The sequence below is a fragment of the Dermacentor andersoni genome, chromosome 1 (genome assembly GCF_023375885.2).
Source record: "Dermacentor andersoni chromosome 1, qqDerAnde1_hic_scaffold, whole genome shotgun sequence".
Lineage (NCBI taxonomy): Eukaryota > Metazoa > Arthropoda > Arachnida > Ixodida > Ixodidae > Dermacentor > Dermacentor andersoni.
In genome coordinates, this window is record NC_092814.1 from 107,240,752 (window position 1) to 107,384,930 (window position 144,179).

Below are 144,179 nucleotides of genomic sequence, written 5' to 3' on the forward strand. Positions count from 1 at the left end.
CAATGCACGTGAATGTTGTGTGTCTAAGTGTTCCTTTTTTACAGTCAATGTGACTCATGAAAAAAAAACATTTCTAATAATTTACAACATTTATTAGGGATGGAAACATCGTCAGTACCATGCAAAGGTCAAATATATACAGGGTGTTCCAGTTAACTATCATGCACCAAGATTTAAAAAAATGCAATGCGTTACTCGAAGAAAACCTAGTGCATATTGTTTACAGTACAGTGGAGTAGCTGCCAGTAATTTTTCGTTACTAAGATTTAATTAGGTAATTGTACTTATCTGACTCAATATGTACTATCCTAATTATCAAAGTGTCCATGAGGCATTTGAAGGCATAGCCAAGGGACATCTAACTGCGGTATTTTCAGCGACGTACTGATTGCGAACTAATTTTTTTCCGACTGGCAAAGAAACCTCACGAAGTATGAAAAATACCACGCGAGTGCGCTCCCTCTCGTATGATAAAACAGCGCCCTCAAATTAGCTGATTGAAAGCAATTGTATTGCCTGTCGCAAACCCGAAGAGACAGCGCATCACCTTGATGTTGGTACGGAACGAGCACCATCAGCAGGCTTCGCAGCTATTCCTTCTCTCATTTCTACGTCACACTTATAATCCGTCTTCGGACTTATTATCCGTGCGTCGGACCAAAGCCAAATTAATGTGAACGTTTTATTTTTCATGAAAGTGTACACGTGCTGCAGGCGGCAATTTCTGTTGTTCTTTTTTATCCAGCGGCCGTGCATTAACATACATTTTAGACAAATTAGAAAATAATACGTTCTTGTTTCTGGCTAAAATATTTTGTCATTGGCCGAGTAGTGAAATTACGATCTCCCGTACAACTTGCCAAGATCTTCTAACTTTATCATAAAACCAGAAACACAGGCAGACACGTTGAGAAGCATCTGTACGCAAAATTGGCCGTGTGAACGCTTTCAGAAGTAACAAAACGCTTCCCGCTGTTCTCCGCCACATGCTAACGGTAATCGATTCCCCTAGTAAGATGGCGGCGGCCGGCTTCACTTTTAGGACATCATCTCCACTCCTGAATACTTTTTTTTATAAAACCTCCTTGGACCCGGGATCGCGTTGATTGCGCGTTTCACCTGAATAGCATCTCCACATGTGCGCCTGCACAAAGTAGCAACATGGCGGCGCCCTTGCGGTTGCGGATTTCAATGATCGACTATATGGTGGGTAAACACCATACATGAGCGCTATGGGGACAGTTCCCTCTAGAGTTGTTTGTACCAACCCTATGCCAAAAGGTATAGATTCGTATTTAATAGCGTCATCTATAGACAAGTAAACGAACTAATAATGCATCCACAGACTCAGTAGGCGTTTGTTTGTAGGTTTGTAGCTGTGGCAATCAGTGATTAGTCACAACCAAATCTATGGAGATAAACAGCTGCAAATCTTCGATTCCTGCGCAACCACTCTCAATGCACAATATTTTTTTGAAATCTTTCAGCTTTGCGCGACACCCGCGAGCAAGTAATTCTTTTTTGGTAATCAAAGTTTTATTTGAAAATATTTTTTTTTTCTGCCGCAAGCGGCGCCACAACTCGTCGACATTCAACTTCGCGCTAACTAACTTGCCCGGGTCTAAAACGTGAGGGCCGCAGGGGCCACCGGGGTACGTAAAGGTTTTAGTGTTCTGCCAGGCTTAGGAAATGGTCAGATTTTGAAGCAGTATTGGCCGTATTGGCAGTGTTCCACGGCTATGATCAAAGGACATATTTCGGCGGTCGGCGGCTCGGCCGCCTAGTGTCTCTACATTTGGCTACGGTGACGGCTTCTCACGCGCTGTGACATCAACAGCCGCTGTTCGTCGAATGTTTTTAGAGGGCCAGCTCGCTAGGTTGCTTTGTGAACTGCGCTAGTGATTTATTTTCGTTATTGTAAAGACGTGCAGTGCGAAGAATGGCGAAGTCTTGCGTTCAGAGCACCGTCCTCAGCCTGGATACAACACAAGACGTGAAAAACGGCGATTTTAGGTAAGTGCACAGCGACGCCTCGTCGACGAGGTCGCGGCCTAAGCGCATAGCTTCGTAACGATGTTCTTTGAATAATTCCTGTAGTGATATACGAAATTAAACATTGTTTTTCGCCTTCCCAGAAAGCATGAATGGGTGATAGAAGCTGTATAAGAAAAGCGAACGCACATCTAAAAAAAGTTGTACGATCGTGAGCAGCGTTGTTCAGTGGTGCATTACGCCACCGCTGAACGCTTGGAAGGTTTTGCACGCACGTTCGCAACGTGCGCTATGTCGTGAACTTCTAGCTTTTAATATGTTGAAGTATAAAAAAGGTCGTGAGCATGATATTCATCCTGTGTTTGACTGATTGCTCCTGCTAATAATTCGGGGCATCCTAGCAACATTGCGTGGAACAGCCCTCTTGGTGTTTTGCTGTTACGGTAGCCGTGCTGTAAGCCGTGCGGAGGCCACGGTACACTGCGATAGAGTGCCGGGGGGGTCCTTAGCTATTTAGCTACGGAGGCAAATTTTCACGCTGTAAACTGTCGTGACCATTTCATTAGTAGTGATTAGTAGCACGGCGTTAGTTGCAGCTTGGCGCAATGTTGTTGCTGAAGAACCAGTTGGAAAGGTAAACAAGCTCGCTGATATGTTTTTTTCGTGCCACCCCCCCCCCCCCTTCCTCCCCGCTGGCAGAAGCAACGAGTGTAGGGCATAACACGGCACGTTCTACTAAGTTTACATATAATTTTTCCTGCGCGCGAGAAATTATTGATCATGTCTTTGCATGGAACACCATTCGATCTTGCGTCACGGTCGCACACGCATATTATATGGCATTTTTTGTTGCTTGAAGGTAGCGCGGTTAGTGTTGTTAAATTACGCACATTATTATTATTTTTTAATCTGTGCATATACTGTATTCATTCAGGCTCAGGTACACTGCCGTATTCCGCAAATAGTTCAGGTCGTCCATTACAAAGGTTAATCGTAACGGTGTGTTCCGTACAATCTCGCGGTCGAATGTGCATAGTCGGTTGAAAATGTAGTGTCCGATTATCATTCTATCTGTATAGTGACTCCCCTCGTTTCATTTAATTTTTCTTGGCTTGCATATTCGCCTAAAATGCGTTTATGTATTATGGGTTGTACATAATTATGTTTTAAAACTTGAATGTAAACTACTACCCCCTATGCAGCAGATTTGATGGTAAATTGTGTTGGAACATCATTTCAGATAAATATTTTGGTATATAATCTTTTCTTTTAAAGTGCTGAGGTATTTAGGAAAATGCCCTCCAAGCAAAATTTGTAAACCGAAATTGCTACGTAGGGACCCTTTAACAAATTTGTTGGGTCCAAAAAGTGTGTACTTTGCAATTGTATACGTTCATTATGTTAAATAAACTTTCAAGCTGGGACCTGACTACGCTAAATCTGAATGGTTTATGAAGCATGCCTCCAGTTGTTGCTTGGAATAGTTGGGACAGTCTGGGGATTTCATTTGAGTCTTGTCTGCGGGTTGCAGCTGCAGACTGTAACGAGTTTTTGCATTTGGCTTGGGTGGCAAGCTGGCAGACAGTGTGTTTAGAAGTTAAAATGCTTAAGTGCATATCGGAAGCCCTTGAACACCACACAAGGGTCAGTGAGACCTGCACACCACCAGTACCACAAAGGAAGGCTGTCGGTTGACAGCACCAAGCTGCTCTAATTTTTCTGTGCAATGCATAGTGAAGCCAGCACAATGTACAGTCGGTGTCACCCTTGTGTAGAGCGTGGGAATGGCTGCCTCCGGGGGCGCTCAAGAGCGAGCCAGTAACGTCTAACGGTAGTTGCTGGGCCCAAACGTGCCTAGCAGCTACCGTTAAATGTCCCTGGCTGCCTCTGGAGTGCCCCAGTGGCCGCCGTTCCCGCACATTACACAAGGGTGATGCTGACTGTACAGTGCTCACGGAATGAAACGCGTCAATTTAGGGCTAAGTAGTGCGCATACTTTCGTTTCAACCGGCTGCAGTTCGTGTCACATCGACGTAATTTTGGCGCGAACGCTTACACCGGAGTCCTCGTCACGTTTGGTGACCAAATTCCTAGCGACATGACATGGTGCTCTCGCGTACTTTGCACATATGTAGGGTTCTACTAAATGCTCCGTGTCCTATTTCATTCCGTGAGCACTGTACATTGATACAAACTATGTTGAGAAGACTTGTCTTTGCATGTTGCCACACAAGTGTGCAAAACGGAGCTTGTTTTGTAATGTAGCCTAGTGAGAGTTCAAGTGTAATTAAGACTTTTTGGCAAACTACCTTTTTTGCACATTGAAGCTGTGGTTGCACTTTGTGCAGCAGAAAAATATGGCAACAAAGCTTTGCTGGCTTATGAACGATGAGACATCTGCAGTCTCATTGTGGACCACATTAGGATGTCAATCCTAAGTTTGCTTCTGTCTACAGAAACCAACTTGGGATTATATGTTGATTATGTGTTGTATATGTTATATGTTGTATGTTGACAAGAAAGGATTATGCTCGGCTAGCAACTAGGGGATAGTGGGTCGCACTCAGATATTAACTTTGTTAATCTTGTACCCTGTCAAGCTAGCAGGCCTTGGCTAGAAGTCAACTGGTGCCAGTGACGATCCTAACTGGATCCAGTTGGCTCCCAGCTTTATGTACGTATTTGTTGATGCCCTTTTTGTAGTGCAAGGGGCCTAGCAATCTGGGTCTTGTTGGCTTTCTATGATGTTGCTGCTCTTCCTGAATAAAAGGAATTCCTACTCTTACCAAAAGCTGGCCTTGAACTGGCCCAGCTAACACAGTTTTATTTGCAGCTAGTCTTGGTAAAAAATTGCCCATTTGGCAGGGTGTCGAACCAAAAAAAAAAAAATTGTGCATTAGTTCAGGTCCAAGCTGCTTCAATTTTATGCTTGTTCAGTTCTCATTTGGAAAATAAATTAAAAGTTGGCTAGCTAGTTCACAGCATCGAATCGGTTCAGAACAATTCTTTTGATCCTTGACCTCTCGTGGTAATGTCACACGACATGGTGCATGCAGGCTATGAACTAACGTGTGTGTACAAGCTTTTATCCCAAATAATTACAAGATGACTTTACTGACACATGGGAAACAGGACTTGGCATTTTACTTGGTTTCAAGGAAGGAAATTTAATATTGGGAGAGCTACATCAAACAGGTATTTTTAGTGATAACTTCAGTTGCCCAGCTGGCTTTATGTATTTTAATTGAACAAATATACATATGAACGAGAGAAAGAGATATCAAATGTGTTTCATGCACACAGTATGAAAACATCCTGTGTAGAGGTGTGCCTCTTGTAATGGTTTGTATTGCACTTAACATAGCTTATTAATGTGTTTGTCGTAATTTAAGTATGTGCAATAACTGTGTGACATTGGGTATCTTGTAAACATGAAAAAGAGAAGCTGTAGGGATGATTAAATTGTGCAATTTTGTTTCTCAGTAAATTGAGAATTACAGTTTTTAGTGACAATTTTAGCAATTTTTAGTGCCTAAGCACTGCAGGCAATAATCAAGCATCTTCATGGTAACTACATCAACAAATTAAACGAAGAAATATAGAATGCCAGACATTATACTTGCAGTGAAATGACAAGCAGCTTTATAGTTAAGAAAAAAAATTTTTTAGACACCTCGTTTCATGCGTACATTGCTTCAATTCTACATCACATAACAGCCTCACCAAACAGTCTCGCTTTCTACAAATGTCTGATAGCTCGCACTGGCCACCATCAATTTCAACTCAGTTGAATTCACATCACTTCAGCTACTGCAGTATCATATTTCTGGAAGGGCTGTAAGTGAGCAATAATGTGTGGACCACACAGCATCTTACTTTATGTTCAAAATTATTTTTACTGCTCAACCCTGTAATGCCCAATGTATCATATATGCTACCTCTCCTCTGTGAAAGTGAAGGTTATTACAAGCAGTACCTGTAGTGGTCTGTCCCACAATGCTGTTGAAAACATGCGAAGCTTTTGGAGACAGCAACATTCACTCACGCCAGCAGTGTGCTGGTTACTGCACCTCTTTTTGGCTTGCCTCATTGCACCCATGACTTCGTCTCCTGCTCTTCATATCTGCTGGTGTGCATCCTTTAAGGTTTTAAACCAGAATTGCCCCAGTCGTGCTGCTTCCCTTCTTACAGCTGGTGTTTGAGTCACCTGTGTTAATGGCCCGTGTTAAGGTGCAGCACAACTGGCAGTCCTTCAGAGACCCCCCAGAAACGTTTGTCTTGGAGCCTATAAGCATGGGATGAGTTCAAAACTGCAAGGGTCTCAGCTTAGTCCCTGCGGCTTTTGGCATATGTGCAGCATCTGTCCCGACTGATACATACAAACCAACTTGCAAGTAATAACAGGCTGCAAGTAGAGCGAGCCGACTGAAAGCGAAGCTGTTTTGTTTAGCCTAATGAATTTCTTACTGTGCACACTCTCAAAAATGGTTATATCGGAGGTGCACTTAGAAAACATTTTCCGAACTGGTAACCATTGTTGTTTTTTGGGGGGGAGTTCATGTTTACTCAGGGTCCAGTTCGCAAGCAGTTTTCAATTGGGTTAGTCTGACACCCTGCATTTTAGTAGCATCAGTAAAAATGTGACACTGCTGCTAAGCCTGAGGGTGCGGGATCAAATTCCGGCTACGGTGGCCGCATTTTGATGTGGTATTGGGTGCACATGAAAGAACCCCAGGTGGTCAAAATTAATCCAGAGTCCCCCACTACGGTGTGCTTCATAATCTTATTGTTGTTTTGGCACGTAAAACTCCAGAAAAAAAGTGACACTTATGCAAAAACTCAATATGGCTAAGCCGATTTTTTAGACTTCTTAAGTGGTAGCAAAGAGGAGGGGCATAATTTGTCTTGTGGACTACAGATTAAAATGTCACTGCACACTGTTGAATGTGTATCACTGCTGTTAGTGTGTATGAGAAGCTGGTGCTGGCTGAGCATGCAGAAGCAGACAGTTTCATTATTTACAAGCTTGTTGAATTTTGTGAAATTTTAATGTTTTTTTATCATGTTCTAGGCGAATTGTTCTTGCAATGATTAACATTTGTTTTGGGTGATGCTCATTTTTTGCTTCAATTCCATATGTCTGGGATACTTTCTTTGCTACGAAGTCATGGAGTCACATTCTGGAACTTAATGCTTTCAAGAGTATTTTCATAGTGTAACATCTGCTGCCCTTACATCATGATGTTGTTTATGTCCAGGCTATGAGTGTTGTTAACTATGATGCATTGTGAAAGCAAATAATTGCAGAATGTGGCCTCTATGTGCTGTTTCTTCTGTTCACATCCATGCATGCTTAAAGAAATCAGTCAGCCGAGGTATACATATTTCAATAGATTAAAATGCATGCTAAAGTATTTCCTTAGTAAAAAGAAAGAACATTCAAGTTAGTTCTTTTGTTACTATGAAGCTGAGTTATTGTAGGCAATATGTGTAATTACTACGTAATTGGGAGCTCAGTTGCATTCGCTGCACAGACTTTTGTAATAGCCACAGTGCCAACTTGAAAGGAAATTTTTCTTGTTACATAAATATAAGCAACATTGTTAGTTTCCACAAAAAATGCCGCCTTGCTGTGGAGGAAGCAACAAAGTGAGCTTAGCTGTAGCAAGTCATGGTGGTAGTAGATGTATGCTGGTGTATCATCTCAGTGTTTTCTATGCATACATAAAATTAAAGCTTATCCCTTGCTGCCTGCAGTACTGGAAGGTGTCATTTCATAAATGGTTTGCTGAGAAGAAAAAACAAACTTTGCATATTTATCTGTGTATTAACTGCACATAGACATTTTTTCCAAAATAGAATCGAGAAAAAGAAAGTGTGTGTGTGTCCTGTCTGCGTTTGTAGTACAGTGTGTTGCCAAGTCATGGTGGGGCTTCAGATTTCTACAGTACCCACAGGAAATAAAATAAGGTGGTGAGATTACACTGCATGAAAGAGCATTTCAAAGTTTGGATGCCTGGAAGAGGCATGAGCAGTGTGTGCAGCTATTCACGTGTCTGTGATAGGAAAGTGAACAATCACTGCATTCAGTCAGTCAAGGTATATGAAACCACAGAAGTTAACTTTTTTTTTTTTAAACTGTAGAATTGCTTGAGTCTCCTGCTCAGTCAAGGTGTGGCTCAGTGCATTCCATGGCTTGAAATCTTTCATCAAAATCATGGCTTGAAAATCGTGAATCTTAGAGTGTTATTAAATGTTTGCTGAAAAGCCTCAGCATTAAAGATCTGTTTTGTGTAGAATGTGTTGTGTAAAGCAGAGCTGTGAAAAACTACAGTAGTTTTTTCTTTTTTTGTGCACATTTCTCTGATTACAAAAATGCCACTTGCAGAACTCATGTTACCAGGCATGGCTCAATTGTTTTTGGTTCTGAAGGAATATGCTGTTATATCTAAGTCATTGCATCACCACCACTCCTGTAACAGACGTAACTGATCAGCAAGACGAGTGTAGGCAATGTTTCAGTGTAAAAGCTGAATACTGACTGACCTGCTTTGTAAATCATGCCGAAAGCTGCTAAGGCTTGAATTCCTTTCCCTTTTTCTCAACAACAGGCTTGAAATTAAACCATCGACTTACATAATGCCTGCAATAACACTGCACACAGGACAGCATCATCCGGACTCACTAACACCCTATTATGCTCGAACTGACAAGTTTAAATTTTCTTTTTTTCCCAGAACAATATCAGACTGGAATGACAGTTTACAGACAGTGTGACTAAAAATTGTATAAATTAGTATTTGCTTGTTCCTAATTTGTTCTCTTTTGTTTGTATGCATTCTATTGCCCCTCTGCTTGGACCAAAAGGTCTGCCGTATCTACTAAATAAATAAATAAAAATGTTTGCCACTTGTTGCTGGGAAATCTGTTCATCACGATGAACATAGATAAGTACGCAATGAAATGCTGCCTCTGACATGTGTAAGCTGCCCCAACATCCACGGCTAAGTTCTGGCACTCTGTGATCTGTGGGGCTCTTGCAGAAGCTGGCAATCTCTGTGTACATCCTGAAAGCGTTATTTTGCCAGAGAAAACAAATGGGGTGGTTGCTCTGGGATGCATGTTTTCTTAGCATGTTACATTAACTAAGTAATTTCATGCACCATATATTGCAAAATTGCACAAAACAGCATGCACTGGCATCTTCTATGTGTGCAGCATTTTGAGTCTTTATGAATGGGGTATTTTCTTTCTTTCAGAAATCTTTATCAGATGTCGAGTTTTAAAGCAGCATTTGCGTTATATATGATACTGAAAGACATAGGATTTAGATTGAGCTAGTAGGCATTAAACATGCGAGGAGTGTAACTTGTCGCTGCCATAACTAAAGAGAGTTTGGCTAGTTGGTGCTGTTGTTTTTCCTGCGACATAGTTTCTAATGCGAAACAAGTCTTTAATGGAAAAAAGAGAGGGGCCAAGACAGAGTGCAACAACAGCAATGTTGTTGCTGCCACTTTATTTGGCCAACAATAACTTAGGTGTATGGAATTGCCTCTCCAGGAATGCTAAGACAAACCTTGTGGAGTCTCTTCATTCACTATTTCTCCTGGTTATCGAGAAGAAAAAAAGCATGCGTGAAACTTTAACATTTGAACTTCTAAGTTTGACTATGAGTTTGTGCTGTGATATATGCAAACTTAGTGATTAGTTGTGCTATGATACTAATGTCTTTATGAGAGTGAAGGCTGATTCAAGTGTCATATGATGTGTGATATATATTAAGCATCCTGTTTTTATTATAATAGAACCTAGCATAATCATGACTAATTGAGTTTTTGAATTTCTGACAGAAAAGGCAATGCAGAACAAAGAGGGGTGTTGTCTAGTAAGTTTGTCATTAAACAGGTACTGAAAAGAAAAATGTCAAGTTGTTAGGTTAGCAGATTACACTTCTGAAATACCACTAGATTACTTTTACCAAAAGTAGAGCTTGGTATGTCAAAAATGACCCAAATGTGAAAGAAGTGTCCTGGTTTTTTTTTTTAAGTGTATGTTTAGCAATCCAACTTAATTTAGTGTTTTAGTCTTCATTTAAGCAAACATGCAGTAAAGTATGTACCTTATAGTTGATAGCATGAGGCTCTTGTGTAACATATCTATTTTCCTCATGATTGCCTGCTTCCTCTTAAACATGTTTCCCAACTTCAAGAAATTACGCACTGTGTCATTGCCATTTCCAGTTGGCTGTGCAGCCCTCCCTCTTGGCATTAATGTTATTTGATGTGCTCGAAATCTTACAGCCCTTGCACTTATGTTACAGTAGTCGTAGTTTGCAGAATCAAACTGAATGAGGACGCAAAAGCCTGCAGTTTTAAATTGTTTAGAATATTTTTCAGTGTCTTCAGCTATTAATTAGCTTAAGACTAGGTAGATTTAGGAAACAGCTTTTTTTCTGGTGTAAAAATCTATTTTGGTGCGGTGTCATAAAATAATGAGACAGGCACTGCACAAATTGATAGTCATTTGAGTCAGTGTGTATTAAGCATTAAACAGGCTTTATAACTATCTTAAGCTGTCATTACAAGTTTGAATCAGTGCTCAGATGCCTGCCTATTTGTTTTCTTCCTGTTACTCAATATGCAATGCCATGGTTAAAAACAAACTAGAAAAACAGTCTTTGTGAAGTACATGGCCTACACTTGCTGTCGTCTTGTTTTTCATCTCAGTCATATTTATTCTGTTTTTCTTCCAGTGATGAGCCAATTACAGAAACCACTCGAAAAGAAGTTAAGGAGGGAGGTAGCAAACACAAAAAACGGAAGCACAAGCATAAGCATAAGCACCATCACAGTTCCAAGGACAAGAAGCGCAAGTCGAGCGGTGATAAAGGAGCCCCACCTTTAGATACGGCAACCGGTCAAGACACCCTTCAAGTTAGCAACATGAACCTTGAAGAGTTGGAAGAGCAGAAGGCAATTTTACAGGCGAAGCTTTATACGCTTGTCCCAAGTGACTATGGAAGCTCAGATGAAGATGTTCACAAAGGCAAGAAGACCAAGTTGTCTAGTAGAAGCCAGGACAGTAGCAGCAAGAAACATTCACGAACATCTTCTCTAGACCACAAAGCTGATCGAGAGGGAAAAAATCGAGAACATTCTCATTCTCGCAGTGATCACCATAAAGAACGGGATGGCTCTCCTCGCTCAAGCAGGTTGGTTTGTTCATAGTTGCTTCACGTGATTGCTAATTATGTGTAATTTTTTCTTTGTTACGGCTAGGCCACAGAAGTGGATAACAATTATCAGGGCTGGACATAATACTTGAAGTTATATCTCAAATATTGATACAAGATATTTACACAAGTATTTATTTCAGATACATGCTCAAATATCATATTCTGTACATATAATTGTATTTCAGGTACTTTTATGATTAAATCACTTTGCAGCTTTATCATATAGACCAGTACAAGCTCCTTGTGCTGGTTTCCAAGCTTGCAAAGCTATTAGTTTTGTTTGATGCAGAACACTACATTCATGTTAAGTAACATATATTGCCCAACAAGTAGCAAGTCTCATGTACATCTAGATAGAGAAGTAACTAAAAAAAAGTCCCCATCTAAATGGTGGCCAGTAGTCCTTGGGCCCTGATGGTGTCCTCAGCTAGCTGGACGGCCCAAAGTTGGTCTTTAGGGGCCAAGCTGAGCAGCATGGTCTCCCACTGCTCATCATTAGTTATTATGCGGCCCTGTCACGTCGCCTGAGAGCAAGCCCATAGAATGTGTGGCAGGTCTGCCTGTTCCTTACATAGTTCACATTTGTCCGAATACTGGCCTGGGTACTAGTGGCTGTAGGCCACTGGGTTCAGGTACATATTGGTTCGAAGGAGGCGCCAGGCCATCGCTTGTTGCTTAGCAAGTGTTAGGTATGTTGGGGGATACCGGACCCTTCCCAATCTGTAATGACTGTAATGATGAATCTGTAATGCAAGTCCTCGAGCCACGGTGTGCGCCGATTCATCGCTGAGGAGGGAGGAGTGCGCGTGTACCCAGATGTTTTGGACTGCCCGCTGGTCGCGAAAGTTAACTAGGATCCGTCATGATTCCGGCGAGATGCGCCCCCTTGATTGCGGACTACGACTTTGGAGTCGTTGATTACGCATTTGGCCTGTGTGGAAGCTATTGCTAATGCAATGGCCGATTTCTCGGCTAGTTTGGCATTGTCAGTTCGAATCGAGCCGCTTACTTTGAGGTCACCATCCGCATCAACTGCCACGATGGACATGTTGCGGTGGGCTCTGTACTCTGTCGTGTTAACGTAGGCCATGTCCTGAAAGTCCTGGAATTTTTTCTCTATAGCTTTAGCAAGTTCTTCCAGTGTTTCTTTGTGGTGTTTGGGATGCATATTTCTAGGTAGAGGGGCTGCTTTCGTATGTTGTGGCGAATGGTTACCTTTGTCCTGTACTAAGTAGCTGTTTAGAAATTTGTTGTCGTGTCTTCAAGTTTGTAAGGTTTCCGAAGTGTTAACTCGAAGAACAGCCAATATTGGTACCCTGTGCTGCTCTTGAAGCAGACAGGTGTATATTAAAAGCTAAATTCTACGGAACTATACTCGATTTCATACATCAGGTGCAACACTGTGGAAGCTACGCAAGAAGTCTGGTCACCAAAATTGATCATTCCACGCGTGAACGTGAACTGCCGTGATGGGCTGCAATTAGAAAATGAAAAGCAAATTTATTTAAAACGTGTTAGTTGCCGCATGAGTGCATGGTTTGTTTGTTTCTAAGGGTAAATTCTTTTTTTTCATTCAGAACTGAGCTTGTATATAAAGAAAATTTTCACAAAAATCTGGTCAAGAAACACCAAACTATTTCAAAGCGTGAACGCATCCACTGCAAAAAGTATCTCTAGCCTCCACAGCATTGCACCTAATGTATGAAACGGAGTATAGAATTTTGAAGGTCTTGTTTCTTTAATAATGCTCTTGTATATTTTAGGCCTGTCGTTCCCAATATTATTGTGATCATGGAATATTGAAGTCGTAATTCCCATGAGAAAACCTGACTTCATTTTTCAGATTTTGGCCTTATTTCTTTAGTAGCTTAGTATACCCAGAGAAAACTATGTAGTCGCCAGTCTTGTTAAACTGGAGCATGTTGAACATGAGCCATTCTTTCAACAGGAAGGCACACACTGAAAAGGCTCAGCAGGATGCCTCCAGTCCAAACCAAAAACGGTCCATGCAGAAGAAGGAAAGTCCTTCTTCACGACACCGGAAGAGCCCAAAGAAAAGCCCCTCAAGGCGAAGCTCTCCGTCCCGCAAGTCACCATCACGGAAATTGTCACCGAGTCGAAGAACCTCCCCCAGTCGCAGGGTTTCTCCTGGTCGTAAGGGGATGTCTCCAGTCCGCAGGTGCTCTCCGATGCGAAAGGGATCCCCTTCACGAAGGGCTTCATCTCCAAGGAGAGTGTCTCCTTCGCACAGGGTGTCACCTCGAAAGATGTCCCCTTCACGTAAACTTTCACCTACTCGGAGAGCTTCACCATCTCGGAGAATGTCACCAGATCGTAGGGCATCACCATTTCGAAGATCACTTTCACGAAAAAGATCCCCAGCACGAAAAGTTTCACCTATTCGGAAAAGCTCACCTTGCAGGAAAACTTCACCATTGAGGAAATTGTCACCACCACGCTATCGAGGACCAGAGCTTGATCGACGGCGCTCATTATCACCGAGGCGTGCGGGTGATCGACATGCTCCCAGAAGTCCTTCACCTAGACGTGCAGCTCCTCGGCGGCTATCACCACCCAGGTATGCTGGAATACTCCTTGCTCTTTAGTAGAGCCTTTGTTTCAAAAATGTTGCTGACACTGTTTGGTTTACTACCCTATAATTGTTTTATGTTTGCAATGTTTTATGAGTGCTATGTACTCTACTTTTCTAATCATGCAAGCAAAATAAGTGGGGTTTACTTAAACAGCCTCCTGTTGTATTCAGACAGCTGTTTCAGTAAGCCTTGCGAGTGCAATTTTCTCCTGCACAGTAGATTCAGTGGCATTTAATTGCAGCTAAATTATGCACAAGATATCAAGCAGTGCAAACTGTGTGCATATGTATGTGTCGACATCTTCTAATAGCAAATGCAACAAGTTTAGTTACGGTAAAACCTCATTAATACATAGTTGATGGGGAACGTGGATCAGGTACGCACTAAGAGATGTGCTAATAAACCGACAATGGCAGATGAGCAACTATAGACTTACCGGCAAGAAAAGAACATCTTAATTCTCACTAAAATACACACAGGCTAGTTTTATTTGCGAGTTCACAGCAAAAAATCTAATTTTCACTTGCCACTGTGGCGGCCTTGCAGTGACAATGGCATTCTCAAATTAAGCAAAATCATGAGCCAGTTTATCGGGCCCCAATTCTCTGCGAACACCCTCACAACAGCCAGTGCACATGCCGTTTCGGATCCCAGCCTGCAGGGGTGTCTGCATTAGCAGGCATTTGGTGCGTTGCGACACCACAAACTCAAGCACATGGGGATCGAACCCTCCCATGCTTAACTGTGTGTGGCTTAGCTGTGTCCGGGGAAGAGGGGATCCTGGGCGTTGAGCTGATGCAGGGTGTTTGGACCTTTATAGTCTATCAGCGGAGCCAACACACCCCTTTGGCCTCGGCTTCACGTAGATAGCACCCCAGACTGACCCACCTGGGGCAAATGGGTAGTTGCCTTTTCCTATCCTCCCCTCCAATCTTCGTCTTTCTCTCTCACTTTAAATCTTTCTGGTCTTCACTTCTTTTTACTTCCGATCTTCCTGTCAGCAAGGTTTAACCTTGTGTTGAACAACCAATCTTGGCTGTACATATTTGGTTATAACAGAAATGTACAGTTGGCGTCTGCAGGACTTGTTCTTTATGAGTCGTGCGGCGTCCCTTTATTGGGCTCCACGATGGGTGGCTGGTGTTTCTGCCGAAATCTGTAGATACACTCATGGATAGTTCTCTTCGTAAACTCGTTGATCGCCCTCAGAAAAGAGGGTGCACCATTAAAGTGTTCCAGTTTTTTGGACGACAAAAAGAAACCTTTCCTCGATACCATCATTCTGATAAGCCAGAAAAGACGGTGAGAATGATCTCACCTTTCCTCATTTCAAAATCTCTGACCAAAGCTCTTAGCACAGGCTACAAAGCATTGAAGATGGCTATCGGCGATCTTCATTTGGAACTCCGCGATTCGAAACATAACAAGCTGCCGAACCTGGTGTCATTCGGGGACATCCCAATGACGGAGGCAACACACCTCTTTGGCCTCTGCTTCACGTAGATGGCACCTCCAGACTGACCCACTTGGAGGAAATCTGCAGTCTTTTCCTCTCCCCCTCTTCCATCTTTTTCTTTCCTATATTCTTCCTTTTACTATTCTATCATCTCTTCTCTTCTGTCACTTCCTAATTTTCCTAGGCGGCTTGGGTTAATCTTGTATATGTGCCCTCCCTTGGGTATAATATATTAGGTTATAGTAGCAATGTACGGTTGGCGCTTGCAGCATTACACGTTTAGTGCTGCCGCGTCCCCAAGTTGGGCGCCATGGTGGGTGGTTGCCATTGCTGCCGAAAAGAAACCAAAGTACTATGGGAACACCAGCATTTCCCCGCAATCTTGATCGTCACCCTCAAAAGAGGGGACGCACCGATGAGCTAAGCACATATTTTAATCGAACAAAAGAGACCTATCCGAAAGTCCATGTTGTGCACAGTGAGAACTATGAAAAACAGGCCAGATTCATTTCACCATTCACAGTTGCAAAATCGTTGATTGAAGCCTTAGGGTCAGGTTATAAAGAGACGAAAATGGCTAGTGGAGACCTTCTCCTTGAGATCCCTCAGTAACATCAATACGTGAAGCTAGGCAGTCTTGTGACATTTGGTAGTATACCAGTTTCTGTTACACCCCACAGATCAATGAATAGCTCACGCGGAGTCGTGTTGGAGGCAGACCTCCAAGATTTGACAGAAGCTGAACTCCTGGAAGGATGGAAAGATAAAAATGTAACCAATGTATAGCGTATTATTCTTAGACGAGACAACAAAGAAATCCCCACCAAACATCTTGTCCTAACATTTGCTTCTAGCGTACTGCCGAAAACCATTGAAACCGGATACATTAGGTTAACTGTCCGACCATATATCCCCAACCCTAGACGGTGTTTCCAATGCCAAAGGTTCGGCCATTTTGGCCATGGCTTGCAGAGCTGTCGTGGTCAAATAACTTGTGCAAAGTGTGGAGTCCAAGGCCACCCCTCCGACAACTGTGGTGGCACACCTCACTGTGTGAACTGCAGTGGTGACCATCCAGCATACTCACACTCCTATCCGAACTGGAAGAAAGAAAAAGACAATCACGAGTCGAAAGAAAAGAAAAAAGCCAGTAAGAGGTGCTCACCTTTCCACAGCACACCTTATGCTGACGCAGCGCGTCGGGGGGCAGCGTCGCAGCGGCCAGTGCCAAGTGCCCAGCCCACTCGCAGCGAGCTGGTACCTTTGGCTCCTGCCCCCAGGGTGGAAGTAGGCAAGCCTACTCCACCCAACCAGCAAACAGGCCAGCCTACCCTTGGGTTGCCGGGCCCAGAAAAGTTATCTGCACCAACCTGCGCTACACGCAGCGATCCCACAGGACCGATAGCAGCCCCGAAGGTGGGTGCAGCCAAGGATGCCTCAACCTCCCCGACCCCTTCCAGCGTTGTCAACAGCCGGCGCAGCTCAAACCCAAAGGCAGCCCCATCGACCTCCGGGCTGGTGGGCACAGGGGTCTTTCCCTCTGAGGCGGGACTCTCTCGGGTAACTTCTTGCTCGCAAGAGCGCGTGACCGGCGCCTCACAAGAGGCAATGGACACTACACCTATCCTCCCGGCGCACCAAGCGCCTAAGGAGCGGTGAGGCACCCTCGAACGCTCCAGAAAGGACAAAACCCATGTTACAGAGCCTCCAAAGAGCTCTGTAATCGAAGGCACCACTTTTGTTTCCATACGCACAGCACCAATTTACTTTCAGTATGGATTGTAAGAGTTGGCAGTGGTAGCTGTAGGAAGGAGCTTGACTCTTCGTCGGTACTTAGGAGAGCAGGACTTATTTACATATTAACATTTTGAACAAGACATACATCGACAGTCTAGCGTGACTCCCAAATCGAGCACACAAGATGACGCATACAGCAAACCGCTTACGAGCACACAGCTCACGAGTACATTTCGAGCACGACAACGAGCACACGACGAGCAATCAGCTCACTACGACGAGCACGACAACGAGCACACACTAGCAGCCGGCAAACGCTGCTTATAAGCACTTGGTCCCCCCCTTGATTCCAAGTGGACGGAAACGTTCGTCCAGTCATCGTTCGACGCCACCGTAAATGACCCGTCCTTTTGGAGGAGGCGGGCTCACATACTCGTGTTGCACACACACACAGGTATAATGGTCCGGAGCCGACGTCAGAGGGGCTTCGTAGAATTCTGCTCCATCCCGGGTGGCGGTTTCAGCACAAAGCCTGCTTCGTCGAACTCCTTCACTCGCAACGGCGACGAGGCTAGAGGTTGGCGGTGGCGTTCCAAGATGAGGTTCTGGCAAACTTGCACTGCAGTTGGCCGTTCTTAACAGGATACACAAATTATTCAATGGAATGTCAGAGGTCTTCTTAGAAACCTTGATGATGTGCAAGAACTTATCCACGAACACAATCCAAAAGTGCTGTGTTTACAGGAAACACACTTAAAATCGAAACACACAAACTTTCTCCGACAGTATGTTAGGTTTCGCAAAGATCGCGATGATGCTGTCGCATCATCGGGTGGTGTTGCTATTGTAATTCATAAAAGCATAGCACGTCAATGTTTACATCTACAAACCCCCCTTGAAGCACTGGCGGTTCGAGTTGTTCTCCTAAACAAACTCATCACCATTTGCTCGCTTTACATACCCTTTCATTAACAATTAAACAAACATGAATTTCAGTCCTTTGTAGATGAATTGCCAGAACCTTATGTTGTTATTGGCGATTTCAATGCACACAGCTGCTTGTGGGGTGACTCTTGTATAGATGCGCGAAGTCGTCTTGTTGAACAGTTCCTTTTTTCTTCTGGTGCGTGTCTGCTGAATAAGAAAGAACCCACATATTACTGTCTTGCAAACAGAACTATTTCTTCAATTGATCTTAGCATAGTTTCCCCATCTATACTGCCTGAACTTGAATGGGAAGTTACCAACAACCCTTACGGGAGCGACCACTTACCCATACTGCTAAGAACATCTAAAGAAAATGAATATCCACCACAGGCTCCTAGGTGGAAGGTTGATACAGCCGATTGGGAGAAATTCCGAACTCTTACTAGTATCTCATGGGCTGACATGTCTTCGTTAGGAATTGATGCTGCTGTGGAGTATTTTACAGCCTTCATAATAGATGCCGCATCTAAATACATATCTGAAGTAAGTGGTTTGGCATTCAAACGGCGTGTCTTGTGGTGGAACGACGAATGTAGGATCGCTCATAGGAAACAGAACAAGGCATGGGGATTGCTACGCGCTTTTTCCACTGCAGAGAATCTTATAAATTTTAAGAAAGTAAAGTCCCAAGGCAGGAGAACGTGCCGACAGGCCAGAAGAGAGAGTTGGCAGAAGTTTTTATTGGGTATCAACTTGTAACAGATGAGGCCAAAGTCTGGAACAGGGTTAATAGGGCGACAAACATATTCACTCCCTTTGGCAAACACACAGAGTGATACCCTCCAAGACCAGACAGACTCCCTTGGGGAGCACTTTGAGAGCGTGTCAAGTTCAAACCATTATTCACAATCCTTCGTCAAATATAAACAAATAGAAGAATGTAAGCCATTCATAAGAAAATGCCGACAAAATGAACCGTACAACCGTCCTTTTAGTATTCATGAGAGTGGCTTGTTGGGCTATTTGGTACATGGTTATACTAGGAGGATGCCAGCAAACTTGAAAGTAGAAAAAATCAAGAAGCAGACATAGACAAAGAGACAGAAAGGTGGCTGGACTAACAACTGAACTTATTCATGAAAACCGTATTGCCGAGTTGCCAATTTGAGAGCTGCCTTGATCGCATGCAAGAGCTCTGCACTGGTATCTGACAGAATCATGTATGAAATGATCAAAAAGTTACGAAATAACATGCAAGTTATACTTCTCACACTTTTCAACACTATTTGGGCTGTAGGATACCTTCGAACCGCATAGAAAGAAGCCATTGTGGTCCCTGTTTCGAAACAAGGGAAAGACCCTTCCTCTGTGACAAGTTACCGCTCTATAGCCCTCACAAGTGGCCTTTGTAAGGTATTTGAAAAAAATGATTAATCGGCGACTCATCCATTTCCTTGAACTCAGCAAAATGCTTGATCCCTATCAGTGTGGCTTCAGAGAAGGGAGGTCCACAACCGATCATCTTGTACGTATTGAAGGAAATATCTGTGACGCATTTGTACACAAACAGTTTTTCTTATCCATATTCCTCAACATGGAGAAGGCATACGACACAACGTGGGGGGTGCTACGGAATCTTGAGAGGCTTGTCAGAAATGGGCATTCATTGCAATATGCTAAACCTAATAGAAAGCTATTTGTCTAATCGTACCTTCCGGCTAAAAGTCGGCAATGTACTCTCATGTCCTTTTATACAGGAAACTGGTGTACCCCAGGGAGGCATGCTTAGCTGCACACTCTTTATTGTTAAGATAACACTTAGAGCTTCATTACCACCGGCCATTTTTTATTCCGTCTACATGGATGACATTCAAATAGGTTTCAAATCCTGTAACCTGGCAGTGTGCGAGAGACAGGTACAGCATGGCTTGAACAAAGTGTCGAGGTGGGCAGAGAAAAATGGATTTAAAATCAATCCTCACAAAAGTTCTTGTGTTCTTTTTTACAAGAAAGAGAGGCCTGGTTCCAGATCCTTGCTTAGAACTGTGCGGACAACAAATACCTGTGAACAAAGAACACAAATTCCTAGGTGTTATAGTTGACTCCAGGCTTACTTTCATTCCACATATAAAATATCTTAAAGCAAAATGTCTAAAAACAATGAACTTACTTAAAATCCTATCCCAATCAACCTGGGGTAGCGACAGAAAGTGTTCATTAAATCTTTACAGGAGCCTAGTTCAATCACGACTAGACTATGGTGCCGTAGTATATAACTCTGCCGCCCTGAGTGCGCTAATGCTAGATCCTGTCCACCATCTAGGTATCCGCTTAGCCACTGGCGCTTTCAGAACAAGCCTGATTGAAAGCTTATATGCCGAATGAAATGAGTGGTCACTCCACTTACAGAGAACATACATTAGCCTCACATATTTTCTCAGAATGCACTCTAATCATGAGCATCCATGTTTTAATACCGTTAACGATATGACATATGCTACACTCTTTCGTAATCGTCCCTCTGTAAGACAGCCCTTTTCACTGCGCATGAGGGAGTTTAGCGTTGAAATGAATATCCCACTCCTCGAGCATCGCTTAATGCATCCAACCAAGCGGTTACCCCCCTTGGGAGAGGCAGGTGGTAGAATGTGACGTATCCTTTCTAAAAGTTGCAAAGCACGCACCAGAGGTTGAAATCCGAATGCATTTCCTAGAACTTCAGTTTAAGCACTCATGCACAGAGTTCTACACAGACGCTTCCAAGTCACATGCCGGGGTGTCCTATGCAGCCGTCAGTCCATCCTTCTCGGAATCCGATGTACTGCATCCGGAAACAAATATCTTTACGGCCGAAGCCTATGCAATATTGTCGGCTGTGATGTATGTAAGGAAATCAAAACTCTAAAAAGCAGTTATATATACAGACTCCCTAAGCGTCGTGAAGGCTTTGATGTCACTCTTTAGGCACAAAAATCCAGTCCTTATTGAACTCTATTCCTATCTCTGTAAAGCTTATCTAATCAGCATATCATTATACGCTGGGTGCCTGGCCATGGGGGCATCGAGGGCAACATTCTGGCGGACTAGATGGCCACGTCATCTGCATCACATGCTGTTAATCCTATCGCTGTTGTCCCTGTCACAGATCTGAAGCCTTTCTTACAAAAGAAACTTCGAAATCACTGGCAACGCATGTGGGACGCAGAAACAAATAATAAGCTGCATGTGATAAAGCCACGGTTAGGTTTTTGGCCCTCGGCAACAAAATCATGGCAAACAGATGTCCTACTCTGTCTTCTGAGAATAGGACACATTTGGCACTCATAATTTTCTACTTACTGGAAATGAACCTCCAACCTGTGATAGATGTGGTGAAAGGCTGACCGTCCTTCACATTCTCCTGGAGTGTCGGGAGGCCGAATCTGAGAGAAAGAAGCATTTTCCTTTTACATACCGCTATTCTGTCCCCCTTCACCCCGCTATGTTTCTTGGCCAAGAACCGCTCTTTGCCACTAAAGCAGTCCTTGGTTTTTTTAATGATGTTGTCCTACATGTTATAAGTCCATTACATTCGTAGCGCATCCTCTTTCCAGAGGATGCCGCTGTGATATTTTACATAGCACATGCCTCCAGGCCCTTGTGTTTCAAGGGATCTAACGAAGCAGTAGTTCTCTAGCCAATTTAAGCATCTAACATATTTTGTACATTGTATCATTATTTCGCAGTGGATTTTAATGCTTATAGTATATGTCATTTGTCATCGGCATAATATTATTACAGATAGATTTTATGCACTTTAGAGTGACTATTCTTAAGGCCCCTTTACAGCCACATCTCATCAACTTTATAGAACTCATAACTACACTGCGAACTCATCATTATGGACCTGGCGCTCTTTGGCCATACCTGGCCCTTGTGCCAATATACACCACACATTCATTCATTCATTCATTCATGCAAAAGATGAGTGCCTTGTTGGAATGACGACTGCAAGCAGGCATGAAAGAAACAAAATAAAGCATGGGGCATACTTTGTCGATCACCAACTGCAAAAAATCTGATAGAGTTCAAACACTATAAATCACAGGGAAGCGGATGTGATGGAAAGCTAGGAGGGCAAACTGGGAGTGGTTCCTCTCAGCCATTCGCCTACACAGGAGGCAAAAGTATACAACGGGTTACGAAGTCTTAAGGGACAGCAAAGCCATCCATTGCCCCTGGTAAACAACGAAGGGAACACCCTGAGCTGATGCACTTGGGGAATACTTTGAACGTGTGTCTGGCTCCATGCATTATTCTGAATTATTCCTTGAATATAAACAAATAGCAGAACATAAGACACTTGACCACAGATGCAGACAAAATGAACCATACAGCCATCCCTTTGACGTCGCCAAACTGAGAACTCCCTTGAATGCATGCAAAAGCTCTGTGCCAGGAGCTGAAATTATCATGTAGGACATGCTCAAGTACAGTCAAACCCACTTATAACGATCCCAGATATAATGATTTATTGGTTGTGATGACCTTATTTCACTGCATTTACGATTTTTCGACCCTGTCTAATAATACTGTGCCCAGATGTAATGAACGCTTTGAACAGAGCCATACTACAACGAACACCTCAAAACCGGTCGTGGTAAAAGGAGGGTGCACACGAAGTTCTGAAGGATGGAATTGCAATAGAACTGGATGTCCCCCCACTACATTCCAGCAGTGACGAAGTTATGACCGCCGAGATGAGTGAGATGTCATCTCTCCCGGGATAACGACGAGTTCAGTGCCAGATTCGCGCAACAGCCTCTTCACTGAGTTGGCCAAATGGCAATGAAATACATCCAGCACAAGGATGGACGGGAACGACAACAGTGCACCAAGCCGCCTACACCAGACGGACTTTATCCAGTCGAGCACAAGATTCTCGTTCATCCAGCCTTTCTCGTGGCATCTCATGAACACATTTTTTGGCAACTCCTCACCTTTAGGCACTGTCTTGCGCTTGAAGACGACATAGGGCAGGAGCTTGCGTCTGTCTGCCATGCTCGACATGATGGTAACTCGCCTTTTCTCGGTGTCAGTGGACCGGATATAAACTTGTTTAAAGCCCTTTTCGTGCACGGTAAGGGGTGATGGCATGTCCAGATAAACCAGTGTTAGGTCGGCATTGCCGATTTGCTCTAGCTGGAAGTTCTTGGATTTGCGCAGCGAAATAATGTGGCGCTGGAAAGCCACAAGCAGCTCTTCAAACGATTCTTGCAGCTTTTGCGAAATCGAAGTTCGGTGGCGTAAGGAAAATTCAGCACGGCACATGTAGTGAGAAATTCAGTGCTTGCTCGCTTTGAAGGCGGAGCTCAGTAGCTTTTTTTCTCTTGCAAGCTCCTTAGCTTTTGCCTGCATAAGCTCCACGCTCACAGCTAGATGCGTGGCTCACAGTTCGTGTACGAACTACGTCAGGGCGAGTTCAATTTCTGGGAATGTCCCACTCTTCGGGATGCTAAAATCTTCTTCACGTTTCGCTGCACGCGAAAAGGGCTTCCTTCTGTCGACGCCATCCGCGAATGCTTTTCTCATTGACGCCAAACTGCCTCCTGGCCGTACTGTTGCCGATGTTCTGTGCGGCTAAAATAACCTTTCTCTTGAAAGCAGCCGAGTACTGTTTTCGTGGTCCGGACATCTTGGTCCTTCAATGCGGAATTTTAAAAAATGCACTTCGCGAAGCGTAGTTTGCACGTGTGCTGCCAAGGTGCGCACTCAACAATAAAGGAACAATGCTGCAGTCAAGCCCGTGACATTCCCATAGAGCCAATGGGGGCAGTTCTCGCTGGCGATGCTAGCGCCGCCTAGATTCTAATGGTAGTTGCACTGATACCAGAAAAATGTTCACTTATTATTACTAGATGATGTTTTTAATATTATTCGCTTATAATCTAAATTTAAAAACGACAGGCAACGTTTGAATAATTTTTAGTTGTTTAGAAAGTGAAATGTGTGTTGAAAGCGGAATGACATGCGAGGAGTACGGCACAGCAGACGACCGTCGTCTGCTTCTGCTATTGCTGTTGCACTGCCCACTTGCTTTGGCCAGGTATATCCCAATTTTAGCTCGTTTACATAATATATATATTCCTGTTGAGGGCTCAGAATTAGCTTGTACATCTACCTTTGAAGGTTGGCACTGCTGTTTAGGCCGAGCGAAATCGCGACGCCAATCACACCAACTTGCTGCAAATAAACAGCTTTATTATAACAGCATCGATGTTTACATGAAATAAAAAGTAAGAGAATAAAGTTTCACAAGATATACTGGTACGTAAATGCATAGTTGTTTGTCTGCAAAAAGATACTATGTACAGTCTCGCCACACATTTCTGGTGAACACAAGCTGTCCGTCGCGGAATGAAGAAATAAATCCGATCACAACGAGCCGTCGCTGGCTGGTATGCTGCTAAAGTTCCTCCACTTTTGTAGCTGAAGATGTCACTCCATTTAGTTCACGATATCCAACAAATTTCAACTCGATTTGTGCACAAACACGTAGCTTTCACAAGGGCGAATTCTGTTGCCACTGTTTGTCTTCTGGTCCAGACTGCCTGCTCTCTCTCTTGCCGTTACCCATTCGGGAAGTTGTTACAACATAAAACTTTTCAGCGTTTAATCTGAATTTGCTTCAAACAGCCTAAAATTTAAAAGAGAAATGTTTTTCTGTACGTGCTGGTTTGAAGCGTTAAAAATAAAGTTAATATAAAGGCTGACACTTCGATTACCGCTGCTGGCGGTGCGCTGTCATTTCAATGGTGGTGCCACCCCAAGGCTTGGACGCGAAACACTCCACATGCCACCGGCTTGCTGTAGTCACGCAGCAATAATGAAATCAAGCTGTAGCCATGCAGCAATAAGGAAGCCAAGCCATAGCCACGCAGCAATAACGAAACCAAAACTTCTAGCCCAAATTTCTGACTGAAATTTTCGTTCGGATCTGCATATAGAACGAGCCGAAAATTTGGGACGCCAATAATAATAAAAAAAAAACTTGTATTATACGCGGGTTTTTACGGTACTTCTTCCCTTTAGCTTACAGAGAGCATTTTCCTCGCCATCCAACGATGTTCCTTGGACTAGAGCTGTTTTTTATAGTAAATCAGTTTTAAGCTTCTTGATTTTGGTTTATTGAAAGTGATAAGCACTAGAGATTCGTAGCGCATCCTCTTGCAAGAGGCTGCTGCTGCAGTAGCATCGCTTTGTGTCGCATATGCTTCCCAGCCCTTGCATTTCAAGGGCTCTGGAAGTGCAGTAGTGCTTCTTGGAAATTTTCACCAATGACATATTGTAGTTCGTATTATCATCACTTCACAATGCATCTTTTGTGTGTATAGTTCACATTTCCATAATTTTATTACATATACATTTTACGGACTTCACAGTGACTGTTCTTTTAGGCCCCTTTACAGCCATGTCACAACCAACTGTCATAATTTATTACTCTATTGTCAACTCATTAACTGTGACATTTTACGGACTTTACAGTGACTGTTCTTTTAGGCCCCTTTACAGCCATGTCACAAACAACTGTTGTAATTTATTACTCTATTGTCAACTCATTAACTGTGGCCTGGTGCACTTTGGCCATACTTGGCCCTTGTGCCACAAAACACCAAATTCAGTACTATTAGCTGCATCTGATACGGAAGCGAAATCGTCCACTTCCACGTCGTCGCCGTGGACAAAGTGGAAGCACCAGAAGCTATGAGAGCAGGAAACGCGTCACACCATGCTTTGACGTAACTACTGGTGGCGACTGTCGTCTATCAAATATTTATGCGCCGCAATTTCTCCATCTATAGTCTATGCGTATGATTAGTTGATTCCACGCTTGTATGGGCTGAAAAATGAAGTAAATATTAAGCACTAACCATTTGGCATGCGGTAAGCATCTACAACTTAAACGGTCAGCTAATACATCAAGTTCAGTAGTGACAGGTTGGGTGATTCATTGCGTCTATATTTAAATTGGGATTGCCTATTAACTTGAGTACGTATTAACAAGGTTTTACTGTAAATTAGCTTCTTGCTTCACGAACAATAAGACATACTCTATGCATAAAGCATTAGCCCAAGATTTCTTTAGTGTGTTACACTGTCTTATGTATAGATCAGTCGCTCACTAGTCTTAAAGCACCGCAGTCCAACCTCAATATAAGGAACATAATTATAACAAATTATCAGATTTGACAAAGTAAATACCGTATTTACTCGCATAATGATGGCACCCCTGAATTTTGTCGTCAAAATTCGATTTTCTTTAATTTCCCGTGTAATGATCGCACCCCGAACTTGCTACAGCGATATGTCGTGTGCCAAGTCTAGCCAATATTTATCGCGCTTACCATCTGTCGAATGCGACGCGAACGACTCTTCACAAGACAAACCAAGCGGTCTGCACGCACCAAACATTCTTAAGTAGATGCCTCATTTCATTACTTTCCGCACCTTCCATGACTAAAAAAAAGCTACAACCGAACTTGCCTTTATTATAGCAAGTTACGGCGCTTTATAATGGTTGTGGTCAACAACAAAAAAGCCGCCTTTTGATTCTTCTTATCTGCACTCGTGGCACGCAACAAATCGCGAGCGGCAACGATAGTAGCCACGTTTACACTGATACGTTAAAAGTGTACCCTATTCATACGCCGACGCTTGTAACACAGCTAAGATATTCACCCTCCCTTAGCGGAAACGTGCCGTATTAGGATAGTAGTGAAGATAGATGCCGCAGTTAGCGCAGCATGCCGGCCATGTGTTTCTATGTCACTGGCAGCTAAGTGCGCCCATCTGTTTCTGTCCCCTCAAAGTGGACATGGCTACGTTATTGGCGCAAACTTACCGATATTAACGATATTATTCATTACTGATACGGAAGAAACTGTTTTAATGCACGTAATGTACTCACAAGAAGAAAAAAAATCGCGTTCAGCGCGTTCGGCTTGCTCCACCGGCCGCCATTTTTGTTTTGGCGTCCCGCAGCAAACGCGGGACGAAAACAAATTTTTTTCTTTTCGCGGAAAATTTAACCCGCGCATTGCCCGCGCAGTGATCGCACCCATGATTGTGCGTCAATTTTTCTGACAAAAAGTGCGATCATTATGCGAGTAAATACGGTACAATATGTTTGTTGCCAATATCAGCATGTAACGAATGAGTGCCTAAAATGGTTGTTGGCAAAGGTGTTTTCATGTCAGATGTGATTTCATTGCAATGAGGTTTGTCTTTATCAGTGTTTCGTTGGTTGTTTAGATATGGCTCGCTCAGTAGCAGGTAACATTTTCCTTCTTCACCAGGTAAGCTCAGGTCTGGCAGAAAGTTAAGAGTTTTGTATTGTGATCCATTATTATACATTGGTGCCAGCTCGCTTAGCTTCTAATGAAAAATGTTGATACACAGTCACCTGCAATTATATGCACGGTTCGATTTTATCTATCTACTCCAGCATTTTGACTATAGGTGGGAAGTTCTAAGGTGTGCAAAACTGTGCTAACTCATGGGACGCCACTACTGGCGCCTTAGCACATTTCTTTCCTTCCTACACTCACCTGAGCTATGTTGTTTTTCAGTAGGTGATTCACTGCAGGCTTGGAAGAAGTATTCAAGCTATTAAACTGGGAAGGCTTAGGAGTGAGGATCAACGGCAAATATTTCGGCAACCTTCGGTTTGAAGATGACATTGTCCTATTCAGCAACACTGGGGACAAATTGCAACAAATTATTAAGGATATAACCGAAAAGTGCAAGAGTAGGGTTGAATATTAATATGCAGAAGACAAAGATAATGCTCAATAGCCTGACAAGGGAACAAGTGTTCAGGATCGCCAGTCAGCCTTTAGAGTCTGGGAAGGTGTACGTTTACCTAGGTCAATTACTCACAGGGGGGACCCTGATCATGAGAAGGGAATTTACAGAATAATAAAAATGTGTTGACGTGCATACGGTAGACATCGACAGATCTTGACTGGAAGCTTACCACTATCAGTGAAAAGAAAGGTGCACAATGAATGCATTCTACCAGTGCTAACATATGGGGCAGAAACTTAGAGGTTGACAAAAAAGCTCGAGAACAAGTTCAAGGCCGCGCAAAGAGCAATGGAACGAAGAATGTTAGGCTTAACTTTTAAAGATGGGAAGAGAGCGGTGTGGATCAGAGAGCAAACTGCAATAGCTGATATTCCATTTGACCTTTAGGGAAAAATGTGGAGCTGGGCAGGCCATGTAATGCGTAGGGTAGGTAACTGGTGGACCATTAGAGTTACAGAATGGGTTCCAAGAGAAGGGAAGTGGAGTCAAGGACGGCAGAAAACTAGGTGAGGTGATGTAATTAGGAAATTCAGAGGCACAAGTTGGAATCGGTTGGCGCAGGACAGGGGTATTTCGAGATCGCAGGGAGAGGCCTTCATCCTGCAGTGGACATAAAATAGGCTGATGATGTGCTTAGTGCAGGACTCTGCACCTGCTCACTGATGCTGCGATTAAGCTGAATTAATGCATAGCCTAAATGGACTTAAGGTGGTGCCATATTCAGCACATGTGGAGCACATTCTGTGCCGCATTATGCTACACAAAACTCTTCTTTTGTCAAAACAAAACAAAAGCAAAGGCTTGGGCAAAAATAGCTGTAAAATGGAAGGTGTGTAAAGGGTGTCAACCTAATTGCATATTGTAGCAAAGTAAGCAGAAAAAAGCCCAGTGCAATCAAGTAAATTTTTTGTTGACTGTGGCATATTTTCTGGCGTACTGGAAAGGTAAAAGCCAAACCGGTGGAGCACTTTGATCATGTAAAGGCTTAGTTTAGTTGAAACTTTATATGAGACTTGAAAAAGCCCTTTATCTGGACAAAAAAAGTATAATTGTGGGATGGCTATATAACCCTACAGACCAATGATTATGAGGGATAAGAAAACTACATGTAAGGTAATTACCCTACAGTTAGCAACACTGCTGTTGACCCCAGGAATTGAACTTGGTACCTTAGGCTTCGCAAGAGTACTCCATCGCCATTGAGAAACCAGAGTGGTTTTTAACGCGACAGTGTTAAGGAGCTCGTGTTGCAGAAAAGCCGGCGTCGTCGGCGACGTTGGCCGTGAGCGATAAATCCTAGAAGGTACTTCATAAATAAAAAACAACTTGCAAGATAGGCTTGGTGGGAATCGAACCAGGGTCTCCGGAGTGTGAGACGGAGACGCTACCACTCAGTCACGAGTTCGATGGTTCAAAGCAGGACAAAAGCGCCTCTAGTTAGAAACGTGCCGTAGAAAGTTATACTGCGGTGTATATCGGTAATTATGAGCATGTAAATTACAGAAGTTGCAGTTACACGAGTAGCGAAGTACGTTTCCGCTACATTTTTTCTGCGCACACGCAGAGCCATCTTGTGGCAAACACAGAAGACCCCCTCCTTGCAATGTACGGCACTGCCCCGACAGGTGGCGCGCCACTCGCCTGCGTGATGCGGCTCCTCTTTCCGCTCACAGCGCGATTCCTAGGTGCAGCGTTCGATGCGGGACGCCTCTGGCGTGATCGCTGCGCCGTAGCGCGTCTGGTGGGAAAGCATCCCCTGCGATATGTGCTGTGCTGCTGGCGAGGAGCCATGCATTTGCGTGGTGCTCCCAAGCGAGATAGAGGACGATCCCATCGAGGCGTCAGCCCCATGATCGCGTCCGCCTTCATGGCGCGTCGCGGCCCGACTGTCCGTGCCGATTACGACGTTTGGCTCGCGTAGATCATTTCTCCCTCCGAGACACTGAGTTCTTTGGTTCGTTCCGCTTGCTCAGGCGCAGGTTTTTTAAATTTTTTATATGGCATTTATAATTTGATTCATACATGATCTCATGGAGTCGTGATTTATTTTTAATGAAAAATATTGATGTCTCTTATGCCAGCTAGTTGGTGTGCGACTTTGTCATCAAATATTTCCTTGTGATTGCGCATCAAAGTGCGAGACCTTGAGCATAGCATTATACTCTAGGGTAAGTCTCTTGATATGCTCATGATTATATTGCGCTTAGTGTTAAACTGACGATTTTAAGTGAAGGACAGGACGTGGACATATGTAGTGCAAACTACCAACTGTTTAATACTGTTAAAGAATGCGCTTATATAGAAGGAGATATGGCGTTGGGTGGGGGAGAGATACAAAAAGATATGGCAAGGTGACGACATGTGATCATACTTTGGGCCAGGCATACATCGTTCACTTGCACCCGTTTGCCCTGGCGAACTCGTCAATGTAATCTAAAAATCGTTAGTGTAACACTAAGCGCAATATAATCATGAATGTTCACCAACTAGCCCCCTTCATTGCTTTACTCTTGATATGTGCTCTTGTGAACTGCGCTATGTATTTTGGCAGGAACAGTGGCCGGGAAGCTAGCAGGGAAGCAAACCGGGATGTCCGGCGGGACAGCCGGGAAGCTGCACGGGAACGAAGCCCGCGACGACCGAGACCCCGTAGCCCACTGCGGCGCAGAACTGGACACTCGCGTAGCCCCCGCAGAGGAGATCCTCGGACATTGACTCGACGAAGTCGCTCTCCTCATGGCATGAGCAGGTAAATCACTCATGGCTTATTATTTGAATGCAAGAAACTTGTTCCACATAGCAAATACAGAAGGAACAATCTCCTGATGCAGACAATTAGGAGTGTTGTCACATGCTGCATTTGAGCACTGCCAAATGGTGACGGCATGTGAAAAAAATGGGATCTTGTTATGACAGTTTGCATTCTAAGCCACTAGCTGCTGCAGTTTCATGGTTCTTGGCCCTACATTTTTCTCTGCATTTTCCTTTGCATAAAGTCCAGTAATCTGCGCACCTCTTTGCATCCTGTTTTGCAGGCAGTAGTGTGCATAATTAGAATGCATTTCTAGCTGTCAGTGTTTGCCAGTTCTCTTGTGCATGAGCACATCTGCCATGGCCTCTGCATCAAGTTGTGCCTGCTTTCTGTCATTACTAGGAAAAATTCTCCAGCACGGAATAGAACAGGGGAAGAAAAAAATGGGTGTGACAACAAAATGCATCAGGATATGTATATGCTTTTTGCCCTAATGTCATATATCACTGCATTACAAGAGTGCGAGACAGACTTAGTGTTCTGAAATTTTCAGTTAGTGGTGCTGTGAATGTAGTTCCTTTACTCAGGTAAAATTATGAAAGACCTTGAGGTAAACCCGGTGCAATGCTTCCCCTTCTGCTTCTCTGTGTATGTGTGTTATGCTGGTTCCCTTTGCTTTGCCATGGGCAGTAGGGCCCCACTGTACTTCTTCAGTGTAGTAGCGTGAAATATGTGATCGAAAACATTTAATGTAGAAGGTGCTGGCAACAAATGTGTTAAGAACAGGCTGTTCTTGTGGCCATAAATTTATGACTGTCAAGTTGCCAGGATGTGTGGCTTCAAGCACAGCTAGCCGCATGAATTGCAGGGCTTTTTGCTTGCGCTGAATGCTGTTGCCTCACCTGTTCCTCTGTGGCTTGTGTGGAGAGGTCACTGTGTTTTTCCTGCCTGTCTGTTCTTTAGTTTGTGCCTTGTATATGCTTCAATTATCACTGAGTGGATCAGTTAAATTCTATGAGTTGGTTATTTATTATAAATACTGACCCTTGTATCTCTGGCATAGGGTACGTGTACAGGATGCATCGATAAGCTACTATACTTACGTTGTTATAGATGAGAGAAAGTGCAGCACACAGGCAGCATGGAGAATAATGCAAGGAATTGCCCCAAAATTCACTTGAATACCATAGTTCTGGATAAATGGTGACAATGCCAGCACATACAAATGTTGTAATGTTACACGTGTGCATTATAGTCTGCCTGATTCTTAAAATTCCACTCAAAAGCTCTGTGCTGTACCTGCAGACAGCTGAGCTTTGTAGCACCCTGATGTCTTGGGATGACTGTCATTGTTGTTCAAACTGCACATCCTCTATCAAGGCTCTCCCCAGTGTCTGTCTCTCCTATGTTGGCAGTTATAATAATCTTGTCATTTTAGTTTGTGAGAATACATTTGGCTAACAGATTCCTGATTGAAGTCAAACTCTATATCTCAAAGGGTTACTGCCACTTTGTGATATACAACATAAAAAAAGACCTAATACAGGTCAAACCTTGACTTAATGAAGTTGCACTTGCAGTGAAAAATTTTGTTTAGTATAGTTTTCTGTACTTTAACAGTAAAAATGACTCCTTAGGTCCTTAGAATAGTCATGGTGAATAGCATCTTGTCAGTAAGCATTTATGAACAGAGTCCCACAAGACTTGACCAATAGTTATGTCATCAAGAGCATTGGCTCATGTGGTAGAAATCCTGTCGAGAGCAAAGCTTCCACACAAACCATGCCTACTGCTGTGGCTGCCATCATATGGTGCCATATGTACACTTGCATAATCACCACTGTCACCTTATCATTACAAATAAGTTGCGAGGCCAAGGTATCACCATGTACAATAAAACACCATATTTGGAAAAAGTGTGCAAGTGTACTGATGTGTGGAGGCAAGATGAGTAAGAGAACAAATTTGGGCTTAAGTGCTCTTTCTAAAAATGTATTTATAAAATATTGTCACCTGTATAAAGCCATGTTCTATATATTGAATTCCTTCAAATAAACGAAAATATTGCTTCTTAGCTTTTACAAAAAAAAATTGTTTTTGTAGTAACATATAAAGAACAAAAAAAGCTGTAACAAATTGGTGCAATGCTATAGTTAAATATGGTGTGAACAATAATTGTTCTTACCATTTTCAAACTTAAATACTAATTGTTCTTTGCTGTTACTATGAATTAATGCTTTTAAGCCTCTGGAAATTTCTTTTGCTTCTTCAACTTTCACACAGGCAATTTGCTGTAATGTCCTTTCTTGATATTTTATCTTTATGTTGTGCATTACAGAAATGATGAACGATCTAGACACAATCGGGATCACTGGGATCGTAGAGATGACAAAGGCCGGCATGCAAACAGCTCAAGAAAGAAGCCAAAATCACCTTCCTCTTCATCTGATGAGTAAGTTGTCCTGATCACATTAATAAAGTTGACACTGTTTGGTTCCTTGTACGATTACAACAGGGTGGTACTGCCATTTTTAAAGGAAGGAAGCACAAATCCAGATGTTTACTTTTCACCCTCGAAGAAAAGGCAGTTCAGAACTGAATCTTCTTAAGAGTGATTAAACCACATTTGCAAGTTGACTTGGTCTTTCATTATGAGCTCTGCTTACCCCTAGAAAAAAAGATTATGGTGCCTGATGTCAAGGCTTGGAGTCAGATTGACTGGAAAGCCATTGAGTATTTTTGGCAGTATTTGCTCGATTTTTCAATCTCCTACAATGCGTACAACTTGCGCAGATTACATGATCAAGTTATTCTTAGTGTTTACACTGCTTTGTATTATTTTATCTGAAGCCTTTTGTGTGCCATGTGTTTAATCATAGAAGGAACAAAAAGCAAAGAAAAGGTGAAAAAGTTATGTGATGTGCGTTTATATTTTGGAGGCAACAGCCGTCATTCACTGGACGCATGCTACGTGGTGCCACAGTACCACACCACAGTGAATGCATATTCCTTCCCAAGGTGTGTGGCAGCAGTGGCTTGCTAGTGCAAGTTTGTCAGCATGCAGCCCAAGTAGCGATTGAAGAATGAGCACGTGCAGTGGCATTGTGTGCAAGAGGGACCTGAATTTCATTCCTTTAAGTTGTAGTTTTATGTGATGAACCTTTAAATTTTGCAGGCTTCAGGTTAAGGTTTCATTTAGCGTTGGAGATATCACGAACAGTTCAGTAATGTTGATTAAAGGTAGTATTTCCCCTGATTTTCTTAGTCTGCATATATTTGACAAACGTTAAGCTTTACCAAGGTACACCAAAACACAGTCCTGCTCCAGAATAAAAATTCCTGCTTCAACACTGTTCTAGAGTAAAAATTTTGCTGCATCTAGAGCTGTTCCAAAACACTGCCTCTGGCGCCCTGTATACAGTTCCTGGCATCCTTGCTTTTAAGTTTAGCTTCTAAACTGTAAAAAAAAAAACAAAAAAAATTGAATGTATGAGTTGAATCCTGTGGCTATCTGTTGTGATAAGCTTGGTGTGCAAGCATGACTCATTCCTTAAATACTTCTTCTTGAAATTGCCATAATGAAGGCCATTAATCCTTTAACCCTTTCAGAGCCTGGTTTTTTCAAGGGTGATGCACCCCAGCATTGGGATTTAATGGCAAATGCACTCTTAGCAGGTTCTTCACATTCCTATCTTCGTTTTGTATCTCCTACCTAGTTTTGCTCTGACGGGTGCTTCCACGGTAGCACTGCTGTGTCAGGGTTTAAAAAAAAATATGAAAACACCTACTATAGATGCATGACAGATAGCAGAAACACGAAAAAGTGGTAGCCTTGTGCTAGGCGCGATATTTAAATGGAGAATCGTCGTGGTAGCATTGCACTAATGCCGAGGGCTGCCCCTCTCATCTGCGATACGTACTCTGCATGGAGCAACCATGGCCTTGAAGGGACACATTCTGCAGCATGCTAACATTTAACCCAGACTGAGAAAACCCAGAGAGATTAGAAAATATGCTTCTAAAAATGCACAACAGCTGACGGAACTACCTCGGAGCTCACCAACTTCATGTTACCATGCATATCCAACTGGAGAGAGTGGAGAATGCATGGGTACATCAGTGGGCATGGCAGGACATAAATGCGGAAACTGGCTGGTTTGTCAGTGACACTAAAAAGGTTAAGGACGAGACATATAAACACTCAAAATTTGTAAGTATATTTATCTAAATGGGCAAAATACATCGAGAATATTTAATTCAATGAAAAGAAAAAAATATTTTGCGAGAGCTTTTGGAGCAATAGGGGGAACACCAGGCAGAAAACTTGGAAGTGGAAGCCACCTATGGCTTTGTTTGGAACTTGTACAAACAGCTGTTGTCATATGTAAACCATATAAGTAATCCCTCATTATAATGAAGTGAGCAGGATGGTGAAAAAATTTTTTTATAAGCGGTAGTTCGATAAAAGCGACCATTCGAGAAAAGCTAAAGCAGTCGAGCTTTAATTGCACCACAACTGCGAAGAAGTCAAAATACAATATATTCAGTGAAGCTAAACTTTTTTCAGGTGCAAGAAAGGCAGTGAAATTTGGCTGTTTCAGGTTCTTACCGGGTGTGAGTAACCCCTGCTCTAATTTGACCAAGCATTGCACGAGACCATGGTAGCCGCCCATGCATTCAACCTTATTTCGCAGCAGGCGTAGGTACTCCCGCGTCTGCACCATAGTTGGCACTTCACGTGGCTCTTTGTCTGCCGGCTCTTCCGCCTCGTCTGCCTCATCGGGGCCACCATAAGCGTCAGTTATCTCCCAATCTGTCACTGGGGTGAATATGGGAACAGAATCATCAGCCAACGCGAACGCCTCAGAAGTTTCCTACCTCTTCTTCCACGTCTTTTATTAGCAGAAGTTTCTGCTCCAAAGTCTGACCCTTCAGCCCAGAGACTGACGGAGCCATTTATCACTGTAGACTACAAAAGCACACGCGAGGCACGCTTAATGAAGCACTCTGAATAGCACACTATCACATGGCCTGCAGCACAGATCCAAACGCAAGCGCCGTCAGTGCCATGACTGAACGCGGCGGGCGACGCAGAAAGCAGAAGCTTCAAAATGTCGTCAGAGCATCTCGCTTTGCTTGTCAATGCGCGCTGGTTATGGCGACGGTTGCAATTGCAGGCTTGGCATCGGCTTCACGTGTAGTGTGTAGTGGAAGAAAGGTGATCGGAGTTGTGGAGACCAAGAAGCAAGAACTGCGGAAGGGCTACCCATTAGGGGAAGATTGTGCTCGGGAGGGCAGGCCGGAAGAGGGCAGCTTTGGAGGAGCTGCGATGTCGAAACTGGCAGCGAGGAGGGGAGGAGTTGACATGAAGGCGAGTGAGAGCAGCGACTGGCGTCCAAACGGCTTGCAGACTGGAAAGCGAATGAGGAGGGCAAGGCAGTGGGGGTCACTTTCATAGGGGGGGGGGGGGGGGGGGTGCAATAGGTCACGTAGGACTACAAGAGTATCGCACCAGAAAGCGCCGCAAATGCCGGGGTTCTAGTCTGAAATTGTGTTTGTTGTGCTCAAAAAATGATTAGCCGCTCATTGTGGGTGCACAGTGCGATCGTGAAAACTGAATGGTTTTGCAGTAGGGGCTTTGCATAATCACTGAGCAATTTTTTTTCGAGGTGTGCAGCTGTGAAGTTTGCAAAACAAGTTTTTCATCGCACTGTTGACGATACTGTGCTAATTCTACGGTTCGAGTGTCGTTGTTTGCGCACTGTCGCGTCCGCGCCATCGACAAATGTTTAGGAACAAAATTCAGTGACCCTACCACGCATTAGACCGTTTGTCTAAAGTCGGATGGTGTGAATCGAGCATGACCAGCTTGAGGAAATCGCCAGGGAAACACTACCTTGCATTTACCCGCCATGTTGACAGCCTGATTCGCCACTGGTGACGCTTGGATTTTTCGTTTGTTCAGTAAGTTATTGGTCGATTTGCACTGTGGAAAGTGCAACGAAGCTAGGGGCAGTGTTTCATTGTGATGAAGGCCGATTATGGCAAGCGGCGAGCAAATTTCTAGACCGGCTTCCCTAAAGTAATTTTCTCGATTTGTTAACGTACTAGCTCCTCGCGTCGAACATGGCACTTATAATCGAAGAGACGCTTATTTTGGGATTTTCAGCATGTTTTAGCACCAGAAGTGCTCTTTAGAGCGGTAAAACCTTGCTCATCGAGCGCACGCCATGGAATGCTACGGCACAAGCCTGCCTGCAGTCTTCTGGCTACTTTTTGGCATCCAAGAGACTGCGGTTTTCTGGCACCGCAAAGCATCGGGAAAACTTTATTTTCGTGTGGTTTCTATCACGGGGGACACGAGTGATGCAATTGCGACCAAGATTAACGGTTCGGGTGCGCTGCACCATGGAATTTGACAGCTTCTGTTCGCTCCAGAGTAAAATGCTGGGAGCACTCGGCACTCGCTTGGTACCGGTTACTAGGCGGTCATCGGTCGTGGTTTTGGTACATTTGTGGCCTGTTCTGTGCCTGCATGGGACTAATTTGTCAGCAGTATTATATTTAACGCTGCATGTGCAAAAGGGTAGCCGTTGCTCAATGGCAGCGATGCCTCTGCTCGCCACTTTGCTCAAAGCGGGTCAAGCACTTTGTGCACTTTGAGTAATGCGGCTTAAAATGCAAGCCTTTGGGTTGGGACCGGAAGAAATTTAGAATAAAGCAATATTTCGAGTAAAGTAATTTTGTTATAACGAGGGATTACTATTGCATTTGCTTTACATTACCTGTGTCATACCACTGCAGCCAGATATCTCATATCTGTCTGTCTCCTTTGACTATACTTTCAAAAGAAAACAAGTTGCGGGCCAAACTTCTTTCTCATCCTTTGTTCCTGCTCTAAAAGAACAAATGATGTTTTCTGCTTGCCATTCATTGTTGGCTGAAGACATTTAGCCAGGAATTCTGTACTCAATACTGACACTCTGCAAGAAAACCTTTCCCCCGATGTGTTGCCTGTAGCAACACTCGTCCATAAACGGTTAAATGCTTTGTCAAGCTCAAAATGGTGGATGATAGAAAAAGGGCTCAGATTGGAAGTAGTGCTCTGTTTAGAATGATGCCAGAAAATATTCTTACACAGTATTGTGTCATGCCATAGTATGTATGCTAGGTGCTTCAATATGATTGTCAGCCTAATTTGGCAACTTTTGAAAGGTGTTCCTCAGGAATAGGACTACTGCACCAATTGCGCCATTTTGATACAAACGTAAATTCCTGCGCCATACTGCAGCAAATATAGAAAATTGACCAAAATTGCACCACGCTGCGCCAGAATGGCTTCGGCATGTGTGCTCCAGCAGTGGCCGCGAACAGCAAGCAAATTTGTTCTCCGAAAAAGAGTGCAGCCCTTCACGTTCCGCACACTGCGCGGCGGTACCTCTCGCACAGCTTCTCATAATTGTCATGCTTGTAACACTGGACTTTGTAGCGCTTCTGGCAAGTGGCTGGTGCACACACGGTCACTCCCCGCTGTCGTTGCGGCTGTCGGAACGGCTGGGTTGGCTGTATTTTGGGTATACAGCGCAGTCCACTTATAACGATATTGAGAAAGACGAAAAATATGATCGTTATAACCGATGATCACTATATCTGGACTGCAGTTATTAAAAAAAATAAAAAAACGTGGAACATACCTTTGCAGCTTCGAACTCGAATTGGCTACTTGCTCTAAAGAATAGATGATGTAGAAAGTAGGCTGTGAAAAACAAACTTTATTTCTAGCGCCAATGATCGTGTCAAGGGTTAGGCGCGGCGAAATAGTCAGAAATCTGCACTTGCTTTTGCAGCAGCTTCAGCTTCACAACCGCGGTGTGCATGGATTCCAGCTGCTGCGCGAACACTGGTGGCAATCCTTTAGCATGTATAAAATCAATTAAGGAGTCGACCGACGACAGCGCACTTTGCGTGGACATCGAGGTCGGGGTCAAAGAGCCACTGTCAATCTCGTTGTCACTGTTGCTGCTGCCGTCACCACCGTCGCACAACTTTGCCGTCTGTCGAGACCGCACATCTTCGGCGATCGCCTCGTCGGTGACCTCATCGCAGAACGAGGCAGCACTGTCTGCAGTCAAAAACTCCTCCATCGAGGCACCATCTATGTCACCAGTAGGAACGAGCTCCCAGAGCTTGGTTATGTCACCGGCTTCCACCGTGTTGGTCTCAGTGGGTTGGGGAAGTTTGTCCTGACGCACAAAGCCCGCCTTTTTGAAGCAATTGTGTATGGTTGACTGCTTTACTTCATACCGTGCACCATAAACGAAGCGCACGGCTTTCAATAGACGGATCTTCAGGTCAGGGGGCCCGTCTGCATGACCCGACGTGCCAGGAGCTGCGTGGTCAATGGCTAACATTAGCCACTCCAGCATGCGCCGCCGATAAAGGACTTTAATGTTGACGATCACGCCGGCGTCCAACGGCTGCAGGCCTGCCGTAGTATTCGGAGGCAGAAACATCAATTCGACAGATGTTAGCTTCGGGTTAACGCTGTGTGCACTACAGTTGTCAAGTAGCAACACTACTTTTCTTCCTTGGCCTTCAATTATACTGTCGAACTCGAGCAGCCATTCTTCGAACAGGTCGCGGGTCATCCATGCCTTCTTATTGTTGCGATAGCGGACCGGGATGTGCTGATTCTTAAAGCACGTTGGCTTCTTTGATCGCCTGATCATGAAAGGCTTGAGACAATGGCTCCCGTCCATGCTAACGCACAGCAACACGGTCACCCTAAGTTTCGAGTGCTTCCCGCCGGGGCATCGATCTCCATTAAGAGCGTGAGTCTTCGACTGCAACATTTGAAAAAACAGCAGTTTCGTCGCAATTATATATGTCCTTCTCTGCGTAGCGCTCCAGAACGCCGGGCAGCTTTGTCTGCAGCCACTGCTGCTTTGCCTGTGTGTCCAAAGACGCCGCTTCCCCTTACCATGTTTTTGTAAACGATTCCGTGGCGCTCTTTAAAGCGCTGAATCCAGCCTCCCCCAGGCTCAAAATTTGGCCGTCCCAGAAGAAAAGTGACGTTTTTTGCTTTGGTGGGAAGTATTGGCCCACTAATAGGCACATTATGCGCGCGGGTTGTGATGAACCACTGGTAAAGTGCCTCTTACACATCGGCGTACAAAGGGTCTCTAACCCTTTTCCGCTGATCGGCATGGCTGCTGATAGCTCCTGCCTTCACAATCGCGTTGCTTCCGGTTTTCAAGATGGTTGATATTGTCGACTGGGTGAGCTCATACTTCTTCACGAGGGCACTCACCTTGAAGCTGCGTCGAGAGTCCTGCAATATATCCATCTTCGTGTCAAGCGACACAGCTTTGCGCGTTGTCGGCACCATCTTCGAACTGGGTTGTACCGTTGGTTGCACGCTGCTTCGGTGGCGTCAACCTGCTATCGCGAGAGAGAGAGACTGAGTGCGGGATGGGCGCCACCGCGCCGCTTTGCTTGTCGCTTTTTTTTCGTTCTCTCTCTTTCGGAGTGACTGTGGCCGATGCGCATGAAGCAGCTAGCGCCATCTTGCGGCGCGCTGCGCCTACTCAGGTACTCTCCGGTGCGCGGGCGGGGCGGGACGCGCTGCACGGTAATGGCGGCAGATATGAACTTACGGAGGTAAACATCGCCTTGTCTTGACATCGTTCGTTTCGGAGAACTAAGCAACGCAAATGTTACAATTATTTGGCACGGAAAACGCCGTCCAGATGGCAAAATTTTGATCGTTATATCCGATATGCGGTGAATAACCTATCGTTATAAATGTTTTTTTTTCCCCATAGAACTAATGCATAAAATGACACTCTCACGCCGACCCATCGTTATATGTGGTATCGTTATACGTGTACTGCACTGTACTAGAATACGGTTGAGGGGGCCGAGCAGCGGGGCACTCCCTAGCTGAGGCACAAAACAATGCAAAGTAGGCCGAGGGTGCTGCGAGTGAACTAGATATTAGGGGGGTGCTCGCTACAGCGGGTTCTGCAGGCGGGTGTCTCTGTCCCTGGGGCCAGTATGGCGTAAAACTTTTCCAGTCTGTTTTTGTGCTCATATGGGCGAGGCCTGAGCCATTTTGACCTATAATGAAGGGCTAATGGCGGATTGGAATGAAAATAGACAGATTGGAATATATACATTATACCAGCCAGAGTCGATTGCAGCTCTCTGGACCTGCGGTGACATATGGTGACCCAAAAATTATGTTACCATGTCAGTTGGACCTTATAATTTAAAAACATTTTTTGCTATTATCATGAGCGTCAGATCGGGAATATGGAGTTTGATTGTAGTGCCGCTGATGTTTTCGGCTTTAGAGGAAAGCATGTGCTATGCTGCCTTTCGACCCACTCTTCCATATTCTTGTATGCTAAAGCTACAAAGCGCGCTTCTACCACCCCGCATTTTGATTGGCTTGCGGCAAGGCCAAACTATTTCTATTGTGTACAAGTGGCTTTCGATAAACCACAGTAGTTCATAGCTCTTGCTTCTCTATAAAGTCTGTTAGTGAAGCACATTTCCAGGCATTAACCCACACTGTCGAGACATCAAAGAAAAACATATGTATAAAAATGTCTTGGGCTACATTACGAAATGTTAGGCTCACTATTATAGCGGGACCGAATCCTGGCCACAGCAGCCGCATTTCGATGGGGGCGAAATGCGAAAACACCGGTGTACATAGATTTAGGTACACGTTAATGAACCCAAGGTAGTTCAAATTTTCGGAGTCCCCCACTGCGGCGGGCCTCATAATCAGAATGTAGTTTTGGCACGTAAAACCCCATAATTTAATTTATTTAGACTCACTATTGCAGAATGCACGTTCTTTGCGATTGCTACCACTAATTAAACTTATACAGGCACTATTACGACAATTTGCATGCAATAGACGGTTTCAGTATTAGAGTAATCTGCTTCAGAATTCTTGCTTAAAGGGTCCTGAACGGCCCCTCGGGCTTCGTGACAGAACACAGTCCGCAGATAGCATACACTGCCGTGAACTTCTGAGCCAAGTTTTGCAGTCGTCTGTGGCACGTAGAGTTCGCAAGTAGAATACAAAGTCCCCTTTCTCTGAAACACTCTCTTTTCAACAGAAGCCTGTTCCTCACTCTTTTCTAGATGCTTTATCTCATAATATAGCAGATTCCCATGTGTGGCTGCTATTGACCAATAGCTGACATCAATCAAGATGGGTGTTTGGATCAGTACGCTTCTTCCTGCTGTTACTGTGTACATTTATTGGTGCAGTTTAACGAACAGGCTGAAGTAAACGAAAATGAGCTTTCAAATTTTGATCATAATTGCGTACTTCCAGAAGAAGCCGACTGTCGTCTGCTCATGCTTGGCCGTGGCCGCTCGCATAGGAATAAACTTTCGCCACCCTGCTTATTGGTGTTGTAGCCAGTGGCTCTCACTAATTACGACTGTTTTTGAGTGCTCAACTAGCCTCAAACCACACGAAACCTAAGGGCAGACCACACACATGCTTGCCAGCACGCGCTACTCCTGGCCGTTCCTGGATAGATCTGGATAGATGCCTTGGCAGACTCATTGATAGTGCTAAAAAATATGCGAGTTGGATGTGGTTAATATCCATCGGTCAAGCTGGTGAATGACAAAGCTAGTCCACACTACATAGCATGGTCAGACTGTAGCATATGAGCATGCTCAAGCCCTGTCATGCACAAAGCAAATGCTGTGCATATGCACTATACTTGCATGTAGCTGCGGTCGGCTACATGATGTAGATATCGCGGCGTGTTCATGAGTAAGTGCATTGGGGCTTGCTGAGGACAACTGGGTTTGGCTTACGTTGGGCGTGTTGTAGGCACAAAAATCGGAAGTAGTGGCATCTACGTTAACATCTAAAATCAAATTTTATCTGCACGTCACAGTGACATTTAGAAGGTGAAGTGTTTTAAACACGCCCTGCTTCGCTGTAGCCTTTGCAGTGAAAGGCATTGAAGAAGGAGCGGAAACACCGTGAAGGCGGTGTTTGATTGCCAATAACTCCGCTTCTGCTGAACGCATTGAAGTATTTTTTGAAGCAAAATATTTCTGAAATAGGCAATTTTAACTTCAAATGCATTTCGCCTCTTCGATAAAAATTGGTTCAGGGTCTCTGTAAGACAGTTGCTGTACAGCGCTTGTGTTGGTTTATTCTGTGTTCTGTCTTGCTTTCGAAGTGCACTGCCATAATTCATATTCTGTTATTCCACCAAAATTCAGATTAGCCTGCTCCAAAGTGCTTCAGAGTAAAATTTTAGCTGCTCTGAATTGCTCCAAAGTGAAACTTGGTCTGCTCCAAGCTGCTCCAAAATGCGATTTTGTCTCCTCCAAAATGCAATTTCATTTTCTCCAGAAATTGCTCCAAAGTGACTTTGGGCGGTCCTACCCCTGTTTTATAGCCTGCCTGAACTACAGGAAGAAAAGGGGGAGGGGGGGGGCGTCAGGCTGCTGATAAAATAAAACTAGGAAAAAGGCAATCTCAATACTAGTTCATGGAACTTACTATGTATCAAATTGCTGCTATGCTCCAGTATACCACTGTATGCCCTAACTCGTCACTTTGTATCAAATTGCTGCCATGCTCCTGTATACCACTTGATGCCCTAACTTGTGTGTATACTGCCGCCTTAGCTTTTTTTTAGGTGCACCCTGTTTACAGAAAGAGAGAGGAACATTTATTTCATTCCGGCTCCTTGGCCGGGCTGTTTATAGAAGTATTATGTTGAAGAATGTTTGTTGCTCTATGAAGAAACAATGAAACTGAATCGTGCTTATAAATTTCTCAAGCTTAATAATTCGTGTTTCTATGAAATTTAATTTGGTCAATATTTGGCATAATCTTCTTTTAATTGAAGATGGAGGAAGTGGATGCAAAATTGTTAAGTATAGGTCAAACAGCAGTTGCATTGTGCACATTAAGCTTTGCATGTGTTCTTAGCTGTTTGGTACTTGCTGAAACTGTGCATAACAAAACAAAACAATTAAGTGCATCTTCTGCTTGACATAAGCACAGGATATATTAAACAAATCTTTTTGTGTTCACTTTGTTCTGAAGGGGTTTGACTGTAGTGGCAATCACTGGCAGTAGTTAATATTAGTAAAACTTGGCACACTGCCTAATTACTCCTTATTCCAAGTTTGCCAGGATCATCCAAGAGCAGTGTATCCTACCTTTAATTGAAAACATTGTTCTTTGTTTTTTACTTGCTTTGCGTCCTTGAAACTTAACATTTTAACATTTTTCTGATTTTTAATAGGATTGATGACATCGAAATCGAGGAGGATGAAGATGAGGAGAAGGTGATTGAACGGCAACGGCAGCAACGACAGGAACTGCTTAAGGTGTGCCCCGTAGTGGCTTAAAGTTCCACTTGACATCTTTAATGTACCAGTCATTGCAGCTGGACTTTCATATGCAGCTCTGAAGGTTTGGTACCTTTATGTGGGTATATAAGGTGTTCTCTTTTAATCTTAGCAGAATTTATTTTAAATTGCCTAGGGTATGTTGCACAATTCTACTCTTCCAGTTGGATTACTCCAAGAGGTGGACATTATTTGCACAAGAAATTGAAATGCGTAATCAACTGTTACCAAAATTTCACTAATTAGCCTTTAAACAAATTGCTTTATGGCACACGCTTAGATTTACAAATTGTGGCTGTGCGCAAGGCATATCCACTTGAAAAATTGTGACTGTGTGCAAGGCATATCCTCTTAGTAAAAAAATTGGATCAATAATAAAAACGGGATCACAGCGGCTTATGCTAAGTCATGCAATGGGGAAGCATACAAAACAACAAATTGACAGCAACATGTCATTATTCATTGGTCTGTGGCTGCTAAAGTGGAAACTACCTAAGCCCCCATTCCCATGCCTCACGCCACATCACTTTTTTCCCCTTGGTAGGAACCCTCAATGTCATGCCTGGCAGTGAAGCATAGGTAAAAAACAACTACTGCAGAAGTGAAAGGGCAAAATGATATATTAATGCAAATTTAAAAATGGTGGGGGGAAAGATGCTTAAACACACATTTGAGCTATGGACCTCCCAATCGCAAGGGCAGTGCTGGGACTACTACTATGTCACGATAGACGAATGGAGGGAGAGCTTACTCCAGAGTATTTACCCATGGTCCCGTAGTGCAGCTCGGCTAGGTACAAATGGGCAAAGGGCAAAGATGTGTCCATGTCCGTAGTAAGTAGGCACAGTCCCCAGATTTTTCTCTCTCAACTCGCACATGTGCGCACGTGTCAGAAAAATGCGGCATCTCTCTCGTGGGTCTGTGTCATTGACGAAACTGATACATGCCATGTGGAACGTCAAAAGCAGTGTAGCATGCTGTGACGAGTTGTCCATAGCATTCGCCATCACCACAAAAGTAATGACTACCATGGTGCCCCATGAAGAGCGAGCAAGAAATAAATAAAAATGAACGGGTGAAGGAAAGATGTCACACAGTTCCGGTCCACTCTGCTCCATGGAGTGATTGCCACTCGAAATCTGCTCTCGATTTTCCATTGGAACATGCAACTCATGCTCTCACTCTGTCATTGGAACACACTTGCTACTAAAAGAGCAGAAAAAGTTGCTGTGACTTTGCCATTAGAATATACCATATATGTGTCTAATGCAGATGGCCAGCTTTGTAAGACTCGCACTCTATTGCTTCCTAACACATCCCCAACCTTTGGCACAAGTATATTGCAGCTGCAATGGGGTCTTGTGAACGAGGCAAAAGAACAGCATACATTCAAGATAATACTCATTGTTTGGGAATACAAGCAGACCAGCACCAAGCAGAAGTGAGGGCATCCTTTCTGTAAAAGAAATTTATTTATTTATTTATTCTGCCTTCAAGGCCCGAAGGCGTTACAGAAGGGAGTGGAACAAAATACAGAGCATGTACAGATGACAGGTTATAATAATAAAAAAAAATGGTGATTAACAAAAGCATTCTTCAATAGTAGTTCTGAAAGCAGATGTACAGTGCAGTCCACTTATAACGATATCGAGAAAGACGAAAAATATGATCGTTATAACCGATGATCGCTATATCTGGACTGCAGTTATCAAAAAAAAAAAAAAATTTAAACGCGTTTGCGCTCTTTACCTTTGCAGTTCTGAACTCGAATTCGCTACTTGCTCTAAAGAATAGATGATGTATACAGTAGGCCGTGAAAAACAAACTTTATTTCTAGCGCCAATGACCGTGTCAAGGATTAGGCGCGCCAAAATAGTCCGAAATCTGCACTTGCTTTTGCGACAGCTTCAGCTTCACAACCGCGGTGTGCATGGATTCCAGCTGCTGCGCGAACACTGGCGGCAATCCTTTAGCATGCATAAAATCAATTAAGGAGTCGATCGACGACAGTGCACTTTGCGTGGACATCGTGGTCGGGGTCAAGGAGCCACTGTCGATCTCGTTGTCACTGTCGCCGATGCCGTCGCCGCCGTCGCACAACTTTGCGTCTGTCGAGACAGCACATCTTCGGCGATCGCCTCGTCGGTGACCTCATCGCAGAACGAGGCAGCACTGTCTGCAGTCAAAAACTCCTCCTTCGACACACCACCTGTGTCACCAGCAGGAACGAGCTCCCAGAGCTCGGTTATGTCAGCGACTTCCACCGGGTCGGTCTCAGCGGGTTGGGGAAGTTCGTCCTTACGCACAAAGCCCGCCTTCTTGAAGCAATTGGTGACGAACCACTGGTAAAGCGCCTCTTCAACATCGGCGTACAAAGGGTCTCTAACCCCTTTTCCGCTGATCGGAATGGCCGCTGATAGCTCCTGCCTTCACAATCGCGGTGCTCCCGGTTTTCAAGATGGTTGATATCGTTAACTGGACGAGCTCATACTTCTTCACGAGGGCGCTCACCTTGAAGCCGCATCGAGAGTCCTGCAAAACATCCATCTTCGTGTCAATCGACACAGCTTTGCGCTTTGTCGGCGATATCTTCGAACTGAGTTGAACCGTTGGTTGCACGCTGCTTCGGTGGCGTCAGCCTGCTATCGCGAGAGAGACGCGGGACGGGCGCCACCGCGCTTTGCTTGTCGCTTCTTTTTTTCTTTCTCTCTCTTTCGGAGCGACTGTGGCCGACGCGCATGAAGCAGCTAGTGCCATCTTGTGGCGCGCTGCGCCAACGTTGGCTGCGCCTACTCGTGCGCGGGCGGGGCGAGACGCGCTGCGCGGTAATGGCGGCAGATACGAACTTACGGAGGTAAACATCGCCTCGTCTCGACATCGTTCGTTTCAGGGAACTAAGCAATGCAAACATTACGATTATTTGGCGCGGAAAACGCCGTCCAGACTGCAAAATTTTGATCGTTATATCCGATATGCGGTGAATAACCTATCGTTATAAATGGTTTTTTTCCCCATAGACCTAATGCATAAAATGACACTCTCATGTCGACCCATCGTTATAACCGATATATCGTTATATGTGGTATCGTTATAAGTGGACTGCACTGTATCAGTTACGTTAACAATTGAGGCCGGCAGATGATTCCATTCATTGGTAGTTTTAGGAATAAATGAATAAAAAAAATAGGTTCATGCGACCATGTGGAACGCTCAATTTATGGTGATGGTCAGTACGAGATATGTATGCAGGTTCGGAGAAAAGCAAAATGGCATGCTAAGGAAAAAAGTATGTTTCTTCTGTAATTATTTACAAAGGAAAATGGGGCTGTGCTTTCAAAAATACTCTGCCCAAGTGGGTTAACTACCGAAACAGGAAAAACACACTGCCATTACCACTTGATGGAAGTGATGAAGAAACCATAATTATTCAGAGCTGTCCTGGTGCGTCTGCCTGCTCCTTCATGCATAGTGTATGCTATTGTGCTTTGTGTATTTTATTAGAAAGAAGTGTAATGCACTGACACATAAAGGACGTGTTAATCTGTATATATTTACGTACAAAACAACCAAAACGTGCACTGTCAGCAACAGTGTGAATGCAGTTTCTTGCTCTTTTAGGCTACTGATCATCCCTTATATTGCAGTGCTCTTCTCAAAGAAAAGGAACTACACTCGGCTAAGACATGCAGCACATTTACGCTCAGATCACAGTCGAACCCTCTTATAACAAAATTCAAGGGCCACGAACATTCCATTGTTATAACCGATAATTGGTATAACCGGGTTGCATAAAGAACATCAAAATAGGGAGATGGCTGAACTGATGTGAGAAAACTATAATGGTGGGGAGGCCAGTGGCCCTCCCCAGCACCTTCCTCCATCCGGCTGCTGATTGTGCTTACTCGTTTAACTGCTTCCTGGGCACTCCGATTGCGTCTAACAAGCCACGGCTGTCGGCATTAAAGAATGGCACTGCTATACCAACTGCTGCAAAGAGGGGTCACGGGTGGCAGGCGATATGCGAGCACCGCCGAGGCATCGCTTTGGTGGCCCCAAAAGGGGCCTTTTAAATCTTGCGAGAAGCCTGCTGCGGCAGCCTGTCAGCTTGAGAAATCCAGAAGAAACGCTGAGGCGAGATCGCCATAAGCATCTCGCCACGTACCTCCCACTGGCTTGCACGAGAAAACCCTATATTCATCAGCCTTGCATGCTTGCCGAGGTGCTCCCCGTAGTGCAGCGGTAGGTTCCTCGTGAAAACAAAGCCCCGTAGGGGGACCGAATCATCTGCCGGGCCTCCTGTGAGGACAACATTGAGGCAGCCTGCCCTACCACGTCATCGCTGCCATCGTCGCCGTTGCTATCTGATACAAGCACGTTTGCGACCATTGCCTCATTGATTAGAAGCACTTAGCTTCCAAATTTATGGTTATGCTCTTTCTTTTCACTGGCAACGTCGTGCATTGTCTATGATCAGCAGGCGGATCCGCCATCTTCCCTTTCGGCAGCGAGTCAAACCAACTGTTGGTCAAACGAGGCTGAGAAACTGCGTGGCCAGGAACGATTTCGACACAACCAACAAAGACTAATGACAAAGACAACAACAACAAAGACAAAGATTAATGTGTTTGCAGAACTGCGCTGAATGAGGAGCCAGCGAGCAACATGTGAGCAATCTGTGAGCAGTGCAGTTGGCGCGGTCCATTAGGGTTTCGGAAGGTGGAGCATCGTAGAGCTCTAGGCGTAGCCCATTCGTGTTCGGAGGTGTGGAAGGGCGACTGGAGGGAGGCGTGCGGCGATGGCTGGAAAATGAGCGTGCGGTGGCTGTTGGAGCAGCGGCCCATTGTGCAGAGGCTCGAACTTCTCGTTTTCTTTTCTTCCTTTTTTTTTTTTAAAGGATTTCACATTTCACTACCTCTTGGCTCAGATACTCAGTAGCCAGACTTCGTTATAACTGATAATGCGGAATCAAGACATTGTAGTAAGCGGGTTATTTCACCATGGAAAGCATACAAAAGTTGATGGTGCAGCAGCTTCTCATTGTTAAAACCAGTATCATTGTAAGTGGGTTCGACTGTATAAAGGGTAGAAGGGAGGTGATAGGCCCAGTGCATACTTTGCTGTGGGAGGGAAGCTTTTCATGTGGTATTGTCCATCACAAGAACTAATAGATAGGCAAATTTATTATCACATTGAGCTTGTCCACTTAGCTGTTCATGTCATTTGTAAGCTTTCAGATGAAAAGGTTCAGTGACACTTGATGAAGAACGCACTAGCAGGCGATTTTGTTTGTCGAACTCACTTCGCTGCATTGAAGTTGTAGCCTCAATGGCATTGCTTCAAAAATAAAGGGATAAATACTCAATGCAGAATCAGCACAAATTCGGAAACCAGTCTTTCCTATTTAAAAAATGTAATAAGTGTCCCTGCTTATGTTAACTGCCATTCTTCATCTGCCAGTGCTCTGTTTCTTTTAGGCGTCAACACTTTGCCATTCTTAGCACTTTAAACCTGCAGCGTATCGCTCAGGTCTTGGATGCAATGCTATCTCGTTTTCAATAGTGAGATTGATTGCATTAATGTTGTGCAAATACAGTAAACTCTCAGTTGTACGAACGTCGGTTTATCGAATATTTCAGAATAACGAACTTTTTAAAAATCCCCAGCAGTTTTCTTATAGATTCTACGCAAAAAATGTCTCACTTAAACGAATTTCGGAGCAGTCAGTATTTCAGTTTAACGAACTCGCTCAGAGGACCAAGGCTTATTTTTACGATCAGAACCGATGCCCGCCCTCATCAAACCGCCGCTCCAGCGGCAATTTAACGTCTCTGGAGCTACAGCGCCCCTGGGGCAAAGCGGTGGCGCGGAAAACGAAAGGAAATGAGGCATGGCCTCCGAGATCGCCCGCACAAAACGAGCAAGCATGTAATCTCGGAGGCCATGAACAAATTAACATCGCTGGCGCTTACAACGCCGCCAGAGAAAAGCGGCGATCTGTCACACCACAAACCACGTGGTGTGTGTTTTTTTCCGACCGGCTGGTCGTGGCATGGTCGTCGTCTCTTTCTTTCGAAGAAAAGCGAAGAAGTGACCAAGAAGAGGCAACTGCTGAGCCAGTTTCAAGCCCTATAAATCTAGCTGAGGTTGTAGGGTACATTGGAAAGTTGAGAGACTTTGTGTCTCAACAGCAAGCTGTGGCAGAAGTGTACAAAAACATTGATTCTTTGGACAGTTTTGTTACTTCTTGTGCTTTAAAAGTACAAGTGCAGAAGAAGATTACAGTTTTCTTTTCTAAGTGAGAAAGGCAGCATTATAACTGTTATGAAGCTTGTACTTGTTGATATGTACAAATTCCATTTCACACATTTCTAACACTACGGTCTTTTGCTCCATGAATTGCACTTCAAACTTTTGACTCTGTACGCCATGTCTTATGTTGGTCTAGTGAATATTCAGTTTAGTGAACTTTCAGTTAAGTGAAATATTTCCTTCGGTCCCTTGAAGTTCACTCAAGTGAGAGTTCACTGTAACAGCTAAAATGACATACTATATATAATGTGGCAACTGATTTACCCATTGACATTGCCATCAATTCCAAGTACTACTAACACTTTCCTTTCCTGTCTAGCAGCACCGCGAAAGTGACACTTGCATACCAGCCAATCCTCCGAAATTATTCATAAAATTATAAATTTGGGCCACTTTTACGACTTAATGAATCTTGCATCAAGTTTTACGAAACACAACTTTTGTTCGAGAAAAAGATTAGCTCATCGGTCTCCCAACTTGCCATTGGAAGTTTCCTGATGGTGAAATGATGTCGGAGGGTTACTTGGTTTAAGCAAGCTACTCAACCAAGCAAAATTGGCTGCAGCAAATTCACTGGTAAAGTTGCTGTTATCTGAATACAATGTGTTGGCTGCTCAATCACTGCTGTTCCGAGTTTGCTGCTACTTGTGTGCTGCATCTCAATGTAGTAGATTGTGAAGGAAGTGTGAATGTATCCCTCAAAAAGCATGACTGAAAAAAAAAAAGAGGTGCTACTACTTTTCTCCTCTTCCGCCTCGATGGGCTGTCCAGGGATTTCACTAATTTTAATGTTCACAGGTTGGCAGGTATGCACTTGCCACGATGATATGCACTAGCTCAATGTGGCAGTAAATTTACCCATCTGACTAGGGTATAAGTGTTGGGGACCTAAATGGTTCAGTGCATTGTATGGGTAACCGTTGTGGGTAACCGTAAGCAACCGATTGTTGCACTGTTACATTGCTATGTGTGTTGTCATTGTAAGTGGATTGCACTTATTTTCTGCTTTAAGTATGTTCTGTGCGCGAAAGCTACCACGAATGTTGAAGACCACTCTTTGTGTGTATTAGTATACAGCATTCGGCATTCCCATGTCATCTTTTCCAGAGGTTGGGTGTTGAGAACCAAGTTGAAAGCAGTGGATTTTCATCTCCAGTGCATTCACGTGGTAGTGGGACCCACACTCCGGATTCTGTGACCATTGATAACATGGTGAGATTTATTAAGTTTGTAACATTGTCTTCTTATAGCCTGAATTATTTTTGCCAAAAGAAGAACATTAGAAGTCAATTTGAACATACTTGGATACGAAGTAAGAACATCCAGGATTACTTTCAAACTTATCTCTATGACAATCACAATTTCCAAGGGTCGAACAAACGTCATCTCATGTTTGCTCATGTGAGTACGCCGGCAGCATGCAGATGGGCTAAGCGATGAATGCCGCACTCTGGACTCGCATTGAAAGGATTCGTAATGCAGCAAGCTTCAACTATGATGGTGACACACCTCAAGGTGTGCAATTTGGAAAGCAGATTACTTGTTCATCAAATGTCGGTGCTCTGGCCTTGAGTCATGTCATCCAGAGATACCAAATGAAGCATGCCGTTGTCCTCAGAGAGTGTGCTCGTCGTGGCACCCAGGGGCAGCTGTGGTATCTAGCTATGCTGCAGATGCCGCTGTATGTAACTATAGTGGTTAATTGCATGGCAGGGCTGGAGTCCGCGCTCACGCCTATGTGCTCCAGTCTGGCCTTGCTATGTGGTGCGGACCAGCTTTGTCCTGCACCAGCTTGATCAACAGATAGTAGCTGTTGGTTGAATAGTAGTGAAAAACGGTTAGTTGCCAAGTTGCATATTTTATGCAATATAGCTCAATACGAAGCGAAGTCTGCCAAAGCGTCTAGTCAGGAATGGCCAGAACTGAGCGCATGCTTGCCAGTGCGTCTGGTCTGACCTTTAGTTTCGCATGGTTCGAGGCTAGTTGAGTGTTCAAAACTAACAAATTAGCTAGACGTGATGGCTATGACACTGATAAGCAGTATGGCCAAAGTATCATATCTAGGTGGGTGGGCGTGGCTGAGCATTAACAGACGATAGTACGATGTGATATGCGATATTGATATGCAATAGTATGATAGTCATACTTTTGGAAGTACATAATTCTTATCGGAGTTCGAAATGCAGAGTTCTTTTAAAGTTGTTCGAATAAAAACATAGGTCACTTAAAATTTGAACGGACTTAGAACAACTTCTTCAATCTCACAAGAGTGAAAGAAAAAAAATGTTGCATCATCATTTTTATATTTATTTACGATACTGCCAGTCTCAGTGAGACCTAAGCTGGTCGGCATTGTATTTCACAGTTTTACAAAGACAGCTCATGCTTCATGGTGCAGTAGAAAAGTGGTACACGAGGTATTGCAAAAATCACAATGACAATTCGAAGTACAATACTTTTGGTTAGTATAACGACACTAGTCAATAACAAATAATAGTATTACTAAAGATTGTAGAAACAATAGTGAATAAATGACCTATGTAAAATTACAGAGGTCATACTGACAACAGCATATGAGTGACCATAGCTGGGGCTTGAGATGCATAACTATTATGCGCAAGAAACAAGTATTACAGCGAAGAAATTGGTGACAAGTTGTATCGCAGCTAGCAATGAGAAATCTATAGCAGCTACTTCTAAGTAAGCTCTTCTGAAATATGCTTGGTGGCAGCTAATCATGCAATATGCGAAGGCTTCCGAAATAAGCAGCCCATACAGCCCATATCTTGCACATGAAAGCAGCACTCAAAGTATATAGGGTATTTTTTTTATCAGTCTCCTGTTCTCAACTAGAAGGACTAGGTAACTGTTTGAGGCAAGCATTAATTTCTGTATGATATGACACAACATACAGTTGTGGGCTCTTTTGTGTGGTACAGCACGGATCATTTACGTTCAGAAATAGCAAGTTTGGTTAAATAGGTTTTGACAGACTGTGTTATTTTTTTTAGAACCACTATTCTGCTGCATATGCAAAAAGAGAGAAAAAGAAAAATTGAACCAGCTGTGTTTACACTAAATAGGTCATGGAGCCCACCACTTCTAAGAGCTGGTATTCTGTGTTAATCATTTCCAAGATGTTGCTCCGATGTTTGGATACTCGGTGTTGGCTTTTAGCATGTTTCAGGACAAATTAAAGGCTTGTTTCAGTAGTGCATAGTATAAAGCTAGCACGCATTTTTTTTTTCAGGCCTCGGACATTAATGAAAACAGTGAAGACACAACCGATTTTGAGGCTGCCATAATGGCCAAGCGGCAAATGATGGTTCAAGAAGGCAACAATGAATCGGACACAGGTGGGTAAATGTGAACTATTTAACTTGCGAATATAGATTTTAGGACCATGTTGTGATGCTTCCTCGCTTCTGTGTAAGCAGGCATTTGGTGAGTTGCACCACCGCATACCCGAGCACATGGGGGTTGGACCCTCCTGCGCTTAACCATGCATGGCTTAGCCGTGTCCAGGGAAAAGGGGATCGTGGGGGTTGAGCCGATGCCAGGAGTTTGGACCTTTACGGCCCCTCGGCGGAGGCCTTGGCTTCACGTAGATGGCACCCCGGACTGACCCAACTGGGGGAAATCGGTAGTTGCCATTTCCTCTCCTCCTCTCCAATCTTTGTCTATTTTTCGCACTTTCCATCTTTCCTGTCTTCTACTTATTTCTTTATTACTTCTGACCTTCCAGGCAGCAAGGGTTAACCTTGTGTGAGTAGCCAACCTAGGTTATGCCATATTTGGTTATAGTGGTAACGTACAGCTGCTGTTTGCAGGGCCTCTTTTACAGGCCCTGCAGTGTCCCCCTGTAGGGCTCCATGGTGGGTGGCTGGTGTTACTGCTGAAAAATACTCACTTATGGCTAGTTCCTTCCCCCCACTACCTGATTGCTCCTTGAAGAGGGAGCGCACTAATGAAATCTTCGAATTTTTTGATAGCCAAAAAGAAACCTTCCTCTGATTTCATGTCATCCACATTGAAAAACAGTAAAAACGAGCATGAACAATCTCTCCTTTTGTTGTTTCGAAATCCTTAACTCGGGCACTTGCACCAGGCTATAAAGCATCCAAGATGGCTAGCGGTGATCTCCTTTTAGAACTCCGCGACAAAAAGCAACATTAGAAACTGCATTACCTAATATCATTTGGAGGTATCCCAGTGATAGTGACCCCGCACTGCACAATGAACACCACCCGTGGTGTTGTTTCCGATGATGACCAGATGGAGTTAACAGAAGTAGAACTATTAGAAGGCTGGAGTGATCAAAACAATCAATGTTAAGAGGATTCTGCTAAGGCACAATGGAAAAGAGATTAAAACAAAGCATCTAATACTTACCTTTGGTTCAAGTGGGCTCCTTGAGAGCATTGAGACAGGGTATGGGAAGATCCACATCGGACCGACCTCACCTGGAAAAAAATAACCATTGTACTCAGGCATAACCAAGAATCCAATGAAATTGAATCAATATGTTACGGTAACGATTATGTTTCTGGCTCTGCTTTAGCCAATCTGTTCAACAATTTTTTCATTAACCAATTCACAAGTAATGCAACACAACTATACAAAAGTATACAAAGATCTTGCACAAGCCCAAACATCATATTTTTTTACCCAACAGACGCTCAAGAGGTGGCTTCCGCAATAATAAACCTTAAAAACAGTAGCGTTTGTGACGTTGACAACCTGCAATTAGAACCAATAAAGTATGTAGTGCATGAGATAGCACGTCCATTAACGCACATTTTAAATCTTATGTCGCATGTAACCTCAATTGCCTAATGCTGGCAGTTTGTCGTGTTGCGCGAGTTTGCTTTAGCATTAGAATGAACACCCGAAAGATGCACGAAGAGGGGCAAGGAGGTGAATGAAACAGGGATGAGTGGCCACTACCAGCAGTTATTTTGTTCACTAGAGGTAAACATGTATGCAGTACCGTATTTGCTTCGTTCTAATGCACCCTCAATTGTAACGCGCACCGGTTTCCCGTAACCTAAAGAAAGGGAAGGCCTTTACAGTACCGCACATCTCATTCGTTCATACAGAAATACAACTTTCATTTGGAAAAACAGATTTACCCTCAATGCACTAAAATTGCGATGAATAAAAGAAGTTGCAGTTTCACCTGAAAGGGGAAGCATCGATTGCGATAGCAAAATTAGTAGACGGCTATATGAAGTAAGAATAGTAGTTTTATCGGCCATATAAACTCTTAAACATTCGCTTACTAACTAAATTAACAAGCATGGCGTCATGCACGCACAAGCAAACATGAACATGCCTTACTCAATAACCGCGGAAGCTCGCTGTCAAAATGCTGGAATGAGGAAGTGTGGTAGCAGGAGTGAGCAAATTGACCTTCGTGCTGCCTCTTGCTTCAACGCGAGCTAACCGACGAGAACACAGCTCGGTGCGCCTAGACGCATAGACTCTGTCCACATCGCAGATCCCTTTCAAGATGGGGCCCGTGGCCGCGCCGTACGTAGCAGCTACTGGAGTAGAATGCCTCTCCTTCTGTTTGCACCAGTCTCGCACGCAAGTTTCGGGAACTCAGAATGCCCGTGATGCTGCCCGATCTCCGTCCGTCTCCACACACGTGATCACTTTCCTTTTAATTGCGGCATCATGATGAACTCGGCATGTCTTCGCAGTCAGCACTTCTGCGCTGATAGAGCAAATGCAAAAAACGGGAAGGCAGACAGTGGACACGTACGCACTTGTACTACAGCACATGGAGAAAGCTACGTCAACTAGGCTTGAAGCGCGTATGAGGTGGCCATGTTGAATTGCCCATGGCAATATGGTAACGCAAGTTCACGGTCGTATGCGATTATAACGCGCACACAATTTTTGGACTCGTTTTATCGGAGAAAAGTGCCAGTTAGATTCGAGTAAATACGGTAGGGTTGTGAGAGTATCACTTTCTTGGTTCGAAGCGAATGGTTTGTATAGCTGTGGGATTTGCATAACACCTTGACATATAAGAGCCAGATGTTCAGAAAATTTAAGAAAAGCTTGTTCTTTATTTACAAAAAAGGAAACAGGTTCATCTCTGGAGTCAGCTTATATTTAAAGTGCCATTATTCAGATATTTTCATACAAAAATGCAAGTTCAACATTTCTTACAACTCCAGCAGCACAGAAAATTTGTTTACAGGCTCTTGCTCTCTGTTGTAATTCAGTTTACTTATAATTTTATGGTAGTTTAGGCCATGGGAGCGTTTCGTGTTTGCCCGTTGTACTGCATCATGATGCTATGAAGTAAGACCTTGACTGTGCGATGCCAGCTCTTTATGTTGTGTTGCGCAAATTCAGCTTGGTGCTTTACGTCTAAGCGCAAGCTTAACCTGTTCCTTTGTGCAAGAGACAGATGAACTTGCAGGCAAGCTTACCTTTTTGCAGTCCTTAGTCTAGCCCCCATGCATGGCTTGGGGCCCGATCACCAATAATCGGCAAACTTCCTGCAACAGTTTTCCGTCAACCTGCTTTGGCTGTTAGGCCTCACCAGCACTGTTTTGCTGGGTGTTGGCCACCAAAGTTACGGTTTAGTGCCACGCCAATGCAAATCTATTCACAGTGACCGTACGGCTCTCTAGAAGCCGTACGGTGACCATAAACAAATTTATCTTTGCCATGTCTTGACTATGAGCTATGTGATGCAACTTGCTTACCAAAACTGACTTTAACTGAAACCGCCTTTCGGGCAAAGTTCTCCACCATCAGCGGTGCCAAAGAGGTGGGGGATAGAGCTGCTGGCCAAAGATATTATATGAACGCTTCGTGCATTCATAAATGGAGACTGTGTTTTACTAAGATTTAAACATTCTATGCAGTTATTGCCATGAGTTATACACAAGAAATTTTTTGTTCTTTTCAAGGTGTTGCAATTGAGGGGGAGGCTTATACGGGAGCAAATACGTATTTTTGTTTGTTTTGAATACTTCGAAAACTTAGAATGCTGAAATTCGAGCCAAAGCAAGTATTGACTACAATAATCAATAAAATATTTGAAGATATTGAATATTCACACAAGCCTTGCATATACAGATATGACACATATGTGATGGGAACAAGCATGTGTAGAAACGTTTAATTCTGCTGACCAAGTATATAATGATAAGTCTGTTGTACACAAAAAAGGTGACCTGTGCACCAATCGTTTTTTTTTTTTTTCTTTCTATACCAGCTTAAAAAGTACTTGAAATGTTGCGGGGGGGTAAAGCGGCTGTGAAACTTGTAAAAGGTGCGATTTAGACATCAAAAATACCATATTGTTATTACTACTATGTTGCTTATTAAGGCCCATGGCGACATCTTGGAATAATATGTTGGTTCTATTTGAAGCTTCTTGTTTGTTCACTCACATCTGATAGCTCTGAGTCACTTATTGCTACCATAGTTGATTAGAGTCATTACTAAATTCTTTCTAGGTCAAGAAAAAAAGAAGCAGTTGGATATGTTCTCGGAGGACATGTTTGCTGAGAATTATTCTGTAAGTGAAAGAAGCATTTCAGATCAACGTTCCTGCTCTTAAAAGCTTGTGTTTTGTTTGTTTTTTAATTCTGAATCAATAACCTGTCGACCAACATTTCTCTTTTCAGAGTCCCAACTCATTTCAGAAGATATCATCACGAGCTCAAGAAAATCCCAACCTTACTGACAACTGGGATGATGCAGAGGGCTATTATCGTAAGTATTGTCAAATGGTTTGGTTGTCAATGTTTGTGGCTTAAAAGGATGTGAAAGAAAGAAGAAACAAACAGAAAGTATGCCAACTCTTAACTAATTTTATTTTGTGAAAATGCTTATATATTGGCTGCTCGAATTCATAGGTCCAAAGAGAAGAAGAAATAAATATATGCAACCCAACTCATTGTCACACAGTCGTATCCAGAGAGTGAAACTGAAGGAACATTGATAAATATGTCACCCATTTCTTCTACATGAAGCTACAAAGCTTTGTACTATGTTCGGGTAGATTGACAATTTTCCCTTCTGTGAACAATTTTGACCTTGCAGGATGCCACAGAACTGATTTGCTATATATTCAGTGTCCCTGTGCTTTGAGTTGTTAATTTGCCCTCATTCTGCAATCTGCTGGCCTCCTGGTTAGCTCAGATGGTAGAGCCTGGAAAGGCGTTGGTCCCGGGTTCGGACTAATTTTTCCTCAACTGTGAAGCTAAAAAAAAAAAAAAAAAAAAACGCACATGGGTTTTCTTTGTAGTTTCATGCTGCGTTAGGGTGGATGACAAATTTCTGTTCATGAACATTTCTCCACCTTGTGGGATTTGCAGAACAAGATTTTCCATAATGGTGCTCCTGTACCTGGAAATTGGGGATGCAATTTAATTTAGTGTTCTTGTTTGTTTTTTTTCCCCACTATCCAGGTGTCCGGATAGGTGAAGTACTGGACACACGATACACTGTTTATGGCTACACGGGTCAAGGAGTCTTCAGCAATGTGGTGCGAGCAAGGGACATGGCACGAGGAAATCAGGATGTTGCTGTGAAGATTATACGGAACAATGAAGTCATGTGAGTAAAGGCACATTTTACTTGATGAGCATTCCCTTTTTATAGTTCTTGGTCTCTTGTGAACTCCAGTGTGAAATTAACAATAATGAGGGGAACTGAGGGGCTCAATCTTTGTTAGTCACAACCATATGAACCTGACAGATAATGAAGCCAAGAAAAGCACGAGGAAATTATTATTTTTTTTTTATTGAAGTGAAGAAATGATAAGCTAGAGAGGAAAATGAAAGTGGACGAAAAAAGAACTTGCCACTGGTGTTTTTTTATTATTATTATTATTATTGAAGTGAAGAAATGATAAACTAATGAGGGAAATGAAAGTGGACGAAAAAAGAACTTGCCACCAGTGGGAGTCGAACCCACATTCTCCGTAGAGGGTGTCGGTTCGCCTCCCACTGAAGTTGCATCTGAGACATAAATACTTGTTATTTCTGATACAGTAGACTTTCGTTAATCTGACCCTAGCTGTACTGATTAAATTGATTGAATTGCCCGGCAAATCTAATTAAACAAGAGGCAGAAAAAACACCGAAACAAACTGATCATTTGATTTGATTTGCCCAATTCTGATAAGCTCCCAATTCGAATGCACACCCACTTTTTATGTGTTGAAAGCAGAAAACTAACGTAGAAGTAACATTAGAATTCATAAACAAAGGAAAATCTTAACACTCACTTGATATTGTAGCAAAAGAAAAAGATGAAACCAGCAAGCTTTACTTTCACAGAATATAAATATTATTTACTCCTAATGTTCAATGTCATCACACTCACACAGCACTTTATTGCTGTCTAGGAAACACATGTCCTCCATACAATCCATTGTGCATTTGATACTCCGCGTTCATCATCAAAGGACTACATAACAATCGCAAATGGGATGGTGGCCCACACCTAGACTGACCACTTCGCTAATTAGTCCTGCGATGCTTGCAATTCTCTGGAATGCGAAGAACACATGTTGTGACTTGTTGCTTGCAGCTTGGCATGTAAATTAACTTATGTTTAGAATGAGCTGTCATAGTCTTTGATTAATCGAAGACTTGCAGTGGTGCATGGTCAACAGTCATGCTACTCAAGAGAACTGTCGCCATCTTGTGATGGAAACAGCGATGATGCTGACTAGGCTGGCTCCGACGGTAGGCTGTTGTGAATGCCACAAATGCAGTTCTCATTTCATATCCGATTGCACCACACGGGCAACTTTTGCACTAATTTTCTTGCGGTACTAAAAAAAAAAAAGCCACATGTTAGAATCTGACAAATAATGTAACCATTCATTCAGAGCTACCATTCTTGCTTGAAAATCTTCCTAGGGCAGGTCAAAAATAAGCATTTTTGGGGAGGATTCAACATAATGTTACGTCTGAAAACTGTAGGGAGCCGCCTTTGGGTTCTTCCCACAAAGCGACCGCTTGACCTACGCCCACCTAGACGATGACAGGGCCCGGGTCTGATTATTGAGGGCCAAACAAAGAAGCTCCCGTCGAGGTGACAGTAACCACCACATTCTGTGGAAGCAGTAACGACCGTCAAGGCCAGGCTTGTCAATTCGCTACAAGCTGACCATCACGGCGAGCCCTATTAATTGATGCAATTGATGCAAGGGGCCAACGTCAATGACTTCTGTGGGAACAGTGTGGTCTTCAGATTCCTGATTGCCTCATGGTTGCCTCATATGCGGGAGCAATTGCGCATCATCAGAGGTGGAGTCCGGCAAGTTGGTACAATGTCATGGGTGGCGTGCTGCGAACACTTCGACCCTTCTGATTGGCTGGGACAGAGTATAATTGAATTTCCTCTTATAGGGACCTAGGGAAAGCGAGGGCTTAAAAAGTTGATCTTGCGTACAGTGTAATGTGCTGACATGTGTGTGCTGAGGGTGGTAGCGATATGCGAGCTCCACCGAGGCATCGCTTTGGTGACCCCAAAAGGGGCCTTTTAAAAAATGCGAGAAGATTGCCGTGGCAGCCCGTCAGCTTGAGAAATCCAGCAGAAACGCTGTGGCGAGATGGCCAGAAGCATCTCCCCACGTACTTCGCACTGGCTTGCACGAGAAAACCATATGTCCGTCAGCCTTGCTTGCTTTATGCGAAGCTTGCTGACATTCTTCTCCAAGGCATCCAGGTGCTCCACGTAGTGAAGCGGAAGGTCCCTCACGAAAACAAGCTCACGAGGGACTGAATCATTTACAGGACCTCCCGTGGGGACAATGTTGGGGCAGCCTGCCCCATCGCGTCGGCGCTGTCATCATGGCTGTCACTGTCACTATCTGATGCAAGCATGTTTGCGACGATTGCCTCAGCGGTTAGAAGCACTTCGTTTCCAAATCTATAGCAATGCACTTTCTTTTCTCCGGCAACGTCGTGCATCTTCCCTTTCAGCGGCGAGTGAAACGAGGCTGAGAAACCACATGGCCAAGAACGACTTCGACGCAATGAACAAAGACGAGCACGAGTGATTTCGTTCGTTTGCAGAATTGCGCAGAATGAGGCCGCAGCGAGCAATCTGGGAGCAGCGGCGGCAGCGTTGTCAGCGCAGTTGACGCGGTCCATTTGTGTTTTGGAGGGTGGCGTGGTGCAAAGTTATGGACGCAGCCCATTCGTGTTGGGAGGAATGAAGGGGGGGCGACGGCAGAGATGCGTGCGGGGCTGGCATGCATCTTTCATGGAGAGAAGGGCAGGGCGGCAGTTGGGGTGGCGAGTGATCGTGCAGCAGCTCCTATTTCACTTTTCCTTTTTCCTTTACAAGGACTTCGCATTTCATTACGTTTCAGCATGGACACCCAGCAGCCAGACTTCGTTATAACAGATAATGCGGCATAGTGACATTGTAGTAAGTGGGTTATTTCTCCATAGAACACATACAAAAGTTGACGGTGCAGCAGCTTTTCATTGTTATAACCAATATATTGCTATAACCAATATATTGTTAAAACCGGTATCGTCTTAAGTGGGTTTGACTGTAGTATGTAGGGGCTGTATGCAAACGGCAATTCGTGCAGGTTGTATTCCTATACCCTGTGCAAGAGAAATGATTCAGCTAGAAGGGATGTAAAATACAATGGAATAAATATTGATATCCATACAACTAAAATCTTTTGGCTCATTTCCTTTGCCCATATTGGGGCTATTATAAATGTGACATGCTTTCATTATAAATTAACAATGTTTTTTTAACAATACAAATAAACTTAGTATTGTTTTTGACGAAAAAAGAACAACAAATTCTTACATTATTTGGCGATGTAATATTATCTCTACGAGACGAGCAGCTTGTAGCTTGCAAAATAATAGTTTGCACTCTTGATGATCATATATACGCTCGATGAAATGCTCCTTCAAGTGGCACTGGCACAAGACTAATTAGGTTGAAATATTTTGTCAGCACGGCGAAGGGCTATTTCGCGTTTCACGAAAAGTTCTGGGTCTCAGCGCATCGAAACCAGTGATATTTTTGCTCCAGGCTTGCATGTTTGTAGCCGAACCTACAATTTGGCGCAAAGCAAGTAGTGCCCCTCCAGCTTGTTTTCTTCTGTGCAGGAATACTTTCACTCTGCCCCGGAGTCTAACGAGCTTAGTATTCACAAACACCACCTGCAGCATTCACTTTGCTCCTTAAATGTCTAAGGAAATTACGGGAACTCCGAGTTATATCAGGACTACGAGCACGCAGACCATATAAATGATCGCTTTTCAATAAGACTCATTGCAGCAAGAAACGTCACACTTTTATACTCTCTCACCATAAACTTACCACTTTCAAGATTTAGTGTGAAAAAAATTTGTTGAAATATTACAGACTCGCTATAATAGAGTGAGTAGCAGATGATGCGCACTTTGTGATAGGCCTCTGATCGCAGTGCCACTCCTGCTGTCATGATGCGGAAAAGCAGGGAACTGCACTGGTCGGCACACCTACCGATCTAGCCACTGTAGCTCCGCCAAGAGAGAGACTGCCTTAAAGGGGTTGCAATCGCCATTGGAGTCAGGCACATGCTTGCTGACCAGTTAGTTTGAATTGCCCAGCGAGGACCAATTTAAGGATTGAGATAACAAAAGTTTATGCCCATAGAAATTTATGGGCGCCTGCCTGAACCTTTGGTGATTTAATCAGAGTTGGAATTAAAGGAAGTGTATTGTATTTGTTATAAGCATACACGCCAATATTTTTGAAAAAATTCGTGATCAGGTCTATGCAGAACAAACATCAGACCTTTTTCCAACGATTTATCTGCTACTAATTTTGATGGCTTGTCGGCACCTTGCTGTGCCAACGTGTGACACGAGAATAACAAGTTACACACATGCACTTTGCACAGTGGCTAATAGTACACAACTGTGTGATTGGGGTAATCACACGGACTGGCAAATTGGCTTGGCAGTTTGCCGTTATGGCAGGCCATAACGGGCATGCTTGTCAACAATGTGCCATTTCAAGTTGCTGTTGCTGAGAACAGTCACTGACTGATTTTTCAGACATAGAGGAGCTGCATGCAGACCTGAACTCTGCTACTATGGTCATCAGTCTAGCCCGTGCGTGGGATCTCAGTCATTAGACGATATGCAAAACCTGCAAGTGTGCTTCATCTCACACCTTCTTTGATGTAACCAAGATGGCGGGCCTCGGGCTGGAATTGTAATCGAAGCGTCAACATGCAGGATGGTGACATCATTCCTGCCGCCGTACATTCTCTGCACCGTCCATACTTTCAAAACACGTTTCTCAGCTTTAACAGCATCGCTACAGCGAGAGCGTGGCCATATTGGTTAGGGCAAGGTAGCTGTGTGGAAAAGCCTGATTACAGACTTGCGCATATCATCTATTGATGAAACCTGCTCGCACAGATTTATTGTCATGGTGAAGAAGACCAGGATTAGCAGGCTAGAGATGGTGAAGACAAAGTTGTGTGGTTGCTGCTAGTGATTGCCATTGCAATTGTGAACAGATTAAAATAGTTACATAGAAAGGAACAAATGTCTTGGATGTAGTTTATTCTCAGAACCATCTATATGAATATGAGATGGCAAAACACTTCTTTTTATATGTAAATGCGTACAATGTCATCTTAATAGTGTGTTGGCAATTGTAGCTAGGCTGATACCTTTCCTGTTGGCAGAGAATGAATAATAGCCATCGAGGTTTCCCTGAGACTTTCGAGGTCTGCTACTGTAAATAGCGGTTTGTTGAGCTAAAGTAGCTACAGATTTTTGTAGTACTACTAACTTGTGAAGCAATAGTAGTGTGCTTATTTGGTCATTATTCAGTTCAAATTTGAAGCCCGAAATTTTGCGCACCCCATAGTGGTTATTGATACAGGTCAACTTAGGCAGTGTCATCACTGATGAATCCCTTTTAAGTAATCTTAGACCGAGACTCTCATTGTATAGTTTGCTGTAGCTTGTTTTAATAAACAAACTATCAAATATTTTTCTTTTTTTTTTTGAGGCCTAATATTGTGGGACAAAGTTGCAACTGAATCATACGTAGTACCAATATAACTGTGTGAAAGAAATCTTTTCAGAGCTCTTTATTCATTGTGCATTTCGTATTGTTAGAAATCTTATTAAATAAAGATGTTTACAGGCACCGTACAGGGCTGAAGGAACTCGAAATGCTGAGACGTCTCAATGATGCTGACCCTGATGACAAGTTCCATTGTCTTCGGCTGTTCAGGCATTTCTTTCACAAACAACATCTGTGCCTTGTTTTTGAGCCACTAAGGTGAGCAGCTTCCTATTTTGCGCTTCCTTCTAGAACTAGGAGAATAAGTGTTCTTGTTAAGCACTTTTTAAAGATGCTGATAACACTACAATGCCTACTGCTTTGCAGCTCAATTTTATCTAACACCAGCCGCCATATCCTGGACACCAGTTTTAATTTCTGCGCATCGCCATTTAGTTCAAGGGACAAACCTTTCATATTAGTGCCAGCAATACTTGATCTAAGCTAGTACAGATACGGCAGGTGCCATATATTTTAGTACAAAGTACCAAGTTGCTGGGTCCCAGTTCGGGTACTCTTGATTGAAGCTCCAGTCAAAGCTCATGTGAAAAAGATGTTGCTTATGAGGGTTCTTTTTCCGGCTTTTGCCAATGACCTTCACTTTTTGATAAAACATAAAAGAGTACATTAATTTTTTTTGTGTGGATACACGGTGCACATGTCAAGTCTTCCACTTGTGAGTCATTTTTCAAGAAGTGAAGATTTGGCAAAGACTGGAGTAGGCATGCTTGGTTGGTACTGGAAAAATTCTGTAAAAAAAAAAAAAAAAAGAGAAAAAAGAAACAAAGGGTGAGGTGCATCAGTAAGTGACCTTTATGTTTTGTACTGTTCAATTCAGACATGATTTTTAGATGTGTGCATGACCACAACATCCTGGCTCCTCTCCTGGCTTTCTGTTTTTGCTGCTGTGCAAGCACTTCTTTAGGCTAAATATTTGGTGATGCTTTCACAAAATAAACAATTGAAAGTAATGTTTGTCTCATAAGTGTTACTGCAGTGTTTTTCTAGTTTGCATAATTTGTATTACTTGTTCCTGCTCAGTATATTGCTTACTCTTTCTTTTAAAGTGTATTAATATTCTGCTTTAAGATGAAATAAGTTCATCTTGTTTTCCAGCATGAACCTTAGAGAGGTGCTGAAGAAGTATGGTAAAGATGTTGGTTTGCATATAAAAGCTGTGCGGTCCTATAGTCAGCAGCTGTTTTTTGCCCTCAAACTTCTGAAAAGATGCAACATCCTGCATGCTGACATCAAGCCGGACAATATTTTGGTAAGTTTTGCTCATAATAGCTTTTATTGTTATGGTTATGTTTATTGCATATTTGTGCTGGTGATGCAGTATTTTTGCCAAATCAAGACTTTATTTTTTAGTTTAGCTTAAGTATTTATCTGAGCTGATGTGGTAAGGCCACATTTTAAACTAGGAAAGTGAGAAATTTTAGACAGTTGAATGTGAAGTACCACTTGTTTTACAAGGTGGAAATGATTAGCGTCTTCAGGATTGACGGAAAGGGGGCCAACATTTGCTAAATTTTTGGAATCTGCCTTGTGATGATTGTTTTGATATAGATCATAAGATCTGTTACAGCAGCAATCCACCTTTTGCATGACCATAGTGTGCTTGCGGTGTGCCCACAACGGAAAGTGTCTGAAACAATTTGGCAAGTGTCAGCCATTTTCCAGAGTAGGCAGCACGCAAATCGGGAGAAGCAGGCAGCTCTGGTCACCTGTGCAGCAGGGGGGCTCAAACAATGTTTTGGATGAGAACTTTGTGTCAGGACTTTTCTGTCATTGTGGCCATTGAGCTAGCTTTTCTGAGCAATCCATGACAGCATGGAATGTGCTTTGAAGCATTGTCATTTGATAGCACGAAGACAGGTGTGTAGAAAATGTTTTGCAATTATTGCTTACCCAAAAGAGAGTTCTTTACCTAAGGAGGTGCCGTCTTCTTAGCTAGGAGGCTCATTTCAACCGTTGTTAGCTGCCAGTAATGTGATGTTGTGCTGCTCGTTTAGTCCACTTTAGCATAGACAAAAAAAAGAAATGAGCCGTGTGTATAGTATCTGTGCAGCTCAGACGGTCATAAAATTTTGTTTGAGTGGCCAGGCAAACTGCAGCTGTCTCTTGTAATAGCACTGTCAATATTGCAGTTACAGAATGGGTAGCATAGGCTCCACCTTTAACAGGATGGCCAGAAGTACTGCTGAAGTCCTTTGTACAGAGACCGAATGGCAAAATAGAAACTGCCTGTGCGCAAATAACCTTTGTAGTCCTTGACTATTTGGCATTTAAATTTCTGATGTGCTAACCACTGTGTGCTAGCTGATCTTCTTGTTCATAGGCAAGTCTTTTATTTTGTTTGTTCAGTCCTTGCCCGCTGTGGTTGCTCAGTGGCTATGGTGTTGGGCTACTGAGCACGAGGACGCGGGATCGAATCCCGGCCACGGCGGCCGCATTTCGATGGAAGCGAAATGCGAAAACACCCATGTACTTAGATTTAGGTGCACGTTAAAGAACCCCAGGTGGTCAAAATTTCCGGAGTCTTCCACTATGGCGTGCCTCATAATCAGAAAGTGGTTTTGGCACGTAAAACCCCATAATTAAATTAATTGTTCAGTCCTTGTTACAGAATGAAATCGAGGGCATAATCCTGCTAACAAAGCTTATTTTGATGCCAAGAGAAAACCACTCATGTGGCATGTGGCTAATAAACAGAGCACAGAGTCAACATAGCTCATTTCACATTGCGTACCTGCTTGTTGTAGCTGTGGTCCACTGCCTATTAAGTTCATTACGCCGTCCACAAGGTAGCGCCACGACACAATGCAAGAGGCAGGTGGCTTTATTTTGTACATGTAGGGACATTCAAAGACATTTAACAAAGCTATGTACACAGCTGTGATGCATCGAAATCTACATTCTTGGAACATTCTTAATTCATGCCTGTGTAAGCCACTTGGGTCTTGTGGCGAGGCAACCTCAGTTCCTTAGCAGACAGGGCGTTCTGCTTCTGAACATGATATCACAGGTGGGGTGCTTGGATGTTGCAGCCACTGAGGTGGACAAAGCAGAAATAAAAAAGTGCTTACGTTATGGCATTCTGGTGCATGTCTAAAAATTCAGAGTGAGATCACAATCTGGAGCCCTGCATAACGACATTCATCATAACCCTTGGTGTCACTTTGGAATACAGTTACTGTACACCTAGAAATTTAAGTGAGGGGTGTGTGCGAGATTTGGGAGAGGGATAGTGATTAATATCTTCCATGGCAGTGTGTCCGACATCATTGGAAAGCATTGGAAATGTCCGGTTGCAAAGCTGTTTGCTGTAAGTAGAAGTGGCTGTGTTTGGCTCTGACTGAGCAAAGTCATGGGAACTCAGCTGTGTCAACTCAGCGTGTCAACGAAAAGCATGCCAGAATTAATGAAAACATAGCATAATTATGTGCTTGGCAAAGATTTTGCTGGAGTATTGCAGAAAATAAAGGTGGTGCTTTTAACACGGATGATAGCCAACACTTACTACAAAATACAGGGTGCCCCCAGCTGTCATGCACCAAGCATGAAAAAGTCTGATCATTGAATATGTGAATAAGATCAAGTACATGTCCAGAGTCTGGTTGAGAAATCACCAGTTGGGGGTGAGGTGTGAGGCGTGGGATGGTTGGAGTGGAACAGTTCAAATATTTCGACTACCATCTAAGCTATGTAGTTGAGGAAAACTGTGACAGATGTTACCGTACATACCGTATTTACTTGATTCTAATGCATCCTCGATTGTAATGTGCACCTGTTTTCCGTGACCAAAAAAAAAAAAAGGAAATGCTGCCCTCGATTGTAACGCACACCAGTTTGCGGTGACCTAAAAAAAGAAAAGTCCTTTACAGTGTCGCGCACCTCATTATCATACAGAAGTACAACTTTCTTTCATTTGGAAAAACAAAGATTTACTCCCAATGCATTAAAGTTGCGATTAATAAAGAAAGTTGCAGTTTCGCCCGAAAGGTGAAGCATTGATTGCGATAGCAAATTAGTATGCAGCTATACGAAAAGTAAGGATAGTAGTTTTATCGGCTGTATAAACTTTTATACATTCGCTTCCTAACTAAATTAACAAGCATGGTGCCACGTACGCACAAGCAAAAATGAACACGTCTCACTCATGACCGTGGAAACTTCTTAAGAGAATGCTGGAATGAGAAGGTGCGCTAGCAGAAGCGAGAGAATTGACCTTTGTGCGGCCTCTCACTTCAACATGAACTAAGTGACGAGAACACAGCGTGATGTGCCTAGATGCGTAGACTGTCGCTTTCAAGATAGGGGCCGTGCGGCCATGTCTACGCAGTAGCCGCCGGAGTAGAACACCTCTTCTGTTTGCGCCAGTCCCAAACGCATGTTTCAGGAATTCCGAATGCCTGTGATGCGGCCCGATTTCCGCCCATCTCCGCACACATGATCACTTTCCTTTTAATTGCTGCATCGTGATGAACACTTTGCATGTCTTCGCAGTCGGCACTTCCATGCCGACAGAGCAAACACAGAAAACGGGAAGACAGACGGTGGGCTAACCTAAGCGTACATACTACAGCACATGGAGGAAGCTACGGCAGCTAGGCTCGAAGTGTCTATGAGGCGGCCATTTTGAAATGCCGATGGCAATATGGTAACACAGAGTTAGGGTCGTACTCGATTCTAAGGCACAAGTAATTTTTGGACCCGTTTTATCGGGAAAAAAGTGCACGTTAGATTCAAGTAAATACGGTATATAGTCTCCTTTGTAATATGTGGCCACTTCATCGTGGAAAAGTGGAGGTGAACGGAAAATCATTATTTACACTGCGCAAAGTAACTAACTGTAGTAGTTTTGTTGTTACCACTCTACAAGCCAAACTACACGTACGTGTGCTGGTGCACGAAAGCTTGCACCCATGCGCCTTGTGTTTGCCGCGCCTCGCAAGCAATGGTGGTTTGAACCTACAAGATGCGCGCCCACTTGGCTCACTATTTTTGCCTTGGTAGGCATTGTTTCGTATTTTTGTGAGGCAGCCATAGCACTGATATTTGTCTGAAGAAAATATCTGGGCTCGTGCCGCACTCTGACGCGTACAATCCATCCTGCACCATCTGCACATGTGTGAGGCATGTGGGCGCGAGCTTTCACGGGCCAGCAAGCGTACGTGTAGTTTGTCCTTTAGGATGAAACAGCAAGGCAGATTTGCAAATGAAAAAAATCTTAAAAATAGCATTTTTCAGTGACTGTTCCTCATGGAAAAAGTTTACTCTTTCCTGTGCCCTTTGGGAGGAATGGGACAGCGCAATGTGGGAGGAGTAGGACACTATACAACATCTCTGTTACTCTACTGCATGCTTTTATTTTAATTGCAGATTTACTCTATATAATTGGCTGTTTATTCTTGCATATTTATAACTGTCTCAAGAACGCTTCTTAGGTTAGAATTACATATAAGCATGTATAGTGCATGATGAAGGGACTGCACATATGTCAGAGAAAGGCATCAGGGAAACGGAAACACACCTTCAGGAGACAACTGGCATATCAAGTGGTGACAAGTCCATTACTATAATGTCAGAAAAACTTTAGAGAGTGGCTTGTCCCTCCCTGACAGTGAGCTTCAGAGCATACTGACAGGCATCAGGGAAACGGAAACACACCTTCAGGAGACAACTGGCATATCAAGTGGTGACAAGTCCATTACTATAATGTCAGAAAAACTTTAGAGAGTGGCTTGTCCCTCCCTGACAGTGAGCTTCAGAGCATACTGACAATCGACATTTAATAGGCATCAGTACTTTTTGCTTGTACAATTGACAGAAAAAAATGGTCTTTTTTATTGGCAGCAATTGAAAAGCACTTACGGCAGGGGTATAGTTGAGAAGTTAATAAAAAGAAAAGGAGAAAAATATACATTTTGTTTTTTCTGCTCATCTAGATGTGTGTAAAAAAAAAAAGCAAAGGCATTTTGTCAAAACCATCAGAGCCACAAATGGCTGAAAAACTAAGACTGAGGTCCTTGTTTGTGTTCAGTATCGACTTGTCCACGTATAATGTCAAGTAGACAAATATTTAAGGCCATATGTAATGTCTCATTTCTCCAACATGATGTCTCACTCCTCCCAAAGGAAAGAGTGGTGTGGGGCACACCTTGTCTAAAATCTGGTTGTCATGCCGCGACTGTGCTTGGCGCAGCCACGCGCACCAGGTTCACGTTGAACTGAGAGGCAGCACGAAGGAGAATTCGCCTGCCGCTACTGTCGCTCTTCATCACGTCAGTGTTCTGAAAGCGCGTGTCCGTGGTCATCGAGTGAGATGTGTTCATATTTGTCTGTGTGCACTGTGACACCATGCTTGTTAACTTATTTAATAAGCAAATGTTTACAGCACTTGTTAGAGCTACTAACCTTACTGCGTATAGCTGTCTAATAATTTGCTATTGCAATCAATGCCTCACCTTTCGGGTGAAACTGACTTTTATTATTTCAAATTTTCATGAATGTCCTTAAACAAAGAATTTGTGCTTCATTGTAGCTGAATGTCTGGTGTAAATTTAGAGCAGTTTAGCTTTTATCCATGCGATATATAAAGGAAGCAAAAATAAATAAATAAATAAAAAACTTGAAAACTGTTCCATTCAGCCTTTCCCCTGATTTTTACGTCCTGACATCCATTAAGTTAAAGGGGCCCTGAACCACTTTTTATGAAGTCCAGAAATGCATTTGACATTAAATGAGACTATTTCAGAAATACTTTGCTGCAAGAAGTACTTGAATGCATTCAGCAGAAACGGATTTATTGGCCATCAAACATTGTGTTAGTGGTGCTTCCATTCCTTCAATGACTTGGGTTGCGAAGGCTATGGCAGAGCGTGGCGTGCCCACAATGCTCCACCTACTGAACGTCACTGTGGTGCACAGTTCAAATTTGATTTTGAATGTTCACATGGGCGCCACTATTTCTGATTTTGGTGCCTATAAAGCGCCAAATGCGGTTGTCCTTAGTGAGCCGCAGTGCGCCCAGCCAACGGACTCATCATGGCAGCACGCAGTGGCCGAGTTATCTGTATTACATACCAGACTGCAGCTACATGCAACTCCAGTACGTATGCGCAGCATTTACTTTCTACACAACAAGGCTTGAGTGCCTGCTTGCACTCATATGCTCCAGTCTGGCCATGCTATGTGGTGTGGACTGGCTTTGTTCTGTACCAGCTTGACCAACAGACAGTATCCACATCAGACGTGCACATTTTGAAGCGCTATCAATTGTCAATATGAAGTGAGGCCTGCCGAGGCATTTAACCAGGAGCGGTCAGGGGTGAGTGCATGTTGGGAAGCATGGGTGTGGTCTGACCTTAAGTTTCGCGTGGTTATGGGCTAGTTGAGTGTCAAAACTAGTCGAAATTACTGTAATGAGACCCGATGGCTACAACACCGATAAGCGGGGTGGCCAAAGTTTAATTCCTACATAGGCATCTGGGCCGAGTGCAAGCAGACGATAGTCTGCTTCTTCCGGAAGTGCGTAAGTTTATCGAACTTCAAAAGCAGATAATCGCTTTACTTCAGCCTGTTTATTAAACTGCGTCAATAAATGTACATAGTAACAGTAGGAAGAAATGTACTGATCCAAACACCATTCTTGATTGATGTCAGCTATTGGCCAGTAGCAGCTGCATAGGGGAATCTGATATATTGTACCTCCTATATCATCATCAACCTATTTTATGTCCACTGCAGGATGAAGGCCTCTCCCTGCGATCTCCAAAAACGCCGTCCTGTGCCAATCATTTCCAACTTGCTCCTGCGAATTTTTTAATTTCATCACCCCACTTAGTTTTCTGCCATCCTCGACTGCGCTTCCCTTCTCTTGGCACCCATTCTGTAACTCTGATGGTCCACCAGTTATCTATCCTACGCATTCCATGGCCTACCCAGGTCCATGGTTTTTCTCTTAATGTCAACTAGAATATCAGCTATTATAATTTGCTCTCTGATCCACATCGCTCTCTTCCCGTCTCTTAATGTTACACCTAACATTCTTCGTTTCATCACCCTTTGCGCGGCCCTTAACTTGTTCTCGAGCTTCTTTGTCAACCTCCAAGTTCCTGCCCCATATGCTAGCACTGGTAGAATGCATTGATTGTATACCTTTCTTTTCAATAATAGTGGTAAGCTTCCAGTCAGGATCTGGCGATGTCCGCCGTATGCACACCAACCCATTTTTATTCTTCTGTAAATTTCCTTCTCATGATCAGGGTCCCCTGTGAGTAATTGATCTAGGTAAATGTACGCCTTCAGACTCTAAAGGCTGATTGGCGATCCTGAACTCTTGTTCCCTTGCCAGGCTATTGAGCGTTATCTTTGCCTTCTGCATATTAATCTTCAACCCCACTCTTACACTTTCTCTGTTAAGGTCTTTAATCATTTGTTGCAATTTGTCCCCAGTGTTGCAGAACAGGACAATGTCATATGTAAACCGAAGGATGCTGAGATATTTGCCGTTGTTCATTACTCCTAAGCCTTCCCAGTTTAATAGCTTGAATACTTCTTCCAAGCATGCAGTGAATAGCATTGGAGAGATTGTCTCCTTGTCTAACTCCTTTCTTTATAGGTATCTTCCTACTTTTCTTATGGAGAATCAAGGTAACTGTGAAGTCTTTTGTAGATATTTTCCAAGATATTCATGTATGCCTCCTGTACTTCTTGATTACATAATGCCTCTGTGACTGCTGGTATTTCTACTGAATCAAGTGCCTTTTCGTAATCTATGAAAGCTATATAGAGAGGTTGATTGTACTCTGTAGGTTTCTGAATTACCTGATTGATGACACGGCAGTGATCCATTATAGAGTATCCCTTCCTGAAACCTGCCTGTTCTCTTGGTGGACTGAAGTCAAGTGTTGCCCTTATTCTATTTGAAATTATCTTGGTGAATATTTTATACAATACTAGAAGTAAGCTAACGGGCCTATAATTTTTCAATTCAACGTCTCCTTCTTTTTTTTTTGAATTAGTATGTTGGCATTCTTCCAGTTGTCTGGAACACTTGAAGTCGTGAGGCATTTCATATAAAGGGCCGCAAGCTTTTCAAGCATGATATCTTCTCCGTCTTTGATTAAACCGACTGTTATTCCATCTTCTCCTGCTGCTTTTTCCTGGTTCATGTCTTGCAAGGCCCTTCTAAGTTCATCGCTAGTTATAGGAGGGACCTCCCATATCCTGTTCATTACTTCTTTGACTGGAGGTAGCATGGCTGCTCTGGGTGCTGTACAGGTCAGTATAGAACTCTTCTGCTGATTTTACTATATCATGGAAATTGCTGGTGATATTACCCTGCTTATCTTTCAGTGCATACATCTTGGCTTGTCCTATGCCACGTTTTCTTCTCACTGATTTCATGCTGCATCCATTTTTTACTGCTTCCTCAGTCTTGCGTTATAATTTCGAATATCCCTTACTTTCTCCTTGTTGGTCAGTTTCTACAGTGCCGCGAATTCCATCTGATCTCATCTGAATTCCATCCGAGTTGGACAGTTTCATTCTTTGTCGTTTCTTTATTAGGTCCTTCGTTACTAGCGAGCGCTTGTCTGCTGGTTGCCTTGGTGCCTTACCTGCTACTTCAGTTGCTGCTTCTGAAGCCAGTCTAATTACGGTTTCATTCATTACCTCTATATAATTTTTATCCCTCTGTTGTAAGGCTGAATATTTTTTTGCAAGCACCAACCTGAATTGGTCTGCTTTTACCCTTCCTGCTCTAGGTTTGCCTTTTTCTTCTTGACTAATTTTACTCTTTCTCTCTTCATATTGAGATAAATCTTAGACCTCACTAATCTGTGAGCACCACACTTTATCTTACCTAAAGCTTACCTAACACTATGCTGTGAATGGCAGAATGTATGAAATCTATTTCATTTCTTGTTTCTCCATTAGGGCTTTTCCAGGTCCACTTTCTGTTGCTACGCTTCCTGAAGAAGGTATCCTTATTCGGAGCTTATTCCTTCCTGCGAATTCTACCAGCATCTCACCTCTAGTATTCCTAGAATACATGCCGTAGTTGCCAACTGCTTGTTCACAAGCCTGCTTTTTTCCCCACTTTTGCATTGAAGTCACCCATGACTAGAGTATACTGAGTTTGCACCACTTTTCTCATCGGTAATTCAACCTCTTCATAAAACAGTTCTATTTCTTCATCATTGTGAGTGGAGGTTGGAGCATACGCTTGTACTACCTTTATTCTGTACCTCCTATTTAGCTTTATTATGACTATTGCTACCCTCTCATTAATGCTGTAGAATTTGTCAATGTTGCCTGCTATGTGATTATGGATTAGGAATCCTAACCCGTATTGCTTCTTGTCTGGGAGTCTATAGCAGCGGACGTGGTCGTTATTCAGCACTGTATGAACCTCACCAGTTATTCTAACCTTACTAAGGCCAATAATGTCCCACATAATATCTGATAGTTCCTCAAAGAGTCCCGCTAAGCTAGCTTCACTCGAGAGGGTTCGTGTGTTGAACGTTGCCAGGTTCAATTCCAGTGGCGGTGAAAAATAATCTTTGTCCAGCCAGCATTAAGACTGAAAATTAAGAAATCTTTCTGTTTGCGTTCGAGCGCTGTTCAGGGTGGTTTTCTGCTTCAAATACTAAGCTTGTTGAAATTGCCTAGTTTCTCTGACCGTGATAGTGCTCGCTTCCGAGCCAAATAAACAATACTGTCCTACATAACTTCTCTATCGCAGACAATTGGAGTTAGTTTTTGAGTATGTACATTGCTCTGGGCTGTACTTCTGCGATTTTCAGGGTGGTTTTCTGCTTCAAATACTAAGCTTGTTGAAATTGCCTAGTTTCTCTGACCGTGATAGTGCTCGCTTCCGAGCCAAATAAACAATACTGTCCTACATAACTTCTCTATCGCGGACAATTGGAGTTAGTTTTTGAGTATGTACATTGCTCTGGGCTGTACTTCTGCACCTTAAGGTAGCCTCACTGCATGTAGAGTCAACTCACTGAATGCTATAGTCAAAAGCGCAAATCCTCGTTCTTTTTTCGTTTTCTTCTTTTTGTAACCTCGGCCTTCTAATCTGAAGGTCGTAAGTTCTAATCCTCCTCTAGTACACTACGTCTCCAGGCTTGGAGTGGCACCTGACATCGACATAAAATGCCGAGGGCCAGTGGGGCTATACTAGTCCAGGTGCAACCAAATTAGGAAGGCCCACTAAGCGTCAACAAAAGACACTCCCTCACCAGAAGAGGAATCGGCCTCCCTGGTGCAATATTTGGCCACTACCTCCTTCATGACTCCTTCAATAGCTGAGATAAAGTGTCCAAAAAAAGAGTGGGAAACAGGCTTCTGTTGAAAAGGGAGCATTTGAGAGAAAGCTGACTTCACGCTCCACTTGCAAGCTCCATGTGCCTCGGACTGCAAAACTTGGCTGAGATGTTCACAGCAGCGTATGCTATCAGTGGTCTGTGTAAATTATTAAATTAATAAATAAATTGTTGAGATGTCAATTAGGGCATTGTAGAGAATTGTAAGAGACATCAAAATGAAATGAAAACAAATCAGTGAAATGTGAAAAATACCGTGTGAATATGCACTTGCGCTCATGGTATAGCTGTGCCATCAGACAGCCTCAATAGGAAAGCAAGCTGTTCATCTCAGGCTCACCACTCATGGCAGCGTGTTTCCATAATGTTGATACACAGTCATCGCTGGGAGCTGTTGGCAAATCATGGAAAGAACATGCATGTGTTGCCACTCGGCCCAGTTAACAGATGGACATCTTGCTTTCTGCTGATACTGTTTAATGGAGCTACTGGGCTTCTTCGATTATACAGTTCCGGACTGTCTCAAACCGTCCGCGGCTTCCAGTCTGACTAGCCCTGATAGAAGGGCACGTCACAGTTGCATGATCCAGCTGTCAGAGACTGCTTGAGCTTTTACGCGAAAGCACCATGACCAGAAGTCATTTTCCTGTCTACTGTCGTCTGCTCATAGCTACTCATAGATAGCATCACTACTCAGCGGATTCATTATCATGGGCTCCAAGATGGTGTAACCTCAGAGGCCATGTCGCTGACATAGCCATAATGCTTGCATAGTGGAATCGCAGCCTGAGCACATAGAATGTGCTCGCAAAGCAAAGTTTACTGTGCATTCTCGCTCTTCGGGCCACTTAACTGGTGTATTTAAAGGGACACCAAAGCGAAACAATAAATCAGTTTAGACTAATGAAGCATTGCTTGAGAACCCTGCAGGCAGTCATTTCCAAAAAAATAGTTTGAATATTAGATGAGAAAATGAAGGTCCAAGTATCAGTATTTGAATTTCGCGCCGAAACCCCAGCCCCGGTAAGTCAGCGTGACGTCAGGGATTCCAAAGTATGTTTTCGCATTTGGGCTGCGTTGGCTGAATAAAGGTTCCCGAAACTTGCCAAGTTTAATATTTGGTTCCTTTAGAACACAATGTTGTCAATCTGTACCGCTATATATAATTAGTAGGCCCTCGATGATGCCATCAAAATCCAAGACGTCGCAGCCCCCAGGTGCGGGAACTTAGGTAGGCGTCGCCACCCATATTTCGTTCTTGCGTTTTTTCTGGCTTACCAAACGTCTTATCGTTGCAAGAGTGGTGTTTTTAGTGTTGTAGAACGGTAATTTACTTAAGCAGAAGAAATCATTTTTCACTTTAGTGTCCCTTTAAGCTCCCTCATTGCCTGCGAAAGTTAAGCAGAATTTCCATACGAACGTAAGCAAAATCTCAATCATACCACATAGTTGTTCATGCAGAAAGCGGCCGCTGATATCTTTAAATCTCATGAGACCATGTACGAAAGGCTGACACGCGTCTTGGACAGAGCGCACGTACACAGTCTACTGCTTCTGCACATCAAAAAGCAAGTGCTCGAACTTGGCAGCAGAAAAGATCAACATATGGGAACAGTAATCAGTGAAGCTCCTATTGTATACAATCTCAGCTACCAGCGAGTTACAGCCACATATGCAATAGGATATGCTTCCTTGCACCCTGGTTTCTCACCTGACAGGTGAAATCCGCATATTTACTGCTCGTATATTTTGTGAAACGCAGATTTTGTGAAACGCATCAAGTAAAGCAAGCATGTACACCTGATTGCCATGCTTGTCTCTTAAAAAAAAACATGGACTAAATCTGCAGGATTACACGGCTTATGAAAAGCTTGCATAATGGCACACAAAACACCGATGTAAGAGACGTGATAGCTAAGTGCACAATATTTGCCGTCTGGAACATGCGAAGTATGCAGAAGCACACTGCACCTTTCTTAACATGGCGGCAGACGCCAAGTGCATCTTTTTCAGACAGCCATCGTTGGCTAGCTACTTGTGTTTGTCCGAGCAAAAATCTGCAGACAGCTCCTACAGTCTGCGGGCAGTCCGGAACTTCCGGTCTGTGAAAAAATGAGCATACTTCTGACAACTCTGATTAGTGGGCAGAGCTTCTGAAGTTGTCCGAGCAAATCGAATGCAGCACAGCAGTTCTAAGCAGTCCAGGACTGTCAGGCACTGCTAATTGAAGAGGCCCACTATCTTGTGCGTGCAGGCGGGTAGTCAAATGGTATATTTAAATTTTCACGGAATTTCTCTATTGCTGGAAAAATAAACACGTAACATGTATGCTTGGAACTATCTCATTCTCACCTCTCTTACGATTCTCTAAAACTCTCTAGTTGACATCTTGACAATTTAAACGATTAAATAGCTACAGAATTAATTGTAAATAACTAATTGCATTTCAGGGATTAAAAATTACTGGTGGTTTCTCAACTGGACTCAAAAAGCATGCACTTAGTCTTATTTGCGTAGAATGATAGTATTTTTTTAAAGCTTGTATGATAGCTGGGACACCCTGTATATAACAACCACATGGAACATTTACAAAGTATTTGCTTCAGTGTGGCATTTCCTGCTTTCAGTGCACTTAGCAGGGCAATGATGCTGTTATTGCTGAAATGTCTATCATGGAATATTCAGTTTATTTGAATGCCACATGGGATTACCGTAGTTACCACATGCAGCCATTATACAGCCTATTATAAACGTGCTGAAAATCCTTGGCATTGCTGCAGTCAAATGCTTTGGAAATATTCCATGTGTTTGCTATGGTAAGTCATGCCATGGGAAACTTTGTTACTTCTCTACTTTCAGCTTTTTCTTTGCCACTGCTCTTACCAGATTATGCATGATGGTGTTTATATTGAAGAGAATGACTTGCCTGTGAGGGAAACTTGCATTGCTGGCAAAGGCATATTCTAGAAAAGCAGACAGACTGCCCAGTGAGAAGTGGTCTCCATGTTTGATGAACTGATAAGAGGTGTTAGTACTATCATGTTGGAATAAAACATGAGCGAAAAATAAAGTAGAACTCCCCTTAAAGGGTGCCCTGAAACACTTTTTTAACATAATAAGAAAATGCTGCTGATCTGTAGACGAGGCTCCTGTGAACATGAGCCAAGTATTTGCACTGCATGCAGAGTTCACAATCTGGTGTAAAAATCGCTTGCTGTCTCCTATGCAATGTCGTGAAGCAGCTGCTTTGCAAGCAGCCAAGCCCATCAACAGCTGTTGGCTGATTTTGTGGTCGTGAGGACATTCTCAGTAATACTACAATTGCTAATTTTGAATTATATCGATGAAAAATAGTCAATCCCGGTTATATCAAACTCTCAATATAACGCCTATCAGTTCGATATAGGGCATAATTCGATGTAAGCCTGCTGAAGAATTGGGCATCATAAAAGCACATACCATTTTCTAAAAGCACTTTATTGATGAAACTAGCTTAGTTTCACATGAAATAGTCCTGTATTTTCTTCTGCTTCGGCAATTTCGCTGCCTGCGATGCACGCACTTCTCCACATTAGTCTAAAGAGTTGGAGCAGGTGCGGCCGCAACCTTCCACATTCGTGCAGAAGTGCCGGACTTGTGCGAGTGCACCAGTCACCTCGGATGATGTCGGCAAAGGATCGACATTGCTTTCCTCATTGTGCCCACTATCACTTGTGCTCGTTGTGCTCCGTACGATGTTGGCAATGTAGTCTTTGTTTTCGGGCTCTCCCGTGGTCGCGACACCATCATCCGCACTCACAAACTCGTCGACCGTTGATCTGTCAGAGGCTTGTGGAAATTCAGACAGCTGGCTCCAAACTTTGGCGACACCGGCAATGGCTTCGTCGCACTCGCCAGTATTTTCAGAGTCGTCACTGGGCATGCGGAAGCCGGCACGTCTGAAGCAATTTCGTATGAACCCCTTGCACACAGCCGCCTCAACGTCGCCGTGCGTACGCGTTGGGCACCACGGACACTGGGTTGCGAGTTTGCCCACTTTAGCCCTTATCTTCCCCTTATTCTTCCTTCAAGATAGTGCTGCGAGTGCTCTGCGGAATATTGCACGCTGCGGCGACATCCGACTTCTCACTGTGTTCGACTCGATTCACGATTCACGCTAATCAGCTTCACGGCGAAAGGCATATTTTGTTGCTTTGCACTAGCCATTACGGCAGCACAAGCGGGAGAAGGCCCACAAGGTGCAGACACAATGAACCAGAAAAGCAGTGAGGCCACGGGCACTTCCAGCATCCTGCACGACGAGGGCACAAGAGCCTCTGATTGGCTGTTCGAGCAAACGCTGCAGTCGCGCCAGGATCCGTTTTCCCAGGGGAGTGTCCATGGCTCGCACGACGCGGCGTGGTCACCGTAGGCAGATCTGGTGAATGGAGCCGTGTCGCTGGGTTTCCCCGCCGCCACGAGGGAAAGCCAACTCCTGGGGGCACTTTGCGCTGCTTGACGTTCAATATATCGGGAGTCGCTGCTATTTTTGTTCGATGTATTCGTAATTTTTGCTGTATATACTCATTGTAACTATGCCGTGCTCAGAAATTGTTCGATATACAGGATAATTTGACGTAAACGGGTTTGATATAGTCGGGTTTGACTGTACACGTCTGCAATCTCAAAAAGCCAAAAAAAGAAAGAGGGTGTCATTTTTGCTTTTCCAGTCTTCGCATGCCAGTTGTGCATAGTCGCCTCCGTCTGTTGAGCATAGCCTCTGAAATAGCACCGGCATGCTGCATAGCGTAGGTGCTGTGGCTGCCACGGTGTGCTGCAGTGAGTCCTCTTGTCGGCAAGCCAATCAGACAACCATGCACATTCATTAGTCTCTGTAAGTGATGTAGCTCCAGGCGCCCATTTCATGTCTAGAGAGAGCTGTACATGCCTGAACCTGAAGTAGCATCGTAAAGAAAAAAGCAAATGAAAACAAAACTTCTGGATGGGGCCTTGCATACTTGTCATCTCCCTTGTGTAGCTTCCAGCATGCTAGTGGAGGCAAAAGGAGAGAGAAAGTCACACATCAATGCAATAACTCCCTCTTTCATTATACTTGAAAGTTTTTAAAAATTCTTGCAAGGAGGTTCATGTTGTGACATCCTTCAATAGTGAAGCCATTCTATGATTAGTTAAAAAAGTGTTTCAGGGCCCCTTTAAGGTTACTACAAGTTGTGATGTGGAATCGTTGCATAACGAGGTACTAAAGGCACCCTAGCCCCAGAGCTAAGCATCTGTCAATGAACCGCACTAGTGTTGCACATACTGATTAATGCGGAAAGGTTGTGTTTCATTCCAGCGTGGCGTACATTGGGCAATGCTGTGAGTAGTGTCTCATCTTTAATAATCTGTTGGTGTTCATGAACTTTTCTCATTCTTCTTACTCCAGGTAAATGAGACGAAGCTGGTCTTAAAGCTATGCGATTTTGGCTCAGCTTCTCATGTGGCTGAAAATGACATCACACCTTACCTTGTCAGCAGGTTTTACCGTGCACCAGAAATAGGTGAGATGACCTTTTAGTGGTTTCAGACTTATGCTTCATATTGACAGAATTGCCTTTGAAAGGTAAAATAAGGCTTGTGGAGTAGGGAGTTAACCCATTAAGGCCCCCAAAAAATGTACTAGTTACATTTTGTTGATTTTTCGTGTCAATCTTTTTACACTGTAAATACATTGTGAAAGTTTTGTGAATTGCGCTTTACTCTTTGAAGCGGTACGATAGTGTACTTTATCAAGTACGCTGGGCCTTTATGTGTGCTGGACCTCTATGAGAGCAAGACCTGATGTAGGTCACAAAATGTACATGCTATATCTTGGAGCTTCCAAAAACTAAAAGGCTTGCAGCGAAGAGCCAGACGAAATTTTACGCAAGCCCGCATAACCTTCTGGTAGCAAAATTAGCATTTTAGTGGGAAATATTGTTTGTTATGGAGGTGTTTTTACTTATCAAGTGTGTAACATGACTTAATGAAGTAACAAGGAAGGGCTTTGCTGTTGCTTTCAGAGGCACGCACAACGCAAATATATTATTCACGCAGATCTAGACGCAATAATTTGCAATGAATACAGGCATTCAAAACTGAAGCATTCAGCATTTGGTTCAGTGGTAATTGAAACATTTAAGAGACTGGTGACGTCTCCTCTAATGACAGTCGGTTCTTGCATTACGATCCTGTTGTATGATTGCTAGGTGTCATTTTTGTTAGAATTTTCTGTCATTTCAAGAAGTGGGGTCTACGTCTGGTTCACCAATCTGGATTGACCTACTTTTTTTTGCATAACTTGTCTCAATTGGCATAGGAATATACATAGTCATTGTTGTTTTCTGTTCCCTCCCACTCATCTTCCAATTTGTAATAATGGATGCATGAATCATCTTTCTTCAGTATTCTTCATATGATATCTAAATGGTTTCTATTTATCTAAATTCTCTACCACTGCTCGCAATTTTCTTGATTCACACAAGAGCATCGTCATCTTTGTCGGCAGCAAGAAAGGAACCAGGAGGAATAATAGCAATGTTGATGTAATGCTAAATGCATTTCTTTCCTGCAATAGTCTGAAGTTCTTGTTGCCAGCGAAAAATATTTTGAGGAATTACAGGTAAAAAAACCCATTGTGTGTGCTTCGAGATCAAGCACACTCCTCTAGCATACACATAGGCCCAGCGTACTTTACAAAGTACGCCTGCATTCATTTTCTTGCGACACTATAAATATGTATTGTATGTGAAATGTCATGCGTTCATCGTTTACATCCTTCTTTTCTAAAACTTACCCCAAAAATTTAAGCTTCGAGAAGCATATGCTATGCTTGACAAAAAACAAGGAAGCTGCATGTAGAGCAGCACCTGCTCTGTTGAGCACTTTTCCAAGTTTGGGGGTGAATAGATCAAACACATCATGCAGCTGATAAAAAACTACAATGCGATCGTCTTCGCAGGACCCTTCTTAGCAAAGTGGCGTACCAAGGAACACTGTGTGTTTTGTCTTTATCTATTTACAAATGAAAGTGGTACTGTAAGTACGTTTGGCGCTAATGGGTTGAGACAGCCATACCATTAAGAGCTAAAACAGGAACTTCTATTTTAAGGAACACCGAGTGCATGCTGTCTGCATCTGCAAGTTCCCCTGCATGTGGCACCTCTTATTGAAATGTTCCAAATTTGTGTTTGTCTTGCAAGCTTGTAGTGCTAATGGCTGACAAACAAATTTTAAGGACTGCAAAAGCAGGAAAATGCTTTGGAAGTTAGACTGTTATCATTACTAAGTGGGAACATCTTAAAAGAAGTGGCCCAGTTATGACCCCTCATTGGCCAGCTGTTTCTACACTTTCCATGCAAGTATAGAATGCCTGCTTTCCTTGCTTTCAGCTTAATTTGGCCACAGAATCTGTGTTTGGTATCACTTTGCTAAAAAGGAAGCAGTAAGGTTGAATGAAATATAAGCTGTACTCGAATTAAGCAATTCTAAAGTGCACTGAAAACATGGCGGTTCAGCCAGAATTTTGAAACTTGTTTGAACTAACCTATTATCAAAGTTTGTATAATTGCTGGCCTGTAATTCTTGATCGTCTGTTTTAAAAAAAAATATGTGTTGGCAATACGTGGCTAAACACGTTAAAGAATTTTAGGTGATCAAACGTCAAAATTTCGTAATAGAAACATATATGAATATATGGAGAACATTGACTTAGGATATATAAAGTAGTGTCAAATATTTTTTCATATATGAAAATAAAGACGAGATAAAAGAAAAAAATTATATTTTTAAAGAATGTATTGTTAAAGCTTAAAAAATGCATGCAGCTCTCTCAGATCATGAAATTTATATTGGCAACTTTTCTCCTGCTTGTGGTAAGCTATTGCATACATGGATACTTGCCTGACACTGGCTCTGGTAACCATACTAACATGTTGACTGATTTAATATGAATTAAATACAGTCTAATCTTTATAATTCTAACTCAAAGGGGCCTGAAAATCTGTTTGAATTAAACGGAGATAGAATTAAAGGAAGCTCACTGAATGTAAGACTTGCATTGCTGCATCAGGTGCCACCTGTGCATTGAGCTAGCACATGAGCGACGAGTCCCGGAAGTGTGGCTTCAAGGCAGTGTTTCAGGTGCTGTAAAGCCACACTTTTAGGTAAAATTTTCGCTGCTGTGAAGCTGCACTTCAAGGCAGCATTTGCATACAACCTACACCCAAAAAATTTTTTACATTTTTGGTGTGGGTTATATGCGGCAAAATGTGGTACTTGCAATGGGAGCAGCAGCCAGTGTGCGGCCACAGTGCCGGGTCTGAAGCATCGCCACGTGAGTCAATGCGCTGCTGAGAGCACAGTCTGTGGCATGGTATATTCAAATTAACCGTCCCAAATGCTTACGCTTTCGAATCGCCAGGCATTTTTGCACATTGAAATACACCCAATTTTGACAGGACCACAGTGTCAGTTTCAATAAACCGGAAGTTAAAATTAAGTGGACTTGAATTAACAAGGTTCCACCTTTGCAAGAACTGTTTTATTTGTATTTGGGTTCTTGAATATTTGCACATCTCTGGTGATGCGCATTCCTATTGCATTTCAAGTATTACAGCTGTGCTACAATGCCAACAGCATTCTTGAAGGAGCCTCTAGCATAGATGGCTCAACAGATGTTGTGAAAGTGAAAAAAAAAATTGAGACATGAATTACTGTGCAGTCGACTTCCATTAATACGATGTGGTTTAATTATCTGGTGGGTCGAATTAAACAAAAGGCAGAAAAACGCCGAAACACAATTGACTCGCTTAGCAGTATCTGCCTTTAAGGTTAGCTTTGCCGCAGTACAGCTGTGTTATGTGGTGAAGCATACCGAGCGAGTAAAGATGCCACTGTTACGGGACATAGCACGTGTTCCTTAATTTACACACGCACATGTGCCATCTCTAGTCACGCTACAAGCACTGAGATGCCGAAAATGCTTACTGGCAGGCCTTTAGAGTTTTAGATAGACCCCCACTCTTTTGCTGGCTTTGAACGTCCCTCAACTTTGTTTTTTCATCTTGCCACCTTCCTTTTTGCTAGCTTTCCCAAACACAGATGGTTTTTGTCTCCTCAGTGCATGGTGCATGCACATGCATATAATTAAAGGATGCGTACTACAACCCGTTGTCTCATATTTGACATGCATGGCGGGTGAAATGAGGGCTCAGATCACCACAACATGAGAAATAGCTCGGAATGGCTGCCAGTATGCTTATTAGGCATCAAGGTGCTCGTACTGTGACTGGAGACAGTGCGTGTGCACATGTATAATTAAGAAACGCATACTATGTCCTGTGACAGTGGCCCTTCTTCATCCTTTTACGCTTCACTGCAATAAATTGCGTATGCTTCACCGCATAATAACATGGCAGTGTTTTGCCGAAGCTGACCAGTCAAGTTTGGATTATCTGGCAAAGGCCAATATTGAGATCGAAATAACGAAGTTCGGACCTATAGAAATGTATGGGCACCAGTAGGGACCTTCGGTCGGGATTGACTCGACCAAAAAATAGAATTTAGTGGAGTGGAATTAACCGAAGTCTTCCATATAAATGTTGGGAACTAAGACAGATTTATTCTAAAATAGCTAGAATCTGTTCTTTTTTTTTTTTTTACGGTGTTGTGTTTTGTTGTACACTGCAGTGAACAAGCTTGTATAGTTTCGTTTATAGTTTTTCAAAACTTTCAATGGCTCTTTATGATGAGCAGGTAAAGTTCAATTCAGCTGATTTCACATTGCTTATTTTGTGTACATGCAGTTCTTGGCCTGGGCTATGACTTTGGTATTGACATGTGGAGTGTTGGATGCACGTTGTACGAGCTTTACACCGGAAAGATAATGTTTCCTGGAAAATCCAACAACCAGATGCTCAAATTCTGTATGGATCTCAAAGGAAAGTTTCCTAATCGTCTTATTCGAAAAGGAATCTTCAGAGACCAGCATTTTGATGCAAACTGCAACTTTCTCTACCATGAAGTTGACAAAGTCACAGAGAGGGTAAGCTTCACTGCATGCAATGTTATTGTTGCCCCCCCTCTGCTGTATTAGGTTGTTGATGCTCCTACATTTCAACATACTAAAAAAAAAAAAAAAATCCTGTGGCCTTTAAGCTCTCTGTAGGTAGTTCGCCACATGTTGTTGTGTGGCTGCATTTGGGGATTTTCACCATGTTGACTGTGCATAGTGAAATGATCTGAAATATTCTGAGTGTGATGCTGTCTGTCTGAGCTGAAGTACCTGCATTGGACTGTTGCATAGAGAGTAAGTCTCTCCTTTCTTTTATTAGGCATTTGTTCTTGCTTAAACAACAAGGCTGCTTGATATCAGTATATTGAATGTGGGCCAAAGAGCATGGAATTATATAATGATTTTCACTGTCATATTGAATTGTTAGTGCCATGCATTCAGACTGAAATTTCTTCTTGTAAGGTTCCATGATGGATGTGATAAACCAGGTGTTTCAGCAAACACTTAAAAAAAAAAAATTACCTGTGGTAGGTAGCACAATTCTAGTCAATGAGCTGGCCTACTCATAGAGGTGGACATTACTTGCACAAAGAATTGAAACGCATAATCAACTAAATAACAAGAAGCTCACTAATGAAGTTTTAACTAATTGCATTATGGCACATATGGCAATTTACAAATTCTAGCCAGGGAGCTTGCAAGGTGGATCCACTTGAAACAAATTCTTAGGATGACGCAAGTTTCGAGATATTAATTCTCGAACTTTGCGCAAAAGTGCATTCGTGTTTCAGTTACTTTTGCGCTTCAATGCATAAAACAATGTTGTGTTAAGAAAGTAAGTGGCACGACAGTGCATTTTTACCGCAAGTTTGATGTCGCTCATAAATGGTGTCATCCACACAATTCTTTTTAATTGAATATGCTTTGCAGCCTCACCCGCTAAAGTTTGTAAATTGTAGTATGTGCCATAACGTAATTAGTTAAAACTTGCTTAGTGAATTTTTGTTAACTAGTCGATTATGCATCTCACTTTTTTGTGCAAGTAATGTCCGCCTCTTCGAGTAGACCAGTTCATGTACTAGAATTATGCTATCTGCCACAGGCAATTCTAAAAAATTTCCTAGTGTTTGCTGAAACACCCTGTATGCTAACAGCTACAACGAATAATAAACCACTTGTAGATGTGAGCCTCTGTTCACAGATGCAAGTGCGCTTGTGATTTGTCGTTGGACAGTGTACAAACGTTGCCCAATGTGATAGCAATCAGAGTGACAGCAAGGCGCTCTGAGCCAAGGAGCCAGCTATTCACAAATTATGCACGTACAAAGAGAAGCTTTGTGAATCCTAGTCTTAATATTAGTGATAAGACGGGAGCATCACTTATTTTGCCACATTTTATGTGCGCATTACGGTGTCCGTCGTATTTTAGGCATCATTCTGAGACTGTACGTTGCAATGAAATCAACCTCACTGATTGCTCCATTTGTTGGCTTGGTGATTGATTGAATATGATTGAAACCTAACGTGTGTCAAATTGAAATTTTTTTCACCTTTTCTTTTCCAAATTCAGAGAAATAAAATTAGTTAAGTTTTCAGTATAACTCAAGAATAGGAAACTAATGCTTCAAATTGGTTCAAACTGTTTTGGGTTTGTCAGCATAATGAAAATATTGACAGGAAAAGAGCATAAATGTATTCTTTACAAAGCTCGATTGCTTTAATCAATGCACTGCAGAAGTGGTTAAGGAGAGAGTGACCACACATTCCTGCGCCAAAGAATGTAACTGAAGGCTTTGAACACAAAAGCGCTGGTGAACAGTGGCTAAAGGCACTGAGTAGATGTAGCTTCACCCTCTTGCTCTTATTTCTTTGTAGTTAATGTATTTTTGTGAACTGACTCGTTAAGCTCTGTATTATTTAGACAGTGCAGTGCTGCAGTACCTGTGAGGCCGTGAGGCTGACAGAAAGGGCTCGTTTCTTTTGTTACGTTATAGCAGCTTAGATTTGGTTTGTTCTCAGAAGCTCACATAAATTTCTCATATTACTCTGTGCACTACTCTTGGCCTCACACTGGATTTCACTAAGTCATTGGCAGGCTCTTCTCAGCAATTGACGGCCTGGCATATATGTGCAGCACGAAGGTGCACAGTCCATTACTACAGCAGCTCTCCAGTATACTGGTGCCACCATTGCCTTTCATACTGCTGCACCATTCTAGTTGAGAAGTGCAGCTGTGGAGGACTGCAACTGCTGTGTGGCAAGGTGTCAACTTAGAAAGGTGGCTAGTGCTGGGCATCGATTGCAGTACATGTATGTTGTTTAGCTTTAGCTCTCTCTTGAAACAAAATAGAACTGAAGGTGGAGAGAGGGCTAGGCAGGCAACTCATTGCTCTTTCTCTTAAGTGTCCTTTGGAAATCCCAGTCAGATTCTCTGTATGCACGGCACGCATATTACGTTACTGCAATATTTATTTCCTATACGTCCTTGTGCATGGTATTCCATCCTTGCTGCAAAATGACAATGCTGGATGCTTTAAGCATTAATATTAACTCAACTCACTAAATGCTCAAAATGGCTCGTATAAATATAGATTAAAATTATATTCATGGTTTCTTTTTGGTTCCTTGAGTTGGTTTACGATATTCACAATTTACTTTTCCATCGTTCATACTTCTATTTGCGTGCCAGTGTGATAAAAAGAGACTGCCTAGCTAGAAATAACTTTTTTTATCACTGAAACATTTGATGTTGATGAAATTTCAATAACACCGGCCATAGTTGCTTTGGCATTGCGCCACTAAACTCAAGGGCACAGGATCGAATCCCAGCCGCCGCGGCCACATTTCGATGGGGACGAAATGGGAAAACACCTCTGTGTACCATGCATTGGGTACACATTAAAGAACCCCAGGTGGTCAAAATTAATCCGGAGTCTTCCCACTATGGTGTGCCTCATAATCGCATCATGGTTTTGGCACGTAAAATCTCAGAATTTTTTTAATCTTAACCATTCACAAGTGTGTAAACAACACGCCCGTTCCCTAATGAGCCATGTTGAAAATGGCAGTGAATGGTGCTGCCACTTCTAAAATAATAGCAGGACTGTGTACATTTACAGACGTATAGTCTTCAGTTCAATTATCATTTGATGGGCCCCGTCTTAATGGTGGGGTGAGGCTTTAAAATGAGGTATGGAAGAATTGCAGTCAGAGGAGTCGTGAACATGGTTGTGCTTATGAAATTGTTTATATGGTATCTGTTAAAGTTGGCCTCTCTATAGCGGTGTTTACATGGATGCAGCAAAATCATATATGAACTTTCAAGTGCATCGCATCTAATGTAAATGAGGTATGTAATTCGCTAGGAAGGCGTATCACATCTAATGCTCCAAACAGGGGTAGTTTGCGATGGAGAAGGCGCATTTCAGCGACGCATGTAAACAGAAGCTTATCGTATCGGGAATTAAGGGAAAGTGTTCACTGTGGGATGACAGCTGACTAACCACTTGGCGGCAGCTGTTGTGATACCGCGGGACATAAAAAACAAAAAGGGCGGCTTATGAAGCAAGCCACACGCAGTTTTTTTTCACTCGTGAGTACGCTGCATGTGTTGAAACAGTGTTGACTTTGTAATTAGTAAATGAAATTAACATGAGTGAGTTGCTTGATTCACATAATTAACGTAGCCCAGTCTGCTTTGAGGCAATAGAAGCTGAGACAGCTGCGGCTTGGCTGCTGCTGGAGATAGCAATTGCTGCTGACACGCTGGGAAATAATATTATTCTGATACAGTACAGTACACTACCGCAAAATAAATGGGTAAATGTGTCCTTGCGGGCAAATGAGGGAGAACCTGAGAAACTTATACGTCACCTTGTGGGTATTTGCAATGCATTTCACAATGCGACAACAAAAGCAGGTTTATCGGAAGTAAGAGCGTTGTCTTTCATATATGACACGAGGTGTGTTTAGTTTGCTGGACAAGAAAATGTGCATTGATGTGAACGGTGGTGTATATGTATACGTGATACAATAAATTAGTACGATTCGCTTCTGCTGTGTCCATGTAAACACAGCTTATAAAAGCTGAAAATACTAAACAAGCCATATTTCAGTTTTGTTATATTTGTTTTCGGTTCATCACAAATGTGCCTTTTTTCTGTCAGAACTATTAATCGCAAGCCATTCAGGTTTTGTAAAGGAAAGGACAATCATATGCTACACAACTGTAACTAGGAACTATGTAGATATGCAAAAGAATTAAGATTAAAAAAAAAAATACTTTTCTATGTAGTGCAACAGGCCGCTAGCACATGCTGTTTATTTGTTTACCTAATTACTTTTAGCATGCGTGTAATCATTCTAGTTCCAAATTTGTACAAGGCACTAACTTTAATGTTCACAAAATTTAATTCACATAAACCGAGCAGATTTTTAGAAAAAGGTACAAAAGTGTCCCGAAATCGCATTCTGAGAAAAATGCGAATAAAGTGTTGTCAAAACAGTTTGATATATCAAAACATCCCAGGATTAGTGTTTTCTTGTGGTGACCAAAACTGTAGCCTTTTTCTCTGTATATGCAGTCTTTGCTGTTTTGCTTAGACTTTAGACTGAAGTCGCCCTTTTGACCTGGTGCTAGTTCAATTCATTGCCCACACATAGAAGCACACAAATGTCCAGGAGGGACCCCTAGGTACTATCGAACTCAGTATAAGCTGCAATGCGAAGCATGTGGCAAAGCAGTCATGCGTTGCAGCTCATACTGAGCGCGATAATACTTTAGCACACTTGAATTGTGGTGGTTGCCATAAAACCAGCATTTTCGTGTCAATCTTTGTGTTCTCTGCATCAGCAAAACCGAAACATTAGTCTTTGACCAACCCGTCGTACTGCCCAAGAGTGCTCGCCACCATAAACAAACATAAGAGGTGCGCACGAGAAATAGAGAACTCCCTAATGACTGAAAGATGTGCTACATAGAAAAGAAAGTTGCAAAACAAAAACCAAGACTTCTCTCAAACATGTGTTCTTTTTATGTGATGGAAGCTTCGAACGAAATTGGGACTCCACGACGAGACATGCCCACTTTCCTGTCAATGCGACAGCTAAAATGAAATGAATAAGCTCCAGAAGTCTCGTATAACTAAATGGTATATATATTTTTTAAAGCTAAAGACGTGTTACAAAAGGAGGCAAAAAAAAAAAAAAAAGCTATTTTTTGGACAAGACAGTGTAGCCAACCAGAAGAAGTACTGACATGTTTTCAACTCTCCATTTTTTTTTTTTTCATTAAATGAAGGTCCTAGACTGAACCCTAGAAAAAATACTTAAAAGCCTTGGAGCACCCTAAATAATTTAATACTGTATACCGTATTTACTCGCATAATGATCGCACCCCTAAATTTTGTCATCAAAATTCGATTTTTAAAATTTCCCGAGTAATGATCGCACCCCGAAATTGCCACAGCGATATGTCGTGCGCCAAGTCTAGCTAATAATGATCGCGCTTACCATCTGTCGAATGCTACGTGAACGACTCTTAAAGACAAACCAAGCGGTCTGCACGCACCAAACATTCTTAAGTAGATGCCCCATTTCATTACTTTCATCACTTTCCGCACTTCCATGACAAAAAGAGGTACAACCAAACTTGCCTTTATTACGTGTAGGCTTTATAATGGTTGTGGTCAACAACAAAAAAAGGTGCCTTTCGAGTCTTCTCATCTGCACTCATGGGCACGCAACAAATCGTGAGTGGAAACGATAGTAGCCACGTTTACACTGATAGGTTAGAAGTGTACCCTATTCATACGCCGATGCTTGTAACACAGCTAAGATATTCGCCCATCCTTATCGGAAACGTGCCGTATTAGGATAGTAGTGAAGACAGATGCCACAGTTTCCGCAGCATGCCGGCCATGTGTTTCTATGTCACTGGCAGCTAAGCGTGCCCGTCTGTTTCTGTCCCCTCAAAGTGGACATGGCTATGTTATTGCCACAAACTTGCCGATATTAATGATATTATTAATTACTGATACGGAAGAAACTGTTTCAATGCATGTAATGTACTCATGAGAAAAAAAAGAAAAAACTCGTTCGGCGTGTTCGGCTTGCTCTGCCTGCCGCCATTTTTGTTTTGGTGTCCCGCACTACATACAGCGGCAGCTGCCTATTTGTTGACCTGTTGTCATCCCGCAGCAAACGCAGGACGAAAAAATTTTTTTTCTTTTTGCGGGAAATTTAGCCCACATAATGATCGCACCCCTGAATTTGCGTCAATTTTTTTGACAAAAAAGTGCAATCATTATGTGAGTAAATACGGTATATCTTTTTTACAGACAGTTTTGCTTTTGTTTCCAGGAGGTGACTGCATCAGGATGTCATGACGGTAGAAAGTGCTCACATATGAACAGGACATCGTGGCATTTTGACACTTGTTCCAGCTTGCTTGATGGTCTGCTATGCCGTTACATCGGGCCTCATGATGAGCAGCAGCATAAGAGGCGACCAAGCGAATTGCAGTGAGTGCCAAAATGTCGCCATGTCCTGCTCTCAAGTGACCACCTTCTGCATCATGACATCACGACACAGTGACCTCCTGGGAAACAAAACCAAAACTGGCAGTAGATAAACTATCACTACATTTTTTTATGTATACGTTGTGGTATTTTTACTAAATTTTTGCTAGTGCGTCTTATACAATGGTACGAATTACATACAGTATGCTTCCGTTGATTCGACTCTGTTTTGTTAGGCTTTTGTTCTTTCGATCCTAAAATTGGCCTTGGCCAAATAATTCAAACTTGACCAGTTGGCATACACGTGCCTGACCCCTATGGTGACCCCAATAGCAACGCCTTTATAATGTCGCAGCGTCCATCTCGGTGGGGTTTAGGAGACTGTGAGTACTTTGAACACACATCATCTCCCGTCAAAAATGCCTGTTTTCTACCTGCCCTATGGAGATTGTCAAGCAGTAACCGAAGCTCACAATGTCTGATTACGCTATTTACCTGATTCTAACGTGCGCCTTTTTTTTTTAAGAGAAAATTGGGCTGAAAATTGCCTGCGTGGTGCAATTGGATATGAAACCAAAACCGCCTTCACGGTGTTTCTATGCTTTACTGCATAAAGGCTGGGCCTCATGGAGTGAATAATCGGGCGTCAAAGCGGTGAAAATTGCCCAGCAGCGAAAACTGGATGGCCGGTGTCACAAAAATTAGATACCACCGGCTGATCTGTCCTGACCTATATTTTTGTCGGCCGAACTTTGCTGCCGGAAGCGGAGAGCACGCCGTTGCAACTGGTCAATCGGGAGCCAACATTTCCGGCTAACTTGCCTCACAGGAATGTCTGCTCCCGATGCTCTGCCGGCTTCTTTCTTGCGGCACCCATGGTGTTGCTTTTTTGTACCATCTCTGGCAGCTATCTGTGTTTCATCATGTGATGTTCTGTCGATGAGGCGGTGCACACTCGTCTAGGCATGAACACCAAACAGGTCCAAATCCAGTAAGCACAAGGGTGAAAGGAGCAGTCATCGAAGGCCGCATGACCAGACAACAATATGTAGTGATTGCTGGCGTGCAGCTGGAGCTTTGGCCAAAGTTACATAGGTGTATTGCTTGCACGCACATGTAAAAAAACGTATGTTCATGTTACGTGCGCAACTTAACTACCCAGCCACCTCTCAACCTATTCAGCTGTGCGCCCAAGCAAGTATTCACGGGATCCATGATGCCGTGCTTATTTTCGGTTGCAGATATCAACACAGTGATCGCACACAGTTTTGAAAAGAAAGGAGCTTTTAGTACTGACCATAGGTTACGTGCTTGTTAGGGAGCCAATTTTTTTGCATAATTTGTTGAAAGTGGTAGAGCAAAGATGTCTTAACAAGCCAAGGTAAAAAAAAAAGTTTTGTGAAAGTAATCAAATGTGCCTTGCAACGTACCAAAACATCCTTCTGAACACTGTTCAGCAGGACAAAGGTGGGACTTGTAATTTGGAAGATACAGTACATTAAGTTATTTAGGGTGCTCTGAAGCTTGGTGGTATTGAGTTCTTATCTCCTAGGTAACGCGAAAAATAATAAAAAATGTCAGCATCAGTACTGCTTTAATATAAACTCATAAAAATATTGCATTGTGAATTTTTTTTTTCTTTTGCTCTGCTTATTCAAACTATGAAGCTATAAAACCTCTTTCTTTAGAAGCTGTTTAATAGTAGAATCTGTCACACAAAAGCTTACAGGTCTCTCACGTATGCTATGTCTTGTTTGCTGTGAAAACAGAATGTGAGGTGTGATTAAGAATAATTGTGTGCTCTGATTGTCACCGTGTAGGAGAAAGTGGTGGTCATGACAAACATCAATCAGACACGTGACTTATCCAGTGAGTTAATTGGACGGCAGCGGCTGCCAGAGGATCAAGTCAAGAAAGTAGGCCAGCTGAAGGATCTTCTGGAGAAGACTTTGATGCTGGACCCTGTGAAACGGATATCGATCAATCATGCCCTCGCCCACCCATTCATACATGACAAGATTTGAGTGTGAGTGTCTCTTTAGCACTAGCTATGTATGAAATAATTTTTTTGTATGTTGTGCATCGATCATTTAATTGCATAATCTGAAATGTGAAAGGTTGCCACCTATGCTTTGTGTTAAGGTACTGTCATACTAAAGCCCCTCCATACACGTTTCCGCCGACCAGGTTAAGTACCGCCAACCTACCCTCCTCCTCCACGCTCCCCTCCCACTCACACCCTTAGCTTCCGGCGTCAAGCGGAACTTACGTAGCTGCAGCTTCCTGTTCCGAGTGGAAGTGACAGTATGTTTTTTTTTGCGTTGTTTACTTTCGCATCGATGGAGAGGCTTTAATTGCACCAGCTGCGGTTTAAACTGTGAACGTGACTCCATCCAAGAACCACCGCCTATTGTAATCAGCGATCTGATCGTATTCACTGCTTCACGTCAACTTGCGACAGATTGTGCCACGAGAGACAATGTACAGTGGAATGTAGTGCCTGGGCACTTGGAGACCGCTGCCGCTTTTCGTGCATTTGGAAAACAGCGACCGCGAACTACTACTTCAGCGGAATAGAACAGCTTGTCCTCTTTGCATTCTTCTCATTGTGACTGCCACAGCTCTGCTAAGCACGCGCGGGCGTCTCACCATCATAACAGCAGTCAAAGCGGAAATTCCCGCAGCGCAACTTCAGGAAGCGGAAACGGCGGAACCGGAAATTTTGAAACCGGAAATGCCGGAACCGGATTTGGTGTGAGGGGAAAAGGCAGCGCACAACAAAGGTTGTCGCTACTTAAGAAAGCGGTGGTGGCACGTGGATGGAGGGGCTTTATGTCATACTAGGCAAATGGTTGGTTGATTTGGTCTGTCAATGCAGTTGACCCTAATGGAAGCATTGGCTATGCTATTGGAATGGGGTCATGCTCTTGCAAAGGACTCCAATCGCCCAATGGACTGCCAACTTTCTCATCATGCTCGCCAGATTGCCATGTTGGCATACTCTCTCCAAGTGACATTGCTTCCCTCTGCTCCTTGTTTTTTTTGCTGTAGGGAGCCATTCCATCAAGTCGGGCCTCATGTTGTGCATGCATAACTGCTGCACTGTGTTAGAAGAGAAATGAAAGAAAAGAACTTGGCATGGCTTTAGAGCACATGCTGCAGAGGCCATTGGAAATGAAGACCAATTTTTAAGCACCATGGCATACAGGCTGAGCTGCATATGATAAAAATGAAATGCAAAGAGAAATATAGTATTGCTTTGTGTCGCATAGCTCGCGGTACAATGAAAACAGAAAGCATAGCATGGGGACTCATAGCACCTGCTGTCGGCAGAGTGCCTTTGTCAGTAACCTGGGTTTAATCAGCAAGAAGGCATCTTGATATGTTTTGCCCATCTTATTTTGGTTTTTTCATATCATAAGAAGCCAACAAATACTGACAGCAAGGACAACATAGGGGAAATTACTTGTGCTTAATAAATGAAATAAAGGAACGATAAATGAATGGAAATGAAAGTAGATGAAAAGAAACAACTTGCTGCAGGTGGGGAACAATCCCACATGCGGCAAGTTGTTTTTTCATCTACTTTCATTTTCATTAATTTAGCGTTCCTTTATTTCATTTATTAAGCACAAGTAATTTCCCCTATGGTGTCCTTGGTGTCAGTGTTTGTTGGCTCCTTATGATATAACTAATAAAAATCGGGCCCCTCGGTTAACCCCCTTCCTTCTCGGCTTTTGCAGTCACATAAGACTTTTTTTTTTTTCTTGTACTAGTTAGCCAGCAGGCATACATCATGATAGGTATGCCTGTGTTGAACTACAACTTCATTTACCCAGATCAGCATAGTGTGGTTTAAAAGCTTGTCACTATGAAAGAACATTTTGTAGTTGCATGTACGTGGGTGTGCATGTGTTGTTAGCATCAGCCCATCGTTGACAAATCAGACTGCCACCAGCACCAGTCTTTGCTGATCAGCTGACAACAGTGAGCATTGCCATCCAGTTGGCCTAGTGTGAAGGCACCTTTACAGAGTGTTACTTCAAGATATGAAACGTTTTCAGTTGATAACAGTAACTTGAACAACATTGGCGGCTAGTGCTAGTCATTGCATAAGCCTTAAACGCAGCATTAGTTTCTGCACTCCTTTTAACACACATGGCGTTACACATCTTGTCACTTATACATTTTCTTTGATATCTTGAGCATGATTTACCGAAAAAAATATTTTCTATAACGTGGGTAGGGCTTTAAAACTTGTAAAGTACTTAAGTGCCCTTTTTGTTTCAGAGAATGAATTTTTTCTTTCTCAAGATTGGAGCTGTTGCACATGTGGAAGATCTTGATGCTATATATCTAAATATGTATACAATATTTATCTTCGGATTCTTTGGATGCCATATAGTGATTAATGAAAGGCAGGTGATGGTGTCTCAGCTAGTAAATTTTAGTGTTTTTACATACATTTTACTAGTCGCCTTCATTGGTGTGCACCTGTGGATGCGTACTTTTGTGTTGGAAAAACAGAAAGAAAAAAAAAAAAACGGTTTCCATAGCAACTCACGGAAATAGGGCTACATTGAACAAGGAAAGAAGTGAATCCTGTTCAAGGTACCACATTGGGTATGCACATACCTCAAGACAGTTGAACATTAAATTCTTTTCTCTTCTGTATGGGATGTTTAGTGTCTGTGGCTCTGCTTTGGTGGACGTGGCCCCTTTGAGGAGGGCAGTCGTCAAAAGCTTGTCTACTGACTGGTTGAGACAAGTATTGGACAACACAGGAGAGCATTCAAGCACATGGTGTGCACCAAAAAAAATGTCTTCCTCTGCTCTTATACATAATTGCAACATTTGATGTAGTTACAACTTTTAAACTTAGCAGCATTCAATTTCTTGATTCCTAGGGCACTATAATTTGCAGAAGCTGAAAGGCATTTATCAATGTGGAGATCACATTGCTGACTAAAATGCAGAGCAAAGGTCAAAGGAGACCAGGGCAGAAAAATGATGAGCCAAGAGAGATGAACATGATTTGGGCAATGGATACCTGTCTGGTAGCCAGTCATTCAACGATTTATAGTAGTAATACTTGCAGGTAACATAAAGTAATTTTTGCGCTTTTATTTAGAATATGTCAAAACATTTTTCTAATGCCTGACTCATCATCTCAAAGATTTAAAAAATTTTCTTGTGCGTTATCAAGAAACAAGTAGACAATTGCTGAATTAGAATGGTGAGGATGTCTTAGGAAGCTTTTTCTAGCTCATTAACCATAAACAGGAGGAAAAGCTTAGTTTGAAAACAAAATTGCAATGTATTAATATTTCATCCAAAATTACAATTATATAATACTTGACAAATACTGAATAAAATGATGCAAATGTTTCACATCTACGCAAATAGTTTGTAAGAAAGTGGGCCTCAACCCCTTATGTGTCGAATCAGATAGTGAATATATTTATAATTGTTTTTTACAATAAACGTCCTTTTTTACCATTAATATAAAACACTGTTGTCATCCCAGTATTCACTACATTATGGGCAAAACTGCTTACTTCAGTGAGCGTCTTGGGACAGCTCAGCTCACTGAAATGAACTGGTTCATTTGAACGGCTCACTGGTTCAATTAAATCTGTAACCTGTGTTATGCCTCTCAGTGCCTCCGCTCTTTCTCATTTTCTTTTTTTTATGCCAGCTCGCATAAAGTTTGTCATTTTACTGCCCATTATTAAGCTTGCTTTGTGAAAACTTCAGGTCGCTGTGCGATCAACTTGGTCGTGCGAATGGAGCATTATATACGAACAAGCAGGATTTTTCAGGGTGTGCGTGTTCATGAATTGAGAATGATGGTTTAAAAGGCAGTCTTGTCAGCCCATTAGCATCTGTGTGTTTGTGTGTATATATATATATATATATATATATATATATATATATATATATATATATATATATATATATATATATATATATATATATAGGGTGCGAGTGCTACCACTGAACGTGCTGGCGTTGCTATCATTCTGACGTTGAAAGTTAGATCACTTGACACCGCTTTGGCCTGGTAGCACTTGCATGACTTGTAGTCATCCAGGAACATTGTCCTTTGTCACCGACGATCACTGAATGTTCTATTGGCAGCGAAAAAGTTGCTTTGAAACCCTTGGAGCAGCCCATTTTAGTAATTGCATCAAGGGGCTCATCTCGTGTGGTAGGCTTCAATCCTGCGATGTGGTTTTGTTTTGATCAATGTCAGTGTATCTTGGTGGGTAAAGGTACTGTGGTGCTGCATTAATTATAACTGTCCTATGTTTTTAGTATGTACTGTTCTTTCGAAACAGGACTGAGAGTGCTACCTTCCAGACTTGGAGACTGCAGTTACGTAATTCTTTTAATACTTTGGGGGCTTTCTTTGGAGCCCAGGGGGGAAAGAAAAACTACAAACGATAACATAAAGAAAACTACTTCATTATGTGCTTCTGAGAACACTCTACCACTTTTCAAATCTGGCTTATGGGGCATAACTTAAACTGAAAACATTTTTTTTTTTTCGTCACATTCTGGAGTTAAAAAAGAAGTAGTAACATTCCTGTTCACGTAATAATGCTTTTTTTTTGTTTTTGTTCAGTTCCGGTTAGGTACTTCGCTGAAAACTGCTCCAAAATCAGAATTTGTCTGCTCCAAGGTGCTCCAAAGCGAAATTTTGCAGTCTCCAAAAATTGCTTCAAAGTGACTTTGCTTTCCGATTGCTGTATGGCATAAAACGAATATTTAAAATTGTGCAGAATTATACCCCTAGTTAGCGGATTGCAGTTCAAAACGTAGTCTGAAACTTAAATGACTGCGAGCTATGTACCATTAGGTCTCGTCATCTAAGGTGTATAGTTCTATTTTTAAAGTTTGGTTCTAGACACGTGAAACACATGGTAGGTTCTGAAGCATGTCGTTCTGACCAAAGATGGTATTATATTTTAGGTCAAGTTACGTATGAATGGTTTCAACTGGCAGCTAAATGTTCCCTGTCACGTGAGCCTGTTCTTTTCAAGGGAAGAAACCTCTTGAATATAGACAACTGATGGTTTAAGCAGTGCTTGGTTGTTTTTAGACATTTGTGTTCTTATAAAAGTTGAAACGTTTTCCTGCAGGTTTTTAAATTATTGCAGGGTCATATTTAGAGAGGGCTGTGTTAAAGAGGTCAAAAGTAAATATTTGACAATGCTGTATTTCAATTTATTTCACTGCATATTCTGACTTTTCATGTAAATGCTACATGTTCTCTAATTTATCGGAAGCATTCTTTATGGGAAGTTCAATAAACTGTGGCAATAAACATTCTATTATAGCCTAACAGTAAAACAAGGCCTCCAGGAAGAAGTCTTGATTAAAAAGGATTTTCCTAGCACATTTGTGAATCTGTGATTCAGTGATGGCTGCAAGCTAGTAGCAGTCATTTGCAAAGTGTTTTCATCTGGTAATCTCAGACGAAGATGCAGCTGGCATGAGTGTGGGAGCTGAACGTGATGGGCTGTCTTCTTTTCTGTAGGGCATTGGATCTTTCCGAAGTTTGTTGGTCAGAGGACTGAAGGAATTTTCAAGCATGTTATGTGGAAACAAGTGTGTGTGGCAGCTCCCGTTGCTTGCCAATATGTTGAGAACTGATAGACGCTTTGGACTGCCTTCTGACAGGTATTTCTAGCACAGTACAAGTGTCAGCTAACATTGAGCATTTTTTGTTTGTTTACTTTCCCATGTTCATGGCATCACATTTGGGCACAAGGCATGAAATACATAATGGAAGGTTGGCACATAATTGCCTGCTGCTTTAAAATTTTAAGTGATTTGTAGATAACTGTTTCTTGAAGGCACTGATGCATCAACTTTATTAATTTTGCTGTCTACACTGGTAATTTTTTCTCAATCAGCTGTTCAATTGTTCTGACCAGACTAAAAAACCTTACCTGTTTTGTTTAGTCTCTACAGTTGAACAGACACTTTGCATTGTTTGACATACTGCAGCACAAATGGTCAATGTTCATTTGTCCACCACGGTCACTCATTAGTGTATGTTGCATAAACTGCATATCAAAAACAAAATAAAAATGGTAAAAAGAGACCAGAGTAGTTGAGTATTTTATTCACTGGAATTTGATTCATGCAGTGCATCTGCATGTATCTTGTCAGTGATACGGGTGTTAACTTTTTTTTAGAATCATCCATCTCCCATGGTGCATAGTGTGATTGCCAGTAATTATGTGTTCCTGGAATGTACTTACTGGAAAATGCCAGGGCATTTGAACATTTTTGTTAGATTTTTCATTCATCTTGATCCCTGCTTATTTTGGTTTTTCAATTATTTTGATAGCTACTTTTTATGCTCTGTATGTGTGGGCTGTTTTTGAAAAAGCCAAGTAATGCATACTGGTTTCAAGCAGGCATGTGTGAATGTATAAACTTTCTTAAATCTGCATATTTATGGTTTGAATGTCCAGCTCTGAGTATAAAAGGAGTTGGGCTTTTGAAACAAGCATGCAATATCAAACTGCCATACTGAGCAGTCATATTGGCATGGATCTAATGGCTAAGCAAAGTGTAGTGCATTACAAAATATTGATAGTCCTCCATCAGGCTTGTAGCTGCATTTGAAGAGGACTAAAGAATCTGCATTTACTGCATTCTGCTTAGCAAACTTCAATGCTGCAATGTGTGAATGTATTGGAAAGCATTTGTAGATGTGGCGTGTGCAAAGTTACTCACCTTGTGTCATGAAAATGCCTGTAAGTTTGAACATTGGGGTCTTCTTGTTTTTTGCTTTTGAGCTTGTTTCTGCACATAAGCAAAGAAGGGACGTCTTCGCTTGTGTATAGAAGCACTGATGAAGTACAGCATGTGTGCAAAGTTCAATTTTAGAGCTGCTTTAGAAGAAATTGTGTGCACTCAAGAAATGGCATTTGGTGCCAGAAACAATCATTCTGACATGAACATGCTACTTGGAGATTGGCACCCAGCGCACCGATATGTTAATCTGTATATCAGCTTCACTTGTATGATTTCAACAAAACATTTGCATTGTTTAGCTTGTCATGTATGCATGCACTTCAATGGTTAGTTTTGATCTCTCAAGTACCTTGTTTTTGTCAGGTATGAATACAGGAAGACAGCAGAGTGATGCTTGTTATGAACTTTCCTCCAAAAACCTGTAAGCAGCATAAAAAAGTGGAAAGCAGAAATGCAACCTGCATGTTGCCCTGATGTCCATGCCATTGGTAGATAGATGAGTTAGGTGTGTTCATACGACAGTAACTTCCGTTAATTCACCTCCAGTTAATTAAATTTTTCTATTAGTTCGATGCCACCAAAGGTCCTAGTCGGCATCCATACATTTTTATGGGCCCAAACTTTCGTTATTTAAATCCTAAAATTGGCATTTGCCAAATAATTTTGAACTTCACTGGTTAGCACGCATGCACCTGACCCCAATGGTGACCCCAATAGTGACCCCCAATAGCGGCCCCTTTAGGGCAGCGTTTTCTCGGCGAAGCTCCGGGGATGGTGAATGCATTGAACACACTTCTGTGTGCATTTGTGGCTATGAATGTTACAACTAGTACATGAACAGCACTTTAAAGCTGATAGAGGTGGAAGTTTGATGATAGTGGTGGAAGTTGTTTGATTATGGTGGTATATCATATTGGCCTAACAGGAAATGGCTATGGATCAGGGTTGGCCCCCCTGCATAGGAGTGTCTGCAGAACTGTTTGCTTCACTCTACAATAGCAACTTCGATTATCCCGGGGAAGCTTTTTAGACTTTTCACTAACTTCATGTTTTTGCTTTTTGTTGCATGGACAGCTGTTAAGCATTTTTAGAATATATAAGTGATCTCATCGATTTTAGCATGTTGAATTGCACTCTCATCATTGCATTAACTTTGTAACCTTTTGGCTTCTGTCATAAAATAAGTGACTTATTATGGTCTCAACCGGCTTTGCTAGACTTACTAGTTTCCTTTGTAGTAAGCAGTTGAGTATCATTAATTCCATAATTTGATCAAAGCAGGTGATTTTAGCTAATGTTTCCAGCATACTCTATACCCTAGTGACACATTAGGTGCTGGTCACTTAATTCTCGCTAATTGATTATGGTTTCACTATATTTTGTGGACTATTTGCAGATGCTCTTCCTTTTCTTTCATTAAGATTAGTAGGTGGTTCCGTGGGGTTAAGTTATAAGCTAAACGAATTGAAGTGGACAAAGAACCGCTAATATGTTAGTACTATTTGCTGTGTGTCCCAAGTGCCATGCCAGTGTAGTTAACACTAATGGCATAAACAAGGGTGACTTAAATGAAAACCTTAAAAATGAACTAAAATTCCAAAAAGTTGTACAATTCAGTTTCATTGACTTGATACTTGGCAGGAGTTATCAGTGTGGTTCAATGAAAAACCAACAAGTGGCAGCATGTTGCTGCAACATAGCAGAAGGAAGCATTTTTGATGCAAAGATGGCTGCACCCTTGTTGACATTCACTGCATTAGAGCAGAAATCTGCAAGGCGTTTTTTGAATGGTAAAGTTGTTGAACCAGCTAAAATTCATCATGGGACAAAAGCTCAGTATGCTGATTCATGTGTGTTCATGGCTGCATGCCTACAAGTGGACTAGAAAGCTTAACAGCAGCGCAACTCACGTGGAGGATACCCAGCGACCGGGCCTGGCACGCTGCATAGTGACGGACAAAAACCCTGCACCGAACCACCAGCAGGAAAGAGCATTTTCAAAGAGTTGAAAACGTTGCTTGATTGGCTACTAACAAAATAATTGTTCTCGTAAGGCATCCATGCATATCCGAAGCATTGGTATACGTGGATTTAACATCAAGGGGACTACCTCAAAAAATCATTCTGTATTTCCTCGATTGCCTCATAATAAATAATGGTTTTTATTTGAATCACACTTGTATATTGTCTGATGGGACATGGTTTAGTACAGCATTTGTTCTGATGTTCTTGAAGACATGCTGAGCTTATGCCATCTAAGGAAAGTAGCTCTTCAATCTAAAGAAAATTAGTGTTCAGTGCAATCTACTCTGTACAGTGAAAAATCTTACTGTAGTTGGCAAGAGCACATTTTTTTTTAAACATCCTTGAGCTTGTGATCTCAAGTGAGCATGAAATATGCAGATAAAGTAGCTTCATTCACATTCATGGAAAGTACAGGAAGGAAGCTGCAGTTATGAAAAATCCTTATTTATTCAGTGTAAATTTCCACACATTATAGCTGTGATGGCCGCTGTAGCAAAAAGGGGAAAAATTTTTTTTTACTGTAGCTTTTATGCTGCATCTGCTGGTACTGTTTTACATTACCTGTGAACTAGATGCTGGATTGCTGTGTTTCTGCACCTTCTGATGGGGGCAGTCCAACCAAAAATAGGCTTGACTTGTATAAAGATGTCACAAAAAGTACTTTGTTTGGCAGGGCACTGGTGACTGAACAGTATGAATGGCTGAGGCATGTACAATCGAAGTAAAATGTAATGCGAGCAAGTTGAAACCTACTACAGCACACCTTTGCTTTTTCAAGTTAGCTCTCACTTGTTGAATTGGGATCCTAGTTCATGCTCTGCCATATACAGGGTGAGTCAGAAATATGGCTACGTTTCAATTACACTCGAACCTCGTTATAACGAAGTTGAAGAGGGAGCCCAAATTACTTCGTTATATCCGTTACTTCATTATATGCATTATTGCCATTTACTGCAATTTATGCCCAATGGGTTGCACATTTGTAAACATGGCAATAAGAACACGGCTTGGCGGCCCATGGTACCGCTACACAGCCATGCAAGTGACGAATTTGAATAAAATAAGAATCTTCGGCGTATGCAACACATTACTTAGCACCTCCTGTAACAGCCTTTAGATAGCTGCCTTCTGTTCCATTTTGATAGTCTATGCGTCCGGTTTCCAGTTGGCTCATCGCGATCGAGTAGCACGTGGCAAACAAGACAGCGCTCTACTGTGTGATCGAGGAGGCAAGCAACTCTGCTGCACTTGCTTGGCTCGGCCGGCTCGTAGCCTCCGAGAATGCACCCGATGCCAGTGAAATCTCGGGAGAGATTTCACTGGCACGGAGAGGGAGAAGTGAATGCACGGCGAGGTTGGTGCTGGGGAGGTCTCCGAGGCCAGGCCCAGCTGCGGATGCCTGTGCGGCACACCGTAGAGAAAGAGAAGTGAATGCACTTATCTTTCGCACCGTTGCGTGTAGCCTCACAGCACAACGTGACTCCCGCAGGCTTGCATGCATGTGACCCCTGTAGATTGCGCCAGGGAGATCTTGGAGGCCACGCCCAGATGCGCCTGTCTGCATGGCAAGCAGGAGTGAATGCAGTAACCTATCGCACCGCCGCATGTAGCCACGTAGCACATAGCCACGCAGCGAGGTGTGGATCGCACAACCAGGCAAGCGCAATAGAGAGGTCAATATTGAAGAGCGATAGTAACGTGCTGCATGTGCGCAGCTGCACAGCTATGCTTGGCAGTGAGAAAGATCAGTGTTGCTCGACGACGTAGTCGACAAGGGAATGCGGAGGTTTTGAACTGCCACGGCAAACAAGTGCCAAACCCCGCAGAAAGTGATGTACTTGGCATGCAACGGTCGGGTATTTTTGGTTTCAAAGCCGAATCTAGTTCGTTATATCCATTGACAGGACAATTTCACTTCGCTGAAATGACGTTTTAAATATGTGAATCTCTATGGGGATTTCAAGGGGAATTTCATTTACTTCGTTATATCCATTGTTTCGTTAAATGTTTTGTTATAACGAGGTTCAAATGTATATTCAGTATACTGTGAAATACTTGATGAACTTGTGGTGCCAGTGATACTAACTGCTGAAAACAAATATTGCTTATTCCAGTATAGTTGTGCACACCCTTGTGCTACTGTGGTGAAGGAAATTTTGAATTTTGAATTGCCAAACAGAATGGTGCGAAGGAGAGGGCAGAGAAAATTGCCAGCCTGCTGAAAAGGTTTACCCTCTGAAACTGCGATATCGACATGCTGAAAGCAACAGTTGATAAAGGAATGCGTGATAAGTGAAGTGTCCATGTATTGGAAAGCAATGTTAGACTTTGAGGGAATTCAGCGACTCAGTGTTATTGTATTTTTGTTTATCATTAGCTCCATGCTGTCATGCGATGAAAGCGTGCTATGAAACTTGTGGCCTTACTGCTGACTCGCCCTGTAGGTTTTGTACTACAGTATGTCTGCAAACTCACTGCTCAGTAATTGCACATCACAATTTGATTTCATCATTCTTATTCTTGAGAAATGTATGCATGCTATGATTTTTTTTTTTTCGTTCTAGTGTTTGAACTTAAGCTGATGGTACTTCATTTAACAATTCCATAAAGCAAGCAAATTAATAGTATTATCTGTGTGCTTTTATGTAATACTGCTTAGACGAATAGTACCAATTCAGTTTTTCTTATGATGATGTTTCTCTGATTAGTGCAAATGTACGCACTTCATTGGGTCAAATTCTTCATTTAGCATGCTGAATTGCAAACTCAGCACAATAACGTGACTAAGGAATTTTACTTTTGGTACTAAGAACTTTGGTGGCAATTGCTTGAGGTTCAGCAACAAGAGAAGTTAGTCTTATGTCGTTTGACGTTGTGGCAGCTAAAATTTGTCCCATGCTTTTTTTAGTTTGTCTTTAACAAAATAAAATAGGGTGAAGCAAGTCTCGGTGAGTAACAAAACATGCTGCCTAAGTAAAATGCTGGCATGTTTTATAAAATAATCTCTTCTGCCAGTGTGCAAAGTAATACTTTTCTTCAGTGTGCAGTTGTTTGTCAATTACAGCTTCTAACGAACGTTTCCTATCAGAACTGTGTAGAGAATGTTGATTCTGTCTAGGCTAATTATTGCTGGTGCTGTGTGCCTTGCATAGCATTGACCAAATCTGCTGGAAGAGTGCTTCAGTGAGTAGTGGAAAATGAGCCGATATGTATAGTTCACCTATTTGGCCTGTAATTTTGTTTCTTCATTGTAAAAGTGTCATGCCCGATAACTGTGGCCCTTATCAGCATGTGCTAGAATCTCTGCCAACTTGTTCATGGTTGTACAGGAGTGTACATGGTTGATCTCCTTTAGGGAAGACACATCAGCCCCATACAACTTCAACATTTCCTCTATGTGGAAAAAAAATGGTGCCTACATGGACATCTATTAAAGGTTAGCCTGCTGGGTCTGACGTGAAACTTCAGCTGATATGAGCAGTACATATGTCTAACTACAATGGTTATAGGTGTGAGACTCTCCTTTTGTTGTCTCTTCTCTGTGCAGCCTTCACATTCTTTAGTAAGATAAAATCACAGTGCTACACGTTAGGGAAACTTTTCCTACCCTAGTTGATGATCTTCAAATTAAATTACAAACATACAATTTTAAGAATGTTATGCTCTGTAGTAGACTGTGATGTCATTAGGTGGGGAGAAATAAGTGTATTGTGGGCAGCAGCTTGTAGAGGGTTTGCAAGAGTAGGGAAAGAATTTTACCATGTTATTAATTAAGCTATTTAAATAAGACTACAGTGTCAGTAATGTGATGTGGCTCAATTAGTAAAGTTTCTGTGAAATTGGTGTGTGTAATCATTCATATAGCTAGCGGCTGTGTGGCATTAGGACAATATGAATGGCATGTCTGTGTTCATCAAATTGCAATTTGGCTTGGCATCTGGGTAAATGTATTGCTGTTTATAATTTCGCTACCTCACTTGCCTAACCGACTCTGCAGGCATTTTTCACTAAAGTTGTTCTCTCTCTCTCTCTCTCTCTCTCTCTACCTCACTTGCTAGCTATGGCAGCCAGATTTTGCTGGAGGTAAAATGAAAAGATACCCATGTACTGGCATTTTAGTTCATTTCATAAAAAGCATCAGGTGATGAAAATGGATTCAAAGCTCTCCACCAGTGTTCCTCATAGTTGTAGGTGCAGGGCTGCAGTATTTATTAACTTCACATTTGTTTTTATTGTGTAAGTTGTTTCTATGTTGCATAATAAGACAGCTGAATTATAAAAAAAGCTCCCACTGTCTAGTTTTCTCATGTCGTGTGCTTTTCTTCACTAGTTAACCCAAATACCGTGGCACACATAACTAGATTGTCTTCTGTAGCTAGAACCCACCCCACTTTAAAGAAATGTTGCTGTCTCCCTGCTTAAGTATGAGCATTATGAGCATTCTCTATTTGGTACGTGATCTCTGGAAGTGGTAAAGTAATAAGCATATTAATTATTTGATATAGCAAAGGTTTTCAAAAGGAGTCTAGACGTACAAGCATCAAAAGATCATCAAAGTATCTGAAGTTTTATTATTTGAATTTTTATGAACCACAAGAAAACCAAGCAGGATAGCGATGACATGCCAGACATCATTGATGGTATATATATAGTACCATCTTTTTTGTTAAATGTTTTGCTCTGCTTTCATGGAACACCCTGAAGATGTTTGCATTAATTCTGTTTATTGTTATCTGCAGTGTTTGTTGACCTCATGGGACATTAGATGCATGTAATGTTATTGCCATTATGAGTGAGTTGTGACAGCTCACTCACCTCTAAGCTCTTACCTTGCCTTGAAGTTGTTTGAAATGCAGTTGTGATGGGCTGTTTGATGTGAAAAGCTACTTCAGTACAAATTTTGGAGAAAGTCTTTGTTCTTCCATGCTGCAGGCTTGCATTTGACCAAACATCATGCAGCAGCTTAATTCCCTCAGACACTCTGCTTATATTTCTTTCGAGATTGGTACTTTCCTATGTAAAATTCTTTAGTGTCAGTGTTGTGTACAAACTTGGCTGCATAAGCATTAAGTCAGGTAAAAACTGACTGGATGGTTGTTGAGCTCATTGAAAATAAGAACTGAAAGAGCAATCTCTATATTGGTCACCTTGCTTCTTGGTTGACCTTTTTCTGGTAAGCCTAAATGGCAGACTAGTTGCTTTAGGCTGGATTCATGCACACTATTAATTTTTATTTTCCAGTGACGTAAACAAGTACTGATGTCAAATGTGTTATTAAATAAAATTGACTGTGAAACCCAAATGGCTATGTGAAGTTCAGGCAGAAAATAGTCATGTTTGTGGTGGAGGGAATGTTTTATTTCAAGTTGTGTGCCCTTATATGAAAGTTCTTGTGCTAGTTTTCTCTGATATGTTCTTTTTTTTCTAAGTTATTATTTCTTGTAGTAAATAGAGCTCTGCATTGCTGGTGTTCTATTTGCGGTACAAATAGGCAGTGTGATGCAACCAGAACACAATTGTCCTATACGCTTAACAGAAAAAAAAAAGGCAAGATTAGTGCTGTTGAGAGTAAGTGCACGACCTTGGCGTTTTCCGTTATTCCGTAGTGTCCACCTTATTTGAGTTATGAATTCGCAGCAATGCTCCTGCCTTTTAATGCTTCTTCAGTGTGTTGTGATAAATATTCAAGCAGAAGTGTGAAATCGAGTGGGTCTTGGGGAAGCGTCACAGAGCTTTGGCTGTTTTTTATGCACACATAGGCAACTGAATAGTTGCAGTTTATGGTGCAACTGTCTCAGGTGTCATCCATATTTTAGGAAAGGTGGCAAAGCTCTGTACAAGGGAATATGGAAACTGCAGTTTGTGGGAATTGAAGCGCCTGTCCCCTTTCTTTTCTTTTTGCACAGTTCAGTTTTTCTTGCAACAAACAGTACACTTGGAATATGTAGGCTTCGGGTCATAGGTTTCACCTGCTCTCGTGTATATTCCTGTTTATACTTTCTGTCCTGTTAATGTAAGTGCTGGTTGTTTCTGCTTCAATAATTTGTGATTACTTCTATTTAATACAACGCTTTTAATGTGTATATGGTATATTGACAAATGAAATCCAAACAAGTTAGGGCTGACCAGATTGTGTCCTATTGTTTTCTCTTTTGCCACTTACTGTGATGTTCGCATGACTTTGACTTGTACGCTTAATTTAGTCTATGTCCTCTTTGATTACTGGTTAAAGGGTGGTGCGAAATCACATTATTGTGTTTTTACTTGTGAGAGGGGTTCTACTTCATACTTTTTAGTTTGCATATTTGTCCGTGATAGTTCAGCAGCTTAAAGTTTTCAAAACACAAAAGCTGGGGCAAAAAGTCTGAATTTATTGACTGCAACTGTTGCAGCTAGGAAACAAGGAGTACAGTTTTGACTTGCCTCTATGACGTAGGCATTAGGCTTATTCATTCCTGGCCTGTGCACAAAGGCAATGAGGAAATTGAGGGTCATCTTTGGTACCTGTGTTAAGACAAACCTGTCATTGGCTAAACATTCTGAACATTTGCAATTTGTTGATGCGCTGTTCTTGTTGATAGTTCTCAGGCCACAGTGCATTTGACCAGAGGCCACTGTAGACCATACACTGGAGGTGTAAGCATGCTCCAAGTAGCTTTTCCATTGAATGTGCAGTCTCTTGGAGCACTTTTATTTTTGGTCCGAATGTTAGAATGCTAGTTTTGGTGTTCCCTTTCGTGTTTGTCATGGGTGTAATGAGTGCTGTCTAAATAGGAGTGCCAAGTATACATGTTTCTTCAAGCTAAATTGCAAGCTCATTTTGCACAGAGGTAGCATTTTACAGTGGGCTCAGTTTAATGCCACGTTTACATGCATTACTTGCCTATTCCATCCACGATAAATTCGACATGCACATCATCTGTGGCGACACCAGTACAAAAATTTTGATTTTGCCCCGGTGGAACAGTTGTCCCACCTGTCATTACTACTGCTAAAGGCACCTTTCAGTGTAGCAAATGACATACAGCACCCCTGTTCCATTGCAGCGAAATTAATCGTCATTAGTTTTGTTGATGGACGCAATGTACACTTCGAATTTATATTGTGGATGAAAGAGGCAAGTATGTATGCAAATGTGGTATTAAACTGAGCCCACCACAAAATGCTACCTCCATGCTAAATTTCAATGCAAATGAGCCAATGGTTTAGCTAAAAAGCCATGTATACCTGGCACTTTTATTTATTGGACAATGGGTACACCATACACATCACAGCCAATGAATTCCAGTTGTTGCCACCTGTCAAAAAATAAAGCACCTCCGTGTTATAGACACCACTGTAAGTTTGCAAAGGTTTTCAGTGATGTTGCTTGTAGTATGTGTACAGCTATAACTAGTTGCAGGTTTTTTCACTGATGCTGCAAAATTGCTGGCAACACTAAATGCTTGGAGTCCATGAAACAAAATTAAAGCTCATGAAGATTCAAGCAAATGATCCATCATGATCTAGATATAGTATGGTGGCCTTGTACTGTATCTTTGGGGAAGTGAAAGACTTGAGCATCCAGCTGGGCTGCACATTTGATCAACTTGCTGTACTGTAGTGCATATTTAAAGGAGTTGCTCAGTTTGCTCAGTGTTTTAATGACATCATGGCGCATCATTGTAGTAGTTACCAGGTTCGACTAGGAAATTCTACTAATGGCATCACAGCACAAAAAATTAATGGACATGGAAAAGCCGAGACAAGACAAGCTCTGTTCTCTTCCCATCATTTAATGTGCTTTGTAACCACAATGAACAGCACCCATCTTTCCATCTTGCCATCCCTACTTCTGGTGACTGCGATATGGGTTGATTCTTTTGTCATGATATTGCTCTTAGAAAGTGAGTGGTACATACCATGTGTCCCACATAACTTGTACCAAAATTAAAAAAATAGAAAATGACACATAGCTGAACAGAACCAAGGTGGTGATGTTTGCTGTTGCTTAGAGAAAGTTTGACTATTTTTTGTAGTTCACCTAATTCGGTCCAGCTATGTGGCACTTGCAAATGTTTAAATTTTGGCACAATTTATATGGGACACATGGTATGCATAAGAGTTTCAAGCAGACCTGACCCTACAAGTCAGTTTTATTGTGTTGCTGCTCCTCTTCTGTTTTTTCCTTACATTACGTCAGCAGTGCATGGCTGTTTGTTTGAGTGTCTGTATATGTGTATGTGCATGCACACGCAAAGTTTTCATCATACTTTTTCATTACTCAATTCTGCATTACATATGGGCATCTGCAACAGCTGTGAAAGTCTGCGCAGTATTCTGCTAATGTAATGCAACATCTGCTAAGTTAAAATGAGGAGAGTGCCTGAAACCTACTTTTTTTATTAGATAAGGTGCAGTTGGTTTAAGTGTTTCCTTCTTTGGCAAAAAGTTGTTTAAGGAAACTTTCTGTAGTAATAGCTTAATGGCTGTGTTGGATGTTAGCCATTAGGAGCTTGTTAAATATGTGATACAGTTTTAAGTGGCTGGTAGCTTCTCTAGCTGAGAACCAGCACGTTAACTGCAGAAGTTCATGATGAATTCAGTTTTGTGGCACCGCCTTGTCCAAGTTGCACAACATTGTCGTTGCTGGCATTGATCTGTTTCTGCTGTTTGTATATAGGTGAAGCCCAAGGTGCAAGGACAGGATTCTCCTGGCATGATTGGTTACCCATTGTACTAACTGTGGTAATTCTTTTCTTGATTCTGTTGTACTTAGCCTGTGCTTATTGTATCTGTAGTGCTTTTTGTGCATGAGAAGACTTTTGTCAACACTTATATTTTTTTAAAGTAAGCCTCGTTAAACTTGAAGTTAACACTTCCTGTCTTTGTCTTGATTTTATAAACAAATGTTACAAAGTGTTCCTTCAACTTTTATAATTAATTTTTAGATAAATGCTGAGTCAGTTGTATGTGTTTTGGCTGCTTTACCTATTGTAATGTAACTACTCCTGTATAGTACATTCCTTTTTGTCAGGTATGCTCTTGCTACATGTTCCCACAAAATTAGACACAGATTTTGTAGCTTTTTTTAATATACAACCTGGTTATTCTTTTTGCATAGGCGTAGCAGGGTACATTGAGCATGACTCATAATTTTACCTTGTGTGGTTTCTGGTTTGCTTAGTTTTTGGATATTTTGTCACTGCTAGTCTTTGGCACAGTTATCTTTGTGGAAAAGTGGTTTTTCAGAGTTGGGAAATATTATTTAGTTATTTTAATGAAATGGGCTCTAGGGCACAGTTTTAGCATGATTTTCAACTGAATGGCTACCAAACACAGCCAAGTAGGTGCTGTAAATTGGTTTGGGTGCCAAAGACTAGCATTGACTTATAATAGTGAAGCAGCAGGATGCATAAGTTTTTTTTATATTCTTTTTTTGTTCAGTTGACTCTAACTACCATGAGTCCAAAGGCCAGGTTGAGTCTGGGGCATTGGCGAAGGAATTTCCGAAGGCCTCTCAGCGTTTCAGGTAGATGATGTCATGTACCTCTGGTATGCATGACAACTTCTCATGTTCATATTTGCCAGATGTTGAGGGGAAAAAGGGAGGAAACATCATGCATTTTCATCATTTGGAGCTTTAATTCTACCCTTGCCAAGTTATGACTGTAACGAAAGTGAAGCTTGGTATTATCTATGGCAATACAAAGCAAAGTCTAAGTGCAGCCAACCCACACACACATTAAGCCACTGGCCTTTCCATGCTGCAACACACACACATGCACCCATACAACAGTGGTACAATTAAGCATTGTTAAATTATGAAACTAAAATGTATGTTGTGAACAGTTTTGAGGGTATAGCTACTACATGTTAAAGAGGCCCCTAAACACTTTTCTTTTCTGACTAATCATAGAATGGCCTCATTATTAAAGTAGGTCATCCCGCAAATCTTGTGCCGCAGAAATTTGTCTAATCCTTGAACTATAAGTGGAGTTATTCCACCGATACCTGGCTTTCTCTCTCTTTTCGCCTCTGCTAGCGCGCTGGAAACTACACAGCAGAGAAGCCAAGAGGGCAAAGCCCCAGCCAAAAGTTCAGTGTCATGATGGTGAAAAGGCCTGTTGCGGCACCCCGTGGCAGCCGCAGTAGAGTACGCTACGCAGCACGCCGCTGCCATCTCGGAGGCCACCTGGAGCAGGCACAGCTACGCGGAGTGCAAAGATGAAATGATTCTTTTATCTCTTCGAGATCGCATGCATATATATTTTTTATTTATTTAACTCAAAATTATCAATTATGTATTAGTGAGAATCTTCTCATGATCACGAAATCAGCCAAATAGCGTTGGTTGGCCAGCGGCTTTCAATCAGCTTTCGATGGTGACATTGCGTATATGAGAGCAAGCGTCTGTTCACTGTTTTTGACATGTTTGTAAATTCCCTGCTGTATGCAGCAATAATATTTGGCTCACATTTTCACAGGAGCCTTGTTAACAGATTGGCAACCTTTTTTTACTAGTTTCAAAAAGTGTTTCAGGGCCTCTTTAACCTGCTCAGATTACGACTGTGTTATTCTTGATATCGTTGGTAAAATAAGTTCTACGCTTCATGGTTCAAGTGTATTTAGTTTTGCCATCATCCTTTTCCAAGTAACAACTGGCTCATTGAACTTGCGCCTTTTGTGTAGAGTGGTGCAGCAGTCTTTACAGGTCTCTGCTGTACTACGTTGTTAGGTACTGCAACTTGGATGTGACAGTTCTCTCTTTTCTTGATTTAGCATTTTTACTTATAAAAGCGACATTTATTTCTGACAAGCCTGTCATGAGACAGCAAAACAGATTGAACCTCTTCCTGTGATTTTTATAGATGATTTGGAGCAAGTGAATTCTAGAGTACTGAATAAGCTTCAACATATTTGTTTTGGAGGGGAAGACTTGTAAGGTTGCTTTTAATTAGTACTGTATAGAAATCTTGTATAGCCTCACCACCTTACAGCATATGTTCACTAGGCAATGTATTGCTAAGAATGTTCCCCCAAGCTTGTTTTTCCACACTTGGAATATTTAAAGGGGCCTTGAACCACTTTTTATTGAAGTCGAGAAATGCATTTGGAGTTAAAATGGGCTTATTTCAGAAATACTTTCCGCAATAAGTACTTCAGTGCATTCAGCAGAAGCGGAATTACTTGCATTCAAATATGAATTATTTTCAGATAAGACCAAACGCAAGGGTGGCTGGTGAATATTATTAAGTTCCTTGGTATTGTTTTGTCATTGCCTGATGTATAGAGTACATGGATTCAAGTTTAGTTTTGATTGGGAAATATATGCAGCTTTTTAATGAACATTAGACCACAAGAAGGTGATGAATCTCATCTGTGGATTCTGCTAATTTTGTTGTTTGACAATTTATTATGGCAAGATGTTTGAACTTTTATTAGTAAGTCTCTGCATGCATCCCAGTTCAACGTATCATTAAAGGCAGGTGTTGACACACATCATTTTATGCCGGGTATCTCTGGTACACAGAAGTTTCAGGGGTAGCATGTGCCTGTTGTGCCCCCTTTTTGGCTATGCCCCTGGTCATTGCTGACACTGCACCGGATGGAAGGCCTTGAAAGCTGCAGGGGAGGGCAGATCGTCCGTTCCTTGATTCATGCAGAGAAATAATATTGGGCTTGCATGTTCACAACAGCATATTTGGCTTGCCTGTTCAGATCAGGGGCATTTTTTCAAGGAACGACATGGCTTTCAGGAAAAACATGTTATTTACTCTAGACACCTAAAATTTTCAGCAAAATATTCGATTTTTTGTACAGATTGCAAATATGCAGTTAGCTTTTTTCTAAGTCAATCCTATAAAACTAAACAAATTCTTGAGTTATAAATTTGAGAAGTGAGTTGCAAAATGTGGGCTGCAGCAAGAGAGTTGAAATTAAGCAGGTTCCTTTCTGAATGTCTAAAAAGAGCAGCTGGACATGTTAACCCTGTGATGTCCAAAGTATCTTATATGCTACGCAGAGTTTAACACCTCAAAATGGGGATTTAAGTGACGGAAACTTAAAGCAAAGCCAATAGTTGCATTATGAATATGCTGGAGGTGAAGTTTCAGTTTTTAATAGTTCAACAAGCTAATTACTAAAGTAATATTTAGTACAGTAATTAGGTCATAGCTGAAAAAACATTTCTTTGATTTTCTTCTACAAATGTACTCTCCATGGCCAGAAGTAAATGTTCACAATTAGTTCCAATCTCTTTAAATGTGGGACTGTGTTTGGGCATTACAGGGTTAATGTTTGTATCTATATTTTAGGCGAAGTGATGAAATTCTAAAGTTGCAGATTGCAAGTGAATTTTTTTCTTGAAGTTCAGGGTGCAAACTATAAAGGGGAAAAAATTTACAGGTACAGAAAAGAGCGTCTTTTGTCGACAAAAGAGCATCCTGACAGGCAAAAAGCATTCTGACAGGCACAGAAAAGATGCTCCTTCCTGCGCTTTATTTGAGACTTGCAAATATAATTTTTTGAGAAAAACAGAAAAATCTAAGAGTGGTAAAATATACATTTAAAGCCATAAAATGAGGTAGCTTTCTTCTGAAGCAGCATTGAAGGATCATTTTTTATGGGAAAGCTAGCCAGAAAGATTCTTTTTCAAATGGGACCCACATGGCCTGGCTCTGATAAGTGGTTTTAGAACGGCAAATGGCGCAAAAGGGGTCATTTTTGGTGCTTTCAAGGCCATATAAAGTATAAAGTTTTTTCCTCAATGGCGTGTCATTTCAAGCTAGTTTATTGCCAGCAGGTGCGCTACAATATGTAGATGAAAAAATAAATAAAAATCCAAGACCCATGTGCCCCCTTAATAGGCATCAGAAGATGGCAGCACCCTTTCTTTACATTCGTATTGTCATATGCTTGTAGCAGATATGAAATGTTTAGGTAATTTTTGCTTTCATGTAGAACATGGAAAGCAAGGAACATGGCATGAGAGTTTAAAAACTCTAGTTTGCAGATGTTGGAACGAACATGCAAAGTTAGGAAAATAGCGTTCTATAGGTCATATCTGAAAGTAACCTTTCTTCAGTGTAGACACCCTACAGCCTTAGGAATTACTTTCCTAATTGGGATACATGCATATAGTCTTATTCTAATACGAGTTCCAAACATCTCATCAGAACAATTGTTTTCATTTGTGTGATGTCAACAAAACTAGCAGTATGCGTAAAGCAACACTGCCTTCTAATGGTCTACAAGCTATTAAAGATAGTCATATTTTTTTAGCATTAGTGAATCAGCCAATGAAATATAAATATCAAGCAAATTAAAAATGTAGACCTGCCATTCTATGTTATCTATAATCACCCACATACTTAGCCTGATTTTTATGTATTCTTTGAGCAAAGTATATTGCTGACACTGATGTCTATGGGGGTATTGACAGTAAGTAGTATACAAGGTTAATTGTCACCTACTTATGCTCAAGGGCATGCTCATTATTTTATGTGTAACGTAGTTCTAGTTTCTGTTGCCAGTTTTTACCCAAGAACTGTGCGATCACCATATGTGTTATTCTCAGCTGATTATGAGGAGTGACATTCAATAACTCTATTTTATTTTTCATTTTAGGCAAACTGGCTTTCTTGAGTGGCTCGAGCAAAAGGGTAACATTTGAAATGGTTGGTGGCATCAAATATATCCTCAAATTTCCAGATATCTTAAACGTATTTTTTTACTTGACATGTGTGTGTCTTTTTTTCATTGATCACGAGTAGCATTTCAGCTGGAGACACTGGCATTCGTGCAGTCCATTCTTTGCCTGCATGATGCCTTGTTCACAAGAAAAAAGAAGGGGGGTGGGTAATAATGAGGACTTGTCTAAGTATAGTAGCCTTGCAGTTGCTGTTTATAAGTAATTTACGAGGTCTGTCCCAAAGGCTTGCGGCATTTAAAAAAAATTAGTTTCCCGTACTTTCAGTTGAATCAATGTGGTCACCTTCAAAATACTCCTCATTAGACACAATGCACTGGTTGCACCTCTTCTGTTAAGTGCTTCACAACTGATGTCATTTCGTTTTCAATTGTCGTCACATCCCTGAAATGCCACCGTCAGAGGACCAGTTTGCATTTGGAAAGGGAAAAAAAAAAAATATCATGGGGCGAAATCTGGCGAGTAAAGAGGGTGTTTCAACAAAGCACTTGTGGGCCAGTAAATCTCGCAATATCAACGTAGAGTACACAGGGGCATTATTGTGCTGCAGAATCCAGCGCCCCTCTTTTGATGAATTTGGTCGCACGCAGTGCATGTGATCTTTCAGACGCTTGACCATCTCCACATAAAAAACTGCATTGACAGTTTGACCTTCAGATAGAAATTCGTGGTGTAAAACTTCATGGTAGCCAAAGCATGATCAACATAATTTTTAATTTTGCTTTGTTCTTCCGGGCTTTTTTTATGGCCTTAGCTCCTCTTCCTTATTCCATTTCTTGCTCTGTGACTTCTGCTTGCTGTCTTATCTGTAAATTAAGTTTTGTCGCCGGTGACAACCCTTGCCAAGAATTCATCAATCGTCTGGAGGTTTCCAATCAATTCAACTATATTAGCAAATTCTACTCAGAAATCTGCAGTTATGGCGCAACCATCTTGGCACAAACCTTTTTCATTTCCAAATTTCCAGTGAAAATCTCGTGAATGGACAACTTTCCCAAAGCAAGTGCTTCCAATATCATTTTAAGTCATTCAGCAGTCACTGAGAACAAGATAATGCGCACGATTTAGGTTTTCATCTTCGCACAAGATGGAGGGGCATCCTGAATTGCATCCTCCTTGGGGTCTTCACAACCTTAGTGAAAACACTGGACTCGCTTAAACACAGTTCTTTCCTTTAGAGCACCTTTTCCCATAAGTCTCTTGCAACATTTGATGTATTTCTGCACCATTTTTCCAAATTTCACAAAAAAATTTGGTATTGAACTTTCATTCCCTCTGTTCGTCAATCTCCATTTCAACTGACTAAAAATGGGTTGCGCAGAAAATACAAGCATAAAACTTTGCCTTGTCTTCTGACACTCCGGTTTGTACTAGAGGTCAGCGGGTGCCTTTCAAGTGCAGAGAGTGAGAGAGCAGTGCCGCTAAGCCGTCTCTTGCTTTTTACTGGCTCATGGCTTAAACTTTTGGGACAGGCCTCATATATTCAAGGCAGAGGGGTGACGTTGTAATCACTGTATTTTAATATTAAGAGACTCTTCCTTTGTGTTTAGTAATTTGATGTGTATCTGTGTGCAGTGAGGTCTTTCTTCCCCTTCCCTTTTCAAAACAAAACGCTGTGAAGTGACAGTATTTTTGTCAAAAGGCTGCTGTGTAAGTTTCATGTGCTTCATACTTTCTTTGAAGCTTATGTGTCTACGAACACCCACATGCTTTACTTAGCCTGATTTTTATATAACCTTTTCAGCAAATTTGTTTGCCGACACTGAGGCCTGTGTGGCACTGACAGCGAGCAGCTTGCCTACTCTGTCTGTGGCTTAGTCTGCATTTAGTTGGAGCTGCCACTGCTGTTTAGATTTCTTCTTTTTTATGGTGAATCAACAGGGTGCCTGCCAAACATCGCAGCCTGCAAGGATGATAGTTATTGAAAAATTTTAACTGCTGGTTAATTTGTGCACTTCTTCAAAAAAATTGTTTGGTAAAGCGTCCAAGACAATCGTAAGCAATCTGTAAAGGTGGAGCTATGGTGTTGGTGTTTCTATGACAGTTCTAGACCATCGTTTTCTCCCTATTTTTTGCTCATTTGTTTGTTGTTTCTGTAAGTACCTCCATATGTAGTAAAGTTGAAATTTATGTAGGGGACAGAGAACCAGACACAGACAAGCACTTGTCTGTGTCTGGTACCCGGTTCCTTGTGTCAATTTAGCGCTTCAACTCTAGTCATGGATTACCAACTACCCCACTTCCAAGCCTTGCTACTTCCATATAGGTGATCGCATGTCACCACTGGTGTCATGACCATGCTTAGCCTGTGCTACGTTGCACTTGCGAAGTGGCATTTGAAGCGTTTAAGAAGCGTTTGAGAAGTGGCATTGTGCTGCAGAAAGGGGGAGTCAGGAAGGGCGGAAGAGTGGCCGGCATATGCTTATCGGTAAAATTTCTATATTTGCAGCTTTTTTTTCCTCGCTGGATGCAACTGGAGAGGATGGAAGACTAAAAAGAATCATGGCTTTGTGTTAAAAAAATGTTCTGCATTCATTGCTGTGACCTGCAGCAGAAATATTACAGCAACCACACATATTTTCGTTTGTGGATATATTGAATATATTGAAGTGCCCCATAGTTATCCAATTGTCCCAGTAGCCTGATATCAGGGTACTAGGACAGGTTCATATTTTATAAATGCAGTGCCAAGTAATTGTCGAAACACCTAGCCAGCTACTGGTTTTCATGAAAACGATGGTACGTTGAGACAAATCACACATTATCTCAATTTCGGCTAACGACCAGCAGGAACGGTGCATCACAAACATAGGGGCAGAGAAAGAGAACAATAGATGTGTGGCTAATATGTGAAGTTACGAATCAACTTGAATACTATTTGCTATTTGATTTGTATGTGATTTGAGAATTGACTATTAAAAATTGTTGAATATTTGTTTCTATTCAAATATAACAGACAACAGCAGTTAAGTCTCAAGGAAAAATATTGATGCAAGTGAACACTATTCCAAATAACTAGGCTGCAGCAGAGCCGCACTAGCTACACAGAGGCAGCTGTTCCTGATATAATGCATGGGAAGATAACTTGCTTGATAATAAGTCATTGAATAAGAACACTTCTCATTTAGGGATCCTACATACAAATACATTGTTTCAATTTAGGTAAAGCAATTTATTATTTAAGTAGTGTAGTCATATTTGCATGCCTCTAACGCAGTGTATGGTGCTATAGGATCACCCATCTCTCCTTAAACAAAGCTGTACGTGCTTCTGGTGACATGCTGTTTGCTTGTTTCATTACTGTCAATCATAGTACGCCCGATAGCTGAAAGCAGTTGTTTCTCATTTTAAGTTGACTGAGCGGTCAGTTGTGAGTGGCATAACATGTACATACCAAATAATGTCTGTTTTTTCCAAATTGACACTGCACAAACTTTATATTTCACTTTGTTTAGTAGTCATAAAATATTCAGCATTTGATTCAATATTGGAAGGTCATGTTTCTAAAATATTTGTATTCTATTTGATTAGCAAACTTCTCTATCAGAAACCATACTAAATAAAAACTACTCAGCATACAGCTATTTCCGAACAGTGCCAGCATTCGAACGTGGAAGGCGTACGAGCATTCACATTCGATGGCAGCTTTGTAAACACTTAAGCAGGTTGCTGAAAGCTGGTAAGCATCAGCTGGTTGCTGCAAAAATATCTGAGGGGCAACACAGCATAGTTGAGTGTCGAAAGATTTCTTCAGCACACCTCATGTCATTTCCATGGTTCGGAATATTGTGAAGTTTATACTACCTAATTTCGGAGCAGAGAGATGTGATAACAGTTTTGTGTGTATGTTGCATCTGTGGTATGAACACTTCCTTTAGTGGATGCACAGCACGGCCACTTGTCATTGGCGGAAGCACTGCCATTACAGGGTAGAATGGCAGCTTCATGGGAGCACTGGCTGCTTTGTCCCGCTAGTACAAAAAAATGTTAGAGAAATTCTTGATGGTGAAAATTCCTTGCCCTTCCGTACTCGAAGCACATTGTAGCTTCACTTTGTGTAGCAGGCCCCATTGAGGCTGAATGACGAATGCGGAAGAACAAAATAATTGCCACCGTCGATGAGGCGGCCACTCGAACCTGCCGCAGTCATGTAATGGCTATAGCATTTTGTTACTGAACGCGAGATTGCCTTGGTCATGGGTTTGATTGCCGGCCAGCAGCGACGACCTTATTGTAATGTGTGCAGAAAGCAGAACACTTGTGTGCCGTGTTTCTAGGGGGTCAATTCATCCGCAGCCTCGTACTATGGTGTCTCTCTTAACCCGCGTGCTGCCTTGGTACCTTATCAGTCAATTAACGCAAGCGACTTAACTAACCATACTTTATGAAAAATCCCCCTGCATTTGCATTGCACAGCGATAACCAACCTTTGAAGAGGGGCCTTGTTTCTCGGTACTGTATATGCATCAAGCTGCCTGACCTATTATACCACTCTTCGCATAGACTATTGACATACAGAACGTCGGGAATTTGAGTGGGATACGGTTCCCAAAATGTCAGCAGTGTCCATGGGAAACGAGACCGTTCAATGAAACGGTGGTCTGGCGGAAGTGTTGGGTTTTGATGCACACGTGATGTAGGATTTCCAAAATACGAGAATACAGCGTTCTCATCTCATCCACACGTTTACGGCGTGAAAAAAGGCACAGAAGGACTTGGAACATAGGCTATCGTAGCTTTCGCTAACCTGCCTATCGTGGTCTTCTTGAGCAGAATCGGTGGCTTTGTCATGGGCCGGGGAGTGACGCCGTAGTGAGCTCTGAACCAATATCCGCTGCTTTATTTTTCCTTTTTTTTTTTTAATGGAGTTTTACGAGCAAAAACCACGATCTGATTATGAGGCACGCCGTAGTTGGGGGCTCCGGAAATTGGGTCACCTGGGGTTCTTTAACGTGCACCTACATCTAAGTGCACGGGTGTTTTCGCATTTCGTCCCCATCGAAATGCGGCCACTGTGGCCGGGATTCGATCCTGTGACCTCGTGCTTAGCAGACCAACACCCTAGGCACTAAGCAACCACGGCGGGTATTGGCTGCTTGAGGCGAGATGTTGCCGTGTAGAGTCTCCTCTAGAAGCATTAATAACTGGCGGAAAATTGATTGTAAGCAAGCTGGCGCTAGTTAGTGTATGATATAAAGAGATGGGGACAGGCAAAGTTGTACGGTATAGCACACCTGTACCATATACCGCCCTCTTCCCTGGCTTCTGAAAGAGGGAGTGATGTTAAAATCACAGCCTCCTGATTTTATTGTACTGCCTGCCAATCTGCTCCAAAATGTATGAAAGCTATGGCCATCTTTAATGATGTGTAAAAGCTAGTGGCCACCTTTAGTGGTCCACAGCTTCAGAAGCCCCAACTTCCCAAACATTCTGTACTGTCCATGCTAGAACATAGGTTTTAGCCTCTCAATGTATCTCTTCCGTGTGCAACTGTGAACAGGGCTGCTATTTTGTAGCGATGCCTTCCGCTCTATTTTATGCCAGCCTTGTCATCCAGCGCTCACGGCCGTCTGATCCCATTGATAATGCGGGCGGAGCATCGCTCTGACCACGAAAGAAATGTGCAAAGGCATTACCATCGGAAAAGGCATCGCTGCAAAATCGTGGCCCAGGTGTGCAAAAAAAGTGGACATTGCCTAAACCGCCTCCCATAAACAGTGACGAACACCTCAGAAAGTGCCACCCACAGTGAGCTCTTCACTCTTCTCCCTCTCCCGCACCAGTTTTGGTGCCACTGTTCAGGCACAAATGTAAAAACACGGGAGGTTATGCCAAAACTTTTCACGCAGCTGACCTTGACATTCCTCTCAAGGTTGCCATCAACCCAAGTACAGCACAACACAGATGTCTGCCTGCATCACAGTGTCGGCAGCACAGGTGCACATGTCCTGTTCATATGTTGGGGTCAGTATGTTCCTTCACTCGCGCAAGACCTTCGCAACAGAGGCAGTTGCAGCATAACAAAAGGCACTTTCGACATTCTGTGTTCTCACCTTGCTATATACCTCACGCTTGCGCCAGGCTTCAAGGGATACTAAAGAGAGATACTAAACGAGTTCATTAAGATTATTGCTTAATAGAGCCCCTCACGAGGCCACATAGCAAATTTTGGTTATACGCTGGAAGTTGTTACGTGCCCTCTGGAGTGTTCTACCGCAAGAATTTTTCAAGTTAATAGCAGAGATATAAAAAATTCAAGGACCGTGAACCTCTCTCCATTTGGCCCCATCTAACCTCCGCAGGCGAAATTTCTTCCCTGCGTTCTGCCACACTGGAGCTGTAGTATCGTGTAACGGAAACGTAACGGGCCGCGTCTTCCTTTTTTTTTTTTTTTTGCCTTCTTTGGTGAGTGGCGCACTTCCTGTGAAGGTCTCGCGCCAACACCTTCTAGAGAACTTAAAGCCTTCTGGTTGTACCCTCTCCCTTTGAGCTATGTCACGCAAAAGAGGCCCACATAGAAGTTCCGTGCAGCGTGCTACGAAGCTACGAGCGGGTCACCTGTGTTGAAAATGAGACGCGGAAGACCGAGTGGGCGACGACAGCGATAACAATTCCATTAGTTCCGGGAACCCTGGAGCTCCTTGGATAGCTTCGGGGTTAGAAAAGTCCTGGCATGCTGCGACATGCTTCCGAGCGCACTTTTTTTCTGGATGTGAACCGTGCATGAACCGTGAACTCTGCGCTTGTGCTGCGATTGCGGTTGTGTGTCCGGCAAGCCTTCATTGCCGCGGAATGTGGATTACGTTCATGCCAGGATATGCCTAATAAGTGCTACGTGCCCAATTGCTGGAACAATTACAAATCGGGACCGAAAAATCATGCGTTCATGTTTCCGCTAGGTCAATGACAGAATATTGGGTGCCAATGCTAAGGCAAAGAAGGGAAGCTGGAATACTGCGGAATAAGGCAGCTGTTTCTTTTTAAATAGTTGCACGAATGTTTTGTATCTCCATTGCTAAACTGATTTGAGGTGTTGTAAATATGTGGACTGCGGTACTGTATGTGATGCCTCGAAAGCGAGATTATTCGTTTAGAGCCTAATCTAAACTGGAATAAATACATGTGTCCCGAATGTGAAGAAGGGCACACCAGTGAAGTCATGAGATAAGTGTTATGGTGCAGTGCTAACATTTTGTTGAACTTTTTTGGTCGCATGAACGGCTTGCAATCTCTTTGATGTTGACGATAAACCAAGGCAAGGAAGCTACTCTGAAGAAGAGGGTAACACTGTGACGTTTATATATAACCCATACTCCCTGTCATCATTTACCCGAAATTCGTTCACAATACTAAGGTTGAACCATTTCATTTTTTATGGACGTGCTTTTTAATGATGCAGCGCGTATTTTAGGCCCGGCAGTCAGGTGGCGGGGAGGGGGGGGTCGCGTTTGGTTCGTTCTGCCGACGAGCAGGCTGCGTTGAAGGAACGGCAGCGGGAGCGGGCCGCGCGTCGTGCGTTCGGCCGAAGAACGGGCGGCGTTGAACGCCGCCGGGAACTCGCCGGAGAACGGGCTCGTCGTCGCTATGAGGCAGCGCGAAGCCGAGGCGTTACGACAACGAAGAGCAGCGGATCCCGAGCTTCGCTAGCACCCCTCTTCACAGTAGTGGAAGAGCGGTCAATATTTATTTTATATATATTTTCTGATTTTTCGAACATCTGCATAGACCAGGGCCGCGAATTTGTAGCGATGCTTTCTGCTCGATTTTATGCTACTCATTATCACCCATCGTTTACGGCCGCCTGATACCATTGATAACGCGGGCAGAGCGTCCCTCTTACCACTTACGAAGCTCAAAAAGCGCGAAAAGGAATAGCATGGGAAGAGACATCGTTACAAAAGTGCGGCCCTGTCTATTCGAAATTTCAGTCTCATTACATTCTGTAAGTTTGAGCAGCATCAAGCGCGCTGGGTCACAATTTCTCATTCGTTGTAACTGACATTATTCTGGCGCGCTGCGTGGCCGTTCTCGTGATACGAAATTGTTTGCGGTTGTCTTACTTGTCGGTTTCTTTGATGCGAATTCCGCTCCAAAATGCTGCTGTCAACGGAATGAAGGATTTAGAGCCGATTATATCGGAATGTCAAAAAATAAGGAAATCACTTCCCAATTGAGTGTCTCGGTAACAGTCGAGATGTCTGAAGCTGACATCTACTACATGGCGCACGCGCGGCGGTGGTCATTGAGAACCTGATGATTTGTAGCAGTGCAGTAGTTGCGCAAATGGAGTTACGCTGTGTTCATTTTGTGGTGCAGTAATAACCCATATTTGTGGGGTCACTGTATGCAGCTGACTCGCTAGCTCGTTCCCTCCACCATATGTTGTTTTAGGCGTTATACACGGCGCCAACCATAGGCGCCGACTACGGGGGAGGCTCCGGGGTCCGAGCCCCCTCCGGAGTTTTCCGGGGGGGGGGGGGAAGGGGGGGAGCACCCCCTGGCGATGCCTACGCCTACCCCCCTCCTCCCAACCTAACGTGTCATTGGCAGAGATTTGTCACCTACATCATTTCGAGATTTATTTTGACTTTCCTCGACCTTTTAAAATTTTATTGTGGCTAATAGCTTACTGCATCATTATTGGCGCGGATGTGCACGGATTTTAATTCATACTTTGCTTTATTTCTGCAAATCCTGACAATAAAATTGCATTAGAAGCACTAGCAGCGGCTGCCTCATCCGTGTTTTCTCACATCAACATTGTTTTAAATTTCCACTGTAAACACCATGCACATACACAATGTATTTAAATTACACACAGGACAAAGGTTATTATATTTTTGAAAGAGAGGTAGTCAATTCAAAATTATTTCTAAAGGTATGGATAATGTACTCCTAAAGAATGAACATGTTGCTGTATGTTCACCACGCATTAAATTGCCTGGCGTGCTTTTTTGACCATGAAAAAAACCTGTAGACCTTAGTGACCCCTCCGGCAGAGTCCTTTATCATGGGCGTGTGAAATGCATGTGAATGATATGTGTCTCAGTATCGCTTTCCAATAAGCAAAGCTAACGACTCGTTAAAAGCTTCTAAGAATTTACATTTGTTAAAGATGGAAACATCGTCACTTGCATGCAGAGGTCATAAATATATACAGGGTTAATTAGTTAATTATAATTATCTAACTCGAGATGTACTATCATAATTATCGAAGTGTCAATGAGCCATTTGTAGGCACAGCCAAGGGACACCTAACTGCGGTATTTTCAGCGACGTACTAATTGTCTAATAATCTTTTTCCGATTGATAAAGAAACCTTGCGAAATATGGCGAATACCACGTGATTGCGCTCCCACCCGCATCATGCCCGCATCATAAAGCAGCGCCCTCGAACAGGGTCCTCTTGAGTTAGCAAGAACTAAATGGAGGAAATGACAGACAGACAGACAACGAACTTTATTTAACCCTGAGGAGCTACTGTCAGGACCTCCTAACGGGAGGCCATTGTAGCCGCTGGCCGCGCCCACGTAAAGGACAGAACGCCGTGACGCTCCGCTCTTTCCTGGGCCCTCTGGATAGCCTGGGCTTGCTTTCGGAGTACCGTGATTCTGATGGCCTCCTCCCATTCGGCCTCGCTGGAGAGGAAGTCTAGGCAACGCGGGACATCGCCAGAGCATGTGAGCCATTGAGCAAAAGGTTTCAGTGCAGTCGGGACAACTAGGGTCCACATCCGAGTACATCCTACTGAGGAATCCCCGCGACGGGAAAGATCCCGTCTGCAGCATTCTAAGTGTAGCTGACTGACCTCTACTGAGCTTCGGGTGAGGCAGAGGATAAATTCTCCGACCAAGTTGGTAATGTTTAGTGATTTCATTAAATTGAGGAGTGGATCGTTCTGCTGAGTCCCTTCCTGCCCCTCCGGAGCCTCCAGACCGTCGCGGCGCGTGAGTTCTCGCGCACGGTCGTGGGCAACCTCGTTGAGGTTTGGGAATCCCTCGAGAACGTTCGTCCCCATATGCGCGGGGAACCACGTGATATAATGAAAACCGGGGCAAGCCCTTTTTTCTAAAATAGAGGCCGCCTCTCGTGCGAGGTTACCCGACTCGAAAGCTCTGATAGCATCTCTCGAGTCGGTGTAAATGTAGGAACGCTCTGGGTCACACAAGGCCAGCGCAACCGCTATTTGCTCTGCTATACTCGCGGTGGCCGCTCTGACCGAGGCCGAGGACCGAAGCACCCCCCGCCCGTCTGCAACCGATAACGCGAACACTCTCCTGTTCCCGTACTGCGCCGCATCGACAAAGACCGCGGAGTCTCTGTCATCTCTAACTTTCTTCAATATGGCTCGTGCACGGGCTTTACGTCTACCCTCGTTATGCTGCGGATGTACGTTCCGCGGGAAGGGCCTCATTAGGTAGGTCGCCCTCGTTTCTCGTGTCAATGTTATACGCCGGTCCTCCAATATCCTAGGAGCCATGCCAACCTCGTCGAGAATTCGCCTTCCAGCTTGGGTCGACGATAGCCTAACCACCTGGGCAGTGACCTGTGCCTCTATGATCTCGTCTATGCTATTGTGCATACCGAGTTGATCTAGCCTGTCGGAGCTCGTGGCAATAGGCAAGCCTAGCACTTTCTTGATGCTCTTGCGCATGAGTGTATTTAATTTGGTCTTTTCCGTTTTTGTCCACATTAGAGCTGACGCCGCATAGTTAATATGGCTCATGAGGAACGCGTTGTACATCCGAAGGAGGTTGTCTTCACCTAACCCCTTCTTTCGGTTGGACACCCTAGCAATTAGCCGCAACATATTCTCCGTTTTGGCTGTAACGTGGGTAATTGTTCTGGCATTACAGCCCCTCGCGTCTATAAGCAGGCCTAGGATCTTAACTGAGTCGACTCTAGGAATTTTCTGCCCATTATTCGCGTATAATGCCACGGGTAGCGAAAAAAGAAGAAAAAAATGAAAAAAAGATCTCCCAAGCACTCCGTACAGATTGTTAATCGGCGAAGCTGAAACGTGCGGCTCCGGTGTTTATCACTGGGTTAATACCGACGGTTCATTAAACGACGGCTTGGTAGGCTGCCGGATCCTCGGTACGCAGTTGCTGCTTGCGCTCGGACGCACGAGCCTGTTGTGCCCGGGCTGCAGCATCGGGACGGCGTAGACGAGCTCGTTTCCGGTTCTCCTCGCGGCGTACATTGCTGATCGAAAGCTGCCTGCGCCTCAGGAGTACGTATGATGCGTGGCCTAGCAATTTCGGAGCCGGAGAGAAACTTCTGCGCACCCACTCGGCTGCGACGGAGAGAAACGACGCCACTACTGGCGCAGCCGATCGCGCGCCTCTTTTTTTTTTTTTTTTTCGTGCATTCGCATGGGGTTGCGCCGGGCGAGTTTTCGGCGTGCAGGCGACAGACGGCGCGCCGTCTGTCGCAGGGCGACTAAAAAGGCGACACCAGTGGCGCGCCCCGATGGGCGCGCCACTGGTGTCGGCCTTGCGCAGAACACACAGGAGAGGAGCCAGCCGCGCGCCGTAATTTGTTGTCGTTGATAGTGTTTCTCTGTCTTATTAACGTTTTCGGAGCACAATAGGCAACCTTCGCATCGGTGGGGTGGCCAAAGCTTCAAGGAATGTCGAAGAATTGTTGCAGGGTGGGGGGCTCAAATACCGGCGAAAACGTGCCGGCGATACGGTTCTAATCATTTCCGCAAAGCCTCATCAGCGGGACCAACGGTAGCAAAAATGGATCGTCGCTTTGGCGGGAAATTTCTTGCTCTCGTCGTTTCCTTTGTCTTGTCGGTGTTCTTTTCCACTCGATCGTGGTTAGACGCGTAAGCGACGAAGTTCGTCTGCAGTGCAGCATGCGGTTTAAAGGCATTTCGCTAAAGTTCGGAATGCCGTTTGCCGATTATATTGTTTTCCGCTTCTTCACCGCGTTGCGCTAGCTAGGCAGCACGACTGCACGAGCGCATTGTGTTGTATGTTAAAGCTACTGAAGTTTGCAAGAACTGAGATTGTTGGTGTTATGTGGCCCGGTAAATCCTCGCACCAGCTGTCGCGCACTGCATGTTTTCACATCTATTTTATGCGTGGCTTCGCACATGTTTAACTGTTGCTAGTTGCTCCATGCATAAAGCTTTATTCTTTTGAGCTGCGAGGTTTTCGCCCTGCCTCGTTTGTAAAGGGTATAGATCACGCTGTGACTTATCGGAATGATACCAAGGAAGTGCTTCTTTAACAGCTTTATTCTTTTCGCCCGATGGCATCTTAGATATTTTTTTTTAAATGTGTTTAGAAAATAGGTGGTTCAGGGCGAGAATTGTCTAATAGTTGCTGCATATGGTATTTTTATTCCATTTTTCGCTGAAAAGTTCGCGTCATGTTTGGGAAGTCATCACACCTCGATGCTGCCTGAGCAGACTTAACACGCCGATTGATTTGTTTGTTTCCCAACGTAGTCCCTTCTTGCATGTGAATTTTGTACTCAACTGAACTATTTCTTATTATGCTTACGCTGCAAAGGACTAAACCCGGCCTTGCCGCCAGCGCTTATCTACTTTGACTGGCGCTGCTCTGCCTTTAAATATATCGTGTAGCACCTCTCTCTAGTAATATAAAAAAAAAGTATTGAAAAGATAGTCAGACTTTAGCTTTGTACGTTTCCAAGCAGCTCCCTCGGCGAACTTAAAATTGTAAAAACTGCAGCGGGAAGGGCAGTTCATCGGCGTATGCAGCAGAATTGCATCGGCGGTACAGCACTAACATGCGCGTACGTTTGGTGACTTCGTTGACTAGTGTACGCGTTTCCATAAATAAATTCGCAATTACTCTTCTTGAGGCGACTTCGACTGCACCAATTCGGCGATGTCACATGTATTCATCGGCAGAAAAATTACAACGGCATATGCAGACATCGCACCGTGCGGATTTGTTTGATATAAGTCTGCACTAACGACGGGTGCTTATTAATAACGTACAAAAGCAGCATTACGGCAAGGGCAGAATTTAAAATAAAGACGATCAAGAGATCGCATTACTCAACAAAATTTATCGGCTAGTTAGCATGAGCTCTACTTCATGTAAATGGGGTTCATGGCGTTTGTCTGCGGGACGCACCTGGCACGTATGTGGACCATGGGGTCCCAGACACCGGTAACATCGTGTTCATACCCGCTCCCACAGAGGTCAGCGTCTTCCCTACAGCTGTCACCGCAGAAGAAGCAATATGGCTCCCGAACAAAGGAGAAATCGCAGCCGCGAACTTCAGCCATCCAGGGGAAGGCCGCAAAAAATAACAGTCATGGAAGTGTGGCGGTAGACAAAATGCGTCGACTATCATCAGAAATATGAAAACCTAAGACAAACCGGCAGATTCAAGAAACTGCGGCGTAGGACTCCATCTTTGAGTCCTAGCCTACGCATGGGTGTTCCAGCATTTATGGTCTCAAACCCTCATGCTAGCGTGCGGGATGTGGCCGCCCAGGTACCAATTTCCAAGTCGTCAGATTGGAGGATTCTAAATGGCGGCCTTTCACCCGTACCACCTTAACCAGCACCAATGTTTGGAAGACAGGGGCCCGTGAAATAGCCTAGATTTCTCGAATTGGGTCCTCACAAAAGCCGATGAGTCGCCGAGCTTTTTGAGCAACATCATGCGCACAGATCAAGCCAATTTTCGCAGAAACGCCCTGGTAAATTTGCATAATGCACACTATCAAAATGACTACAATCCACACTGGGTAAAGCGCACTCGGCACAGTACCGGTGGCCGTTTAGTGTGTGGTGCGGAATTTACGGCGGTGCTATAGTCGGTCCCGTTTTCTTCCATCGCACACTGACTGGACAACGTTACGGGGACTAAATCCTTGAAGGAGTGGTTGATGAGTTTCTCGGCGAAGTCCTGCTGTCACGTCTTCTACTTCTGTGGTATCGGCAAGAAGGGGCACCAGCACACAGCAGCAGGCTAGCACGAAACTGGCTGGATGCGACTTTTTATGCGCAATAGATTGGAAGGTAAATTGGCCGGCTATAGGTCACCTGACCTCCCTACACTCATTGCCTTTCTTTGGGATTATGTGAAAAATCGAGCTTATATGGTCGAGACCGACGTCAGATTAGCTCAAGGCAAGTATAACGGATGTCTGCAGTAGAATTGCGGCGTCGGTCATCAAAAAAAGCCACTGAATATGTGATAAAGCAGACTCAGTACTGCGTAGCTGCAGAAGACCTATTCGAACACGTCCTCTAGGCAGCAGCTGGGGTTCAACGGCGCTTACGAATTCATAGGTAATAAGGCCACACTTAAATCTGGTGTGTGTGTGTGTGTGTGTGTGTGTGTGTGTGTGTGTGTGTGTGTGTGTTGTGCAGGCGTCCCGACTGCTAATTCGGCTCATATAGAAGTGCTTATTTACTTTATCGAACGCATCGGTTTTGTCTTTTATGAACGCATGGGTCGCTTCCCGGTCTGTTATTTCGCTTTTGTTTTATAGCATGAACCTGATTTTGCAGCTCTGTATACACTCATGAAAACTAAAGCCGTCACTTTAATTTGGCTTCGGTCCGAAGCAAGTTTCTGGAGCGAAATGTAGCTGCGCGCCCTCTTTCGATGCGGTGCGAGCAGAGCCGGGATCTTGAAACATGCTATGCCTATTACATTGCTTTTCGCGTTTCGTGCGTGGTCAGAACGGCGCTTCGGCCGCGTTATCAACGGGCTTTTTTATCAATTTGATCAGTCGGCCTTGAGAGACTGATAATAAGAATGACGTAGAGAGAAAGGAATAGCTAGCTGAAAAGTCGCGAAACCTGCTGTTGGTGCTCCTTCCGTACCATTATCAAGGTGATGCGCTGTCTCTTCGGATTTACGACAGGCAATGCAGTTGCTTTCAATGGGCTTATTTTAGGGCGCTGCTTTATTATGCGGGTGGGAGCACAGTCACGTGGTATTTTTCATATTTCGTGAGATTTGTTTTCCCGTCGGAAAAAATTGGATGCAATTAGTTCGTCGTTGAAAAACAAAGACGTCATTTGGGGGTACCTACAAATGCCTCATTGACGGTTTGATAATTACAACGGTACTTCGCCAATTAGACAATTAATTGCAATTGTCGAATCAAATTTCATTAACTAAAGAATTACTGGTGGTTACCATACTGTACTGGAAACAATATGTACTAGGTTTTCTTCGAGTAACGCAACTGCTTTTTCTTTAAATCTTGGTGCATGATAGTTCATTGGGACGATCTCTATAGTTCACTCAGTAACCGAAATGAGGCCAAGCCGGATTCACTCGAAATCAGAATCAACAGCACTCATGCGTAGGAGCGCTTATACTCGGACTCGCGGAAAAGAAAAAGAGAGTGGCTGCAGTTTCGCCGGGAAGGTGAAGCAGTATTAGTGATAGCGAAGTATACGAGAATTACACGAAGGAAGATTACATCACCGAGAGGCGCCAGATTCTTGGTGGTGGGAAAGGACACGGGATGTGAAATTGAGCTGTCTCCTACTATGAGGTCTTGTAAATTCTCACATAAGGCCCTCACTTCAGTGTCTTCAAGTGCAACAAATATATATATATATATATATATGCACTTCGGAAAGCTGGTCGTCCCCCCCCCCCCCTTTCCCGGAAGGAAAACATGAAAACTTTCCGCTTATGGTGCCAATAATTGTAGTAATGCATTCGCCCACACTTTTAAAAGCGGGTGTGGTTCATTACCCGCACTTTGTTATCCATGCAGGCTGTGGCATACATTAACTGGCACGCTGGGCGGCGCGCTGTCGGTGTGTTATAAAGTGCGAGGATCTTCCATGCTGTGAAGCATTGACTGAAATATCCATGGTGTAAACCGTGCTGCAACGAGGTACCCAAGGAGCAATCAGATGAGCCATAATAGGGCTAGGCACGAAAAACTCCTACTGGTTTAAAATTGTTCGGTCAGGTTCGTTGAGGGCAGAGAGAGAAATGTTGCAGAAAGGCAAGGAAGTCGGCCTGAGCTATACCTGGCTCTGGCCGGCTACTCTACTCTGGGCGAAAGGGATGGGGAAGAAAAGGGCTGATTGATGACGATATGAGGAGGAGTTGCGTATATAAAAGCTCGCAACGTTGTGGTATCTCTAAAGCCGTGTGTCTAGCCCAGTGGTTTGTACAAAGGCTGTAGCGGCACTTGTAATTAAGGCTGCGCTGTTTGCATTAGGCCAAGGAGGAGGAAAGAGAAAAGTAGAAGGTAGGGAGGTTAACCAGAATAACGTCCGGTTGGCTACCCTACACCGGGGAAATGGGAAAGGGGGAACAAAGATAACAGGGAGAAAGAGAGAGGAGGGAAGGAAAGAAGGAGCGGTGAGTTCGCTGACGTGTGGGGTCTTACAGAAATTGCATTAATAGTCGCAGATGGTCGCACAAACCCGTCGTCCTTATAGAAACACAAAAGCGCCTTCACCGCCTTACGGGCCGACGGGCGATGGGGGCGGTGTTCCAGCAGCACTTGCACAGAAAGCGGCCGATTGTCCAGTTTTTGGAAAGCTTTGACAAGTTCTTGTCTCTCTGGGGCATATCTTGGACAGTGACACAGCAGGTGGTCGATGTTTTCTTCGGTGCCACAGACCTCGCATGCTGCGCTGTCAGTCACTCCAGTTAATGTAGAGTATGCCTTTGTGAAGGCCACTCCTAACCAAAGGCGGCAGAGAAGCGCAGCTTCACGTCGAGGAAGTCCGAGTGGAGGTCGGAGTTGCAGGGAGGGGTTTAGTCGATGCAGTCGCGTAAGTCGTAAGTTTGGCGAGTTCCACTCGGTCACTGTGAGACTGCGTGCCAGGTGTCTAAGCTGCCTTGCAGCGTCAGTCCTCGAAAGCGTAATTGGAACGCTGTGCTCTTCTTGATGTGCTGTGCGAGCAGCGTTATCGGCAGAATCATTGCCACTGATGCCACAGTGACCAGGTACCCATTGAAAAACGACCTCGTGACCTTTTTGTTGGACATCATGGTAAAGTTTCACGACTTCGTATGTCAATTGGTCATGACATCCGTGTCTGAGAACTGACTGTGTGCACTGTAATGCCGGTTTTGAATCACAGAACACAGCCCATTTTCTAGGTCTTTCAGAATCATTGAATTCCAGTGCTCGACGCAGGGCCGTTAGTTCTGCCGCCGTTGAGGTCGTGACATGCGATGTCTTGAACCGCAGTGTCATTCCTCGCGTTGGTATGACCACGGCACCAGAAGAACTGCACGACGTAGTCGATCCATCGGTATAGATGTGCACGTGGTTGCTGTACTTTTCATGCAGAAGAAGTAAGCTCAGCTGTTTTAGAGCAGGGGCCGGTAGATCTGTCTTCTTCTGTAGTCCCGGAATCATTATATGTACTTGTGGACGGCTCAAACACCACGGAGGAAACGCTGGCTTGGTCACAGGTGCGTACCATGACGTAAACGACGCACGATGTTCACTGACAATACCGCTAAATGTCGAGCAGGGCCTTGCAGCAGTGAGGCTCGCCAAGTGGTGGGAAGGGGTCCTAGCATAATGCCTGAGATGCATACGCATTGTCTCAACGGTAATGTGCGTCGTGATTGGGTAATCCTGCGCAAGGGCAATGGTTTCAGCCGTTGATGCACTGCGTGGTAAGCCAAGACATATCTTAAGGGCTTGGGCTTGAATACTCTGAATCGTACGCAGATTAGTCTTGCAGGTGTTGGATATTGCAGGCAGGCTGTATCGCAAGAATCCAACGAACAACGCCATGTACAGCTGTAACATAGCGTGTATAGATACTCCCCAACTTTTTCCTGCAAGGAACCTGAACAGGTGACAGATAGCAGTCAGCCGCTTTTTCACGTAATTGACGTGTGGAGTCCAAGACAAGTCTCTGTCAATTACGACTCCCAAGAATCTGTGACTTCTGCTGTATGGTATAAGTTGTCCGTTAATAGATACGCCGTAACCAGACGTTGGCTTCCTCGTGAATTCCACCATTGCGCACTTTTCGCATGAAACTTGAAGTCCTTGTTCACGAAGATAGCAAGATGTCATTGTGGCTGCCTTCTGAAGCCGAGCACGAAGCCGAAGTCGTGTCACACCTGATGCCCAAATGCAGATGTCGTCCGCATAGATGGAAAGTCGTACAGTTCTTGGCAGGTTGTAAACTAATCCACTGAGGGTGAGTTTGAAAGGAGTCGGGCTAAGCACTCCTCCTTGAGGGACTCCTCGGCTACCGTAATGCTCGGACGTCGGGCCATTTTCTGTGTGCACGTAGAATGGCCTCCTCTGTAAGTAGTTGCGCACCCACATATACATCTTACCACCAAGTCCGACGGCTTCTAACGTGCTGAGGATGGCTTCATGGGTGACATTATCATAAGCTCCTTTAACGTCTAGAAACAGAGCAGCAGATAGTCGCTTACAGGCCTTTTGGTGTTGCACAAATGTTATCAAGTCAACAACGCTGTCTGTTGACTAACGGCCCCGTCTGAATCCGGCCATAGCATGTGGATAGATTTCATAGTACTCTAAGTACCATTCCAGACGTGTTAAAATCATTCTTGCCATTGTTTTTCCGAGGAAATGAGGAAATGTCCAAAGGCGACTTGCCAGCTTTGAGAAGTGGAATGAGGCGAGTTGACTTCCACTCTTGCGGAACCGTACCCGTCTGCCAGGAGTCGTTGAACAGGAGCAAGAGTGCCTTCCGAGCTTGGTCTCCTAGGTTACACAGGGCACAGTATGTAATGCCGTCAGGTCCTGGCGCTGAAGAACGCCTGCACAAAGCCAGCGCAGCTTCTAGTTCTTCCATAGAAAAAGGGCATTCCATGCGGGGATCGCGTGAGAACAGTGGGTGGTCGACCGTTCCCGTACCCGTTCCATCGGAATTTGCCTCGCCAGCAATCTTTCTGCAGAAAGATTCAGCGACATCAATATCTCTACATTGTAGATAAAGTGCCAGAGATTTAAACGGGTGGCGCTGACCAAAGGTTGTGTGAAGGCCACGAACAGTCCTCCATATAAGCGACAAAGGTTTTCGCGGATCCAGGGACTCGCAAAAGGATGCCCATTGTCGCGAAGCCAGCTTGTTCATGTGACGCTGTATTTTCTTTTGTGTTTGTCTAGCCAATCTCAAATCATGATTGGACTTCGTTCGTCTATATCTCCGCTCCGCACGACGGCGAATTGCTCGAACTTTTTGCTAGTTCGATGTCGAAATCGGTGCGGGAAGAACTCGAAAGCAAATGCGTGGTTGTTTGTATGGCATCCTTTATCGCGCCCTGTAGGTTATAGGAGGTGCCGTCACGACAACAGTCTTCCATTATTATTTTGTATTTAGGCCAATCGGTGCACTGGACGGTTCTGGAAGACTTGGAGCTAGTCAAACCTTCGATCTTCAAATAGGTTGGGATGTGGTCGCTACCCCTTGTTTCTAAATCCGAAAACCAGTGCACTCTTCTCGAAAGCGAACGTGAAACGAGGGTTAGGTCCAAGCAGCTGCTATACGCTGATCCACGCAGATAAGTAGGGCTTCCATCATTTGACAAGCAAAATTCGCGTTCACAGGCAAAGGACACCAACGTTCTGCCTCTAGAGTTAACTTTGGAGCTTCCCCATAGGTAATGATGGGCTTTAATGTCACCGGTGAGCACCCACGGCTGTGGAGTCGATGTCGAAATTCCCCGTAGGCGCTCACAATCTAGACGGCTTGCTGGAGATAAATAGGCTCCAAGAATTGTGAACGTGAGCTTTTTCTTCTTCACTGTTAAGCAAACGTATTGATTTGCTTCGTCAGGAGGCACTGGGTGGTGTACATAAGTCAAGTCACGGCGTATAAACACAACGACCTTGCTGCACTCTCCGTGGGTAGAGGAAATAAAGCACTCATACCCGGATAGTCTGATGGGAGCTGACAGGTTGGGCTCGCAAATCCCGATAATGGGGAATTGGTGCGTAAATACAAACTGTCTAAAGTCAGACATGCGTGACTTAAGCCCTCTGGCGTTCCACTGAAAGACAGATGCATTCTTGACTTCCTCTTGAAACGACGGCATCTCTCGGGCCGTGGTTTTACCCTAGAGCCGCAAGCACCGGACTCAAGGTGTCCAGCACCTGTAGTGCGCTCTGTGCCGACGGGGTTTTCATGCTGCTCAGTAGAATGCGCATGGCGTCCATAAGTGACTTCAGCATCACTATTACTTGGCGATCCTCAGTCGTCGTCCCATCCGCGGTTCGTGAGGTCATTGAGGGCGGCGCAATTTGATGTGACTCCGAGGCAGGTTGTGCTCGTGGAAGTGTAGGCCACTCTTCAGAAGGTGAGAGTGTTGCCCCCGTCTTCGTTTTCGCACTGTCGGTCTTTGTGGAAGTTGGCATTGATACGGTGGCCGCTTTGCCGGAAGATGGTGTATATCTTTCCGTAGATGTAACTCTTCATGCTGCTCTTCGGTGCCGATGTCGTCGTCGCCTGAGAGTTGCGGCAGCCCCTCTGTGTGTTGAATGGTCCCGTACCATACGTTTGTAGGCGAAGAAACTACAAGAAACTCGTCTGATAGCGGCCTCCTATCGACGTTTGCAATCGGAGACCAGTTGCTGTCGTTCTTGAGCGTACGCGGGACAAACGCAAAATATGTGATCAAGTGTTTCTGGCACCTGACAGTATTCACAATTTCAGCTAGTATCACTGCAACCTGTGAGATGTCTACAGTATAACGCTCGGTGAATGCGACACCAAGGCGAATCCAGTGCACCGTGCTTGTTTGGTTTCTTTTGAGCTTGTGAGGCATACGGGAATTTAATTTCTGAGTCTCATTTATGCACTGGCTTGTGTCGTCAATCTGGTTGAGTCCATTTCACCAACGTAGAGTTGCGTATTACGCAACGAAGAGCGTTCGTGTCTGACCCATTTGCATTTGACAGCTGTGGAACGGACATTTGAAATAGTAAATTATTGGGTGTGCAACATTTCATATGGGTAAAGGTCAGCACATAGGGATTATACGAAAAATCAGAGTCCATCCTGTCAACTTCCTCTGCTGCCGTGTAGTTCACGCACTCGCCTTTGTCCACGCATTTAGAAGTTCGTGTATTACAAATTCTGTTTCTAGTTCCTCATCTGACGTGTAATACCGCACTGAATCAAGTCGCCATCTGGTTCGGATGACGTGGAATAGACGCATATTTGTCTTTAGGGTTCTGTGTTCCGCGTTCGGATGGGGGTGAAATGTAAAAACGCCTGTGTACCATGCATTGGGTGCACGTTAAAGGGTCACTAAAGGCAAATAGTAAGTCAAGCTTAAGTGATAGGTTAATGGTCGAGGAAGCCTAAGGCGTCTGTATCATCGCGAACACAATTTTGGTAATCGAAGAATTGAGGTAAATGTAGGACACGAATTGCGGCTCACCTGCAACATTCAAGACTAGCCCATGACGAAGGCACTCCTCATTTCTGTCACCAGTACTCAACCTCTCGTAATAAAAAGATAATTGCATTGCATTATAAGACGGAAGAAAATGCTACTTGCCCAGTTCTATTCGATGTTTAGAAAAAGAGTCATTAACGGTACTGTTGACAACGATGCGGGCGGTCGAAAGGTTTCATTTTCGCTCGATTCTGCTCCGCCCGCGGCATTGCGTTTGAGTAGTTTCGTTATCGCGTATACTGCTGCGCTGGTTTTTCTTGCTCGCGAAACTCACGCAAACTGCAAGTAGCAGAGATTCCCATGTCCATATGATGTCGCGGGATGCCCCAGCGGTCCACGCCACTTCACCATGGGCAGCTACAGCGGCAGATCCAACGCTCTCGACTTGGTTTCTCCGCGGCCGCGCGGTTGCGTTTTGCGACCGTAGTTCTGCGCAAAAAACTGCAGCGCCCTCTGTCGGGCGCTGTTTTAGCCAAAGATGGCTGTAAAAGGCGGGGATGGCGTACGCAACGTCACCACTCCCCCGCACGGGGGAGTGGTGACCACTGACCACGTACGTGTAACTAAAACTAGACAGTTTAGTTACACGTACGTAGAGGCTTTGCGTACGTAGAGCTTCTACGGGTCGGCAGTGCGCATGCGTAGAACGTAGCGGGCGCGCGCGCGTCTCACGGACGTACGTGAGATTCAATTCTTTGCGTGCGTTTCTTGCGCGCGTAGACAGCTTCGCGCGGGAGTTTCGCAAGATCACGAACAAGCGATAGCGGGCCGCGCGCGCGCAGACGGTTCGCATCGAAACACGGCGACAGGATTGAATTGGCTACCGCCGTGTTCACATTTCTCGATAGATGGAGCTACGGGGTCCCTCTTGGCGTGCGTCGCGTACGTGTAGCTAAAAGCGTTTCAGATGGCGTGCACGTAAGGTACGTAGGCTTTTCACGTTTGCGTACGTGAAGCCTCTACGTACGTGTAACTAAAACTGTCTACTGTCTAGTTTTAGTTTAGCGTACGCTATACGCTGTAGTGTAGCCTACGGTAAGCAGCGCACGTTTTTTACAGTTTTAGTTGGCCAGGGAGATTTTCGGATCTCGGAGGCCACATGCCGTCGTTGCAGCTATTTCCCGACTGTAGCGATAGGTGACGCTGACATATGATAACAAGCCGCATTCTCTATCAGCTCCCTCTGACATCACCGTCATCGAGTCAATTCGAGCGCTTGGAGGCAGTGCGCAGAAAGGGACTTCGCTTGGCGATGGGAGTTCCTATGGCGGCTTCAAACAAGAAAGTCACTAATGAGGCAGAGTCTCTTCCACTCCGCCTCTTGGCATCTCAGGCCTTGCTGACGCAGCTATTAAGGCTAGGCGAGTCACGCGCAGGCACGGCGCTTCTCCGGCGGCTAAGAGCAAGAACTCGCTCACATTTCCATGCGGCGCTGAACACCTTCCGATTTCTAGGACTGGATTGGCCTATACGAAGTCGCCTTGACCCGCCATGGTCTTTTTCGGACGTTACCTGCAACCTCAATGTACCCCACCTACCGACGAAACGCACAATTTCAACTGCCGAAGCAAAGTTTATTGTGCTGGTCCACTTGAGCACTGTCTTTCAAAGCCATCTACAAGTGTATACAGACGGTTCGGTGTGCGCACAAACAGACAGCTGTGCAGCGGCATTGTGCATACCATCACTTGATGTGTCATGGTCTGGCCGACTGGATCGCGTAGTTTCCTCTACAACAGTAGAAAGCGCCGCAATCACCGCGGCTTTGCGGAAACTACGGGCCTTTTCTGCACGAGATGTCGTGGTGCTGACGGATTCCAAGTCAGCATTACAGAGATTACATCGGGGCCTACCTCTAGAGAAATTTACAAGGCAGTCTCTGGCACTGATTACCGACCTAACGAGCAAAGGATTTAACATAAGGTTTCAATGGATTCCATCACACGTAGGAATTGATGGAAACGAGAAAGCTGACGACCTTGCACGCCTAGCGCTGACATGTGTCCCAAAAGTGAAAGCTCCAAAAGCTTTTCAAAACCCTAAGGGTGCAATCCGCCTTCACTTTAGAGAGATGCACAAGAATCCACACGAATCCTGTGTGACTCATGGATGTACACGGGAACAAGCGACGCTTTTATACCGCATCAGGACCGACTCCGCGTACACCCCAGCTTGGTTATTCAAGACTGGGCTTCGCGCTTCCCCACTCTGTGTTTTCTGTGGTGACATTGGCGACATCGAACATTTCATTTGGCTATGCCCGCAGTTTGACACAAAGAAAAGCGATGGTCTACAACCTACAAAAAAGCGGTCTCACGCACAGGACCTTTGAAGACGTTGTTTTCCCCGGAGGGCCCGCGGCATTCAGGAAGAGAGCGCAACGACTGCTGATAGCCTTCCTGCGAGACACGGGGCTCATCGACACCTGGTGACACACCCCTGATCTCAACTCGAAGGAGGATCAGGCGGAACAATTGCCGGCTATGTATGCCAGGCTAACCCCGCCTGCTTCAACATCACCATCACCACCACCACCACCACCTATAGAATGTTTCTTTCGTTAGGCTTCAACTTGTTCGAAACGAGAAGCGATCTCGAAATCACAAGATTATCCATAATACTCTGTCGTCGAAGTGGCCTGAGACTAAGCGAAAGCCGTTTACACGATCATTTCCTACGAACGATGTGGATTTTACAAAAGCAACGCCAAATTCAATTCGAAGCGGGCAGCCGGGACTGCGGACATGTTTCACGCAAACTCCGCAAACCACGTAAAAACGCTAACTCGTACGCCCGCTATACCCGCTATTTCGTTTTGCGTTCAGCGCATGCGCAGTGAGGACCCGCTATTTTTTAGCGTACGCAATGGTATAGCGTACGCTGTACTAAAACTCTATTTTTTAGCGTACTCAATGGTATAGCGTACGCTATACTAAATCTCTAATACGTACGACTAGGGGCATTCAGTGCAGGTATACTCTTGTACACAATGTCCTGCGCCTTTTCGACAGAAACTCTTTTGGAAAAGGAAGGTGGCTACCGACCGTAGAGAGAGGCTTGTGAGCGACGTGAATCCCTGCCTTTTGTTACAATCGGCTTGCAGGGGTAGTGACCTTCGAACCTCTCCCAGCCCGCTGTGACGAGTCGCTTTGTAAAGCCAACAATGTGCCTCCTTCGGACAGCCCAACGGCGCCAGCAAGGCTAGCCACGTTTGCCCGACCGAGTATTGTTGGTTCGCTGTCGCCTTCATGGTCTAATTGGAGCAAGAGAACTGCAAAAGGGTGTTTTTCGTCGCTTCCTCACGGGCCCCAGTAATCGTCACAGTCGTTTGAGAGACGCGGCGGCTAACTGCGGAGTCGGCTCTGGAAGCAAGAGGCGCCAGTTTGAGTCAAGCGTGACAACCCCTGTCTGCGAGGACCGCCTCCGCTCAGTGTTCAGTGAAACAAAAGTGCGGACGTGAGTGTGTGAACCCTCTCCCTCAAAGGCGGTAGACTACGACGACTTTGGACGGTCCGATTGGACGAAGGTTGGACAGCAGTTTTCCCTCACCTAGGGATCTAGGGAGAACAGAAGGTTTTTAGGCAGCCATTCTCGGCTGCTCAGTGTGCTTCGTGCTTCGTTTTCAGTCATGCTAGACTGATGAAATGTAACGTTCTCCTGTCTTCATGTAAATATTGTAAATAAATCCCGTAAACCTAGTTCTCGATGCGAGCAAGTTCCTCCCTTCAACCACGTCCCAAGCGTGGATGAGTTGGACGACGGCATGGGCCCGCTACCACTTTACATGCCTGACTCCAACTCGTACACCCTCGCAGGACACTGACGTCTCGGACGTATAGTCGCATGGTGTCGAGACACGGCGCCGTTGCCGGGGTGATTGTGCAGTCGCAGTCTTCCTTTTCATTCTCGTTGAGTCAGCGAGAGGTGAGGTGAATAAATGTCCTTGTATGCGTTCATTCCAAGGTCACGGATTACTGTGTTACTTCTGGAGGGGCGGGGACGAGCAAATCCTTTCGGCTCTCTCCCGAAAAATGACAGGTTCGGTCACTTTTTTTCACGAGGATATCTAAGAAGGTAAGCAGAATTTTCGCATTCCACTGTAAACTGTATAGCCGGCTCTGCAGTTCAAGTGCGCGAGCAAATTGTCTACCTCGGATGACTTCACCACCCAAAAACAATCGTCCACGTAGCGTACAAACATTTTTGGCTTGGGAGTGAAAATGCAAAGCGCCTGGTCTTCTATGTCCTCCATGGCGAGTTGAGATTGCGACACCCATAGCAATTCCACTAGTCTGTAGAACTGGTTGTTGAAAGAGAAATTGTGAAAGGCAGAATTTCAATAACCGACAGATGTGATTGATAGAAAGGGGAGTGGGGGATGACGTTCGAGCTCGCAACGTGTTGCAGAAAGCGCGATTGGCACAGACACATTAGTGAACAGCGAAGCCACATCAATTCCGTTTTTCCGGTGAGAGAGAGCACCTTATGAAGATACTTTGACAGGGCTCGTAGCGGGGTAAACGTAATGTCTGTTATGGGCCGTCGAGCAATTCCAGTTTTATGAATCTTCAGGAGGCCGTAGGAACGTAGGACGCACGTCGTCAAGCAACTCGGTAGTCTTTCAGTGTCTGCTTAGTTGCATCGGACACGGAATAAGCAGCTTGGTCCTCCGCATTCGCTTGTCTTAGAAGCTTAACCGTTCTCACCTTTCCTCCGCTATTGTCCTGTCGCGTAAGGCATTCGATATGTCGACCATAATGCGGCTTCGACCACTGTACCCATCCGCGCATCAGTGATACCATGTAACCACGACACCCCGAGTTTCATGACGTTAGAGCAACCCTTGTATCAAACCCTACAGAACCCGTGCTTAATTAGACGCGGGTTTTGAATTTGGGTCCAAAAGGCTGCAGAAGCCATGGCTTCAAGTTCTCGCCACACTATCCGCGTCAGGTCATCTGATGAAGATGGTCGCTACGCTCCTAGCCTGTCGTCACCAGGGGATGTCACAGCTGGGTTCGGCAGGCGTGCGAACGGCGTTGCAATGCGGCGGCTCTTGGCCTGCTGATTGCGTTGACACTCTTTCATGATGTTTTGTACTTGTTCACAATTTTTGCACATTAGCAGGCTGAAAGCATCGTCAGCGATATCCTTCAGTATATGCCCAACCTTGTCTGACTCAGCAATAACGCTGTCGGCCTTACGGCACAGAGCCAGCATGTCCTGTATGTAAGAGACGTATGATTCTGTGGACGTCTGGGCGCGGGTGGCTAGTTCTTTTTTAGCGTTGCTCTTCCACCCGGCGGGACGGGCTAACAAGTCCCTCAGCTTCCGTTTGCACGTATCCCATTCGTTAAGCTCTTCCTCATGGTTGTCATACCACACCTTCACCGTGCCTTGTAGGTAGAAGACGAAGTTAGCCAACATAATCGTCGGATCCCATTTGTTGCGGGCACTTAAAGGCTCATACGTGACGACCTAGCATTCCACGTTGAGGTGGTCGGTGCCGCAGAACATTCCCGGATCCCGCGGCTGAGCCAGCACAACCGTTGGGGTTGTAGGCATTGACTGCTTCACAATTTTTGCACATTAGCAGGCTGAAAGCATCGTCTGCGATATCCTTCAGTATATTCCCAACCTTGTCTGACTCAGCAATATCGCTGTCGGTCTTACGGCACAGAGCCAGCATGTCCTGGATGTAAGAGACGTATGATTCTGTGGACGTCTGGTGTAAGGATTGGGGTCAGGCATGAAATAAATGGTAGCTGGCCCATGCCGTCGTCCAACTCATGCACGCTGAGGATGTTGTTGAAGGGAAGGGCTTGTTCTCATCGAGAACGAGGAATACGGGATTTATTTACAGCTTGAGTTGAGTTGAGTTGAGTGGTTGTAGGCTAGTGGTGGGATTAGCCTTGCAGTAGCTGCCGGCGATTGCTCCACCGTAGCGACACTTAAAATACATAAATCATAGCATCTACATGAGAACGTAACAGTTTATCAGTCTAACATGACTGAAAGAGAATGCACACCCAGCAGCCGCGCAACGGCTGCTTA

The 144,179-nt window shown here is 43.5% G+C and overlaps 1 protein-coding gene across 4 annotated transcripts; it reads left to right on the forward strand.

The window, feature by feature from the left end:
• Positions 1 to 1,600: 1,600 nt before the first annotated feature.
• On the forward strand, positions 1,601 to 119,667 carry Prp4k (Pre-mRNA processing factor 4 kinase). 4 transcript variants are annotated; one of them, XR_007602389.3, is made up of 21 exons: positions 1,601 to 2,013; positions 10,745 to 11,203; positions 13,176 to 13,805; positions 30,339 to 30,536; positions 32,878 to 32,991; positions 43,847 to 43,931; positions 51,369 to 51,473; positions 53,512 to 53,617; positions 57,746 to 57,807; positions 57,917 to 58,004; positions 58,703 to 58,850; positions 64,434 to 64,571; positions 65,469 to 65,622; positions 81,120 to 81,234; positions 85,519 to 85,757; positions 94,066 to 94,271; positions 99,789 to 99,931; positions 111,708 to 111,772; positions 112,472 to 112,556; positions 116,654 to 116,703; positions 119,185 to 119,667. XR_007602389.3 is itself a non-coding variant. In XM_050193493.3 (17 exons), exons 1-16 carry the CDS (start codon positions 1,940 to 1,942, stop codon positions 94,267 to 94,269), a joined length of 2,919 nt encoding a protein of 972 aa, XP_050049450.1. In that variant the 5' UTR covers positions 1,601 to 1,939; the 3' UTR covers positions 94,270 to 94,271; positions 99,789 to 100,358. The 4 variants fall into 4 exon arrangements, 2 of the variants coding, with proteins under 2 accessions (XP_050049450.1, XP_050049451.1); XR_007602390.3 differs by lacking the exon at positions 111,708 to 111,772; XM_050193493.3 differs by lacking the exons at positions 111,708 to 111,772; positions 112,472 to 112,556; positions 116,654 to 116,703; positions 119,185 to 119,667 and having other exon boundaries at positions 99,789 to 100,358.
• The last annotated feature ends 24,512 nt before the right edge of the window (positions 119,668 to 144,179 follow it).

Coding starts and splice junctions, on each gene's coding strand:
- Prp4k (XM_050193493.3), top strand. CDS start 1,940: ATGGCGAAGTCTTGCGTTCAGAGCACCGTCCTCAGCCTGGATACAACA. Junction 53,618..57,745: donor CAACAATGAATCGGACACAG/GTGGGTAAATGT, acceptor AATTCTTTCTAG/GTCAAGAAAAAAAGAAGCAG. Junction 58,005..58,702: donor TGATGCAGAGGGCTATTATC/GTAAGTATTGTC, acceptor CCCACTATCCAG/GTGTCCGGATAGGTGAAGTA.